The 106,207-nt window shown below is 44.4% G+C and overlaps 1 protein-coding gene across 1 annotated transcript; it reads left to right on the forward strand.

Moving 5' to 3' along the window:
* The first annotated feature begins 20,356 nt into the window (after positions 1-20,356).
* Positions 20,357-68,389, forward strand: LOC132590227 (acyl-CoA (8-3)-desaturase-like). The gene is made up of 12 exons (XM_060263195.1): positions 20,357-20,720; positions 30,898-31,008; positions 33,642-33,839; positions 45,646-45,747; positions 51,665-51,793; positions 52,330-52,387; positions 54,034-54,110; positions 57,024-57,121; positions 59,677-59,773; positions 61,545-61,624; positions 63,415-63,540; positions 68,009-68,389. The coding sequence occupies exons 1-12, from the start codon at positions 20,499-20,501 to the stop codon at positions 68,058-68,060; spliced, it is 1,350 nt and encodes a 449-aa protein (XP_060119178.1). The 5' UTR covers positions 20,357-20,498; the 3' UTR covers positions 68,061-68,389.
* Positions 68,390-106,207: the final 37,818 nt, after the last annotated feature.

Raw genomic sequence — 106,207 nt, forward strand, 5'->3', positions numbered from 1 at the left:
CAGCAGCAGACACCTCCCCACCGAGAGACCCCCTGTGCTGCCCTGACGCCCCCTGCCGTGTGCACAGAACACCTCCCCTGGAGGCTGCAGAACTCAAGAATGCAAGTGCATCAGCTGCAGAACTCTGAGTCCACTTCATCAGCCTCCCCTTAGTGCCTTGTGCACAACAGCCCTGTGGGGTTGGGTAGGCTGTCAGCCCGGGCAGGCTAAGGGACGGCATTCCCCTCCCCTGTCCAGTTATAGGGGGGCAGTGTGGCAGCTCATATACTGTCCCCCCCAACCAAGTCTGCCCACCCTCCCAGGCATTCCCTTGGAGAGGCCACTGACCCGGGGGGGGGGTGTTCAGTAGATGCCAAGCAGGAGAGATAACAGAGGGCACAGTTCAGACTTTATTTTTCTGGAACAGAGTGCAACAGTCTCCCTGGTGCACGCTGGGCAGTCTCGCCGTGGGTGGGGCTCCAGTCAGAGTGGTGGGCAGAAACAGCTGAGGGAATGGGGGGGGGGGGTGGAATGACACATGAAGAAGCCTCTGTGTTGGAGTCCCACCTGCAAAATGGAGACAAGAGATCAAGAGCACCTGCAGGGGTGGCGGCTGGAACAGCAGACTGCGTTTCAACCGGGTGCTCTCTTAAAGGGACATTTTCTGACCCACCTCCCTGCATCGGGGCAGCTGCCACACACACACCCTGCCCTTCCAGGGGTTGGGAATGCGGCAGAGGAAACAGGAGTGAGGGTATGGAGCAGGCGGCAGCATAGGAGAGTGGGGTCAGCAAATGCCCCCTACTGGAGCCCACTGCCTGGTTCAAGTGCCAGAGACGCTCGCACACCAAGTGGTGGAGAGTGAGGGAGGGGGAGGCCAGAGGGGGACAGTGGAACTTACCCAGCCATGGGTAACCGTCCTCGCATGCAGAGCCTCCGGGAACCCGGAACCTGTGGAGACCTGGAAACAAGAGCAGTTAGCCCCAGGGGAGAGACCTCTGTCTCCTCCTCACAAGTCAAAGATACTGTCAAAGCAACCAAACGATGCAAAACCCATCACCAATGTGCCTGCCTGTCCCTCACTCTAAGTCTGTATGGCTGGGAGCTCGCCATCAGAACTTCCTATTTCTGCGGGGGGGGGGGGCCACGATTGGGCACCGAGGGGGGGGGGGGCTTGCCAGGCCAAAGTGTGAGGGGATTGGTGAGGCAATAATACCGCTCCCTAAGGGGTCTGCAAGCTTCTGCAGCAGCGGAGGTAACCTTTGTTTTTGGTTTCAACGAGTGCCTATGGGACATGCTGCTATTTTTGCTGGCGTGAAGTTGTGCCTCTTGGGGGGCAGCGTGTCATGGGCCAAACTGCTCAGGAAGCGGCCTAAGCCTGGCCATGCCCCCAACTCCACCTCCTCCGTCTGAACACCATGCTCTGCCTCACTTCTGCCTGCACTCGGGCACAGCCCTCAGGCGCCACTGCCCTCGGGTGTTGTGGTGCTCAGGCGGCCCCCCACCCATGTAACTCCCCTCCACTGGCGGCACTGGTTGTACGTTGGCACACACCCTTCCTGCACCTGCGTAGCAGCTCATTCTGCTCCCAAAAGACTTTCTGCCCCACCCCCTCTGGATTGTGCCGTTAGTATCTTAAACAAGTTTACTTGAAAAACTTTCTATACAAAAGTGTCCTATGCAGTTCAGAGAGCCAAAAGGCACCACATAGTCTTGAAGTCCAAAAACTTATAAAAAATCTCTAAGGTGTGGTCAAGCCACGGCTGAATGGTGGAAATGTATTCAGAGGATGCCTGTGACACGGCGTACCGCAGCACTCCTCCTCCCTCCTCTCCACCTTCTGAAGCACGAAGATAAATGTGTAGAAGCTCTCAACGTGTTCGTCGACATGGCTTGCTGTGCATTTCGAACTACTACCCAAAGGCAGTTCCAGCTTTTTCAAGAGCAAATCAATGAAAACATCCTTCTCTGTACTGCATTTAGGAAAACATTTCTACAGTGGCTCACACTCAAGGACACACAACTGCTTTTGTGTTCTTTTGAATGGGAGGAGGTTTATGAGATCAGCAGCCTTTGAGTATCAATCACCATAATGTGGTTAAGCCCGTGGTGTCTGAAAGCCTTTAGGGTGTTGCTCAAGATGAAAATAAAGATGTTGGCTTTCAGATGGTTGAACTCCTTGACTGGCCTTCTCAATAGAGCAAGAAAGAATCAATCAACAACAAACAGCACCTTGTTACTGCAACATTATTTGCATTAGATCTTCATTATCTCTGCTGCTATCAAGTCTAACCCTAACCTACTTTATTGCTTATTAGTTATGAGTGTATTTATCACTGGCCAGTGACTCAACATGTATTCACAGTTGGGCAATTAGCTTCTGTATGATTGTATCTTCCAATTCTCAGCACGAGGGATGGGCATGAACCCCATCTGAGACGGAGACGTGTTTCTCTGACCCTTTGCAGAGAGTGGTTTCACTTGGTCTGTTTCTGACAACAACAACAACAAAAATTTTATTTGTATCCCGCCCTCACCGCCGGAGCAGGCTCAGGGCGGCTAACAACACAATTTAGGTTTAGTTATACAGAAATAGATAAAAATACATTTAAACATTGTAAACATTTTAATTAAAATTCTGCGTAAGCTTTAAACGTTGATTAAATTAAAATTAGTAAAGTGCTAATGCTATGTTTGCTGTTTATGTTTATGATGGCGGTTTCCTTAGCAATTTCCATTTTCATCAGCGAAAGCCAGTCGGAAGAGGAGGGTCTTGCAGGCCCTGCGGAACTGTTCAAGGTCCCGCAGGGCCCGCATTTCCTCTGGAAGTTGGTTCCTTAGGCTCGGGGCTATAGAGGAGAAGGCCCGGTTACGGGTACTTTGCAGCTTCACCTCTCTCGGTCCGGGGATAGTCAACAGGTTTTTCCCGGCTGACCTCAGTGCTCTCTGGGGTTCATGTGGGGAGAGACGGTCCCTAAGGTAGACAGGTCCTCGACCATATAGGGCTTTAAAGGTAATGACCAGCACTTTGTAACGAACCCGGTATATGACTGGCAGCCAGTGCAGTTCGCGCAGCCCAGGCTGTATGTGCTCCCATTTAGGAAGCCCTATCAACAGTCTAGCTGCTGCATTCTGCACCAGCTGCAGCTTCCGGGTTCGGTACAGGGGCAGCCCCATGTAGAGGGCATTACAGTAATCCAGTCTCGAGGTGACAAGAGGCATCCATGTTGATTCCAGAGCTGGGGACCCCACTGCTCTTGTAGGGTGCTCCCAGGCAGTGCTTCCTGGCCACAAATAAACACTAAAACAAATCAGGTGGGCAGCCATGTTGGTCTGAAGCAGAACAAAGTTTGAAACCATTGGGAACTTTAAGGCCAACAAATGTTCTATTCAAGGTATAAGCTTTCATGTGTAAGCATATTACGTGTGCTTGCACACAAAAGCTTATACCTTGAACAAAATGCTGTTGGTCTTAAGGTTTCACTGGCCTCAAATCTAAAAACATCAGCAGGGTATTCCCTCTTGAACTGAAATAAACTGTGTTACAGCTTTGCCAGGAAGTCAAGAGGGTAGGAGCATTATTGACTTCTTCCAGGAGGGTTTTCCAGAGGTGTGGGAAAGCCACTGAAAAAGCTCAGGCCTGAACTACTGCAGAATATGCCTTCGACAAGAGGGGCAGGCTTACTGATAATAGACACTGCTGGGAAGAATGCAGCTGCTGCATGGGAACATGCAAGGGCAGGCTAGCCTTCAACTAGGGGGACCCAGGTCATTAGGAACTTAATGGTGAGCCTCAGCACCTTCAACTGAACCTGGAAGTTAATCAGCAGCCAGTGAAGGGACTTCTGAGTAGAACTGATATGGTTCCATCAGCAAGACAGGCTGCTACATTTTGCATAAATTACTGTTTCTAGACCATCTTCAAGGACTGCCCCATGTAGAGTCAATTATAGTTACCTTCCCTTCAGGCTACTGAAACATGGATCACATCAAGTGCTTGTGGGTATTGTTTTTTGATTGATTGCAAGGGGGTTCTGTTGTGGCCAGAGGTGCTGCTTGGGAGCACTCTACAAGAATAGTGGGGTCCCCAGCTCTGGAATCAGCATGAATGCTTCTTGTCAGAAACAGACCAAGTGAAGCCACTCTTTGCAAAGGGTCAGAGAAACAAATCTCAGTCTGTTCTGATTACAACATAGGTATCCTCCTGGACTGGCCCGTCTCCCCCCCCCCCCCCCCCCGGAATGCATAGATAGACAGAAGGGCTCACAGGTAAAGTATTGCTCATCTCTTAATCCCAGGCTAGTTGTTAATGGACCATAATCCTTGCTTCCTGCTACAACTCAACGTTTCTTGTTTACTTCTGTGCTAATGTCTGCCACGTTGCACAAATCCTTTGTCTTCTACACTGACTCCTCAGAATATCAAAACTAAATTGATACCAGACATTTAAGCCCATCATGGCCCATCAGGGCAAATATCAAGTGTCATCCACGCTTATTGTCTTGAGCTGGGAATCCATTCAGGTACCCAGGAAAGACACATTATTACCCATTAAGTGTGATCATAGCCCTGGAAGGGCCCCCCACCCCTCAAAATCCTATATAAACTTGAGTCCCAATCTCACTGCCAGGTGCATTCTGGAAGGCACCGTACGCAGTCTGTACCCTCTGTTACTCTCTGTAATTGGATCTATTGGGCATGTCATGCTGGTTGTGCATGCCATTCTCTCCATTTTTCCTGCTACACAGAGATCTGTACATCTGGAACAGGTAATATTGTTCTCTTCAACAATACCTAAAAATCCCTATTGATCGCCTCTATTTTTCCTAGCCCTTGATTGTGTGTATTGTATTGCTTGTGTGTGTGTGATTGTACCTTTTACATATTTCTCTAGTAAAACATTTTAAATTTATTTTAAACTTTGGTGTCTTCTTTCTGATACTGGACCTCTGTATCATTGGAGAAAAGATCTCTGCTCAAATTGGCTCTACCTTGGGCTCCTCCTTGCTAATTTTCCCATAAAAAGAGGAGATCCCTAACATTACCAGTAACACTGTTGCTATAATTGTTGTAGAAGCAGCCATAGCTCTATCACCCACATTTATAATATTCCCCCTACCTGTGACATACCCCAATGACCTATATGCCCAGATCAAATATAAAACCTCTCAGGAGAGTCAATAAGCGGGGGGATATGAGACATGGGTCGTTTTCGCACTCACCTCCAGCTGGCGCGACCCCCCCCCCTCTTCACCGCGCAGGATCTGCGTGGATTTCGCACTAAATGCCGCGGAGCAGCCTTTTGCGCCGGAAACTCCCGACGCAAAAGCCGCTCAAACGTAAATCGCCAAAAAGCAGTTTGGCGTTTGCGCGGCTTTTGCGACGGGAGTTTCCGGCGCAAAAGGCTGCTCCGCAGCATTTAGTGCGAAATCCGCGCAGATCCTGCGCGGTGAAGAGGGGGGTCGCGTCGGCTGGAGGTGAGTGCGAAAACGACCATTGAGTATAGATTTCATTTCTAAGAGATGTTAAGAGATTACACTCCATTAAATGTTGCTAATAGATTATGTGTCATTAAATGTTTATATGCCTGCTTATAAATCTGTAGAACTGAGGAAACAGCTATGTTGCTATACTTATCCTTGAAATACCCTACATATTCAGCAAACTTACTCTCATATGTCCCAAACTGTTCATAGATAGAGAATGCTTATGACTGCATGTGAGAAATATATGTGTACAGCAGAAGTATCACTTGGCCAAGCATGAATGATCTCTCCCCTTGGTCCTGGAGCAGGCCTGGCACACATGAAGTTTTTGAATCTCTCCAAGCAGTCATCCTCTCCCTCCTCACACCACAGCCTGTATGACGAGATAAGGAGAAACAACTGTGAAGCAGCCAGAGACAGATGGAGCTGATGGCCCTGGCAAAAGAGCTGCAAAGATGTCAACGGGGAGCATCTGATGCCAAGCAAGAGCTGGCTGCACCCGCATTTGGATAATAAGGGGGAAGAGCAGAAAAGCCAGAGGCACTGCAACATTAATTTTTAATTAATTTATTTAAAATATGTCTATCTATGCCGTCTTTCTGCCCAAATAGGGTTCCCAAGGCAGCAGGCATTAATTAAAACGTTAGAACAGAGGGTTGCAGCAATACTTGTAGAAGCAACAGCGATAGCTACCATTCTTTCCTCTTTTTTGAGTGGTGGTGAACCGTAGGCAAAATTACCTTGATAACAAATGTCATACCCAGTCTTTCTCCCCCATGGGGACCCAAAGCTACATTGTCCTCCCGTCCTCCATTTTTTAATAACCCAGTGAGGCATGTCTGGCTGAGAGTGTATCAGCCAGCAACTTTCTATGGTGGATAGGGAATATGAATATTAGAGACATCTGCCAGGTTGCTTAAAAGCTCTCTTATTACATGTTGCATGTCATGAAGATTACCTGGATCAATGTTGTCATTTTTGGCACTGCAACTTCCATAATAATTCTGGGTTGGGGTTATTTTATGGTCAGGGACCTGTCTATCTGCGGGACCGCCTTTACCCATATATTCCCCAGAGAGCACTGCGATCAGGGACAAAAAATCTGTTGTCAGCCCCTGGGCCAAAAGAAGCCAGGTTGTGTGTAACGAGATCGAGGGCTTTTTCGGTGGCAGCACCAGAACTTTGGAACACTCTTCTAGAAACCATAACGGCCCTACGGGATTTGTCTGCGTTCCGCAGGGCCTGTAAGACCGAATTGTTTAAACAGGCTTTTGCTGTTTGATTGAGAAAGGGCTGCCACCAGACATCTTATAGAATGCTGGCGATCATAGTCGAGAATTCAACGCCGCTCATACTGTACTGAAGCAGCGCCATAGAATGGTTTTAAAACCGAAATAAGTAAATTATATGTTTTATATGTTTTATTGGATTGATTGTATTATACAATGCTGTGAGCTGCCCTGAGTCCGCTTGCGGAGAGGGCGGGATATAAATTGAAAATAATAATAAATAAATAAATAAATAAATTTTCTGATGAGTTATATCTGCCACAAACAGAAACCCTTAGCTTCCATTGCAAATAGCACAGTGAAGGAGTGTCTCAGGATAACCTGAACCATGATGTTCTCGTGCCTTTCGTTTTTGGCAACGGAACACCCACCACAACCATCCTGAAGCTCATAGCCAATTTTGAGTTTCCTAGCTTTATTCCCTGATGAGCTATGCCAGCCATAAATAGACAGATGGACGGATAGGCTAATTCTTTTATTATTATAGTTTGGTAGTAACAGCAAGCCAAGTTATTTGTTTTGTTATTTTATTTGGTCGGGATCAGGGTCATATGTGGGGCCCCATGTGGACTCTGTCTGGGAGCCTATGGTGGCTTTTGGCAGCCCTGACCACACCTGAGAGGGTTCTTAGGTTGCCACCTGTCTATCCTGAGAGGGCAAGGGCACCTAAAAAAAAAGGCCTCTGAAGATTTATTTGTTTAATTGAATTTTCGACTGCCATTCCCGAAAGCTGGGCTTAGGGCAGTTCACAAGAAGTTATAGTTTACAAGCAGAGTAAAACCAAGATAAATAAACAGTAAAAAACATTACAGTTCCCTAAAAGCAACATGGCATGAAATCCTGGTGGTGCCGCTATCTTGCAGCGGGGGAGTGAAAGCAGAAGTGGAAGTGAGAATGCCAAGATGAAACTGTAGCTGACCTCAGCCAAATGCCTTGCAGAACATCTCTGCTTTACAGGCCCTGTGGCTTGGATGGAATTTGGCAGAGTTCCACCAGGTTGAGGCCAGGGCAGAAAAGGCCCTGGCCCTGGTGCTGGCTGAGGACAGTTGGATATCTCTTGGGCCAGGAACCATCACCAGATGTTGATTACCAGTGTGCAAGGCTCTTTTGGGGTTATACAAGGAGAGGTGATCCTGAAAGTACATGGGTTCCTGGGCATTAAGGGTCTTTTAAGGTTAATATCAACACCTTGAACCTGATCTGCTATTTCACCAGGAGCCAATGCAGCTCTCACAGCACAGGGGAGATGTGAGCTATATGTGGGGTCCCCATAAGGACCCAGGCCACTGCATTCAGCTCCAGCTGGAGTTTCTGGGTTAGCCTCAAGGGCAGGCCCATGTACAGTGAGTTACAATAATCTAGCCTGGAGGTGACCATTACATGGATTACAGTGGCTAGGTTGGGGGGGGACAGGTAGGGGGCCAGCTGCCTGACTTGGCAAAGTCGGTAAAATGCCAGCCTGGCAACATTGGAAACATGGGCCTCCATTGTCAGTGAGGAGACCAGGATCACCCTCAGGCTTCAGGTGGCAAGTGCTGGTTTCAGTGGCACACTGTCCAGAGCTAGGAGTTTGCACACTATCCAGAGCATCCCCCTAACTCAGCACAGAACCTCCATCTTAGAAGGGTTCGGTCTCAACTGGCTGTGCTTTAGCCACCCCACCATGGCCTCTAATCCCTCAGACAAATTAGCTAGGATGTATCTGGCCACCTGCCCAACAACAGATAAAGCTGGGTGTCAACAGCATATTGATATCACCCAGCCAGAAGCTCAATGACAGGTGGGCAAGGGGGCGCATGTGAATAACATCAGGAAGAGGATGGCTTCCTGAGGTACACCACATAATGGGGGGGCCTAGGGAACACCTTCTCTCCTAGCACCATCCTCTGTCCCCAGCCTTGGAGAAATGAGGACAGCCACTTTAGGAAGGAGGAAGAGATTGGATTTATACCCCACCCTTCACTACCTTAAGAAGTTTCAGAGTGGCTTACAATCACCTTTTCCTTCCCCTCCCCATAACAGACACCCTGTGAGGGGCTGAGAGAGCAGTTTCAGGAACTGCTCTTGAGAAAGTAGCTCTTTCAAGAACTGTGACTGATTCAAGGTCACTCAGCAGGTGCATGTGGAGGAGTGGGGAATCAAATCCAGTTCTCCAGATAGGAGTCCGTGCCCATGATAGTGAAATCGCTGACCGTGAGCCAGACATCCTGGAGTGTGAAGTAATTTGGGCCTTAGAAAGCATTACTAACAACAAAGCGAGTGGAGATTATGGTATCCCAGTTGAGCTATCCAAAGTCCTAAAAGATGATGCTGTTAAAGTGATGCACACATTATGTCAGCAAATTTGGAAAACGCAACAGTGGCTACAGGATTGGAAAAGGTCAGTTTATATTCCAATCCCAAAGAAGGGTAATGCCAAGGAATGTTCAAACTATCACACCATTGCATTCATTTCACATGCCAGCAAAGTCATGTTAAAGATCCTACAAGCTAGACTTCAGCAGTATGTTGATTGGGAACTACCAGAAGTTCAAGCTGGGTTTTGGAGAGGTAGAGGAACTAGAGATCAAATTGCCAACATTTGCTGGATTATGGAGAAAGCAGAGGAGTATCAGAAAAACGTCTATTTCTGTTTCATTGACTACGCTAAACCTTTGATTGTGTGGATCACAACACACTGTGGCAAGTCCTTAAAGAGATGGGAGTACCAGACCACCTCACATGTCTCCTGAGAAACCTGTATAAGGTCAAGAAGCAACTGTCAGGATGGGATATGGAACAACTGATTGGTTTAGAATAGGAAAAGGAGTTCGACAAGGATGTATATTGTCACCCTGCTTGTTTAATTTATACGTAGAGTACATCATGCGGAATGCTGGCCTGGATGAAGCACAAGCCAGAATTAAGATTGCTGGGAAAAACATCAACAACCTCAGATATGCAGATGACACCACTCTGATGGCAGAAAGTGAGGAGGGCCTAAAGAACCTCTTGTTGAGGGTGAAAAAGAGCAGAAAAGTAGGCTTGAAACTCAACATCAAAAAAACTAAAATCATGGCATCCAGCCCCATCACACCTTGGCAAATAGAAGAGGGAGACATGGAAGTAGTGACAGACTTCACATTTCTGGGATCCAAGATTTCTGCAGGTGGTGACTGTATCCATGAAATTAAAAGATGTTTGCTTCTTGGGAGGACAGCTATGGCGAACTTAGGCAGTATAATAAAAAAAATAGAGACATCACCCTGCCAACAAAAGTCTGTATAGTCAAAGCGATGGTATTCCCAGTAGTAATGTATGGCTGTGAGAGCTGGACCATAAGGTAGGCTGAGCACAGAAGAATTGATGCTTTCGAGCTGTGGTGCTGGAGAAGAATCTTGAAAGTGCCTTGGACTGCAAGAAGATCAAATCAGTCAGTCCTAAGGGAAATCAACCCTGACTGTTCCCTGGACGGTCAGATGCTGAAGCTGAAGCTCAAATACTTTGGCCACCAAATGAGATGGAAGCACTCACTGGAGAAGATCCTGAGGCTGGGAAATACAGAAGGCAAAAGAAGAAGGGGACAGCAAAAGATGAGATGGCTGGACAGCGTTACTGATATAACTAACATGAATTTGAGCAGACTTTGGAGGATGGTGGAAGACAGGAGGGCCTGATGTGACTTGGTCCATGGGATCTCAAGGAATCAGACTCGACTGTGCGACTGAACAACAAAAACCAATACCTTAAAATGAACCTGGAAGCAAACTGGAACTGTTTTTGCACACAGTTTACCACGCGGTCACATTCCTGTTCTCTCCGCAGCATCTGTCGAATTTCCCATTATCTGCGCCGTAGTTACAGGAAGTGCCGCGGCTTTTGCATAGCAAACATAAACTGGGTATTAGTGGTTTACGTTTGCTACGCAAAATCCATGGCACTTCCTGTAACTTCGGCGCAGATAATGGGAAATCCGACGGACACTGCGGAGAGAACAGGAACATGACCCCGTAGTAAGCTGTGTGCAAAAAAGGTCTGGGAGTCAGTATAGATGTAGCAAGATTGGGGTATATGGCCCCTCTAACCCAAACATTCTGGCTGCAGCATCCTGTATCAACTGTAGCTTCTAGACAATATTAAGGGCAGCCCCATTGTAGTAGTCTAATCTAGACCACTTTGCAGTAGTCTAATCTTGATGTCATCAGGGCAAGTATCACAGTGGCAAGATCTTTCCTGCCTTCCCCGGCCACTGCTGCCATATCTTTTACCAACAGGAGGTTCAGGTCCAGCAGCACCTCCAAACTATGAACTTCTTTAGAGGAGCAACTCCATCCAGAACAGGAAACATTTTAATTCTTTAGTCCAACTCCACCCCCACCCCTCTTCACACACACAAGTAGCACCTTTATGTGATCAAGATTAAGTTTCAGCTTGAAATCTGAAATCCATCCCAAAACTGCCTCCAGGCAGCTTATTCATGGTTTCCATGTCATCAGCTCTACACAGGATGAAGTGAATATGGACCACAGCAGAGTTCTACCTGCCATTCTCAATGGAGTTCACTTGCTTGGGTAGCCCTTATATGCAGCTAGGCTTAGCCAACCTCAAGTGAGTGTTGAATGTGAATGAGATCAGTTTAGAATGCATATAAATGCTGAAAGTGAATGAGATTAGGATGCATAAATGTTTTCAATAACGCTTTATTTCACTGATAGGGTCCTTGCTTGGGACTCTCTGTCTGTTCACATGAATCCTGTAAGCCCAGAGCCCTGCTATAGAGTCTGATCAGTCCTGAGGTACAAGGTCAATGGGTCACTGGAACAGTTTTGTACCTGACATAGGCTGTGGTCCTCTTTGATGGTCGCACCATGCCCAGGAAGAGCACGGTAGCACCACTTTTCTCTTCAGCTGGCTCTTCGGTCTTCCACCACTGAGGGGGCAGCAGGAGGAGAAGTGGTGATGGAAGGAGGCATAACCCTTTCCCAGGGCTGTTTTGACTCCCAGTTTATCCCTTCTTGAGCCCTTTAGGGGTCCTTTCTGGTGCCCAGCTGTGCATGAAAAGATGATTAGTACCCTAAACATTAATGTGGACAAGGGCCTGCCACTTGGTGTTCTAGCCTTCCAGAATAGAGGATGTAAGCGTGCAGCTGAACAGGAGTCAAAATCTGGTGCCAAGACTGCACCCCAAATCACATCACAGTAGACAGCCAGCCAGAAATACCAGTCCTATAATTTCCTACACTTAACTGTATAACTACAACCACCCAGAGCTTGTATTGCAACACAAGGTGACATAGGATGAAAAACTGTAAGATGAAATCGAAGTGTGACACATAACTGATTCACTAGTGGGAAAGAGGAACTTGCTTTCCAGAAGATTCCTCTACAATAAAACTGTCTTCCATCGATGTGCCTTCAGATAGTAACTAATCAAAATTTAAAATGAAAAAGCATCCCAGATGCTAATACTTAGAAACTGCCAGCTGGTGATTATTATGGTGCTTGGATGTTGGGCTCAGCTTGTGAAGATCAGAGGAAGAGTGTGCATACATAGTTGTTGAAGTATTTGAAGTAAAACTCACATATCAAATTGCTAGTATTACAGTTATGGGTAAAAGGACTAGGTGGTCGCTCTAAAAACGATGACCCATGCTCACCCATTGAACACAATGCAAAGGTAAAACTGATCAACATAACTACACTTAACAGATTTAATAGCAAACTTGATAAAATAAAGTCAGCTTTTAAAAAAACAAAATGAAACAAAATTATCCTTAAGGAGACTAAATCTCAGAGTGGGAAATGTTCACTTCAACGATGATTGAAGGAAAGGAAAATAGGTGTTTAAGCACAAATACTAAAAGCTGCTGAGCCCAGATGGGGAGCTGGAGTGCTTACTGCTAAACAAGAAAACGGATATATTGGGTCGTTTCAGGGGCATAGCCATGTTGGTCTGCAGTAGATTCGAGTCCAGTGGTGTTAGCCCTAGACCCCTCCTCCTGCTGAAGGGTGAACTTGGCACATGGAAGGAGAAATTCCAAGCATCTTTCATCTTAAATACATCCCAAAATCACATGTTCTGGCTACAGCCTGGTCTACAAAATGGTTCTGATGTCACACAAAATGGATATCAGCAAATGCAGGCCAGAGACATGTCTGGGCAGAGATTTTGTAAGGTGTAAAGTCATGTGCTTGTCCCCTAATGACCCTATCCCCACCTTAAGACCACACACAATGACAAAGGTATTGTTTCACCATAAATAAAGCATTTCTCCACCTGGCCTGACCTTCCCTGACTTGTTTACCATAATTGTGAAACCACTTGAGACTTCCAGCCATCCCCAGTAGATTCCCCTTCCAACAGCAGAGGGTCATCAAGCAACTATTAGCTTCATTCATGCACAATATCACGAGTTCCTCCCGATTGTTGTCAGTTCCTGGGAACCCTATTCAGCATTTCCCAATGCGCTGTTTTACTTCTAGCTAATCCCATCACAACATTGTTCTGAGGGGCAAGCACATCCATTTGCCTTCAGGTGGTGTATTGCGCTATAACATGCTCTGCCTCATGCAGTTTGTGTGTGTTTTCCTGGATCCAGACTGCACACCCAAGATGCTGGACATCTTGCTCTTCTCAATGGAGCTTGCCTCTTCTTGATTGTTAACTATAATTCTTCCCCCACCGGAATTCATGCTCCTTCCTATATTTTTGTTAGCCTGTATGTTTGCTTTCAAGTGTGCATTTACTCCTGTAGGTGTGCATTATTTTATTTCCTATTTTAATAAAACGGCCCTTTCTTGGTTAAGCAACCACCTGGTTTATTTCTAGAGTTCTCAAAAGGATAAGATCCCTGTAAACTCTGGTGGAAGGACCTAGCTAGATTACTCCCCTCTCACAAGCTGTCTCTCCTTGCTAATTCCCCCAACAAAAACAGGAGGCAGCCACTTTTGGTCAACACATAGCATTTGGGATAACCAGTGGCACCTTAGGGGCCAACAAGATTTTGGGGGTATAAGCTTTCAAACTGTCTTCTTTAGATATCTTTTGGCCCATTTTTTTGGCAACAGCCCATTAATACGACATGTGGACCTTTAACGAACCTTTAGGAGTTGGTGTGAGAACTCTGGGTATACTGTATAAGGCCGCGTCCTTTGGGTAGACTTTGTGTGAATGTTATTAGTGCATAAATTGTGAATTGTGATAAATACAGTACATATACACAAATAAAGTGTAAAAGTGATGTTTTTTTTCTGGTGAAGTGCTTGGTTTCTCATTAGATGCACTGGAACCTGTTGCAACATATCATTATTGAGAGAACTTGTGGTTGACTCAAGATCACATCAGCAGGTATATGTGGAGGAGTGGGGAATCAAACCTGGTTCTCCCAGATAAGAGTCTGCACACTTAACCACTACACCAAACTGGCTCTCTCTAGAAAGAGGATCTGAGTGAGTGCCCCCCCCCCACGCAAGTGAAGGCATTCACTCCCCCCAACTTTCCACCACATTCCAACTACCCCGCCCCCAACACCTCTTCCTCTCAACTATACCTGCACCCCTGGTACTCCGCTATTCCCTCCACCCTTGGCCTGCACTCATCTCTCCACTCTTGCTGTCTTCACACCCACCCCAACTCTTGATATTCACTCACACTCCCCCCCTTGCTGTTTTCCCACTCAACTGAAACAGATGACGGCTTCCCCATCACATGTTGTGTGTGTCCTTGTGTCTGTGGTGACTCAAAGCCCTGGAACAGACCCAGAATGGAGAGAAGGAAGAATAATTATGGGGGTGTGGGGGGCATGACAACAGTCACATAGATGCTGAAGCTGAGCATTCCTTTTGTTTGCATTGCATTGTTGACACCTTTTCCTGTCATATTCAGCCTTGTGGCATTTAGTATCAATGTGAGCTTGTGGTGTGATCTGTGTTTTTTGGTCTGCCATGGTTGTGTTACAGTATACCATAGAGTATGCCTACCAAGGCAACCATTTGCTATAGAGGAACTGATCTGACTTCAGGTTTCCATCTTCTCTCCCCTCCTTGCAACCTCTGCCTAGGAAAAGTACAGTCTTTCTCCACAGTGGAAACTAAAGTGGGAGGGAAGTGACCTCAGCAGGGTATAATGACACAGATCCCACCCTACAAAGCAGCCATTTTCTCCAGGGGAGCTGATTTCTGCCATCTGGAGAGAAGTTGTAATTCTAAGTGATCTTGATCCCTCACCTGGAGATTGGCAACAATGGTTCTCCAGACAGAAATGGCTGGCTTGGAGGAGTCTATGGCATTGAACCTGTCTGAGGTCCCACCCCTCTTCAAACCCCACCATCTCCAGGCTCCATCCCTTAAATCTCCAGGAATTTCCCAACCTGGAGTTGGCAACCCTATCTCCTTCCCAGCCAACCATCAACCTACCTTTATCTGTCCTCTGACTTCAGTTTTCCACCTCCTCCCCTCTCCCTGCAGCCTCTACCTAGGGAAGTACAGTTTTTCTTCAGTGGGGAGCAAGGCAACTTACATCATTATCCTCTCTCCCTTGTGATCTGCACAACAACCCTGTGAGGTAGGTTAGGCTGAAAATCTGTGACTGGTTCAAAATCCCTCCATCAGCTTCCGCAACAAGAACCTGGAGTGCACACCACAGCCAATGGGAGAGCCAGAAAGTGCCAATATGCTTGGGCTTTTATATAAATATAGGATTCTGCATGTTAAAGAGCATACCAAATAGTCAACAGAATTTCCTGAGCATTGCTTTCCGTTTCTCCCTTCATATACCTGGGTAACCTGGCCCCAGCCTGGTGGAACTCTCTGCCTACTTCCATATGGGCCCTGTGGGATCTAATGCCACAGGGCTTGTAAGGAAGAGATGTTCCACCAGGCTTTTGGTTGAAGACAGTGACAGTTTCCATCTGCCTGGCATCCTTCTTTATCATTTCCCCATTTTTTACCTCTTCCCCCACCCTGCCCATGAATGTAGCCAGCAGTCGGAATTGGGGTTATTTATTATTCAACTTTAGATTGCTGTAATATTCTGTAACTTGCTTTTAATTGGTTTAATTTTGCTGTGGTTTTATATAAGTTGTACATGTGTGTGTGTATACACACATTCATATAAATATGTATGTACAGGGATATGTAAATAAATATGTATATACATATAAATAACAAGGATTGGGGATTTATAAATACAATAAATAACAACAACAACTTGAATGAGTGGCGGAAGAGGACTGGCAAGAGGGTACAGGAGATATGTATAGAAGTCCCATGAGAAGACAAGACTCTCTAGAAAAGGCAACAGTACTAGGAAAAAATGAAGGCTACAGGAAAAGAGGAAGAACCCAACATGCAATGGATTAACTCAATAAAGGAAACCAAGGCCCTCTGTTTGCAAGATGCAAGCAAGGTTGGTAAAAATTTGGACATTTTGGAGATCATTAATTCTTATACCTGGACGTAGTAAGGTTGTAGTAAGACTGAAGTAAATTGACAGCACATACAACGTACATATAGGATTCTCACATCCCATACTAGTTTGGCAAGCTGCCTGTGAACATGTTCTGTGTGTGGGTGTATGAAAGACTGAGAGAGATATAATCAGGGCTATTTTGATCTTCATAGGGATCCTTCTGTATGAAGGCATGGGGGAAATTATATTTCAAGTATGTGGCTCTCACATAGGAGCAAAATAAACACTGGTTTTGTAACTGCTACATCTGGGGTGTAGTATTGGTATGCTCCTGATGTTAACAAGATTCTGAAAATGTTTTTGTAGAAGTCAGGTGGTGGAAATGAACTTCATTTATAATGCACTTAGTAATAACAATAGATAAGCCACTGTGGGTGCTTTTGAAAACAAATGATTTCTGCTTACCATTTTCTCTCTCTTCCTACACTCGATTTTGCAAGAGCTGTGGAAATGGAAATACCAGCTTTCTTTCTTTTTTTGCCGGATACATTCTTTCCTTGGAGTAATAAGTAGTTTTGTTTCACAACCAAGTATTAAGACACTATATTACTACCTAGCAGCCACACCTGGCATGTATGCTATTGGGACTAACCAGTGTGAAAAGGGAAGTGCCGTCCTCTAAGTGACAGCCCTTTAAATAATTAAAGAGAGCATTCATGTCCCCCCTCAATTCCCTCTTCTCCAGACTGGACATTCCCAAGTCCTCATCCTTTCCTCAAAGGGCTTAGTCTTCAGGCCCCTGATCATCTTTGTCACTCTCCTCTGCACCTGCTCCATTCTGATCAAAGTGTACAACAGTTTTATCCTCAAAACAACTTTGTGATATAAGTCTGGCTGACAGAATGGAAGGCTGGCCCAAAACCACACAATGAGTTTCTTGGTACAGTAGGAACTTTAACCTGGTTTCCCAGATGGTACTCCAGCATTTTCACTACCCCACCACAATAGCCATTAATGACAGAATGCAAATATTTGAAATTGTAATTTAAAGCCTTCACCACGCCATTCAGCTGTGAATTCTATAAAGTAATAATTGTAGTGTGAAGAAATACTTTTTCTTGCCTAGCCTGAATCTGCTGTCAGACTGTCATCTGGTGAACACAGGTTCTGGTGTTATGACAAAAGAAGAAGAAGAAAAGGAGAAGTTTTAGATGGAAGCATATTAATGCTATAAAAAAGTCTGAAACACTATCAGTAAGAATTGGCGAAATGAAAAGCCTCACAATGATAGCGCACAGAAAACAGAAAGAGACTTAAAAGGGTGCATTTATACAGCACTATGTAGGGTTGCCAAGTCCAATTCAAGAAATATCTGGGAACTTTGGGGGTGGAGCCAGGAGACATTGGGGTGGAGCAAAGATCAAGCATAATTGAACTCCAAAGGGAGTTCTGGCCATCACATTTAAAGGGACGGCACACCTTTTCAATTCCTTCCTTCCGTAGGAAATCATGAAAGATAGGGGCACCTTCTTTTGGGGCTCATAGAATTGGACCCCCTGGTCTAATCTTTTTGAAACTTGGGGGGTATTTTGGGGAGAGGCACTAGATGCTATACTGAAAATTTGGTGCCTCTACCCCAAAAAACAGCCCCCCCAGAGACCCAGAGACCCGTGGATCAATTCTCCATGATTTTCTATGGGAATAAATCTCCATAGGGAATAACAGAGTTCCCAGCAGACATTTAACTCCCCTCCCCCCGCTTTCTGATGACCCTGAAGCGGGGGGGAGGGCCTCCAAACCGGGGGATCCCCTGCCCCCACCTGGGGATTGGCAACCCTAGCACTATGTGTTTTGTAGTTTAAGAGTACTTGAGCTTGTGTTCGTTCCTATCCAAAGAACTGAGCAAATGAAGTTATATCCTCAAGTTTAGGTGTAGACAATGGATTGTGTACTGGACTCTAGATGGTAACTGAAATCATGTAGGTAAGTGAAGTGATCTGTGGTTTTATAAGGGCCTTTTATTCCCACCAATCCCCCCTGGTTTCTGGTATTTCATAATTGCCTTGAAATGTCCACACTGTGATTGTGTGAACTGGCTGAAGGTGAGGTGAAAGTTGCTGAAGTTCTGGTGGAATTTCTCAAGGGATGTCTCTCTCCCATGACTCCAAAAGATATAATTGATGTATATTTATTTAAATGTATCTATCTGCTTCACTCATACCCTGCCTTTCTCACAAATGAGGACCAAAGCAGGTCTCAGGCAGACCTAAAACGGGTCTCAGGCACAGGCAAGAATATAGTCAGGAAAGCGTCAGTGAGTTCCTCACTCCATCTGGAACAATGTTTTGCTGCACCTTCATATTTTTTTCAAAAAAGGGAAGGGGTTATTTCAAGTAAAAGAACATCTGCCATTAGTTGACTACTGTAAGCATGACACAGAGGTTAAAAGGAAGAAGGGGTAACTTAAAGCAGGGAGGGATAACTTTTTCATCCAAGGCCTGAATCCTCTAAAGCCAAGCTGCTTAGGGAGTGGGTGTTTTCAGTTATGATGTCACCCCTGCAAACTAGCTGATGAACGTATGTTCCTACCTGAAATTATTGCAGCGCCATCCATTGAGGAAGGCTGGCTATGGTCTTGAGTAGACACTAAGAGACATGACTTGAAGAAAAGTGAACAGTGACTCATGAAAGCTGATATTTTACCACAGATTTTGTTAGTCTTTAAGGTGCTACTGGAATCTTACTTTTCCCATTGTTTTAAGTTATTCATTTGCATACTCTGAGGCTACAAACCAACTGGAAATTGTGGATGAGGACAACATGACAAAGTTCAGCAGACCTGTCGTATCGCAACTTCATCAGGGATAAGTTTTCTGATGGCTTTGGGTGCATTTTTGTGTGGGATGTTGTTGTACTGTGTCTACTTTGCCTTTTGACTATAACTTCAAATTGCTTCCCAAACTGTGGATAGCGTTAAATTCTGTACAACTGGCATTCAAGATGCCACTTGCCCAGTCTAAGTGCAATGACAGAAGCACCCTCCAAAACGCCCATCTGGGGTTGCAAACTCTGGAGAGATCCTTGTAGACTGTCCCTCTCTGAAACTAATAGCTACTATGCATATCAGAGCACTGCATTCTATGAGTTGGATTGCAGAAATAAGCTAAGGCAACTATTCTCTGAACTTATCTGGGAGTAAGCCACATTGACCAAGCAGCATGTTAACTGGTCCCTGGATATGGTTGGAAGACACGTCATACTGAATCCTTGCAGGACTTCCTCCCTCCCCCTGCACACACACTTGTACACAGCTCAGATTAGTTTTTTTTTTACCTCTTTGGCATCTAATGACCCAGCTACTTTTCAGGCTGGTGTTCCAATTGTGATATATTTACAGATCGTTGATTGTTTTTAGCAATATGCTCCTCAGTTTCCCCCCTTGCCTTACAGTCAACTAATATTTGTTTTGACAGAGCATGTGTTGCTTTTTATTTTTCTCATTTGAGCAAGACACCCACTTCTAAAAGGAATCCATTGTGGGGATCTGTAACCTTAAAACTGTGGACTGATTGGGACTCAGATTTCTGCTGTTCCAGTGCTGCAGCTTGTGACTTATCACCCCAGGGTCTGTTTGAGAAGAATATAGTCTGAACAGCCTGGTTCCAAGAAAGTCAATTGACTGTCTCAAGCAGTCAGTTTCAAGGTGTTCACTGAGAGGGAACTACATATACTGCAAGAAAACACAGCCTCCTCTGAGGGTAGCTAATGCTTGCTTATACAGTCTCTAAAGTAAACCCTTTTGAGTGTGCCTCCAATTTTAAGTCAGAAAAGTGTGCCTCAGCTGCAAAATTTTTGGGAAAACGTTGTTGTAAAGACATGGTCAAATGGTAACATATTTTTGAATTGGAATTTTATGGAAATGATCATGCCTTTTCTCTCACTCCACCCATGGCATCTGTCAGGATCTTTTATTATGTTGCTCACATTCCTGTTTAGGTGCCACCTGAAATGATACTCCTTCAGTGTCATCAAAGGGTCCTGTGGAACCTTCAGTGTAAATCATGGTATGAACTCCTTAAACCCCACATCTATTTTGCAATAGCAATTATGTATTCATGGAGTAGTATAACTGATATTATCTAGGGAAGTCATGATCCGAGATGAAGCAATAGCATGAATTAGCGTAGGACTGAGCAGAACTGGAATCAGTTGGGGCTGGAAGATTTGTAGTCGATAGAAAGCATCTTCTGCTCTTCCATTGAGTCATGGCATGAAGTTGGTAGAGTTTACAACAGCTGAATAGCATCCAGTTGAGCAGCAGAAAACGGAGGAGAAGCTCACTACTGGGTATACAGAATGCCTCCACAGTCAGAACCTACACAGGTTAAACCAGAAACTGGTGCCAGTGTTCCACAGCTGTTTACCTGGGAAGAGATTGCAATTCACTCAGGTCAGGGGTCTTCCAAGCAGGACCAATGGCTGGTCATCAACAGGAAGGTTTATGATATCAGCAACTTCTACCGGAAGCATCCGGGAGGAAGTCGTGTCATCAGCCATTTTGCAGGACAGGATGCTACGGTGAGATTTTTTTTTGTCTTTTGCTGCAAGGTAGCCAAGATTTAACATCATGGGAACTATAGAAAATGAAGAAAACCTTGTTATGGAAAGCTTGTTATGCAGAAGGTTTCTCAGAGAGACACACACAGAATGAGAGTAAGAGTGAGAGAGATGCTAGTTGGGATACCAATGGAGAGGGAATTACAAAGAAAAGACTGAAGATGAAGGAATCATCTCTGCTAGGCCTGGTCTTTCATGTGGAAGCAGCAGGTGGAAGGGCTTTCCATGATGACTTGGACCATGTGTACCTGATTTTCAAGAACAATAGATGACAAAGTATTGATCATAGGTCTGTTTGTATAGGGAGGCAAAAATGAACAATCAACAATCATACACATCTGGCATAGAGATAGCATGATGTGTGAAATGGCTTAGGTCTTTTACAGCAGCTTTTATAATCAAATCAGGTCCCATTCCCTTCCTGCAACTGTTTATAGGATCATATTCTCATTCATGAGACTTCAGAAGTCATGTTAAATTTATTTAAACCAAGCAAACCGTTGTTTCCTCCAGTGTTTGCTGAGACCACAGACACAGCAGGAAGTTCTCTTTAATGCCATGTTCACACACTTCCTTCATTTAAGAACATGCATCTGCTGAGCATGAACACTGTGACATTTTATTTTTACAGTTCTTGGTGTGCATTCTTGACATTAAGGATTCATTCAAATATGAAACTGTCATTCTTTAATGGGATTATAGAATATTCCCTGTTTAATGTCTTTTAATATACACATTTCTGTGAATGGTTTCTTATCTTCTGTTTTGATGTTGGTTTTATAGATTAATTTGCATTGCACATACATGTTATATGGCTTTCCATATGCAATTTATATTGTATGTCACAAATACACATATTATAGCATACTGTACATTTTTGATTTATTGACACACTAATAATGTGAGAATTGTGTACCTTTCATGAGCTAGAAATCAATGTGGTATTTGAAAATAAAGAACCAGAGGCTTGCTTTGGATAAGGGAGGCACAAACTGAAATGAGGAGATGGGAGGCTGAAACAGTAGTTATGAGAAATTTAAAAATCATTGCTAACAGTTTTAGTAACATTAGGGTTTGTAGAATCTTTCGGGCTCAAGTGCCGTGTTCTACTGGAGAAAGTTTTCCTTCCAGACATTTCGTTCTCAGCTGCGGAGAACATCCTCAGTGGTGTTGCAGCTGGAGCAGGCGCTCTGACCTTCTTGGCTGCTGTGCACTCACTCAATGCACAGCAGCCAAGAAGGTCAGAGCGCCTGCTCCAGCTGCAACGCCACTGAGGATGTTCTCCACAGCTGAGAACGAAACGTCTGGAAGGAAAACTTTCTCCAGTAGAACACGGCACTTGAGCCCGAAAGATTCTACAAACCCTAATGATGTTACCAGCCATGAAAACCTGAAATCTTTGATAAGTTTTAGTAACACTTTGTAAAAGAACTGAAATCCCTGGCAACATGTCTGGTCCTTTACAAGCCAATTAACCTGACAAAAGCGAGCTCCTTTGCATAACACAGGGGTGGCCAATGGGAGCTCTCCAGATGTTTTTTGCCTACAACTCCCATCAACCCCAGCCATTGGCCATGGCATAACAGTTTGTTATGTTTTCATTCATGCAGGGTGGGGCAGGCTACAGAGCTAGCCTCATTATGAAGCATCTGAAACGGGGCTTCAGACTGGGGAGTAGCAGGTTTAGTGCTGGGCCTTAACTTGGAGATTGCGTGTGTGTGGGAGCTGTGTGTGGGAGGGTTCTGGCCTCAGTTACCACACAGGCTTATGTAGTTTGAACAGCTGCAGATAACCTACCTAACAGAATCCTGGCAGAAATATACTATCAGAGTCCGTGCCACTATGCAATCTCTTCTTGCAGCAGTAAATCCTAGACTTCTGACACCTCATCATTACTAATCTCTCAAAATAGACCCTGTCACATCTGTGCTGGAGGGAGACTCAAGGCAGCAGCTGAGGCAGAAAGTGGTTCTGTGAAGGTACAGGGTTGCTGAATGCCCAGCAGTGCCCCATGGAGTCAGCAAAGATGTTGCTGCTGGCCATTCACTATCTACATATGCAGACAGAGATGGTCTATACTTCAGCTGCTATCTTGCAGGACCCCTCCTCCATTGTAACCATGCCTGAGTTTTTGCTTCCTAGCCTGCTTTAAATTAGTCACATCACCAGGCTTAGAGGCATAACGACTCTTTCATTACTAGCTTGGTGGCCATAGTTCAACCATTGCTGAATTAACACTTGGGTAATTTTATTATTTGTTATGTTTTGTGTATATGTAATCTTTCATTGAAATCTGCCTCCGTTCCTGAGGACTGGAAGGTAGCAAATGTCACCCGCATCTTTAAAAAGGGTTCCAGAGAAGATCCGGGAAATTACAGGCCAGTCAGTCTGACTTCAATACCGGGAAAGTTGGTAGAAACCATTATCAAGGACAGAATGAGTAGGCACATTGATGAACACGGGTTATTGAGGAAGACTCAGCATGGGTTCTGTAAGGGAAGATCTTGCCTCACTAACCTGTTGCATTTCTTTGAGAGGGTGAACAAACATGTGGACAAAGGAGACCCAATAGATGTTGTTTACCTTGACTTCCAGAAAGCTTTTGATAAAGTTACTCATCAAAGGCTCCTTAGAAAGCTCGAGAGTCATGGAGTAAAAGGACAGGTCCTCTTGTGGATCAAAAACTGGCTAATTAATAGGAAGCAGAGAGTGAGTAAAAATGGGCAGTCTTCGCAGTGGAGGACGGTAAGCAATGGGGTGCCGCAAGGCTCAGTACTGGGTCCCATGCTCTTTAACTTTTTCATAAATGATTTGGAGTTGGGAGTGAGCAGTGAAGTGGCCAAGTTTGCAGATGACACTAAATTGTTCAGGGTGGTGAGAACCAGAGAGGATTGTGAGGAACTCCAAAGGGATCTGTTGAGGCTGGGTGAGTGGGCGTCAACGTGGCAGATGAGGTTCAATGTGGCCAAGTGCAAAGTAATGCACATTGGGGCCAAGAATCCCAGCTACAAATACAAGTTGATGGGGTGTGAACTAGCAGAGACTGACCAAGAGAGAGATCTTGGGGTTGTGGTAGATAACTCACTGAAAATGTCAAGACAGTGTGCGATTGCAATAAAAAAGGCCAACGCCATGCTGGGAATTATTAGGAAGCGAACTGAAAACAAATCAGCCAGTATCATAACGCCCCTGTATAAATCGATGGTGGAATACTGTGTGCAATTCTGGTCACCGCACCTTAAAAAGGATATTATAGCATTAGAAAAAGTCCAGAAAAAAGCAACTAGAATGATTAAAGGGTTGGAACACTTTCCCTATGAAGAAAGGTTAAAACGCTTGGGGCTCTTTAGCTTGGAGAAACGTTGACTGCGGGGTGACATGATAGAGGTTTCCAAGATAATGCATGGGATGGAGAAAGTAGAGAAAGAAGTACTTTTCTCCCTTTCTCACAATACAAGAACTCGTGGGCATTCAATGAAATTGCTGAGCAGTTAGGTTAAAACAGATAAAAGGAGGTACTTCTTCACCCAAAGGGTGATTAACATGTGGAATTCACTGCCACAGGAGTTGGTGGTGGCTACAAGCATAGCCAGCTTCAAGAGGGGGTTAGATAAAAATATGAAGCAGAGGTCCATCAGTGGCTATTAGCCACAGTGTGTATATATATGCGTGTGTGTGTGTATATTTGGCCACTGTGTGACACAGAGTGTTGGACTGGATGGGCCATTGGCCTGATCCAACATGGCTTCTCTTATGTTCTTATAAGTTCAATTGGTGTGTACCTTCTAATCACCTAATTGCCTTCCAGTTTGGTACTTGTAATGCGTAATGCTATGGTCATCATGCTATGTGAGAAAGGATAAAAGTTTGGGAAGAGACACTGCTTGCTATTCTGCTTCAGGCAGCAACATTTCTTGGCCTAGCTCTGGGAACCATATAAGGCAGGGGTGTCAAACTCATTTGTTATGAGGGCTGGTTCTGACATAAATGAGACAGGGCCATATGTCATAATTTTTTATTTTATTCGATTTTTAGCCCACCCTTCCCACAGAACAGGCTTAGGGCAGGTTACATGGAATTGCCTTCCAGTTTGGTACTTGTAATGCGTAATGCTATGGTCATCGTGCTATGTGAGAAAGGATAAAAGTTTGGGAAGAGACACTGCTTGCTATTCTGCTTCAGGCAGCAACATTTCTTGGCCTAGCTCTGGGAACCATATAAGGCAGGGGTGTCAAACTCATTTGTTATGAGGGCTGGTTCTGACATAAATGAGACAGGGCCATATGTCATAATTTTTTATTTTATTCGATTTTTAGCCCACCCTTCCCACAGAACAGGCTTAGGGCAGGTTACATCATAAAAGACAACAGTTAAAAACCAGTTAAAATATATAAAATCTAAAATTACAGAGCAGAGACTAAAATCTGCCTCACGAACATGGTCTATTGTTCAGGTCCAGCAGGTCCTACAGCACTGAGATGGAATGAAAGGGGGGGGAGGCCAATAACAAGTGACATCCACTGCCTTAGCTGAAAGCTTGGCAAAAGAGCTTTGATTTACAGTCCCTGTGGAACTGCAGTAGATCCGCAGGGCCCGAATCTCCAGGGGGAGCTCATTCCACCAGGCAGGGGCCAGGGCCGAAAAGCTCCTGGGCCTCGTTGAGGCCAAATGGATGTTTCTGGGGCCAGTTATCACCAAAAGGTGTTGGGTCACTGATCATTGAGGCCTACAGGGTTCATACAGGGGGAGGCGGTCCCGAAGGTATGCTGGCCCCTGGCCATATAGGGCTTTAAAGGTAAATATCAGCGCCTTGAACTGGATCCAGTTCTCAGTTGGTAGCCAGTCAATGTTCCCTCTAAGCTGCAGAGTCTTGTGAGCAAAAATTCTACTTTGTGAGCTACTGGTATTAAAGTTGTGAGCTATTGGCATTAAAATTGTGAGCTACTGCATAAATTGTGCTCTGGGGCCATTTTTCCTGAGCTAAGACAAAAATGTGTGAGCTGGAGGCTAAAAATCCCTGAGCTAGCTCACACTAACTCAGTTTAGAGGGAACACTGTAGCCAGTGCAGTTCAGACAGCACAGGATGGATCTGTGCCCATATAGGTGATGATGTCAACATCCACGCAGCAGTGTTCTGCACCAACTGAAGTTTCTGGAGAAGGGTCAAGGATAGCCCCATGTTGAGTTACAATAATCTAGCCTGGAAGTGACCATTGCATGTGTCACTGTGGCCAGTTTGTGGAAAGCAAGATACAAGACCAACTGTCTGACCCACCTCAGATGGAAAAAGGCTGATCTGGCAGTGGTGGTAACCTGGGCCTCCATAGTCAGAGAGGCATCCAGGAATACTCCCAAGCTCTTCTGAAGGAATCACGACACAGGGCTGAGGTTCTACGCACTGGTCTGTTTGTCTGACAGTGGTCGTTTATTTTTATACGCTTTTTTTTACACAATCATTTACTAAAAGCATGCAGAATAAGGAGACAGATGTTTACCTTAGCTCTACCACAAATGTGTATTCCAAGAAGGAGGTGAAAGGTAACATTCTAAGAGCATCAGCACTCTTGCATAAGGGCAAAGTACACAAAATCTTAAGACTGGCTTCTAAGTCTATAGATGAATTCAGGCCAAGGCTGGTGTGCCAAACTTCTGACCTTTCCTTCACTCTTCACCCCTGACATGGGTATCAATGGAGCCCTATCAAAGGATGGGAGCCTGATCTCTGATTCCAGCCCCCTGGAACCCAGGCACAGGACCTCCATCTTTGATGGATTCAATTTCAGCCAGCTCTGTTGCAACCAACCAGCCACAGCTTGCAATGCCCTATCAAGTCCTGCCAGGGCTGAATCCGGGTGGACATCCATCAGCAGATAGAACTGGGTGTCATCTGCATATTGATGACACCCCAGCCCATATATCCAGATAATCTGGGCAAGGAGGTGTATGTAGATGTTAAATAACATAGGGGAAAGAATTGCTCCCTGTGGCACACCACATTGTAATTGGTGCTGCTGGGATAGTTCACCTCCGAGTGCCACCCTCTGTCCCTGACTTTGGAGAAAGGAGACCAGCCATTGTAAGGTCAGCCCCTGTATCCCTGCGTTGGCAAGGTGGTAGGCCAACACTTCATGGTTGATCGTATTGAACGCTGCTGACAGATCAAGAAGAATCAGCAGCGCCAAACTGCCTCGCTCCAGATGCCTCCAGAGATGATCCACCAAGGCAACCAGCACCATCTCCATCCCATGAGCAGGGTGGAAGCCGAACTGGAAGGGATCCAGGATGTCAGCGTCCTCCAAGAAAGCCTGAAGCTGCGTTGCCACCACCCTCTCCACTACCTTGCCCAGGAACGGCAAGTTCAAGACTGGGTGGTAGTTTGCTAGGACTGTAGGGTCCAAAGATGGTGTCTTCAGGAGAGGATGGACCACTGCTTCCTTCAAGGCCCCCAGGAATGCCCCTGTTGAGAGGGACAAGTTGATGATCTTCTTCAGGGGAGTTTGTATGCCGTCACTGCAGGCTTTAACCAGCAATGATGGACAAGGATCAAGGGGGCAAGTGGTGGGTTTCACAACAGCTAGGGTCTTATCAAAATGTAATGCTAGGCAGCAGAGATATAAATTTTATAAAGGACACAGACCAACACAATTAAAGATTTTTTAAAAAACAACAACCTTAAAACATACTTAAAACAGCACTTGTTGGTTTTAAAGGTGTTTTCTCCCATGGGATCCAGTGAACTGGGCAAAGGAAGTTCTGGCTCTTTCCTTCCTTCCCCAGGGGGCCAGGATGAGGATGAGCCTCAGCCAATAGAAGGAAGAGAGGCTTGGCTCAGTAGCCCTGTTGTATGACTGAGAGAGCCTGGAAAAGCAAACTCTCCCTCCCCCCTTCCTTTCCAAGACAGGAGCCTCAGCCAGTGGAGAAAATAGAGTTTTTGCTCTGTAGCTTCTGTGTGATTGAGCAAGCCTTGCAAAGCAAGCTGTTATGAAGATGGAAGCAAGCGAGATAGAAGGAAACAGATGACAGCCAGTTGCTCGGGGGCCTGATTTGGCCCCCGGGTTGCATGTTTGACATCCCTGACCTAAGGTATCAGATTTTGTTGTACTATTAGAGGGTGGCAAATTGTCCATAATTTCATTTCTCTTTTCCCTACCAGTGTATGTTTGGGGCGCCATTTTTTCTTCTTCAGACATCAAAATGTCTTGAGCCATCTCTGGACCTTGTAGATCCTGAGTTGTTGCGATAAAATACAATATCCAGCATAGAGGTGGCGACCTCCAGGTAAGACCTGGAGATCTCCCAGAATTACAGCTGATCTGCACAGATCAGTTTCCCTGAAGCAAATGGCTGCTTTGAAGAGTGGAGCGTGTCACATTTAGGGATGGGCATGGACCAGAAAAATTGAGGTCTGTATAGGTTTGCGGGTTGTGGGTTTTATCAACCCTGAAGTTTCATTGACCTTTTCGTTTAAAGGATTGGTTTGTGTGGTTTGTGACTTTGTGACGTGGTAGAATGGCCCTCCAAGTGTTAGAGATGCCAAATTTGCAGTGAGTTTCCAGATGACTCTCCTCTACCTGCCCTCCAAGTTTGCTGAGCATTGGTAACCCCAGGAAAGTGCCCTTTGGGGAAATTACAGCCACAGTTTCAGGAGTGTGTTGAATGGACCCCCTGCAAGCTAGAGGCATCAAACTAACAGAGGATGCCCCTCTGCCTGCCTTCCAAGTCATGTGCAGATGGGCTTTGGGGAAGGAGGAAGCTAGAAGCATCAGACTCATAGCAGACCTCCCTGCAAGCTAGAAGCATCAGACTCACAGCAGACATACCCAGGATGCCCCTCTACCTGCTTTCCAAGAGCAGAATGGGAGGTCTCTTGTTGGCTTTTCCAGTGCTGCAGAAGGGCTATGATGGAACATCACCCCAGTTGTGTTGACAATTAATGCCTCAGTGCAGGGTTATCTGGCCCACAGACTGCTCCTATGGACCAGACTGCCTAAAAAAGTTCACAGTCCATGGATGGTTTGTTGAAAATGTGAATGCACAGACTGGGCAAACTGGCCCTTGGTCCATGATGAAATTATTTCTGTGGTCCTATCTCTGCCATTCCCTAATGGCATTATACCCTGCTGAAGTCCCTCCCTTCCCCATCCTCTGCAGGTTCCACCCCTAAATTTCCATGAATTCCAATCTAGAGTTGGCAGCCTTAGTCCAATGACTCCCACTTCTTCTTACCATCACAGAACACTGAGGAACTAGCATTATTAAATGTGTGCATACGGACACATATCTACCTATTTTTTTAAATTTATTTATAGTCTGCCTTTTTCACTGGGGCTCAAGGTGGATTACAGAATACAGAGAAAGAGGGAGGGGGAGGGGGGAAGAGAGAGGGGAGATCATACAGCATAGGACTTCAGATAAATAATACAATAAGATGCGTCCAAAACTGAACAAAATGAACAAGGGTGTGACTGAACAGTATAAGACATATAACAAAGAATGTTATTGAACAATGCAATAGAACTAGGAATACAAAATTAAATGACAATACGGACAACCAACTGCCCAGGCTAGCATAGTGTGAGCAATGCAGAATATGCGATTACAAAGCTATATTAACTTATATATAAAGTTGAAAGACCCTATGGTCATAATAACTTTGAATGGATGCTGGGAATTGAGCTTTCTGATGGTACTTTTAAATCTTTTAACCTGTATGTTATATTTCAATTTCTGTAACCCTCCCTTAGCCCACTTGTGGGGAGGGTGGGATATAAATCAAATAATAAAAAATAAAGTTCAGAGATCATTTTCATCACAGCTTTGACCCATTTGCCATGATTCTAGAGGAAACAAAGAGTTGTCACACATACGAGAATGGGGAGGAGCTGGAAGTAGGTTGGTAAAAAGGTTTAGTGTTTGTTTTGGGGTTTTTTTGTTTCTTTGTCTTTATATTCTGCCTTCCCTGCAGGTGGGCTCAGGGTGGGTCACAACATAGTCTGAACAATTAAAAACCAGTTACATAAGAAAAAAAAATAAATTAAACAATTTAAAAACAGTTAACTAGATAAAAGATGGCAATTTCAGCCAGAAACCCATAGCTGATCAATGAAATGGTATAAATACAATTGCACACTATCCATGTTCTAGATTAGAAGCATAAAAATGAGCAGCGCTGGCAGGGAGGCCAGATGTTCAGAATGTCCAGAGCCTCAGCTGAAAGCCTGCCAGAACAGCTCCACTTTGCAGGCCCTGCAGAATTGCAACAAACTCTGCATGGCGCTGATCTCCTATGGAAATTCCTGGCCCTAGTTGAGGTTAAGTGGATCTCTTTTGGGCCAGGGATAACCGAAAGATGTTGCTCAGCAGAGTGTAGAGCTCTCTAGGGGGGTATATGGAGAGATATGGTACCTTAGATATACTGATCCCAGGACATTAAGGGCTTTATATGTTAAAACCATCACCTTGATGCGGATTCAGTATTCAACTGGTACTGGTAGGCAGTGCAACTGGCAGAGCACCAGCTGGATTCCTGCCCATATAGGCATTGCAATCAGCAGGTGTGCCACCATGTTTTGCACAAGCTGGAGTTTCTGTGTCAGATTCAAGGGCAAGCCCACATAGAGTGAATTGCAGTAATCTAACCTGGAAGTGACCAGGTTATTTCTCTCACTCTTACATTTTATGCTACTACACTTTTCTTGCTGGAACTTCTGGTAAATGCAGTTACAGACATCGTTCTTATGGCACTTTTTTTTACTATCAAGCCTCAGCCAATTTCTGATGACCCCGTAGGATTTTCAAGCCAAGAGACTAACAGAGGTGGTTTGCCATTGACATAGGACCCCTGAACTTCCAGGGCTGACCCTACTTATCTTCTGAGGTCTGACAAGATCAGACTAGCCTGGTTCAGGCACAACCTTCCTTACCTGATCATATTTGCCAGTGTCTTTGTGGCTGACATTGTAAAATAGCTTTCCTGATTGTTCCTGTGGAAAATATTTCTGGAATGCTTTCTTTCTTTCTTTCTTTCTTTCTTTCTTTCTTTCTTTCTTTCTTTCTTTCTTTCTTTCTTTCTTTCTTTCTTTCTTTCTTTCTTTCTTTCTTTCATGTTTCATGTTTCATTTCTATTGTGCTTCATAGGATGCCTTCTCAGCTTTTCACAAGAATGAAGCTTTGGTGAAGAAATACTTGAGCTCACTGCTAATTGGAGAGCTGGCACCAGATCAACCCTGTTGTGAGCCCAGCAAAAATGTGAGTGTCTCAAAGGTTATATTTATGCTTTGATCTCAGTTGGATACACTGAGTAGTTATCTCAGTCTCAAAGATACATCTGTATATTCTGGTCCTTTGACCAGAATGGCGCTGAATGGTACCTGTCAGATCATTACTCTGGACGGTCACTCAAACCCAACCATTGGCAGCAATTATGAGTATAGGCTTGCCCATTGTGTCCTCCTGTGCTGGCATCAGTTAGATTCTAGGTTGTTGGCCCACTCCTGACTAATGGCAGACAGAGAAGGTGACAGGTGAGCCTGTGCCTCTCGTCTCAGGCCAGGGGCTTGTGCAAGGGCTTCTTGGCTTGGATGCAGATGGCAGTGGTATGAAAGAGGCAATAGACATGCCCATGTCAATTGGTTAGACTTGGAAAATATTTACAACAGATCCAAGCCTCCTCACATTCTGCTGCTGGTTGGGTCCAGAGTTCTTTATCTTTAACTTGACTGGCATTGCTATGGGAGGAAGTAACAGGTGAGTTTGCTCCCATAATCACATCCAGGGAGCTTCTTGGCTGGGACCTGGCTTTTATGGCTGCTTGTGTGTGTGGGGGGGGGGAAGGGATCTGCAGGATGGAATTTTAGCAGTGCTTGTTCTGGTGAGTTGCCATGGAGGTTGTACCAGGAAATGTTGTCCTATAGATATGTGTGTCCCAGGCCATGAAGAACTTTAAGTATGCAATCATACCCGCACTTACCTGGGAGTACCTATTATTGATCACAGTGGGATTTCTTCTGACTAGACGAAGGATAACATGCTTCCCCTTGCCTGTTGGTCCAGGGGTATAGGCTGAGTTGTCATCAGTATGCTGATGACATCCTGCTCTATCTATTGATGGATGGATGGCCGAGCTGCACCCCAGAGATATTAGCTAAAGTGTTACAGGCTGTGGTGGGATGGCTTAAACAGAGCCAACTGAAATTTAATTCAATGAAGATGGAGGTCCTGTATTTGAGCCATGAAGGGGGATCTGGGATTGGGAATCTAGCTCCCGACCCTCAACAGGATACCTTTGGAGCCAGTGCTGAGGGTAAAGAGTCCAGGGGTAATTCTGGATGCTTTGCTTTCTATCGAGGCCCAGGTTGGCACTGTTGCGAGGTCAGCCTTTTATCATCTTTGGTTGGTCAAGCAGCTAGTTCCCTGTCTCACTTTCCAGGATGTAGCTACAATGATCCATGCAATGGTCACTTCCAGACTAGACTATTGTACCTTTATGCAGGACTGCCCTTGAACTTGACCCAGAAACTGCAGCTGGTGCAGAATGTGGTGGCACAAGTGTTGACCAACATTCTGCTTGTCCCTGGTCTGAAGGATATCCAGCTAGCCTCAGCTAGTCCAGGGCCTTTACAGCTGTGGCTCCAGCCAGGTGGAACAAGCTCTCAATTGAGATCAGACCCCTGAGGGATCTATTATAATTCCGAAGGGCCTGCAAGATGGAGCTGTTCTGCTGGGCTTTTAGCTGAGGCAGTGGGCATCCAACTTCTTCCATTCTACCAGTAGCCTTGACCTTGTAGTCAATGGCCAACACCTATCAGTTTAGAAGGGTCCATCAGCGTGTCGCTGCTAAAGCAATGCCTCATGTTGGTTTTTCATTACCATCCTGATTTTTACTTTCTGATTTTACATGATTAAATGTGATATTGTGTTATCATCGTGATTTATGTGACCTTGTAACCTACCTTGAGTCTGCTTGCAGGAAGGACAGGAATGAATGAATGAATGAATGAATGAATGAATGAATGAATGAATGAATGAATGAATGAATTGCAGTATAAAGACAGTAACCAACATTTTGAATTGAACTCAGCAACTAATAGGCAACCGATAAAGTGTCCGGAGCCCACGTGTAACATGAGTATTATTCTTTGCCTCCTATTATAGACGTGCCTATGCACTGTGGACCAACTGGAGTTTACAAATTGTCTTCAAGGGTAGTCCTATGCAGACAGCAGTACAATAGTCTCATCTTAATGTTACTGAGTCATGGATCAGCATGGCTAGGCCAGCTGAGTCAATGTGGGGACCCCACTGGGGAGCCATCTTCTACACAAGCTAAAAATGGAAGATGTCACTTAATTGTTTTTCTGCTAACAGAGCAGGTTCCAACATGACTCCCAAATTCTGAAATGTTTTCAAACAAAACCAACTGAACGCCCCCCCCCCCCATGAAAAATTAGGATGATACCTTCAAAAATTTCAGTTTTATAGATGAATATTACCTCTTGTAAAGATTCATGTTCATCTGTAGCTGCTTAACTATGGCTATAATGAACAGCCCCAGGATGAAAGCTGCTTCTGGTAGTTCAACTGATGAAATGTAGAGCTGGGTGTCACTAGCATATTTCTGACGCCCCACCCAGAATCTACAAATGATCTCTCCCAAGGGCTTTATGTAAACAATACTAGGGATAATACTAAACCTTGGATAATACTAAACTGATACTGAATACTAAATAATACAGTAACACTTCCCATGCAGCTAACGTATGCTCTCCCACAACAACCTTCTGTGTAGAGTTGTAGATAAATGAATCTAAATCATTTTAACACAGAATGTCTTTGCTATTGCACATACTGAGAAAAGAGCTTTAATGTTGATTCTCTCACAGGAGTCACTGTTAAAGGATTTTCGTGATCTCTACGTTACTGTAAGGAAGATGGGACTCATGAATGCCAATTATCTCTTCTTTGCCCTCACATTCCTACACATCATTTTGTTGGACCTTGCTGCCTGGATCATTATCTACCACTTTGGAACTTCCTGGACACCTTTTATATTTAGTGTGATGGCATTTACAACTGCTCAGGTAAATGTATCGATGTGAATGATATAGTTGGGCCAGATTGCTCTTCAAAGCCCTAAGAATTGATGTAGTTGTATTATTCCAGAGATTCTCTTTTGTGCTTTCTCTATGGAATTCACTAGTACTTCTAAGTAACATTACAAGCACCACATTATGAGTGAGGAGGCTGAGGAATTGCTCTCTACTTATTCTAAGTCAGACCATTGGTTTCTCAAGGTAAGTAGAGTTTATGCTGACTGGCAACTGCTTCCAAAGTTCTCAGATAGAAGTCTTTTCCATCACCTAATAACCTTTTAATTGAAGATACAGACATTCTGCATACAAAACAGATGCTCTGTCCTGAGCCACCACTGTCCTGACTTCCATTTCAACTATTACTGTTGATGGCAAGACTTCTTACCACAGCTGAGGGCTCCTGACATTTATGGCCTGGAAACCACTGCATTGTGGCTTTTCTGACATTCCTATTGCACATACTGAGAAAAGAGCTTTAATGTTGATTCTCTCACAGGAGTCACTGTTAAAGGATTTTAACAGTGCAGTGGGCATGCAGTGGAGCTGATGGATTCAAGGCAGAGAAAAGGAAGTACTTCTGATGGATGGAGCTGATGGATTCGAGGCAGAGAAAAGGAAGTACTTCTTTGCCCAGCATGTAATTAAATTGTGAAGTTCACTCTCAGCAGACATAGAGGCCATTCCTCCTAGTATATAGAGCTCTAAAGGGGAACTAGGCAGTCCAAGCTCTGCTCATCATGACCTGAGTTCGATCCTGGCAGAAACTGGTTTCAGGTACCCAGCTCAAGGTTGACTCAGGGTTCCATCTGAGGTCAGTAAAATGTGTACCCAGCTTGCTGGGGGTAAAGTGTAAATGACTGGGGAAGGCAATGGCAAACCACCCTGCAAAAAGTCTGCCATGAAAACATCGTGAAAATGACATCACCCCAAAGTCAGAAATGACTGGTGCTTGCACAGGGAACTACCTTTACCTTTTTTGTATCTCATTTTACACATACCCCTCGCTCTCTCTGTGCAGACTTTTCTCCACCCCCATCCACCATTTCCCTCTCCTTGTCTAGCTCTTGTTCTTTTCAGACTTTTCTTCCCCTTCCCCCATTTCTTATACCATTTGTCTGCCTGCCTGCCTCCCTTGCTTTTTCTCTGCTTTGCCCCACTCATCCTGTCATGTTCCTATTCCAGTTGTTGCTGCTGGGATAAGGATTATCATGAACTGGAAAAATGCAGTTTGTGTCAGTTCACGAACAAAATTAAGGTTCATTTGCAAAACCAAACCAGTTTGTGGTTGTGGTCCTGCAAGCCCCATTGAAAGGGATTCTGAACGGGGCCTTCAGAAAGCTCAAAAAACAGCTGAGCACCACTCAGCTGTTTTGGGTTTTCTTGTGCAGTCACTCTAAAGGCATTTCATGGGGAGCAGAAAGCAGTGGTTTAAATGACTCCTGCCTGTTTATCATGAAGAGCAGAAAGCAGGGATTTAATCCCCGGCTTTCTGCTTTTCACAAACTGCCACAAATTGCATCAAAATGTGTGAAAGTTCATCTGGTTCTTCGGCTCATGAATATTGTTTCACAATCCAGGAACCACCCCAAATTTGTGATGAACTTTAGTTTATCAGCCAGTTTGTTCCCATTCCTACCTAAGATACCTCCCTTGCAAAACTCTAGATGGTAAGGCATTAAGATATGGCAACATAAAGGCATGACCTATAGTGAGGAACAGTCAGATATGAGCAGTAGTTGGGAAGCTCTCCCGGTGAAAGAATACCAGCATGGTAGATGCATCAACCAAATGGCTGCTACAAAATGATTGCCACAGCTTAGCTTAAGGAGTAAAGAGCAGATCCTTGTGCTGCTGCCAAAGCAACGTTTTAAAAAATGTTAAAAATGTTGCAGCTATTCAAATCTTTGTGTTTTAACAATTTATTGATAACATATGGTTACAAAACTTAATTATAAATTTTCTATACTAACCCATATGATATTTCAACCCCCCTCCCTCCAATGTTTAACTTTCCCGAAGTTATAGATTTAAGTTCATTACTAAAGGTACTGCTAACCAATCAAAGTTCAGTATTCTTTTTTTTTCTCATTAATACTAAAAAATTGTCCAATGTCTTTTTGCATTCTACTCTTTCTCCATATATCCTTTAAATTTCTTCCACTCCTTTTTGAATATATCTAAATCATAGTCTCTTAAAGTTCTAGTTAGTTTGTCCATCTCACTCCACGATAAAACTTTCACAATCCAATCCCATTTTTCTGGTATTTTTCCTTGCTTCCACAGCTGCGCATACAATGTCCTAGCAGCTGAGAGCAAGTACCAAATTATAGTCCTGTCTTCCTTTGGAAATTTTTCTAATTGTAATCCAAGCAGGAAAGTCTCCGCTATTTTTTTAAAGTCATAACTCAAAATTTTAAAGATTTCTTGTTGTATCATCTTCCAGAATTCTTTCGCTTTTTCACAAGTCCACCACATGTGAAAGAAAGAACCGTCATGTTTTTTACATTTCCAACATCTATCCGACATTTCTTTACTCATCCTAGCCAGCATTTTCGGAGTCATATACCACCTGTACATCATCTTAAAACAGTTCTCTTTGATACTCTGACAAGCTGAGATCTTCATCGAGTTCTTCCAAAGGTGCTCCCAAGTATCCATTTGTATTTCTCTATTCACATTGATTGCCCATTTAACCATTCACAGCTATTCAAATCTTCAATAGTCAATCAGAAGCCTTGCTGGGCAAAAGCTGTATCTGGCCCCATCCACTTCCTAAAAAAACTTAGCAGGTACCAGAAAATGTGTCAGCAGTTGCAATGGCACCCACAGGCACCAAGTCAGGGACCCTTGCTCTAGTGCCTTGACTGCTATAAATTTCCTGCAGCTGGTTCTGTGATCTAGTGAGTATTTCATGGCATCTCATTCAGCATTTTCTGTTTTGAAGAAATTTTAACCACCATCCATCTTTTTAGAAAAACCTTTCTTGAAAACTCGGTCTGTAGAAACATGCCACTTGTCTGTCATGGACTTTGTATGTGTATTTATTGATCTACATTTTGTGCCCACATTCAGAATCAGATATTAGAGAGTCTGTTAGAGAAGTCACAATGGCCAATGGCTATTCACAATAAAATTTTGTCTGAGAACTGGACAGATTCAGTAGGCAAGTTCACAGTGTTTGACTGCTGTGACTGACTGGTCTTGGAGATCTCCATGCCTCACTATTATCAGTGTTGAGCAGCAGCCAAATGGTGACGGGGAGGCATGGGAGGTGGTACTTAGCGGTGTGGTGGTAGCTGTTTTGTGCAAGAGAGTAGGTACAGAGGGCCCTGTGGAGCAGCAGTGTTATTAGTGAGACTCTAAGGAGAGGTGCAGGAGGACCTGCCAAGCAGCAGAGGAGGAGACAGGCCTAACAAATAGAGATGGACCTCTCATGTGCAAAAGAACAACCTGTTGAGCAGATGGCTCCCTGGTTATAACCAGGGGGCAAGGCGTGAGCTGTACTGGTGAGTGTTCAAGCATCCTTAATTATTCTGGGTGACATTACTGCTGTTTTATTGTAGCATTTTAACAGTATATAAGCAGCCTGGGGTGGGGGGAAAGAGTTTTAATCAAAAGGCAGAATCTAAGTAGGTCAAATAAAGAAATAAATTTAGCATAGCTCCAGAACATTGCATAATTCTCTTCCTACAGGCTCCATGTGTCCATATTAAAGAACATTATATTGCCTGATATAGTTCTAGGCTTCCCAACCCTCCTGCCCTGGCGGGGGACCCCAGAATTTACAGCCTCTTCCCCCGCTCTCCCAAAAAAACGGAAGCGGGAGGAGGGGGAAACGGCGCCAGGGAGCATGGCGAGCCACCCCATCTCGGAGGAGCAGCTAAGGTGAACCGGAGAAGAGGCGGCAGCAGCACAGCGGCATCGCCCGCTCCGCTCTGCCTCTGAGGTTAAATCAGAGAAGGGGAGGGTGGAGGCAGGCCAGGAGCGTGGTGAGCCGCGAATCTGGGTCCCTCTAGGACCTGGACTCGCGGCTCACCACGCTCCTGGCCTGCCTCCACCCTCCCCTTCTCTGATTTCACCTCAGAGGCGGAGCAGGCGACGCCGCTGCGCTGCCGCCTCTTCTCCGCTTCACCGTAGCTGCTCCTCCAAGATGGGCTCAGCCTGAGCCCATCTCAGAGGAGCAGTTACGGTGAAGCAGAGAAGAGGTGGCAGCCGCACAGCGGCATTGCCCGCTCTTCTCTGCCTCTGAGGTGAAATCAGAGAAGGGGAGGGTGGAGGGAAGGAAGACATTTAAAAAGGTGTGCCGTCCCTTGAAATGCGATGGCCAAAGCTCCCGTTGGGGTTCAGTGATGCTTGTCACACCCTTGCTCCTAGCTCCACCCCAGTGTCTCCTGGCTCCACCCCCAAAGTCCCCAGAGATTTCTTGAATTGGACTTGGCAACCCTATATAGTTCACACTGTCCCCTAAATATGGCTCCACAATGCTCAGCATTCAGGTCAACGGAAAGTTACCCCTAAATTCCAAAACTGTTAACATTTGATTTCACGGAGAGAGCCTTACAAAAATTATGATAATAATGAAAAGGAAGCTGAAGGGGAAATGCAAGAGAGTCCGATCACTGGAAGATGTTTGGAAGCTATTTAAAACCACACTAATTGATGCCCAAATAGTTTGCATCCCACAAGTTACAAAAGGTACTGCTAAGTCTAAAAGAAGGCCTAACAATACAAGTCAAGGAAGTTATAAAAGGTAAAGAGGATTCTTTTAAAAAGTAGAACAGGGGTGGCCAAACTGCAGTTCTTTCACACATATTGTGTGGCTCTTGAAGTCCCCACCACTGTGTCTGCCAGTTTGGAGAAGGCATTTAAATCACTTCTCTAAGCCAAGCCAGCCAGTAGCTTGTAGAATGCACATAAACTTAAAGTTGCTTTCTTTCCACCTCTCTCTCCTCCCATCTATTTCCTTCCTGCCTGCCTGCCCGCCTGCCTTCCTATCAATCTCCAAGTTTGACATTTATTTCCTTCACTATGTTTCCCCCAGGATTATATTCAAACAAATAGTAACCATATAAACAAAGCTTGTTATTTATGTTTGGTCCATGAATCTGCTAAACATATTCATTATGCTGAATGATAATTTACTGCTACAAAAAAAAAAAAGCCCTGCAAAAGCTTATACCTTGAATAAAACTCCATCGGTCTTAAAGTTGCCACTTTTACTCAAAGGTGACTCAAACTTCATTCTGCTGCTTCAGACCAACATGGCTACACACCTGAACCTGCCAGGACTTGTTTAACTTGCACCCACCAGAAGGCTGACCCAAAGTTGTATACTATTTTTGAAACAGGTCCACTAGATAGGCTTGCCAATCCCCAGGTCCCAGCGGGGGTTCTCTCGCTTTCCCAGGCTCCTTCCTGCCCCCAGTCAGCTGGCCAGCAGGGGGAAGCCCCGCCCCAATAGCCATCCTGTGCCTTTCCCCCTCCGGAGGCTTCAGTCTCCGATTGGAAAGGCTTCCTCTTGGGATGGTGTGTCTACGTCTTTAAGGCTGAAGGGGAGCCAGGGTCGGAGGAGCCAGAACAACATGGCTGCGAAAGCAGCCCAGACCCTCCGTTTGTTGCACAATCCTTGCATAGGTCATTTGCATAGTGTGAAGGTAAACTTGAGCCTTTGGTTGCCCTGTGTTGCTGTGAAAAACTTGAAAGTTCAGCAGCTCGTGAGTAGAGGTGCCAATCCCCAGGTGACTGCAGGGGAGCCCCAGTTTGGAGGCCCTCTGGAGCTTCAGGGTCATCAGAAATGGTGTGTGCGGGTGGGGCAGGAGGGAGGGAAATGTCTGTTGGACCACAGGGTATAATGGAGAATTAATCCCGGGGTATCTGGGGCTCTGAAGAAGCGATTTTTTGATCCAGCAAGGCTCTCCAAATGTTCTTATGAAGGCCAAATTTTCAGCATCGCATCTGATAAGTCTCCTCAAAATGCTCTCCAAGCTTCAAAAAGATTGGACCAGGGGATCCAATTCTATGAGCCACAAAAGAAGGTGCCCCTATCCTTCATTAGGGAAGGCATTAAGAAGGTATGTGGTCCCCTTAAATGTGATGGGCAGAGCTTCCTTTGGAGTTCAATTGTGCTTGTCACGACTTTGCTTATGGCTCCACCCCCAACACCTCCTGGCTCCACCCCAAAGTCTCCTGGCTCCACCCCCAAAGTCCCCAGATATTTCTTGAATTGGACTTGGCAACCCTACCACTAGATGAACTATTGGTCTGATCTAGCAAGGCTCTCCAAATGTTCTTATGAAGGCCAAAGCAATAATAAACATGATAGCAGATTCAGATTAATTAGAATTTTAGACCTCCTTATTAAGATACCTGATTGGTGTAGCACATTATTATTATTATTATTAGTTGATTTATATTCCGCCCATTCCCCCATTGGGGGCTCAGAGCGGAGTACAGCAAATAGAAATAAAATCACAATAAGATCATAATAAAACCAATTACAGCATTCATCGAAGTGCAGCAAGATGATTCAGCAAGATGGCATGACAGCAAGGTGATATAGCACAAAGTAGTACCGCAATACAGCATCACAATACAGTAGTGCAGTAGAGCAGCAGAGCAGTAGGGGGGAGGCCAATTGATTGATAAACAGATGCCCGCTGCCTCATCCAAAGACCTGGCAGAACAGCTCCGTTTTGCAGGCCCTACAAAAGGCCAGCAAGCCAGGTAGAGCCCAGATCTCCATAGGGAGCTGATTCCACCAGGTCGGGACCAGGATCGAGAAAGTCCTGGCCCTGGTAGAGGCAAGACGGGCATCTCTTAGGCCGAGGACTATCAGAAGATCTTGGGAGGCCGAATGAAGTGACCTCCGGGGCGTATATGGGAGGAGATGGTCCTCTGAATATGTTGGTCCCAGGCCACACAAGGCCTTAAAAGTCAAAACTAGCACCTTGAAACAGATCCGGTACTCTATAGGCAGCCAGTGCAGGTCACAGAGCGCCAGCCGTATGCTCACCTGTACAGGTGATGCAATCAGTAGGCGAGCTGTCGCATTCTGCACCCGCTGCTGTTTCTGGATCAGTTCCAGGGGTAGGCCAGTGTAGAGCGAGTTACAGTAGTCCAGCCTGGAAGTCACCATTGCATGGATCACTGTAGCCAGGTCTTGGGGGGATAGGTATGGTGCTAGCTGCCTGATCTGCCGTAGATTGAAAAAGGCAGACCTAGGAGTCGCTGTGATCTGGGCCTCCATGGAGAGGGAGGTGTCCAGAATCACCCCCAGACTCTTCACCTGTTGGGTCGGTACCAGAACAGCATCGCCCAGGGCTGGGAGCTGGATACACAACCCCAGGGCTGGGAGCTGGATGCACATTGTACAGTAGCCAATTAGCCACAGCACTTCCAAGGCCATTTCTGATGGTAACTTCAATAGAAATCATAGTCAAGTTTTAAATGGTAGGACAGACTGTGATCCATAGTCATCTCTTTTTATTAATTTATTTTTGGAATGCACAGTCGACAGTGATGATTATTACCACTTAAAGTTTTGCATTCTGAGAATTATGTTTACAAGCAGGAGACTCACAGGGTCCTGCGGGGATATCTCACTTTCCCTCTCCTGCACTATTTTCCATTTTCCTTCCCTGAAAGCACCCATAGCTGCCCTATGGACTACAGAAACTTTACAGGACTTTTAACATTGAAGAGACAGTCCATACTACTTTGGAAAATTTGGACTATTATTACATTTGCACAGGTGCCTTTGAGCACTTACAAAATATTTATTGAATGTACTTGTGTGTCTGTGTGCACCATCATTTATTAAAAATAGTTTGGAGCCTGTGTACATCATTTTTGTGGAACATTACATGTTTAGTGCCTGTACACAATTTGTGACTTGGCTATTTGTGCTGCTGGCTATTATTGATGGTAGCAATGACTTTGAATATAAGTCAGATATAAGTTAGATACAAAAAAAGGCAAAATTAACAGACTCTTGATTAAAATTCAGTTATTTCATGTTGCAAAGTTCCTGTATAGAGAAGAGGCCTATAATTTTCAGAATAAATAATGAAAAGTGCATGCTATTATTCCAGTGCACTTATGTAACAAATTTAATTTGACATTAGCAATAGGTCTACTTAGTTTTGTACTGAAATTTCAATTTTAATTTAGAAAAATGCAATTTTGAAGGTGTGCAGTTTTTAAAATCCAAGATAGTCAAGAGTCTGGGCACAATTCTGAGTGCCTACTTAACTATGGAGGCACAGGTCATAAACATGTCAATTTTTCCATCTACACCAAGCACAAAAAGTAGCCCCTTTCCTGTTGTGTCCCAGCATAGCCACAGTAATCCACGCAATGGTCACCTCCAGGCTAGACTGCTATAACTTGGTCTATGCTGCCCTGCCCTTGAGATTGTCCCAGAAACTCCCTTGAGATTGTCCCAGGAACGCCAAGGACAGCATGTATATAAACTGTGCTGTGCCAGCTACATTGACCCTCATTGAAGTACCAAGTCAAGTTCAAGGTCTTGGTGTTGACCTTTAAGGCCTTGAGTGGTCTGGGACCTGCATACCTTTCAGCAGGATCTTTTTTGGTAGAAAAAGCCCAGCAGGAACTCATTTGCATATTAGGCCACACCCCCTGTGATCAAGCCAGCCAGAACTGTGTTGCTGTGCATTCCTGCTTAAAAAAAAAAAAAAGCCCTGCCTTTGGAACCGCCTCCTTTAGTATGTCCCCAGGAGGGTGTTATGCTCCTCTGAAAACAACCTCTCGGTGATCCCTGGTCCCAAAGATATCTGGCTGTCCTCAACCAGAACCAGGGCTTCTTCAGCTCTGGCTCTGACCTGATGGAACTCTCTGCCAAATACCACCAGGGCACTGTGGGACTTAATACAATTCCAGAGGGCCTTCAAGGCAGAGATGTTTTTCCAGGCTTTTGGTTGAGGATAGTAACAGTTTCCATCATGGCTGGCTGGCACCCTTTTCTCTCTTTTTCTTCTGTCTTCTTGCTTTGAGCTCCTACTCATCCTGCCCATGAGATGGCAGCATGGTCCAGAGTTTAAATTTAAATTAAGAATGCCATCTGAGGTTATTTATAATGTAAGAAAAATTGTTTTAATAATTTTAATGTTATAATATTGATGTTTTTAATTCGTTATATATTTCCCATAGCCTTGTGTATTCAGGGATAGGTGATTTACAACTCTAAAATATAAATAAATAAGAAATTTTACTGAAAAAAACCCCTGATATTCATTGCAAGTATTTTTAAATAGTTTAATAGTGCTTTCTATACACTAATCAGATGGCTTCCCATTTCAAATATCATAATGTGGAGGTATACTGCCATAGAGACCACCCTTCAAATAGCCATTTTCTTCACAGGAACAGAGACCCCACCAGGAAGTTGGCAATCCTACTGAGGATTAGGAATAGTGTGATGTATAGTCCTCTCACCACCAGTTTGGGGGCCAGGGATATTCCATTCTTCTTTAGTTTGCTTCCCTGTGGTTTTCTGTACAACTGAAAATCTTCCATTAGATGGTTATGTGGGAGGGGAGGAATGAGCATGAGAATCTAAGGATCTTCCAGGCTTATAAGCAGAAAGCCATGGTTTGTCATTACTTCTAAACAGTCTTTAGGCCTGCATCTTGATGTCTGAAAGCAAGATGGTGTCACTAAAAATAAGAACATAAGAGAAGCCATGTTGGATCAGGCCAATGGCCCATCCAGTCCAACACTCTATGTCACACAGTGGCCAAAAAATTATATATATATACATACACACACACACTGTGGCTAATAGACACATATTTTTATCCAATCCCCTCTTGAAGCTGGCTATGCTTGTAGCCGCCGCCACCTCCTGTGGCAGTGAATTCCACATGTTAATCACCCTTTGGGTGAAGAAGTACTTCCTTTTATCCGTTTTAACCTGTCTGCTCAGCAATTTCATCGAATGCCCACGAGTTCTTGTATTGTGAGAAAGGGAGAAAAGGACTTCTTTCTCTACTTTCTCCATCCCATGCATTATCTTGTAAACCTCTATCATGTCACCCCGCAGGCGACGTTTCTCCTAGCTAAAGAGCCCCAAGTGTTTCAACCTTTCTTCATAGGGAAAGTGTTCCAACCCTTTAATCATTCTAGTTGCCCTTTTCTGGACTTTCTCCAATGCTATAATATCCTTTTGAGGTGCGGCGACCAGAACTGCACACAGTACTCCAAATGAGACCGCACCATCGATTTATACAGGGGCATTATGATACTGGCTGATTTGTTATCAATTCCCTTCCTAATAATTCCCAGCATGGCGTTGGCCTTTTTTATTGCAATCACACACGGTCTTGACATTTTCAGTGAGTTATCTACCATGATCCCAAGATCTCTCTCTTGGTCAGTCTCTGCCAGTGAAATAAAGATTGCACTGAAGGATTGTGAAGTTTAGAACTGATGAAAGAGGGTAGCTACCATCAGCCATAAAAGAGACAGTTTTCATATAGAGGGAAATGAAATCATGGATACAATAGCTTCAACACAGCAGGATCTCCATTGTTCTGCTTCTTATTCTTTTCTTCTCTCTGGCTGTTATGCTTTGATGTATGAATAACCACTTATCATATTGCACAACATCAGTCCTGGTGTTGTTGGTGGGAGTGTAGTGATGGAGTACATAGGCTAAAAAGTGTTGCTATTAACATTTACATGTAAATGAATAGACATTGTGAAGAAATGCATTGTTCCTTGGAGGTTTGAAAGGAGTTTTTAAACTTTCACTCTGAGTTTTAAAAGTCCCCCACCAGCAGAGAACAGGCAGGAAGGGGAAGTCAGTTCAATTTCTTTCCAGATGGACCCCAGCCCACCTTTATACAAATGAGATCTACCTAGAGACAATAGGAGGGTCCAGTCTCTCTCCCCCCCACCTTTAAGCAGGGAACAGAGATTTGGAGGAATTAACTACTAGAGAGGCTGCAGGAAGGAAAATTCTGGAGGCTTCAGAAAAAGTTTCCTTGACGTGGCCTGACTGGATCAGTGGGAGGGGAAAGGGAGAAAATAAAACTCAAGGGACGCAGGTTCATCAGAGCAGATAGATCTCTTTACTGGGGTCTGGAGGGAGCAGCTGTTTTAACCATGTGCTGTCCTGAAGAGCCGGAGGAAACTTGAAGGTAATAGTAACTCTGTACAGATCTATAACATCCTAAGCTAAAGAGCCTATCCTATCATTTTAACATCTGTTAGGGCATGTATGGAGAGAGGGATAAAAAATTGTGTTTTACCCATTTCTTTTGAATCCCTTGCTCAATCAGATGCTGTGCTAAAAGTAGACTTGTGAAAATTTTCTTTTTAATAAATACTTTATAACTTTTAATGCTGGTAGTGTTTCTCTATACCACATAGGCCTCCACCATCTTGGACATACTATTTTAAAAGGAGTGCTGGGGGAAGGCAGGCAGCTGGCAAGTGGCCATTCCTCCAAGGGTGCAGAAGGCAGTGAACTGTCCCCATGATGACCAGGTGCTGGGCAGTGGGAGACACAGAGGAAAGGCCTCAGGATATGGAAGGGAAACTGGGAGCCCGGACTCTCCCAGCAGACAATTCCTTACAAAGGTTAGTTGGTAGCAGCGAGTTAGCAGGAGGAGAGAGAAAAGCCTCTCCAGGTATTAGGAAAACCTTGGAGGGCAAGGTGGAATAGGCAGAGCAGGCCATTTCTGCAACAAGCATACATAGAGCAGTAGAACATTTATTTTGGTACTGGGAGTCAGCTTTGCTTTAATGAGCAATCTTTTTTACTTTTCAGGTCCAGTACGGGTGGCTCCAACATGATCTGGGTCATATCTCAGTCTTCCAGAGTGCCAAATGGAACCGATGGTTTCACATGGTTGTGATGGGTCTTCTTCAGGCAAGTACCAAGTTTATTTAAATATTTTAATTTTGATTTTTTTCTCACAATGGGACTCAAAGTGATCCTACAGTACAATACACGTTTTAACAAATATACAACCAAGTCAAACCTAAATCCAGCAATAAGACCCAGGGACATTCTGGGGTAATGCTAGTTCTAGCAGCACAATTTACACAAAGTCTCAAGATTCAATCCAAAGGCATGGGCCTATAAAGAATCCTTTAGCTCATGTGGAAGACTCATGCCTTTGGTCAAGCCTAGGCTTTCAGTTACCCTCAAAAAGGGAAGTCACATAGAATTGTTACTCAGGTTTCTGTGAACCAAGTGGCAATCGGATGTAGGTGAGACTTCTGTGTGTGCTTGTGTGCACTGGGCATCTAAAAGATTCTAAAGCATTCTGAGATAGTCATTTGAAAATTTACTTTAAAGCTCATATAATCAATTATGCTAAAAAAAAATCTTTGCGTGCAATCTTTTTATACTCATAGGGTTAATCTCTACTTGTATTTATATCTTATCATCTTGCTGCAAAAAGAGAGTTGTGTCTTTTTTTTCAGTAAAAACCTGATGAAAGTTTCTGTCTGTTGCAATGTTAAACACAGAAATTACTTATAAATATTGTTAAACATAGAAGTTACTTATAAATATTGTACTACTTCAGATAACTTGGCCCTTTACCAGAGCTTATCTGTATAGATTCATTGGAAAGCTCTGAAAACTACTTGCTGGGTGCCAATAAGTTTCACAGAACAAATGGTTCAGACTTTTAATGGGATATAGGATAGTCATTTTATTGCAGAGAGGCAGATGCTCAGATATTCCCAGTCTCCTCCCTGCTGCACCTTTAACCAAGCCCAGGCTTTAAGTTACCTGAAGAAAAGTGATTTGCAGATGCCCAGCCTATTTTATTCAGCTAGCACAGATGTTCCTAATTCCTTCTTCCACCCATGCCTCTAGCCAGGTCCAGGCTTTAATTAACCTTTGAAAAAAGGGAGGAGTAGATGCCCAGCCAAGATAATTTGCAGCCATTGCAGATGTTCCCATGTTAGCTTGTGAACATGGTACCAACAAAATGACATGCTCTTTACATACTACAGCAGCAAATAAGGCAAGGTTATTGTGCATTCAGAACGTCTTCACCACTAGCCTACAAGATGAATGAGGAGGAGACTTACTGTTAATACCTTCTCTCCCACAAGTAACGTGTTTACAGATGGTATTGGTTGTTGCAATGAAAACATTTTAATTTCTCTGCTCATACAATCAGTAATGTGTTGGTTAAATCTTTCCTCTTATCACAGTGTCGGTCCTGATGAAAGTTTGCACTTAAAACACTTTGCATAATACTCAGCAGTACAATTTTGAGCAACAGCTATTGAGTAGCATCTGCTTTGCTATGCACGGTGGTTCTTTCCCAGTGGTAAAAGAAACATATTTGTCTTCTAAGTTATATAGAAACCAGGGGAACTTGTGTGGCACTAAGCCTCTTGCACTGTATGGAAGTGGATACTAGGACATTTTAATATGATTTACCTGTAGTAATATTTCTGTTTTGTTGAGAAAAGAATGTGTGCTGTTGTGTGTGATGAATGTGCATTGCCTACAGATGATAAGTAAACGTATTTTCTAATGCAGAATAATATCATTGTGTGTTAAGGAAAATCATCATATGTTAAGTGGTTCCCAGAAGAATCAACTTCAGTGCTTACATTGTTGCAAAGCTTTGACCTGTATTTTGGAAACCAAAACATGATCCTGGAAGCAGTATTTTTCAAGTCGTCGTCATCATCATCATCATTATACCTTTTATTGGCATACTCAGGCATAATACAAAATGAGGACAGACAAAATATACAGTCCAAGATTAAGAACAATAAGCTAATAGAATTTATAGCAAAACATGCCCTACATAGATTTTAATGGACTTCTCCAGAAATTTATTAACAGCCCTTGTGATTTCTATTTCATTATTTTTCAGTAGGTGTGATAATCCCATTCATTAGGTTTTAGGGAAGGAGAGAAAGCTTTCCAAACAGTTCCCTCTGGGGATTAAAATACAGCTGGCAGTCCAGCAATATATGATGGATGGAATCTGGACTGTTCACCCCGCAAGGACAGACTCTCTCACTATACGGAATTTGGAGGAATCTGCCATAAAAAAACATTTGAAGGAAAAGCATTCATCCTTGCCAACACAAATGGTCTCCATTGCTGGGGGCTTTCTAGATCACATAAATAGTTCTCCATTTTCCCAATGGATTGGGCAAGACCAAGCACTGCAGGAGAGCATATATAATATTGAACAGGACATAATTTAGTAAGTTCTAAATCAAGGAGCCTTTGTTTAATTAGTCTAAAATTATAGGATTCATCAGATAGGAAGAGGTCTTCCATTGCAATTCCCATGTGCTTGAGTTTATCTATAATCCCTTGGTTGTTTTATTTATTTATTTATCTGAGATTTATATCCCGCCCTTCCCACTAGGTGGCTCAGGGCGGCTTACAACATGTAAATCTAACATAAAATACAAAATTAAGCATTAAAATTTAACATTACATAATTTATAGTTAAAAATCTAAACATTTGTTATATACATAAAAACATTAAAATCATTCAGCGGTCTTAAGTTACACTCAATTCCAATTCGATGTTCAGTGTTCAGTACTCAGTGCCGGTCATTGTTATTTAGTGCATACCAGTTTCTGCACAAATTACAGTATAAAGTACACATTTGGGCACTCCAAGAAGTTGGTGCAAAAACATTGCCTGAATATTTTCTATTTTTTGATTCAAGGCATTAATGCCACAGGGGATTTGAGATAAGGTTTTAGCCTGAAAAACTTTGATTGCAGCAGGGAAGTATTGATTACCTTTATGGTAGTAGAAATGTTTGATTTGAGAGGAGGAGAAATCGGCTGTATTAATTTTTCTGTTACAATGAATTACCTATTTGAGATTATAATTGAATGTTAAGCCTAGATATTTGTAGCACTTGGTTTGTTCAATTTCTTAGTTACCTTTATACAATTTTTATTTATTTATTTATTTATTTATTTAATGATTTGTATCCCGCCCTTCCCACAAAGATGGCTCAGGGCGGCTCACAACAGATAAGAAAACAAAATTTGAATTAACATTTACATATATAAGCAGTTAAAATAGTCAAAACATTTAAAACCTTAAAACCTTAAAACATCAAATCTTATAACAGTATAAATAGCAAGAGTCTAGTAAGCTACATTTGTTTCCCATCTCAGTTAGGTGTAAGCTAGCCGGAAGAGGGTTGTCTTACAGGCCCTGCAGAACTGAATAAGGTGCCAACTTTTGTGGGTGCCAACTTTAAAAGAAAACTACAACCTTGGATTTAGACTAGTTTATAGAAAGTAAAGTTATCTGGCAATAATTATCCAAAGCTTTCAAGTATCTCTGTAATCCCACTGTTGTGCGGGAAATAATAGTTTTATTGTTGGCATACAATAGTAATGAAATTGGGAGATCATTTAGCTTGGGGGGATGCTCGTTTATAGATTTAAAAGATTTGTGGTAAGTCATTTTAAAAAAGATTTAAAAGATATGGGGCCAGCACACAGCCCTGCTTAACTCCTTTAAAAGCAGATATTTTCCTAGTTAAATGGCTTTTTGCTGAGTATTTAACCCGACAAATTGTATCTGTGTGTAATTTTTTTAACAGGATTAACAGGCGGGGATCAATCTTTTGGTCCACTAGTTTGCTCTATAACTTATTTCTATCCACCGAATCGAAGGCACACTTCAGATCAATATAGGCTGCATAAAGTTTCTTCTTGCCTATGTTCATGTACTTCTCAGCTAAAAAAGTCAGCATAGCACAATGATCGATGGTAGACTAGATATTTGTAGAAGCCTATCTGTTCTAGACCTATAATATTATTTTGATGTAGCCAGTTAATCAATTGATGTTCTAAGTGCTTGGCATATAATTTTCCAAGAACAGACAATAGGCTAACGAGATGAAAGTTCTCAGAAAGATTTGGATTACCCTTTTTGTAAATAGGAACTAGAATGGAATTGAGCCAGGGTTCAGGGATTGTTCCATAGAAGTCAATTAAAGTGAATAGTTTGGCCAGAGGCAAAGACCACCAGGTCGCAAATTTTTAAAAATTTTTGGCAGGAAGGGCTTCGGGACCTGGAGCCTTAGCAGGTTTTAAACCCTCTATTAGTTCAATAATTTCATCAGGTTTGACTGGAGACCAAGCAAGAAGATCAGAAAGTACAAGATCTTCCGAACTAGTAATGGGAGGGATATCTTGGGCTTGAAAGATCTTAGAGTAGTAATCAACCCATACTTGGGGAGATATATTAGGGTCAGAAAGTGATCTGTGATTTGTACGATCTGAGATTAGTCTCCAAAAAGATTTACTGTTGTTCGATTTTATAGCATGGAAAAGTTGTTCCCAAATTTGTTGAAAGTACTCAATTAAACTATCAAACTTCAAACAATAAACACTATTAAAACATTTTAAAACGTTTTAAAAACATTTTACGGTGCTGTTAAATAATTACCTAGGTGGGATTGTCCTTTACTAACAGTTAAACCATAGTAGTTCCAATATCTCAGTAGTGTAGGTGGCAGTCTTCTCCCGGTTTAAGTGCCAAAGGCCTGTCGGAATAACTTGGTTTTGCAGGCCCTGCGGAATTGAGAGAGGTCCCACAGGGCCCTTATGGTGTCCGGGAGTGCATTCCATATTCCATATTTCCATATTTCAGGTGCTGCCACTGAGAAGGCCCTAGGCTGCGTAGAGCACAGCCTGGCCTCCCTCGGTCCGCGGATGGACAGTTGATGTTGCGTCCCTGAACGCAGTGCTCTCTGGCGAACATGTGGAGAAAGGCGGTCCCGAAGATAGATAGGCCCCCGATCATATAGGACTTTAAAGGTCAATACCAACAACTTGAAACGGACTCGGAACACAATCGGTAGTCAGTGCAGTTCTTTCAGCACTGGCTGAATGTGCTCCCATCAAGGGAGCCTCATTGACAGCTGCGCTGCTGCGTTCTGCACTAGCTGCAGTTTCCGAGTCACGGTCAAGGATAGCCCCATGTAGAGAGCATTACAGTGATCTATTCTCAAGGTGACCATGGCATGGATTACCATTGCTAGGTCATTGTGTTCCAGGAAAGGGGCCAACTACCGAGACCACCGGAGATGGAAAAAGGCAGATTTGGCAGTGGCTGCAACTGAATGATCTCATTGTACTCTGTAGACAAGCTCTGCAGCCCAGAAGAACTTGTGCCTGAGTGAATTGATACAGCAACCCAAAATGGCACCTGATGCCTGTTAAAACTTCTGGCACTATTTTTTGTACCCTTTGTAACTTTAGTGTTTGTGATGCATCCCAGATGCATGCTCAGATTGCAAGACCACTTGGAGGGTAGATTGCCTCGATTTAGGGGTTAAAAGGGAAAACTGTATTTTTTGGCACACCTAGAGGTTCTTTCAACTATGCAGAACAACCCTCCTTCTCTATGGTTGGCTCCATCACATGGATTTTTCTATCTCCATGGAGAGCAGGATTTAAGAACATAAGAGCTCTGCTGGACAGGCTAGTGGTCCATTTAGTCCAGCATACTGTTCATACAGTGGTCAACCAGTTGTCCTGGATATATTAGATATATAGATGGGTTTTGTTCTATCAGCTGAGTGAAGAGCAACCCTCCAGTGCCAGAAGAAGAACCTGTTTCACCATAGGAAGGCTTCTTTGGATGATGGAAGGGTCCACAGCTGAGTACATTGTTAGAATACAACTTGATGGCTGTATTTTGCATGCTGTACTTTGCAAGATGTTGGCTGTACTTTCAAGAAATAAAAAAATGAAGATTCTGATTGGTTTTGGTACCATTCTGGTTGGAAGGTTTTCATTGCTGATTTTTCCACAGGGTGGACCACCTAGCTGGTGGAACCATATGCACAATCAGCACCATGCTAAACCCAATTGCTACCGCAAGGACCCTGATCTCAATATGCACCCTCTCCTATTCAGCCTGGGAAAGCCACTCTCATGGGAGGTGAGCATATACATGATGTCATTGTACAATTACAATTATAGCTGATTGTTTCAAGGCATAGAATGACAGAGAGAAACAAAAGTTCATAACAGATAAGATTTGAAAGGAAGATTTTTCTTCTTGCATGCGACTGCTACTGTCTAATTCACCACCTCATTCTCTGCAGCAAGGAAAAGAATGAGAAAGCAGAAAGGGGTGTGTGTCTTCTTTCGCTTTCATGACCTGTCACTGGGGGAGGAGGTAGTTGGACCCCTCATCCAAATATGCCTGGGTTAAGGGATGTCCATACTACAGGATTATATGTCTGGAGGGATTTTAAAAAACAGGCACAGCACAAGATAAATTCAGACAGTATTGTTCATGGACAGTAGTATAATCTGAAATGTGGGGCATGTGAATGAATGTTTGTTGAAGGAATGAATGAGAGGGGAAGCAAGCATTCATTGGTATGAATGCATTTATGACAAAGTGAGAAATATATTTGGTCCTGCCTCTTCTGCTAAGCTTGCTTATTGTGGTGCTGTCTCCATTTATAGCTTGGGAAAATGAAGAAGAAATCTTTGCCTTATAACCACCAGCACAAGTACTTCAGCGGTGAGTGTCGTTACTACCCTACACAAACAATGCAACTGCCATAGTCCCATTTCACATTCCCACTTAGGGCATGCATTTTCTCCTTGAACCTTATTGCTGGGGCCAGCAGAGGTCCCAAGGATGGCTTGGAGCAAATATCTCATCCTACTCTGGTACCCACTTTCCCCCTACTTTCTTCTCTTGCACCCCCAGTTCTGTCTCTTATTCTTTCTACCCATCTCCCTTGCTGGACACTTCCTTGTCCTTTATTCTCCCCTCACCACCTTCTTCCTCTGTCTCTCTCACCAAAATTGCCTCTTTCTCTATTTCTCCATCACCCTGCCATTGCTCCAAGCTTCTCACCACCATCACTGACCAGTGAGACTGTGTCAAGTATATCCAATGTGACTCTTCCATTACCTAGCTAGTGGTAGTGGCTTCGAGCAGAAACAATGCGGCTTCCATTTGTAAACCTTCTACCATTTCTATTGCTCTCTCTATATGCCACAGCTTTGGAATTTTGAGTTGTAGTTTCTCTGCTTGTGTAGAAATCACGGTGGAAGAAAAAAACAATTTCCAGTTCTCAGGTTATATAACTTATAAACGATACCTCCTATTACCTTTAAAATCTAAGTCCTTTAAACATTGTAAATTCTAGGTCCCCAAAAGCATTACAAAAGCCTACGTTCTCTTAAAGGATATCTAAAGTAGATCTCTAAAAGAGAAATGGCTAGCACCCCAGCTAGAATTCAGCTCTCTGACATGGCAGCACTGAATGAAATCCGTTCCTTATATACTATCAGAATGTGTGAACCTGTTACCATCAAAGACATCAAAGATGTTCTGAGTATAAACAATTAGCTTATAGGGTCGTTGTTTTGACATATCACTAAACAACTAGAGAACAGAAGCACTTAAGTGTTCGACAATATCCAGTTCATCATCTCTCCATTTTTTAATCACTCAGTTTTCTTCATTTTGAGGAATTGTCTGCAAACTTGGGGCAAACCACTGGTCTGTATTCCCCTTGTCCATCTGTGCATGGATGCATTTTGCAGATTTTATGTTTGATCCACAGTGGGACTTTGTTCAAAATTAAATATAAAGATGATACAATACATTCGATACATCTGACGATGTGATTTCCACTATTTTTTTTTTGCACTGCTGATTCCCTTGCATCTGTTCACACAAAATATATCAGGGGTCGCAGACTATACCAAGAGAGCATGTTGTATAATGCATGAGTCCCCTGCCTTCTCATATCACATCATTATTCCTTTCCTACCAAATGTGGACTGTGGGAAGCTTCTTTGAAAAATGTTGTACTTGGACAATGAGGTTCAAAATTAAGACTATTTATTGAATATCAGATTGTCTTCCAAAGATTTGTCATAACGATGTTAGAGTTATCATTGCCTACTCTATACATATTCATTCTCTGTGTTCCCCTCTGGTCAAACAAAGTTTGCAACTTCTTGAAGCACTACAAAAACCTTCAACTGTGCTTGAACGGAGACCTTTGCCACAGAAAACAGTACACATGCAGGCAAAAAATAGATTTATCATGCTATCCTGAAAACTCTGAAAAATGCTTATTGATGGCAGGGGTGAGATTTTTGATTTCTCCCTCTTTATAATGGCAACATTCTTGTTTCCTCCTCTAGTGGTTGCTCCAGGTGCAATTGTCCCTTTCTTTCAACTGATTACCTTCTACTTCGTATACACAAGGAAAAAATGGTTGGTATGTATTCCTAGTTAGTGTTGCTGTGCTCCTTGTAAACAATGTGCATGGAAATCACATTAACCATATTTGCTCACTTCCTTTCTCTTAGGCTGGGTATCCTATATTTTTGAATTGCTGATTTATTTGCAATTGAAAATTAGCATTATATTCAGATAGAGGTTTACAAGATAATGCATGGGATGGAGAAAGTAGAGAAAGAAATACTTTTCTCCCTTTCTCACAATACAAGAACTCGTGGGCATTCGATGAAATTGCTGAGCAGAAAGGTTAAAACGGATAAAAGGAAGTACTTCTTCACCCAAAGGGTGATTAACATGTGGAATTCACTGCCACAGGAGGTGGTGGCGGCCACAAGTATAGCCACCTTCAAGAGGGGTTTAGATAAAAATATGGAGCAGTGGTCCATCAGTGGCTATTAGCCACAGTGTGTGTGTATATATATATTTATATTTGGCCACTGTGTGACACAGAATGTTGGACTGGATGGGCCATTGGCCTGATCTAACATGGCTTCTCTTATGTTCTTACTTGCATCTTTTATAGCTGGTGGTCTTCATCATGACTGTGGAACTTAGCCAGCTGCCACAATTAGTACATTCTGAGAACATACCAGATTGCAGTTTTCTTAACTTTCTGGTTCAATTAGGGAGCCCAAGTAACTATAGCTCTTGTCAGCCTAGGAAGAAGTTGCGCAGGGGAAGACTGAAAAGAGTAATTTACAGGGAAAACAGATTCCAGTCAGGCCTATCCTGGCAGGTTGCTTTTGGATAAGTAAACTTGGTGGGTTTGTGGGTGGTGGTGGTAAGTATGGCAATAGATACTTCTGTATAGGGTGGTATGTCAGTGTATGTATTTATAATATAGTGTGTTCAACACATCGATGAAGCCGGTGGTAATGAGGCATCAGCTTTTTATTGATTCCAGCATAGTAAGGTTAAGCATAAAACTGCCGGGTGGTCAACGGGGCCTGAACTATATACAACTCTGGGTCCCACGTAAGCACGGCATTGGTTCATTCAAACCGGCCGGATCCCTGTGATTGGTCCCGGGCTGCAGGTATTTGGATCCTGCTGCCCATTCTTCTTTGTTCCCCAAGCTTGGTCTGTGTGGCTCCAATGAGCCCGGCTGGAATACCCACAACAGTCTATAGGTGATCTGGTTTCCATACATAACAGTATTTAACCATTTTCTAATCATTCTGTCAAACACTTGCAAACGCCCGTCAAGTTTTTCCAAGTGTTCAACAGAAATTTTCACAACCATTATTAGTCTGAACTAACAGTAACTAACCAGGAAAGCAATCTTGGGTCATGGGAAGCAGACTAAAGAAAATGTTAACTCAGTTTTGGTAGCAATGAAAAGCAAATTCTATGCTAGGTATTAGCAGGAGGGGGTCTGAAAATGAAACAGCTGGTATCCTAATGCATTTATATAGACCAAGGGTAGCCAAATTGTGGCTCTTTCACACATATTGTATGGCTCTCAACCCCCATCCCCCACCCCATCGGCCAGCTTGGAAAAGCATTTCTCCAGAACTTTTCTTTTGAGCAGGAACGCATAGGAATGCAGTTCTGGGTGGCTTGGCATCAGAGGTTGTGGCCTAATATGGAAATGAGCTGGACTTTTTCTACAATAAAAACCCTGCATTTGTTTCTTTAAATCACTTCTCCAAGCCAAGCCAACCAGTGGAGTAGAAGTGTCTATCATAAACTGAAAGTAAATTTAAGATCTAAGCCATTGTCTCTGATTAATTATCTTGAAGAAGATATTGGATTTATATCCTGCCCTATACTTTGAATCTCAGAGTCTCAGAGTGGTCACAATCTCCTTTACCTCCCCCCCACCCCACACACACAACAGACACCCTGTGAAGTAGATGGGACTGAGAGAGCTCTTACAGCAGCTGCCCTTTCAAGGACAACTCCTATGAGAACTATGGCTGACCCAAGGCCATTCCATCAGCTGCAAGTGGAGGAGTGGAAATCTCCCAGATAAGGGTCCGCACACTTAACCACTACACCAAACTGGCTCTCTTAACTGAGACAAGGAATATGGTGATGGCCAGATGGAAATCCCTTGAAGGCCAAGTTTGGCCTCTGGGCCACCATTTTCTTGTTCCTCTTTTTTTGATGAAGTGAAAGAAACATTATCCTGAGCTAAGTATCCAGTGATGAAAATGGAGGTATTCTACTGGACTTTGACCTCATCAATCTTTGGAGGTGCACTGGAGACAACTCTCCATTTTTAAGTATCTATAAGGCCTGTTGCTGATATAAGTGAGGGTACAATTGAAAAGATTTCTGTGAAGTCACACCTGTGGGATGTATTAGGTATGAACTGGATCAGCCAGCCCCTTGAGCAGAACAGTTGGTTCCAGACATGTCCTAAATTAAAAGACTCAGGTGAACGGCCAATTCTAACTGAATGTTTTCCACTGTATTCTTGCATGGAAATCATTCTGTAATAACATCATGCCAGAACAGGTTATCTGCAATTTTTAGTGACATAAACAAACAAACAGAGAATTTGATATGGGTTGGCCAGGGATTGCATTAAAGCTAAATCTACCCTAGAGTTACAAATTATGACATGTTCAAACCTGAAGGTTTTATCAGCACTCTTGTATTTGCCAAGAAATTCAGGCTGATGTACATGGAATTGATTCTCACAACAGTCCTGAGAGCAACCTTAAACTATGGCAAGGCAACTGGACTGAGGTCACACAGTGAGCTTCATGGTGGGCAGGGATTTAAATCCAATTTTATGCTATACACATACAATACTATAATTATTTTATCTGGCAGCTCTCATATAGATTTACAAACTGCCTTCTGGCACAAAAAGGATATGTTGTAGTGGTCTACGATAATTCCCTTTTTAATTTTTTTTTAAAAAATTACTATCTGGCAGGAGCTTCTTTTCATGTTGATCTTCTATGTCCGCGTCTCTCTCATGTATATTCCTTTGATGGGATTTAAGACCTTCATGGCACACTACTGGATGGCCAGGTAATAAAACTCCTTCCTGGTTGTTGTTTTTTCTAGAGTATAATATGCTGTGGAATATTAAAGAAGAGCACGTTTCTTGTGTTATGATTTTTTGTGTGTGTTAGTTGCGTGCAAGGTCAGAAAGACTCAAGCGCATGTGCAGATCAGGTTCTCCTGGAAGGTAGAAGAACTCATGGCCATTTTTCATTCATGTGCTAACTTGACTATGTTCATAGCAAACAAGTTATCTTAATCAGAGGGATTAAGCAAAGTCTGCAGCTATAAACTCTGCCACTAAAGAGATTAGAGATTATAAGAACATTATTATTGTTTTCTTTTTTTTCTTTTTTCTTTTTGCTGGATCAGACCAACGTTCATCTAATCCAGCATTTCCGTTGATTCCAATGGGAAACAAATTTCTGGTTGTATCTTTTTTTCTCCATCCAGTTGATGACATCAACAAACATCATTTCCCCTCTACCCTAGAGACCTTCCCTGCCAAATTTCAAGCAGATCAGAGGAAGGATCCTAGTTTTACAGGCAATTAAAATCACTGCATCCAGAGCAGACAGAGGTGCATGTTTGGTACCCTGGAAGGCAAACTGCATTGTAGAACAGACACAGGGAGGTACTGGGTACTCAAAGAAAGGAAAGCAAAGTTGCATAGAAGGCACAGAGGAGCCATTTGGATCTTTAGAACGGCAGAGAGCATTGTAGACATAGTGGGTACTGTGGATTGCATTTGCATTCATAGGCAGCTAGGCAGAGTTAAAGAGGGGTCTAGAAGTAGATTCTTTGGACACCACCTCAGATAGGGTTGCCAATCCCCAGCTGGGGGCAGGGGATCCACCAGTTTGGAGGCCCTCCCCCCCCCTTCAGGGTCACCAGAAAGCGGGGGGGGGGGAGGGAAATGTCTGTTTGGCAATCCGTTATACTCTATGGAGACTGATTTCCATAGGATATAATGGAGAATTGATCTGTGGGTATTTAGAGTAAATTACTTGAATAAGAACATGTATATCACAAATTAGATACACAGAGACAGACTCAGTGTGTGTGTGCATTGACTTCAATCTGTAACATACACAGACAAAACTATTAGTTGTGTATACTGCAGTTACATTGCAAGACACCCAAATAACCCTAAGACCTACCATCATAAAAGGGGGAGACTTAGTGGCAAATTATACAGATTACCTTTTGGCATAAGTGTAGTTCAGACAGGAAAGGAAAAAGGAACTGATCAGAAGTGGAGTTAGCACATTCTTGTTTACACAGAATTCATTTTTCAGTCAGAGCTGCCAAGCTCCCAGGAGGGGGCGTTCTCCCACTTTGGGGGTTCCCAACCCACCGGCCTGTAGTGGGCCAGCGGGGGGATCCCCTTCCAACGTCACCAGTGCAATGACAGCACTTGTAAGTGATGTCATTGTGCCAGTGATGTCACACGCCAGCCACTCTAGGAGCTTCCGGGAAAACTCTACGGTTTTCCTGGATGCTCTAGCAATTTGGGAGGAAAACTCTATGGTACTCACAAAAAAAGTCCTCTGGAGACAGCAGGAGACTTAGCAACCCTATTTTCAATAGTTATTATATTACCCCCTCTAAAACTCACATAAAACAACCCGGGACTGGGTTGTGCTATCTGGACATACTCCCTCCCTCATGTTAGATTGTTGCTGTGAAGATCTTCTGAGTGAAATCCTGCACAGCACTGATCACCTATAGATGGGGTCAGAGGAGGGGGAAAGGGATGCTGGTTCCCCCTTTCCAATTTAGTAACAGATTAGTGCTGTGAGGGGATGGACTTTGCCAGTGCTGGATTAAACCCTGTGGAGGCCCCTAGGCAGTCAAAATCTTGGGGGCACCCTTGCAAATTATCTCAGAGTCAGAGCGCTTGCCCCCACTGCCCCTGGCCCCCGCTGCAGCCTGCAGGCACCTTCTCAACAGCCCCTTTGACAAAGCTGCGGGGGAGAAGCAGAGAAAGGCAAACTTGGTGACACCAGCAGCAGCCACTCCAGGCAAGTCAGGCAAAGAGCGGCTCAGTTGCTGGCTGTGTGTGCAGGCTCCAAGGGCTGCAAGCAGGGGGGAAACTTTGGGGGGGGGGGGAGCCCATAGGCCACTGTCTATTTGGCCTAATTGTTAATCCGGCCCTGGACTTTGTCCATTATAGTACTAATAAAATAGGCAGAAAGAAGAAAGGAACACCTGGATATAAACAAAAATTATGTTACTGAGCAAATAGTTAATTATTACATGGGCCAGCAAGAACATTGTGATTTAAATGTTTTATGGCCATGTTATAACACTGTGTCTGGGACTTATCAATGCATGTTGGGGTTCATAGGATTGGATGCTCCTGTGTGCAAAAAAGGGGGAGGAAACACTCTGTGTAAAACAACAATGAAACTAGAAGCTCCAGCCTTGTCATCTTTGCATATTACATATTTTTGTACAGAGAAGCATTCAGTTGCATGGGCCCCTCCCCCTCCCCCCCACAATCAGCCCTGCAATCTGAGATAGCACAGCCCAGGTAAAAATTTGCCACTTCACTGATAGCAAGACCTTTGTCTCCACAGGTTCCTGCAAGCTTGTTGGTTCATCTGGGTTACACAAATGAACCACATCCCAATGCACATCGACTATGACAAGAATATGGACTGGGTCTCGGCTCAGGTACTGTCTGTGAAACCTCATGTTGGGACTGGAAACCCCTCTCCAAACACATATGTTTACGATTTGAGGATGGATTCACAAGTAATTTTTTGTACTAGAGTACAGATACCTGGAATATATGTGGATACCAATTTGTTTATATTTAGATCATCATTCTGCTTCAATAACCCACTTGTGATTTGATTAATCCCCGTTAGGTCACAATTGTAAAATAACTGATTGGAACCATCTTCAGAATAACATAGAAAAAATTAACTTCAGGTTAAATCCAGCAACCTATTTGTAAACTCTCCTGCTTTTGCCCCACTCAGCAGTCATGGAACCCACATAGATTAATAGCTACGCATGTTGCTCTCCACTCCCTCTTCCTTCAGTGCAACCGTGTCTCATGAACAGCAGTTTCATCCCTTCTCACTGCAGCCCACCAATTCACAAGATTATTATTCCAGGGGGATTCTGCAACCCTGGATATCGAGTCTTCAAAGGCGGCCCCATGTACTGCAGCGATCTAACATCTAGATGTTAGCAGGGCAAGCACCACAGTAGTAAGATCTTCCTGCTGAAGAACATCTGCAGCTGGTTCACCAGCTGAAGCTGATGAAAGGCAACTCTAGTCAATGTTTTCCCCTGTGTATCCAACAGGAATCCCAGGGCCTGAAGCACCCCAAACTACAAACCTGCTCTTTTAGAGGAAATGCATGCCATCCAGAACGGGAGATATCACTGTTCCCATGTCAGACCTTCCCCCCCCCATGAGTACCATCTCTGTTTGGCCAGGATTAAGTTTCAGGTTGTTAGTCCTCATCTACCCCAAAGCTGCCTCCACTGTTCACAGTTTCCACAGCCTCCCTGGGAGCTGCTGGGAATGCAAGATAGAGCTGAGCGTCATCTGCATATTGGTGGTAACTCAGCCCAGATCTCTGGAGGATCTCCTCCAGTGGCTTCACATGAGCAGGGTTGTCAGGCTCATGCCTGTAAATCATATAGAGTTGCCAGCTTCCAAGTGGGAGTGGGGGATCCCCTGATTTTGCGAGCTCCTGCCCCCTGCCGCCCAGTTGGCTGGCAGGGAGAAGCCCCACCTCCAACAGCCGCAACCTGGTGCAAGATCTCCAACATGATGATGTTGCACAGAAGTGACCTCATCATGCCAAGGACATTGCATAGATACCCTCTGGCATTTTGGGCAAAACTTTATGGTAACCAGAGTTTGTCCCAAGATACCAGAGCATCACTGCATTGAAGTACCTGGCATGATGATGTCACATGGAAGTGACATCATCATGTCTGGGACATTGTGCACGGCAATGTTGCCCTGCTGCACCCACTCCTGGAAAGCTCCTCACACCTCCACCCCTGCTGACCAGAGCTTTGGACCTGGGCACCCTAGGATCATGGAAGCTTTGAGGGGGCACAGCCTGGAAAGGAAAGTGTTGGAGACAGCTTCTGGGTGATTAGCTGGAAGTGACATCACAGCCTCCCCCCCATGATGGCCCCCCGATCAGAAGTAATTCCTACAGCATCACAAGTGCTGTGACTTCACTCAGAAGTGACATCACAACATATGCAATGCTTTTACCCAGTATCTTTCCTGCTGCTTAATTGATCAAGTGCAGGTGACTGAGGGCTGGAGTAAGAATTTAGCCGCTGCAGACAGGCAAATGGTAAGCCTAGATGGCAAGAAATACAAGGAGGAAGAGCAGCTCCTGAGTAGAAATAAATGAGACTATGAAATAAGACAACTTACATCTTTCTTTCTGACTTTCTTCCTTAGCTGGCAGCAACGTGTAATGTGGAACAGTCTTGGTTCAATGACTGGTATACTGGCCACTTGAATTTCCAGATTGAACACCAGTGAGTATGGTACATGAATGAAAGTGGGTGCACGCTGAGAATATTCCGGGCAGAGATCTTCATCAAAATGGAGGAATTGGTTTTTAAGGGCCTAACTAAAAGTTAAGGATGATGTTGTGGCATGTGTGTCTCCCTGCAACTGGTAAAATCGGAGTGCATCAGTACAACAACAGTATTGTATATGATGTGTCTCCGGATCAGTGATAACAAGCTCTTTATTAAGAGTAGTATAGTCAATGGCTTCATTACAAGAGTGGGTGTGGGGGCAACAGGGCCAAACGTATATACATCTCTGGGTTCCTGCGCAAGCACATTATTGGGTCATTCAAACCGGTGGGGGCTTGTGATTGGTCCAGGACTGCAGAGATTTGGATCCTACAGCCCATTGTTCCCAAGTCTCCAAGCTCAGTCCGTATGGCTCCAATGAGCCAGGGAGGAACACCCAAAGTCTTCCCTTGAGTCCACATACATAACATCCGTCTCCCCTTAGTTTGCAAGCACCTAGTGGACATAGTCTTTTAGGTACGCAGGCTTGCGGTGCTCTTGCGTCAACCACCTGAGCGCTAGAGTGGGCAGTGAAGTAGTCACTGCTTCAGGTGTGGCAAGCGGAGGACCCGGAGCTGCTGGGATCTCGGCCGGCTAGACCGGGTCCCTCCCAGGTCTTGGGTGCCGGCGGGGTTGTGGCTGCCAGTCTCTCTGCTTCCACTGGCTCATGGGATGTTGTGTCTGGCACTGTTGTCAGATCTGCTGTGCTCTCACTTTTGCCTTTAGGCACCTCATGTGACCGTAACTGGTCAATGCGCTGCTGCATGGTGAAGCCTCCCTCTGAGGTGACCTCATATATGATGGCCTCTAATACCCTGGATACGTTTGCTGGTATCCATGACCCTCACCCCCAAGTTTTTGGCAAACACCAAGTCCCCTGTATCAAACCCCCGGGGAACCTGGACTGCCTCTGGTACCTCTTGTAGGTCTGGGGTGTAGTCCAGGTGCATGCGGTCAAGCAGGGTTGTTGGTCGTTGGCCCATGAGAAGCTCAGCCAGGCTATGGCCGGTGATGGTACTGGGGGTGGAATGTTGTTCCAGGAGGCACTCAGCGAGACGGGCTTCCCAATCCCCATGGATGAAGCGACGGAGCGTTTCCTTCATAGCCCGCACCATCCTTTCCATTTGACCATTAGTAGCTGGGTGAAATGGGGTTGACCTTATATATTGTATTAAGTTTCGGCCACTCCTCTGGCATGTGCACAGCCTGTGCCTATCTCGGGCATATGCTGTCTGTTCACCATGGTTCACCTCAAGCTGCACCGGCTTTTTTAAAGCCAAGACTCCACAGTGGCAAGCTGCCTGTCTGCTCGCAGCCCAAGACTAGTTGGGCAATTTGATATTAAGCAACTCCCCACTGTAGATTTCAGACAGACAGTGATTCAATTGTCAGTGATGTTGTTGCACGATCCTTTGCTAATACAATATTTGAGATATGCTCTGACTTAGAGGCTTGATATGCAAATTAGTTCTTGCTGTGCTTTTTTACAAGAAAACCCCACTTGTGAAACAGTGGTGATGTCAGGGGGTGTGGTTTAATATGCAAATGAGTTCCTGCTGGGCTTCTTCTACCAAAAAAGCCCTACACACACACACACACACACACACACTAGAAGCGGTGGAAGTGTTATATAGTCCTATTTTTACCTTTACTGTTTTAGTATTTTGCAATCTGTATTGTTCTAATTTTATTTCCATAAGAACTAATAAATAAAATAACTGCCTCCTCTTCTTTTGTTCCCACAGTCTTTTTCCCATGATGCCTCGACACAACTACTGGAAGGTGGCCCCCCTGGTGAAATCCCTCTGTGCCAAGCATGGTGTTGATTACCAATGCAAGTCACTGCTTACTGCCTTTGGAGACATTTTACAGTAAGTAGGCATCGGCTGTTAAGACCTCAACTATACATGAATGGAACTCCCAATCCCAACCTTTTTTAAAAAAAAAAAGAACTGTGCACTCAGGGCACAGTAATAACTAGCTAATTTTGTGCCTGAGGCAACAATATAAAATTGTTCCACTCAGGTACATAAGTAACAAGAGTAATAACAACTCATTATTTTTAGTCATGATATACATATTCTGCACCCTCAGCTTTGTGTACCTGAGACAAGGGCTTCACTTGCCTTGCCCTTGTTAAAACTTTGACTCAGGGACATAATATGGATGGTGAATGTGATGAAAGGGGAGGGAGGCTTAAACCCAGGGCTGAACCTAGACTGTTTGGCACCCTAGGCAAGGCTGACTACTTGCCCTCCCCCACACTGATAACCAGTTTTCAAAAAACATGACAGACGGCAACCCCACAGGTTGGGCTGACCTGCTCTCTTTCCTGGGCCAAGCTTCCCCAGCTGAACTTCTATTGGTGCCACAGCCGGTAAAGGAGCCCATGCTGTGCTGCTAGTGGTGGGGAGCAGCCATGTAACTCCCCCTTTATTAAATAGCCACCACCAGGGGCCTCGCTGAGGGCTTGAATCATCACTACACAACAGCTCTGTGATAAGAAGCTCAAAGGCGACCTGGGGAGGCCTCACCTCTCACTGCCTGATGTACTCCCCCCGCCATGAGCATGCTCAGCAGTGGCACCTGTAGCCACAGTCTGCCCTCACTTCTTTTTCATGTGCACCATAGATACAGGTGAAACCACCCACCCGTCCTTACCCTACTCATCGAGCATGCACATTATCAGTGGCTGAAGCCTTGCCAGTGGACTTCCTGAGCCCTCAGTTTGGCTTTGAGCATGCTCCTTAGCAGCATGCTCCTTTGCCCTTCTTTTTACTGTGCCCTGTTGAAAAGATCAGGAAGGGAGAATGAAAGTCCCTGTCTGTGACACAGTGTGATACAGTAGAAATCATCTGTAGTCAGTCATGGCTTGCAGGAAGGACTAGACACATTTGCAGTCAGAGGAGAGGAAGATGAGAGGCAGGCCTTGAATTCAGCAGGAATTCACAGGAGCACAGCTCCTGAACCTTTCTGAGGGTTCCCCCTCCTCTTCCCCACTTATCTATTTTGTCCATTGAATAGTAGGTGCAGCTGCATAACAATCCCTGGATGAGCTGCACTGCCTATTTTTCTACAAAATGACCCCTGATGAGAGGTGTTTGGTGGAAGGTGGCAGTGAGGCTGTCTCACCTGGCTGCTGCTTCTTCTTTAAGAAACGCTCCTTCTGCTGACTGAAAGGATGGCTGAGAGAAGAGGAAGCATTCAGACCCACCTCATGACCTCCTAGGGTTGCCAAGTCCCAATTATTCCCCAGTAGGGGAATTTGGGGGACATTCTGAGAGGGGGAGGGGCTGTCCTCAACATGATGACATCATGTAGAATGATGTCATCATGCTGGGAAATGCAGCACTGCACACCCACGCCCTCCCTGGCTTTCCCCAAACATTCAAAGAAACCTTCCCTTTAAATGGTTGGGGAGGAAACAGGTGCTGGGTTCCGCAGCTCTTCCAACCCCCAATCGAGACTTGGAAGGCAGGAGCAAGCAGCTTCTGCGGTCTCCAAGAGAGCTGGTTCTGGGTGCATTTGCCTTGCAAACCACAAATTCGCAGCTGAGGGGTAGTCATAGTCTATGCCCGTGGGGCTACCGAGAACTACTGGGGGCATGGCTCCCCCTGCCTGGTATTCTCTCTCCCTTCTCCCCATGAGGCCACACCATCCTGCTGCAGGCTGCCTTTCAAGGCCTGCTGGGTGGCCAGGCCAACCAGGCCTTGCTGGGTGAGTGGGTGAGCGCTGCCAGCTCTGAAGAAGCACTAGCCGTGGGGAGGCAAACTGCACCCCTGGACTGCAGGCATCCTAGCCAGTGGCCTAATTTGCCTAGTCAGTAGTCCGGCCCTGCTTAAGCCTCCTACTTGCCCAATTTTCCTGACCTGAAAGATGGTCTCTGCTCATATGGCTTGTAGAAAATAAGAAATGCTGGGGGCTCCGTTCATGGAATCTCCAGAGTGTGTCTGTTTCAGCTCTTATGAATTAAACAGCTTTTGTTGTATAAACCCATTTTAACCTCCACTTGGGTCTGACTGCTGAAAGAAGGGAAAATGAAGCAGTAGCTGAAAATAGGCAGACCAATGGGAGAAAATAGGGGATGAGGTTGTGGCTGCAGTGATGTCATTTCTGGTAATTGGAGCTGCAACACGCCGCATATTCCCCAAATCTCAATGTTTGGAGGAATTTCTAGAGTATCACTGGCACGATGGAGGAATTTCCAGAGCATCACTCCCAGTGACACTCCCCTCCCTATGCTCTGCCACCCAAAAGCTCCCAAGGGTTGCCAGCTAGTGCTGAAAATCAGACCCAGAATATTAATAGATTATTAAGGTGGCAGTTTTCCAATTAACCCTTTTTGTTTGGTAAGTAAAAGACACAGGGCGTTTTCCCACAGAGCTTACCTCGGAGCGACGTCCCTCTTCACCGCGCAGTGTCTGCGCGTATTTCCCACCAACCGCTCCGCATAACCAGGAAGAGCCACGGCTTTTGCGTCGCTAACGTAAACTGGTTTTTAGAGGTTTACATCTGCGACGCAAAAGGTCCGGCACTTCCTGGTTATGCGGAGCAGTTGGTGGGAAATCCGCGCAGACGCTGCGCGGTGAAGAGGGACGTCGCTCCGAGGTAAGCTCTGTGGGAAAACGCCAACATTCTCAAAGGCTAACAATCTTGCAGAGTCTTTCCTTCTACTCTGTCTTTATTGAGGTTTGCCTTTTCTCTATCTCCTTCTTCTGTTTAAACATAAACATTTTCTATATGTTCTGAAAGCCCTTTTCAAACATGCAAAGTGGGGGAAAGAATCTGTGATGGTGATGAGGGACAGGGCTGGATTAACAATTAGGCCAATGGGCCCCTATGCCTTTAGGGGCCCCGGGTCAGTCCCCCCCCCCCCCCCCCGGTTTCCCCCCTGGTCGCAGCCCTCCCAGCCTGCATGCAAAGCCAGCAGCTGAGCTGCTCTTGCCTGGTGCGGCTGCTGTTGGTAGCGTCGCCAAGTTTGCCTCTCTCTGCCTCTCCCCAGCAGCTTTGTCAAAGGGGCTTTTGAGAAGGTGCCTGCAGGCTGCAGTGGGGACCGCAGGTGGCAGGGCAGGCACTCCAACTCTGAGATAATTTGTGAGGGGGCCCCTGAGATTTTGACTGTCTAGGGGGCCTCCACCTGGCACTGATGAGATACCAGGACTGTGGTGGTAACTCTACCTCTGACATATATATTCATATTCACTGGAAGGTGGTGTTACATATCCCCCCTCCCCAATTTCCCTGAACAGTGAGAGATTCCACTTTAGTGCTTATATTATTTGTATTTTGGTTCCCTTTGGAGGACAGAGCATGGAAGACTTAAAGTGTTTTTGTAGTATTTGCTTTAGTTTAAAACAGACAGGTAGAGCACATCTGCAGGGCCAGAGACTCCTACAAGGCAACAGATTTTCCACCCCCCATATCACATCCCAGAGTAAGAGATGGTGTGCACCCCAAGGTGCTTCGGTCAAGAGACCCAGTTTGGTGTAATGGTTAAGAGTGCAGAGTCAAATCTGGGAGAACTGGGTTTGATTCCCCACTTCTCCACATGCAGCTGATTGTGTAACCTTGGGTCAGCCACAAGATCTCTCAGAGGTGTTCTCTCAAGGGAACAGAAAGGAGATTGTAAACCACAGGATATAAATCTGATCTCCTCCACCACCATTTTTTCCTTCTTCACACATGATGCATTCACAGTACACTAAAACATCTGGAGCTTTGCTGTTCTTACACAATAAAAATCTGGATGTAAAATGCATTATTTAGTGTAGTGTGAATGCACCAATGGTAGTGTCTTTCTGCTTCTCCCCTAGTCTGTTCCAGAATTTAAGCTGCTATTCACATACAGACACATATCTGCTCCATTCCTTTAGCTGAGAGTCACCTCCTCCAATCCCTTATAAGGTTTTGGACCATTTCCTGATACTTAAAACCCATTAAAATGTGGTATCCAGAATTTCCAAGAATCATTTCCTTTCTTTTGTCATGTGCTCTAGAGCTCCTGAGGCATGCCATTTTAGGCCAAGCCCATAGGATAGAACCATTTATTGTACATTTACAACAGTAAGTAAAGAGCCTATGTGTAACCAAGTGCATGTGTGTTGGATTTTCTCTGTACTTTAACTGTGAAGTTAAAGCAGGGTTCCCAGTTGCATGGAAAGAATCACACACACATACATGTTACATTGACCTACCCTATAGCACGTTCCAATGAATGCATGTAGGTCAGAGTGTGCTGCTGTGATCCTGCCTCCTGCATATTATAGTTTTGCCACAGAATGTCAGAAAACAGCTATACTTTATGAACTGTAATTAATGAGATGCCTTTTCCTTTTACAGCTGTCTAAAGGAGTCAGGAGACACCTGGCTTGAAGCCTATTTACATGCATAAGAAAAAGGCAGATCTTCAAGAAAGGACAATCTTTTTTCATGCTGCTGCTACCACAGAGCTCCAGCATTTGGTGGGAAAGGCAGGCCTAGCTTTGATCATCACATCATGAATGAAGTGCTTTCTCTTCAGTAGCTGAGACTTGATCTAATGCACTGGACCCTATTGCCTAACTATGAGGTACTAAGAATGAATCAGGCAGAAAATGGACTTTCTTCTGGGATAAGAAGCTACTTTGTTTTGGTTTAGGGTAATTTTTATGAGTTCCTTTCCAACTGGAATGATTTGGGGGCTTCAGTTGCCTGGAAATTATTAAAAGCCAGTGTGGTGTAGTAGTTTGGGGAGCCCAAGGCCCAAATCCCCACTTGCCATGAAACTCACTGAAAGACTTTGGGAGAAGTATCTTTTGCAATCTAACCTACATAACAGGACTGTTGTGAGAATTAAATGGAGAAATGGGAGACTGTATATGACCTCCTGACCTCCTTGAAGGAAGGGTGAGATACAAATGTAATATATAAATAAAATTTTGGAATGGAAATGTTGTGCATCTAGTTCTAATATGGAGGCTTGCAGACTTCATCCAGGGGTGGGGGGACCACTGTCACTCCAGCCATACTACCCCAACACCTTCCTTTCTTTGCCTTTCCTTTCCTTGCCTCTCATCTAATTAAAGCTCCTTCATTAAAAGTCTTGAGCAGTCAAAAACCCTTCAGTTAAGTAGCATCATTTGGACACAACACTAAACCAATGGAAAAATCTTGCAACAGTAAGGGTAAGGTTAGGGAATCTGTTAGGTAAATGGAGCAAAATTAGCTTGTGATGAGACAAAGATGGAAAATTATCCAGGTACTATGTTAAAAATCTATTTCTAAGGCTAATATAAAGACAACACTCCAATAAAATATGTATTAAAGTACCAATTTTCTCCTGAGAACATTCACAAAGGTAGTCTGAGTAAAGACTCTTTCTTAATCTTTATTCAGAACTGGAGTGAGCTGTTGTACATTCAACTGAGATAATAAGAATGCTGTAAAATAATTTGGGATAGTTAGATAAAAAGCATAGGCAGGGCCGACCCTAGACTATCTGGTGCCCTAGGCAAGGCTAACTTCTGCCCCCCCCCGGGCACTGATAACCAATTGATAACACACAAACATAAAATGTAAACATAATTATAACTTTGTAAGAATCACAGATGGAGCATCAGGCAAGAATAAAAGCAGCCTTGAGCTGCTGGCACAACCTCTTCCATTTCCTGAAAGTTTTCTTGAAAATGAAATATTTTGGCAAGCAATACTCTCCAGCTCCCATTCTAGACACCAATTGTAAAGAGAGAGAGCACATTAAAAACCATCTAGGATGGTTGCCTTATATTGAATCAGACCATTGGTCCATCAAAGTCAGTACTGTCTACTCAGACTGCCAGTGGCTCTTCAGAGTCCCAGGCAGAGGTCTTTCACATCACCTACTGCTTGTTCCTTTCAATTGGAGATGCTAGGGATTGAACCTGGGACTTTCTGCATGCCAAGCAGATGCTTTACCAATGAGCCATGGCCTGTGCTGGTCAGAGCCTTCAGCACTACATAACTTGGGGGCATCAACACAAAGAACATGTTTGCAAGAAGGGGCTTTGTCAATGTTCTAAGGCCCCTTAGACCTTGATCCTGCTGCAATAACATCTGAAGGTTACCCTGTCAAAACAGATTTTGTAATTTAAAGTACTCACATTCAGCTTAAAGAAGAGACAAAAATAACTCTTTCCACTACTCAGATAACAACTTGTCTTTCTAAATGGTAGGGTTTCTCACACAGCAGGTACAATACATGTATCTGAATGCTTGTAATCTCCCCTCAGACACTGGTGAAGGCAACAGGGAACACAGCTGCATTTGGCTGAGCATCAAGTAGTACACTCTAATAGTGGCTAGTGCTGTCTAGACACGTGGGACCCCTTTGCTTTGACCAATCACTGCTTGATCGTTCAGAGAAGCACAAACAGAAACTATGGAGCAAGTCCTACTATGTGTCTTCATGGGAAAAGGACAGAAACCTATCTATATGTCTGATAAGGTTTATTAGTTAGAAATCAAATAGCCAGTTGCGGGACCAGCAGGCCAATGAAGGTTTTACAGCATTCAGCTCTCTGGCTAGATTATTTTACAAGGCTTGAGAGTTTTAATTGCATTTCCTATTTCCTCTTGACAGTGTGTTGAGCTCTTGGATGGGAGCAGCTTGATTTGAACCAATTGTCATTGGTGGCACCCCTTCCCCACTGCCATATTCTAGGCACCCTATTTTCTGAGTTTTATTTCTCCAGGCTTTTTCTCTGTGTGTGTGTGAGAGAGAGATTAGGAGCGTTTTCGCACTGACCTTAATCGGGAGCGACGTCCCTCTGCGCGGATTTGGCACTAATTGCTTCGCAGAACCCGGAAGAGCCGCAAAGTCCCGCGGCTTTTGCGTCGTAAATGTAAACTGGTTTTTGGCCACTTACATTTGCGACGCAAAAGCCGCGGGACTTTGTGGCTCTTCCGGGTTCTGTGGAGCAATTAGTGCGAAATCCGCGCAGATGCTGCGCGGTGAAGAGGGACGTCACTCCCGATTAAGGTCAGTGCGAAAACGCTCTAGGTCTTTGGTGAAATAACTGGGTTTATTTTCCCTAAGCTAAATTATATACTCTTTATTAAGTCATTTTTATATATGCTGCCAAAGTATCCACTGATTTTTTTAACACTGTAGCAGTGCCATTTTACTTCATTGCCATTTTATTTCATTGACTTCATTGACAATGCCATTTTACTTCATTGACTTTCATTGACCTTGCTTCTATGCACACATTTGTTTTTTAATCTTTGTACAACACCTGGAGATAGAGTTGCCAACTCCAGGTTGGCAAATTTCTGGAGATTTAGAGGTAGAGGCTGGGGTTTGGAAATAGGAGGTACTGTACTGAGGTATAATGCCATAAAACCCACCTTCCAAACCAGCCATCTTCTTTAAGGGAACTGATCTCTGTAGCCTGGAGATCGGTTGTCATTCCAGGAAATCTTCATCCCCAGTTGGAGACGGCATAGCAACCCTACCTGGAGTGCCGGATGGCTGTGAGGTGGGATGCAACTTATTAAATCAATAAAATGCCTCTCTGCCCAAATTGGTTTAATTGACTGAGAGGCATGTTCACAGCTGCAAACAGCAATGCCCCAGACCAACTTCAGGATTTTGAAAAGCCCCTCCCTCAGCTGTTTTGCAAAGTTTTCTGTCATTTTGGCTGGGTCCTTATTAGAGATACTTTGGTTTTTGAATTTTATTTTGGAACCAATGCAGCTACCTGCAATTGGTTTCCAAAATGTGCCAGAAGCTGTACTGAGCAGAACACTAATTCAAGCTGTCATTCAGCTCGGGTCCTCCCTTTCACACTCACCCAGCATTTCTCCAGGGTCAGCTTTTAGATGCAGGCAGTAGATTCCCAATTACACTCAGAAACATACAGGCAGTAGACTCCCAATTACACTCAGAAATACAATATGGTGCCAAAAGCATCAGGAGTGAGGATTGGTTGTGAAAGATACCTTGCTATGTCTCTGCTGTGATGATTGGTTAAGAGGCTCACAAGCTCTTGGCTGCCCCTTTTATGGCTGTTTTTATATTTTTCCTTTAAACAAAGATTGGGATTCATGCTCTCCATTTGCTAGGATGAACTCCACTCCTGCCGCAAGCTCTTGGAAAGGGTTTCCCTCAGCTTGGGCGCTGCTGGAGCCAGTGAGTTGGGAAAATGTGGCATGCTTGAGCGGTAGCATCCCTGACTGTCCTCTGCCAGCAGAGTTTCCTGTCCCCTCTCCACTTCTGCTCCCCCCAGCTTCATACATGTTGTTGCTTCTCCCAAATCATCTTGTGGAGGAAATGTTCTGCCCTGAAAACTCTCTGCAAAGCAAAAGTCTAGAGAATGGTTTTCAATGTGAAACAAGAACCAAATCTGCATAGTGATGCAACCTGAAGCACACTTTCCCAAGAGGAAGCCCCATGGAATAAACCTCAGCACAAGTTGAGACTTGGGTCTCCTCACAAGTAAAATCCTGTTTTTATTCCAAGTGTTTCTTGCAATTCATGCAAGCCTAGGACTTGTTGCCTTGTGTCTCCTACCCGGACAATAGGTTGGCAGTCACTCTTTGCTCCCATCCCCCACCAGACTTAAGTTGCCTCCCCTTTCTCAAGGGACTTCCAGAGGCCACTTGCTGCATTCTTTTCAGAATGATTCCCGCTTGCTTGCTCTGCCTGCTTCAGCGTGGCTGCCCCCTGCCGGCACCCTCTCTGGCAGCAGAGGGGAAAGCAGGCAGATCCAGCTTGGTGGCATCAGGATCCCAGGGAGCCACTGCAGCACACTGCAGCCATGTGGGTGGCAGCAATTTGGTGCTCCTGGTAGGCCAGCGCCCTAGGCAAATGCCTAATTTGCCTGGTGGCAGGGCTGGCCTTGAGCATAGGGAGGAACTGATTTGTGTGGAGAAATACAAAAAAATAAGGATGAGCAAACCCTGCAGGCATGAGACCATGTGTATAATTCCATGTGCAATCCCTTTCTTGGACATTCTTCTTAATATAGGATTTAAGAACTGAGAATTCCAGGCCCTGAATAATATCAGAGTTTAGTCCAATAAGAGACAGTTTTGTTCCAAGAATCTTGAACCAAGAGGATTGGTGAGAATATGCATTTACTAAAGATAGATATCCAGAGTTACTGTAGAGCAGGGGTGGCCAAACTACGGCTCAGGAGCCACATGTGGCTCTTTCACACATATTGTGTGGTTCTTGAACCCCCGCTGCCCCATCAACCAGCTTGGAGAAGGCATTTGTCTCTTTAAATCCCTTCTCCAAGCCAAGTCAGCCAACCTGGGGAACTTGGAAAACACATTTCTTTCCACCTTCCCCTCCTCTCCCCACCTATCTCTCTCTCTCTCATTTCCAATTGAGAGAGCAAGAGAATGTTTGCCAAAATATTTCACTTTCAAGAAAAAAATCAGGAAACAACTAGCTTTAGTTATCTTATAGTTTAGTTTATTACAATCAAAGATCAGTTTTAAAATGAAATAAGAAAGATGCTGTTCCAGCAGCTCAAGGCTGCTTTTATTCTTGCCTGATGCTCTCTCTCTGTATGTGTACTCCATAATAATAATCATTCTTTTATCACCATGGTGAAATTGAGGATGGCATTTGCTAATATTTCTGGAACAAACAATTGGTCCATCATATGTCAGTCAGTATCTCTGGCCTCCCATTGGCTGACTTCCCTGCCCTGCCTACTCAGGCCCAGGAATGTTGAACAAACTGCTAGAAGCAATCTTCCTATTCTAAACCAATCAGTTTTCCATATCCCATTCTGACCGTTGCTTCTTGACCCTTGTACAAGTTTCTCAGGAGACATGTGAGGTGGTCTGGTACTCCCATCTCTTTAAGGACTTGCCACAGTTTGTTGTGATTCACACAATCAAAGGTTTAGCATAGTCAATTAAACAGAAATAGACGTTTTTCTGATACTCCCGTGCTTTCTCCATAATCCAGCGAATGTTGGCAATTTGATCTCTAGTTCCTCTACCTCTCCGAAACCCAGCTTGAACTTCTGGTAGTTCCCGATCGATATACTACTGAAGCCTAGCTTGTAGGATCTTTAACATGACCTTGCTGGCATGTGAAATGAGTGCAATGGTGCGATAGTTTGAACATTCCCTGGCATTACTCTTCTTTGGGATTGGCATATAAACTAACTTTTTCCAATCCTGTGACCACTGTTGCATTCTCCAGCTTTGTTGACAAAGTGTTCATCATTTTAACAACATCTTTTAGAACTTTGAATAGCTCAACTGGAATACCGTCATCTCCGCTCGCTTTGTTGTTAGTAATGCTTTCTAAGGCCCATTTGACTTCACACTCCAGGATGTCTGGCTCAAGGTCAGCGATTTCACTGTTATGGTTTTCAAGGACATTGAGATCCTTCTTGTACAATTCTTCTGTGTATTCTTGCCACCTCTTCCTGATTTCTTCTGCTTCTGTTAGGTCCCTACCGTTTTTGTCCTTTATCATGGCCATCTTTGCTTGAAACGTTCCCTTGATTTCTCCAATTTTCTTGAAGAGATCTCTTGTCCTTCCTATTCTATTATTTTCTTCCAATGCTTTGCATTGTTCTTTCAGGAAGGCCTCCTTATCTCTCCTTGCTGTTCTCTAAAAATCTGCATTCAGTTGGGTGAATTTTTCCTTTTCACCTTTGCCTTTCACTTTCCTTCTTTCCTCAGCTATTTGTAAAGCCTCATCAGACAGCTACTTTGCTTTCTTGCATTTCTTTTTCTTTGGGATGGTACTGATTGCTGCCTTCTGTACAATGTCACGAACCTCTGTCCATAGTTCTTCAGGCACTCTATCAACTCTAGTCCCTTAAACCTATTCTTCACCTCCACTGTATATTCATAAGGGATGTGATCAAAGTCATACCTGAATGGCCTAATGGCTTCCCCAGTTTTCTACAGTTTAAGCCTGAATTTTGCAACGAGTAGCTCATGATCTGAGCTGCAGTCAGCTCCAGGTCTTGTTTTTGCTGACTGTAAGGAGCTTCTCGATCTTTGACTGCAGAGTATATAATCAATCTGATTTCTGTGTTGCCCATCAGGTGATGTTCATGTGTAGAGTTGCCTTTTAGGTTGTTGGAAATGGGTGTTCGCTATGACCAGTTTGTTCTCTTGACAAAACACTACTAGCCTTTGCCTGGCTTCATTTTGTTCTTCAAGGCCAAACTTGTCAGTTGTTCTAGTTACCTTTTGACTTCCTACTCTGGCATTCCAGTCCTCTATGATGAGTAGGACATCTTTTTTTGGTGTTAATTCTAGAAGGTGTTGTAGATCTTCATAGAACTGGTCCACTTCAGCCTCTTCTGCGGCAGTGGTTGGGGCAAAGACTTGGATTACTGTGATATTGAATGGTTTGCCTTGGATACGGACTGAGATCATTCTATCATTTTTGAGACTGTATCCCATTATTGCCTTCCACACTCTCTTGTTAACTATAAAGGCCACACTATTTCTTCTACGGGACTCTTGCCCACAATAATAGATGTAGTGATCCTCTGAGTTAAATTCTCCCATTCCTGTCCATTTTAGTTCACTGATTCCCAAGATGTCGACGTTCAGTCTTGCCATCTCTTGTTTGACTACATTCAGCTTACCTTGATTCATAGATCTTACATTCCACGTTCCAATGCAGTATTGTTCTTTGCAGCATCGGACTGTTCTTTCACCATCAGACACATCCACAACTGAGCGTCCTTTCAGCTTTGGCCCAGCCGCTTCACTCTTTCTGTGGTTACTTGGACTTGCCCTCCGCTCTTCCCCAGTAGCATATTGGGCACCTTCAGACCTGAGGGGCTCATCCTCCAGCGTCATATCGTTTAGCCTTTTGTTACTGTCCATGGGGTTTTCTTGGCAAGGATACTGGAGTGGTTTGCCATTTCCTTCTCCAGTGGATCACATTTTGTCTGGGTTCTCAGCTGTGGCCTGTCCATCTTGGATGGCCCTGCATGACATAGCCCACAGTCTCATTAAACAGTGCAAGCCCTCTCACCATGTCAAGGCAGCAATCCATGAGCTGCCTTATACTGAGTCAAACTATTTGTCTATTAAAGTCAGTATTACCTACTCATAATGATAGCAGCTCTCCAAGTTTGCAGTTGGGAGCTTTAACAGCTACTTGATCCTTTTATTTGGTTTAAATAATTTTATTAATAACATATGGTAACAATGTCTGTTTATATCATTACTATCACTAACCCATATGATATTTTCCAATCCCCCCTCCCTCCGTTACTAGAGTCCTGCCGAAGTTATATACTTGAGTTCACTTATAAAGGTACCTTTAACCAATCAAAGTTCAATTTCTCCCTTTTCTCATACTCATTATTAAAAAATTGTTCAGTGTCCTTTTACCTTCCACTCTTTCTCTATATATCCTCTAAATTTCTTCCACTCCCTTTTAAACACTTCCAAATCATAGTCTCTTAAAATTCTTGTTAGTTTGTCCATCTCACTCCACGATAAAACTTTCATGATCCAATCCCATTTCTCTGGTATTTTTTCTTGCTTCCACAACTGCGCATACAGTGTCCTAGCAGCTGAGAGCAAGTACCAAATTAGAGTTCTATCTTCTTTTGGAAATTTTTCCATTTGTAATCCCAACAGAAAAGTCTCTGCAACTTTCTTAAAGTCATATCCCAAAATTTTAGATATTTCTTGTTGTATCATCTACCAAAACTTTTTCGCTTTTTCACAAGTCCACAACATATGATTAAAAGAACCTTCATGTTTCTTACATTTCCAACATCTATCTGACATCTTTTTACTCATTTTTGCCAATTTTTTTGGCGTCATATACCACCTGTACATCATCTTGAAACAGTTCTCTTTAATACTTTGACATGTTGATATTTTCATCGAGTTCTTCCAAAGATACTCCCATGTATCCATTTGTATTTCCTTGTTTACATTAATTGCCCATTTAATCATTTGAGATTTTACTACTTCTTCTTCTGTAGACCATTTCAACAATAATTTATATACTTTTGATATTAATTTTTCATTATCTCCAAGCAGAACCCTTTCCAATGCCGTTTGCTCACGTCTAATTCCAACAGATTTAATATCATTTTCCATCAAGTTTTTTATTTGTTGCATTTGAAACCAGTCATACTTGTTATTTAACTCTTCTGCTGATTTTAATTCAGGTTTATCACCTTGAATCTTTAACAGCTGGTTATATGACATCCCTCTCTCTTCATCAGATTCAGCTGTTATTTTTATTACTTCTGCTGGCACTATCCAAAGCGGCTTTCTTTCATCACCATATTTCTTATATTTTATCAATGTATTTAGTAAATTATTTCTAATATAGTGGTGAGGAAAAAGACCATCCATCTTATTTTTCCCATAATACATATAAGCATGCCAGCCGAATTTGTTCCCATGAGCTTCTAACAATAAAAGTTTTTTATTTAACAGCATTATCCAATCCTTTATCCATGTCAAACAAACCGCATCATGGTACAGTCTTAAGTCTGGAAGTTGAAAGCCTCCCTTCTCCTTTGCATCTGTTAAAATTTTCATCTTAAGCCTTGGTTTCTTCCCAGCCCATACAAAATCAGAGATCTTCCTTTGCCATTTATTGAATTGTTTGCTATCTTTCACAATCGGAATAGTTTGGAACAAATACATTATTCTTGGCAAAATATTCATCTTGATTGCAGCAATCCTACCCAGCAAAGACAAATTAAGACTGTTCCATTTCATCATATCTTTGTCCATCTTGCACCATAACTTTTCATAATTATTTTTATACAAATCGATATTCTTCATAGTTATTTCTAGACCTAGATATTTAACTTTAGGAGTAACTTCACATCCTGTCAAAATCTGCAATTCTTTCTATCTATTTGGTTGCATATTTTTACATAGACATTTCAACTTCTCTTTATTTATATATAGTCCTGCCATTTCTTCGTATTCTTTTATCTTAGCTATCAACAAAGGTACCACTTGAATTGGATTCTCAGTTATGAACACAATGTCATCTGCAAATGCTTTATACTTATAAGAAAAACCTCTAATTTTCAATCCTTCTATTTCTTTGAAATGGGTATTAAAATCAATTGCTTTTAAAATTCCTGTTACTATCTAAGTTTCCTATCCAGTTCTTATTTTACTTGTTGATGAAAAAAGATTAATAATGACTGGGCTATGCAGAAGAAATTATACAGGGTCTTATAGAATCATAGAGTTGGAAGGGACCTCCAGGGTCATCTAGTCCAACCCCCTGCATAATGCAAGAAACTCACAAATACCTCGCCCTAAATTCACATGATCTTCATTGCTGTCAGATGGCCATTTAGCCTCTGTTTAAAAACCTCCAAGGCAGGAGAGCCCACCACCTCCCAAGGAAGCCTGTTCCACTGAGGAATCGCTCTAACAGTCAGGAAGTTCTTCCTAATGTTCAGCTGGAAACTCTTTTGATTTTATTTTAACCCATTGGTTCTGGTCATACCTTCTGGGGCCACAGAAAACAATTCCACACCATCCTCTATACGACAGCCCTTCAAGTACTTGAAGATGGTGATCATATCACTTCTCAGCCACCTCCTCTCCAGGCTAAACATCCCCAGCTCCTTCAACCTTTCTTCATAAGACTTGGTCTCCAGACCCCTCATCATCTTCATCGCCCTCCTCTGGACCTGTTTCAGTTTGTCTATATCCTTCTTAAAATGTGGTGCCCAAAACTGAACACAATACTTCTTCAGTGCAGTCTTTAAGTTTTCTATCCTGTTATGAAATCCTACAGAAAACTCTTATAGATGGCGCACCAAGCCAACTGCAATGACATTATTATGGCTCTGTAGGTTATTAGGGCATAAACTCTTTTCCTTTGTATTGGGTATGAGCCTGGAAATAACCTGCAGAGATTAAATTGCATCTTCCAGGGCTGGTGAGGACTGCAAATGTCTTTTGCAGGAGCCATTCTTAAATTGCAAAGCAAATACCTTTAGGTTTATCAACCCCAAAATAAGTCAAACATCAAGAAGAAGAGAAAAAAAGAAAACAAATCCTCACAGAGAATGCAGGGCAAATGACCATCTCCATCTGCTGACAAACCAGAAGTCCAGATGTCTTTTGGAGACTGGTGAGTTATTGAAACAACTATAAGCAGTCTCTGAGATTATGCTTACATCAGCTGTATCAATTTTGAATTTCACTTGTAGACCATTAATCTGCAGTGAAACCTCCCATGACTTGGTGGGATTATCAAATCATCTGACAGGGTTCCCAAAATGGTTTGAGCCTGTGAACCACTTTGGAACTCTGACACAATGTAATGGGTGCAGTCACAAAATGGCTGTCGCAAAAAAATAGGTCCACCGGGAGGCGGAGTCAATCATAAAATGGCTGCTGCAGCTTACCTTCAGTCATGTAGTGAAAATTCTTGTTCTGTGGTGGCAGCTGCTGCCAAAGCAAAGTTTTAAAATATTTGCACAGCCAATAAAATTTCAAGTGGCCAACCAGAAACTTACTCTCCCACTTTCCAAAAACATTTGGTGGGCACCAGGAAAGGTGTTGGCAGGAGCTAAGGCATCCATGGATATCACATTGGGGATCACAATCTAACTAGTCCCAGAAAGGATTGGTCTTTGGCATTATCCTGTTTACCACTTCTTGTTCCCTTTGAGTGTTACAGACCACTACCAAGTGTTCTATCTTCTTACACTGGTGGCACTCAGCAGTCTTTGCTAGGCATTCTGCTCTCTGTTTATGCCCTTTTCCACAGTGCATACATCTACTGCCTTGCTTTTGAGCACGGAAAGACTGATTTTGTGGTTGATAGTGATGTCTCTGCAGTCTGCACTGGTTGTGTCCATCTCGTCATCCCTTGGGAATGTTTGGAGAATGGTAGCTTCTTTGCTACCTCTTGAAGCCCTAGGGTTGCGAGGTCTGACTCAAAAAATATCTGGGGACTTTGGGGCTGGAGCCAGGAGCAAGAGAGTGACAAGCATGATTGAACTCCAAAGGGAGTTCTGGCCATCACATTTAAAGGGACCACACATCTTTTAAATGTCTTCCCTTTGGAAATAATGAAGGATAGGGGCACCTTCTTTTGGGGCTCATAGAAATGGACCCCCTGGTTCAATCTTTTTGAAACTTGGGGGGGGGGGGTGAGGAGGGGCACCAGATGCTATGGTGCAAATTTGGTGCCTCTATCTCAAAAAATAGCCCCCCAAACTCCAGATACCCATGGATCAATTCTCAATTATACCCTATGGAAATCTGTCTCTATAGGATATAATGGAGTGCCCAGCAGACATCCCCCCCACTTTCTGATAACCCTGAAGCAGGAGGAGGGCCTCAATCAATCAATTTATTCAGCCAATGACCAGTACAAGTCAAAAGCAAAAACTATTCAATAAAACATTTAAGAATAAAATTGATCTAAATATAGCAGGAATATCTCTCTAAGATTTAACATTTAAAATCCATAAGAACATAAGGGAAGCCATGTTGGATCAGGCCAATGGCCCATCCAGTTCAACACTGTGTCACACAGTGGCCAAAAAACCCAAGTGCCATCAAGAGGTCCACCAGTGGGGCTGGAAGCCCTTCCACTGTGCCCCCCCAGCACAAGAATACAGAGCATCACTGCCCCAGACAGAGAGTTCCAACAATAAGCTGTGGCTAATAGCCACTGATGGACCTCTGCTCCATATGCTTATCCATTCCCCTCTTGCAGCTGTCTATGCTTGTAGCCGCCACCTCCTGTGGCAGTGAATTCCACATGTTAATCACCCTTTGGGTGAAGAAGTACTTCCTTTTATCAGTTCTAACCCGACTGCTCAGAAATTTCATTGAATGCCCATGAGGTCTTGTATTGTGAGAAGGAACTTAAAGAACATAAGAACTTAAAATCTGGATCTATTATATAGCTCTAAAATTTAGAATCTATACCTAAAATTTCATGCCATATTCTACAAGCTGCTGAGAAAAATTTAGCACAGCTAATAGTGACCTGTGGATTCACACCCATCAAAAGCTTCCTTAAAATATCTGTAGTAGAACAACCTAAGTAATTATTAAACAGAGGGAAATTACATTAGATCGAACTTCCTGATAGAAACGACAACAAAACAGTACATGTTCTATAGATTCCATCTCATCAGTGCCACATGGTCTGGTTCTCTCCTTCATGGGAGTTTTTTAAAATCTCCCATCTACAACTGCAGATGGGAGGGCTCAGACTAGGTACCTCCAAAATGGAGAGGTAGGCTGCTGGGACAACCACATATTTTAGCTTCTCTGGAGTTAGGAAATTTGGGGTATTATTGCTATCCTTCTGGTGCTCTATATCAAGCAATCTTTGTTTGATCATTGATCTTGCTTGATCATAACCCCTTTGTAAAATAAATTCTTAAGAGAAGCCCATATTCTGTAGTTTAGAGTAGATGGCCCTCTCCCAAGAGGATTGAAAATTACCCTTTGGGTTGTGTACTAATTTTAACCAAAAGTTAATAGAGGCTAGACTTACCCTAGCTTTCACTTTAACCAACCCTGACTCAAGACGTAGACTGGCATTAGACACAAATCTTGGAATCTGGAATAAAGCTCTCAAGAATCTTGACTGGACTTTTTCTAGAGGAGCAAAATGGGAAGAGGAAGGTCCAAGTATTGTCCCATACATTAATTGGGACAATGTTTTTGCCAAAAATAACCATAAAGCTGCTAGTATATGCATGCCTCCTTTGTATGAGCAAATTTAAGAATACCCTGAGCAGTTTTCTGGCCAATTGATGCAGGATAATCATGATGGGCAGTTCTACTCCCAAAGGAATGAATCATCATACTTGTTCTAATATATGGCCATTGATATACCAAGACCTTTTCCCCCTACTTTTGCCAAATGATAGAATTTTAGTTTTATTATAGTTAATCTCTAGTAGGGTCTCTTCACAGTAGGAGATGAATGCCTTGAGTGCTTTTTTCAGATCCACTGCAGTTCTGGATAAAAGAACCGTATCATTGGCAAATATCAAAGCTGTTATTTTCCTGTTTGCTAAAATAGGGGGAAGGGGTGAGTGTCAACAGAACTTATGCTGCTAATCAGATTATTAATGTATAAATTAAACAACACTGGTGCTAGAACACATCCTTGTTTTACTCCTCTAGCTTTGGTTACCACATTAGAAAGTTGTCCAGCTCTATAACATCTAACTCTAAGGGATGTGTTGGAGTAAAGGGTGCATATAAGATATAATAGCCTCTATTATATATTCATAGCTTTCAGTTTTCCCCACAAAAAGCCCATGGATATAAGGTCAAAAGCTGACCTTAAATCAAGAAAGGCAGTTTACATTGAGGCTGACTTACTGGATGCAAATCTCTGTATTAGATGTTGCATCAATATATATATTTATTTATTTATTTTAATATATTTCTATTCTGCCCATTTCCTGTAGGGCTCAGGGTGGAGTACATCATATGATAAAACAATAAAACACAATAAAAATATTTTATAAACAGACAGCTCAACAGCACTCAGAGAAGTTTACCATATCACATATTGCCCAGCCTGGCTGTCTCACATCATGACATCTCATAGAGATGGCAGATGATATTCCATTTTATAGCACAGGTGACTGTGCCGATAGGGGAGGCCAACCAGATCAAGAACAGATGCTCACAGCCTCAACTAAAAGCATGGAGGAACAGCTCTGTTTTACAGGCCCTATGGAAGGCTAATACGCCAGGTAGTGCCTGGAGCTCTATAGGGAACTGATTCCACGAGGTCGGGGCCAGAACTGAAAAAGCCCTGGCCATAGTTGAAGCAAGGCGGGCGTCTCTTGGGCCAGGGACAGCCAACAGATGTTGGGAGGCCGAACATAATGACCTCCTGGACATATATGGAAGGAGATGGTCCTGCATGTATGTTGGTCCCAGGCCACGTAAGGCTTTAAATGTTAGCACTAGAACCTTGAAGCGGATCCGGTACTCAACGGGCAGCCAGTGCAGACTGCGGAGCACCGGCCGAATGCCCACCCGTAAAGGTGGTGCAGTCAGCAGGCGAGCCACCGCATTCTGCACCCACTGCAGTTTCCAGATCAATCTCAAGGGTAAACCAGCATAGAGTGAGTTACGGTAATCTAGTCTGGAAGTGACCATTGCATGGATCACTGTAGCCAGATCCTGGGGGGATATAAATGGTGCTAGCTGCCTGATCTGCCGAAGATAACAAAAGGCAGACCTGACAACCATCGTGATCTGGGCCTCCATGGAAAGTGAGGCATCCAAGGTCACTCCCAAGCTCTTCACCTGTTCGGCTGCTACCAATGTGGCACAGTCCAAAGTTGGGGGCTGGATACCCATACCCACCCCACCCTGACCCAGGTACAAGACCTTTGTCATAGCTGGATTCAGCTTCAGCCGGCTCTGTTGTAACCGCCCAGCCACAACTCCCAATGCCTCAGACAACTGGTCAGGGGTGGCAACTGGCCAGCCACTCATCAACAGATAGAGTTGGGTGTCATCGGCGTACTGGCGGCAACCCAGCCCAAAACCTCAGGCAATCTGGGCAAGGGGGTGCATATAGATGTTAAAAAATATTGGTGAGAGAATGGCTCCCTGTGGCACTCCACATATAAGTGGATGCCGCAAGGAAATCTACTTGCTAAGCACCACCCTTTGTCCCCATCGAAAGGAGGAAAACCATTGTAAGGTCACCCCCCGAAATCCAGTGATGGCAAGGCGGTGGGTCATAAGGTTGTAATCGACCATGTCAAATGCTGCTGACAGATCAAGAAGTATCGGCAGCGCTGACTCACCTTGATCCAGGTGCTGTTTTAGGTCATCTGTGAGAGTGGTCAGGAGGGTCTCCGTCCCATGGCCCAGGCGAAAGCTGGACTGGAATGGGTTCAAGGCGGATATCTCATCCTGGAAAACCTGTAACTGCTCCACCACTGCTTTCTCAACTGCCTTACCCAGAAACGGTAAATTCAAAACTGGGCGGTAGTTGGCCAAAACCCCAGGGTATAATGATGGTTTTTTCAAAAGCGGACGAACCACTGCTTCCTTCAATTTCTCTGGGAAGGTCCCATTTGAAAGTTGACAATATCACCCACAGAGTCCCTGATACCATCTTGGCAGGCTTTCACCAGCCAGGATGAACAGGGATCCAGGGGGCAAGTGGTAGGCGTCACTGCAGCCAGGATCCTCTCCACATCCTCTGGCAAGAGCCCGCTGAAGCAGTCCAATATAGGACCAGAAGACGGCCAAGGGGCTTCCAGCTCGCATACTGTATCAATCGTGGCAGGTAGGTCCTGGCGGAGAGTCAGGATTTTATCTGTGAAATATGTCACGAAGGCCTCAGAACCAATATCCAATTCTCTACCATTTTTATTGCTCAATGGCAAAACTGTTAATGACCAAATTACTCTAAATAGTTGGGCTGGGCGTGACTTTGCAGACTCTATGGAAGCCGCATAGAACTCTTTCTTAGCAGACTTCATAGGCCCTTCATAGACTTCATAAATGTTCTATAAGATGTTCTTGACTCGTCATGAGCATGTCACCACTCTTGCTCTGGCTGTCTAAGTTGCCATTTCATCCTCAGCAGCTCCTTGGTATACCAAGGGGCAGCTTTGGTGCAACAACGAAGAGGGCGCTGGGGAGGGATGTCATCAGTGGCAGTGGAGAACAGGGAGTACCAGTCCTCCACTAACTCATTCAATGACCCGCCAGGGGGCATTGGTTCCTGCAGAGCCTCCTGAAACCGCTCTGGGTCCATTTGGCTCCATGGGTGAGCATAAATCTGCTCACCGCCTAAACAGAAGGGAAGTTTCAGGTCTAACCGGGTTTTCAGGGCATAATGATCTGACCATGGAACTGGCTCCTCCATCACCAGATCTGGTACTATATCTGCCCCCAAAATCAAATCCAGTGTGTGACCAGCCTGATGCGTGGGAGCCGATACAAATTGGCTGAGTCATAGTGTCTCCATGGATGACACCAGGTCCTGTGCCTGCTGAGATGCTGTGTCATCAACATGGATGTTGAAATCCCCCAGAACTAATAGCCTGAGGGAGTCCGTCCCAATGTAGTTCCTCCCTCCCTAAAACCCGTCTGTTCCAAAACAAGGATATCTTCTTGATCAATCCAGCATTTTAGTTTGTCCAGTAAATGGCTAGCATATAGTTTGCCTCCAAATTAGCAGATCCCTGCCCCCTACTGGGGTTTGACAACTTTATTTTAAAAGCCCTTTAAAGTCCCACTGGTTGCGGACTTGGGTTTTTGCCAATTCTGAATTTCTTATCATTTGCATTGCCCCTTCCAGTATAAACTTACTTTCCACCTACTATTTCCACCTACAATATAATTTTGTCTAAAATGTCCACCTCAAGTCTGTCTCTAATAGTGTAATTATTATGGCCTCCAATCAAGCAGACATTCTGCTTTCTCTTACAAATGTTTCTACAGGTTCCTTTAGTTTCTTGTTTCGTTGGTGAAAAAAGCCCTTAGATGGATGAGGTTCTTCTTAGGCACAATGTATTCAAATTCTCCTGGACTAAGAGGTTTTTATTTGTGTCCCCTTCATCAGCATACACAAAGGAATTAATTATCTGTTCTGCTTGTAGGTCCACTGCACAAATTCGGGAGCATACTTGAGTGTCCTCTGCTTCCTCATTCAGTATTGTAGCAATCCAGTATCTGGAGAAATGCTGTTTCATATCAGGCCACCCTGAAGAAAAGTCAAAGGCCTCAAACATGGTACTTCCATGTCTGTGAGCCGCCCTGAGCCTGCTTCGGCGGGGAGGGCGGGATACAAATAAAAATTATTATTATTATTAATTATATCATTGCTGCTGACTATAGGTGTTTCAGTCATACAAGGCTGAAGAAGATGAGCTCTTACATTCTGTGCCAGGTCTGGGTTGGGAAATACCTGGAGATTCTGTGAGTGGAGGAGGGTGGAGTTTGTGGAGGTGAGGGACTTTTGTGGGTTATAATGCTACATAATCAAACTTCCATAGAAGCCATTTTCGGCAGGCGAACTGATCTCTGTCACATGGAGATCAGTTATAATCTCGGGAGTTTTCCAGCCCCATCTGGAGGCTGGCAATCCTTCCCTCCAAGCCTCATGTTGCTGCATGATATCTGGAATGAGTCAATAGAAGAAAACTATACTTGCCTATTCCTCTTAAGTTTTCTTTCTTCCTCACATATACACATCCAAAACATACAGCGCAGCAGCAAAATGGTCAGCTGGATCTAGTCTATGCATTATGGGAGCTTTGCCATTTTAGCAAAAGCAGACTGTTCAGCAGCAGTGGCTTCAGGGTCAGCAGCTCCAAATGATAGGCAGTTTACCGTCAGCTCTCCAAGCACCCACTGTACCTAGCACCAGTGCTATTGTTCCTACCATCCTGCTTCTCTGGAAATGACTTAGCTTATAAAGCAAGCCATGTGGCACTCCTAATTTAAGGCAGTGCCAGAAGTAGTAAGATTGCAAGATTCAAAGAATCAGTAAAAGATCTGCAAGACGCACACCCCTGATGTAGCCAATCCTCCAAGAGCTTACAAAGATCTTTTTTGTAAGCTCTTGGAGGATTGGCTACATCAGGGATGTGTGGCCTAATATGGAGCCCTTGCTAGAATTCCACCCCTGCTCTTAAGAAATGCTAATTGGTCTAGCTAGAGACTATAGAAGAGTCCAGTCTACCCCTTCCCCAGCAGGGAACAGAGATTTTGAAGAATTAAGACTAGAAGAACTCCAGGAAGAAATTCCTGGAGATGCCAGAGATTGGAGCTTTGGCTTCGTGCACTCTGGGGAATTGTGGGAGAGACTGAGAGAGGCTGGACCCGTCCAGGGAGCCAATGGGCATTTAGAGCGTGAATATTCAACCGTCTGGATTGGCCAAGACTCAGGGGGAGGTTGTTCCGGGTGTAACCATATAAGCGGGGACTTGGCCCCAACATGTTGTCTTGTTGTTGTGTGTTGGTCCAATAAAGCATCATTATGGTTGAACGTCTCTGAACCCAGTATTTTACACTGGTGACGAGGATGGGATGTCCCTGTTGAGTTAGTCTATTGCTCAGCCGCACCACAGTTCCGCTCATCAGCTCCAGTAAACTGTGCTCATCAGCAATGCATTGTGGCTGGGATCATGGCTGTGTCTCCAGGGCATCAACTGCCAGAGTTCAACCCCATGTGGCTGGACCTGTGAGAACCATGGATAGACCAGCTCAAATACTACACAATCCTGCACAAGATGGAGGAGGAGGCCGACCAGAAGGCACTACTGCTGAGTTCTTGTGGGGTACAGACTCTCCAGCTAATGAAGAGACTCATAGCGCCTATGACCCTTGAAGCCTCCACCTATGAGACTTTGATCAAGGTGATGACCAACCACTTATCACCGCAGCCAACCCGTTTTGCCCGCTGGCATTAGTTCTACATGAGGCAACAGAAGCCAGCCGAATCTGCCACACATTACCTTGAAGAACTGAGAGGTCTTGCCCTGTGCTGTGATTTCCAGAGAGACCTTGATGAGGTTCTGTTAGACTGATTCGTGGTGGGCATCAGAGATGCGAAGCTGCACTGCAACCTCCTTGCTTCTGATGATATCACGCTCACAAGGACGCTCCACCATTTGAGCAGTCACACAGCAACCACCCAGCAATGGCCACCCACCAGGCTATGACATCCTCTGCTTCGGATGTTTCAGACGGGGAAGAAGCACATCAGCTCCATCAGCCACCACAATGCAGAAACTAGCCAGCGGCCCCTCCACGGTCCCTGGAGAAACAAGCCCTGGTGAGGTGTGCTAGCTGCGGGTATCCACACGAGTGCCAAGACTGCCCATTCCAGAATGCCAATTGCAGGAACTGCAGAAAGCTGGGCCACATTGTGTGGGCCTGCAGGACCAAGGCTAACTGGAGGCACCTGACGGCACACCATGAGTCGCCTGACACATACACAACCACCTCAACTAGCCTTCAGTTACTGAACCTGCTCCCAGACACCCCCGATAAGATCAAAGTGACTGTCCTAATTAACGGAGCCCCATGCTCAATGGAAATAGACTTGGGTCCTCCATCTCCATAATCTCAGAGGACACTCTCAGTAAGCTATGCCCCAAAGGCAGCCCGTTACTGCGGCCAGCTGGATTCATATTGCAGGACTTTTAGAAAACCCTTGAACACATCCAGGGGTGGGGCCGGTTTCGGGTACAGTTTAAACAATTCAACAGAATGCTGGACCTACTGGTAGTGGGGGGCAAACTCACTGCTCTACTGGGCTTAGCCTGGTTCAGACCATTAGGGATCAAAATTGTCGGGGTGAACCAGGCACATCCTCCTAATTTCGAGCACGTATGCAGGGACTTCCCCGAAGTGTTCGACAGGGCTCTCGGGTGCTACAAGGGGCTGTCGATTTCGCTGCAGCTCAACCCCATGGTCCTATCCATCAGACTGAAGGCTCAGCGGGTCCTCTTCATACTGAAGCCCAAGACTGAGGCCAAGTTAGACTGCCTCATCACACAAGAGGTCTTAGAACCAGTTCCCCACACTGCCTGGGAGACCCTGATTGTCACGCCAGTGAAGCCAAACAGGGACCTCCACATCTGTGGACTATAAGTGTACCATTAATAAGGCTCTCCAGGATCATGCATATCTGGTTCTGGTGATGAAGCCATGTCCTGGTGTTCCTGGCTGGTTCTAAGATTTTCGGGAAGCTGGACTTAGCACAGGAGTACCAGCAGCTGCCGGTCAATGACCAAACAGCGGAAGCACAGACCATTATCACTCACCAGGGCACTTTCAAGGTGCTGCGGTTACAATTTGGAGTCAGCGTGGCTCTGGGAATATTCCAAAATCTCACGGACTCTCTCCTTAGAGGGATCCCTGGAGTACAGCCATTCTTTGATGACATTTTGATCGCGGCCCCCAGCATCAAAGAGTTCAGCAGTCACCTCTGAGAGGTGCTCCAATGTTTCCAAGATGTAGACCTCAAGGTAAAATGTGAAAAGTGCTTACTCATGGTCCTGAGGGTGGAGTTCCTGGGATTCGCAGTCAATGCCGTGGGAATACATATGACCACAGAAAAAAAACAGGGCAATAGTCCAGACACCTGCCCCCACTTGCAAGGCAGAGCTGCAGGCTTTCTTGAGGCTCCTGAACTTTTATCACTTGTTCTTGCTCCACAAGGCCGCCCTTGCGGAACCACTACACAGGTTACTAGACAAAAAGGCACCATGGGTCTGGGCAAAATGGCAGACTTCTGTGTTCCAGATGCTGGAAGATGCTGCCAGTGAGAAAAGAGGGAAAGGAAAGAGAGCCCCGAAGCACCCAGCTGTGGAGGAGAGCCAAGGGTGACGGAACCTGGCCTCCTCCCATTTCTGAGATCTCCGACTGCCAGGGAAGGGACTTCCAGGGACTGGCAAGGTGATGGCGATCGGCAAGGCAACACCTGGGCCTCAAGGGGGCCACCAGAGGAAGCACGACAAAGTGGTGGAGAATGCGGGCACAGTGGCCCCATGCCTGAAGTGGCCACATGCCTGAAGTGGCCATGCCCATGGCTTCCTGCCCCTCCTGGTTGGTGCGGTCCCCACATGGCACAGTCCAGTTCCAGCTCCAGCAGCTCAATGTCTGCAGACGACAGCGATGACACCGTCGTGGAGGTAGACCTGCCTGCCCCTACGGATGAGCAACTGGCAAGCCCTGCTGAGGGCCCTCTCACGATGGACTTAAACCAGTTTGGACAGTGGATGGTGGAGCATTAGGCCCAGTTGCTCCGGGATGTAACATGTAACGGCTAGAGGATACACAGTAGAGAGCAGTACAAAAATGAAGTAAACTGTGTAGCACATATACATTCAGGAAAACTTCATGCTTTATCAGCGTTCATTTAAAGGTACAGCAATGTTAATAGGTTATACCAGCGTTTCCCAAACTTTTCTTTCCCATGGCCCGGTTATTTTTACACTTCTCCTTCATGGTCCACTAAAATTTTGGGGTGGAGCCAGGAGACTTTGGGGGTCGAGCCAAGAGACAGGAATTATGTCATTTCCTGTGGTGTCAAGGGCCAAGTGATGTCACTTCCGGGCACACTGAACCAAAACTCCATCTTTTCCTGTGATGTCACTTCCAGGGCACTCCCCCAAACCTGCCTCTTCTTCTGAAGTAAATTCATTTTCAGAAAAATCTCTCTGAAATGCATGCTGAATCAAAATGGAGGTGGAAAGTAGGCGGTCCTCTCTTTCCACCCCCACACCTGCATGCACCTATCTGTTTGTGTGTTCTTCTCCAGCTTGCAAGCAACATCTAATGCCCATGTTCAATTGTCTGCACCACCTACACATCCCCTCCTCAACAGCACTGGCCCCTGTATGCAGTTGTGAGTGCTGTTGCCATTACTATCAGGAATGCCAGCACTGTGTACCACCCACACTGACTGGACCCTGGCAGTTGCTCTACCTCAAAATATGCTGACACATTTAGTAGGCCCTTCCTTCAGCCACTACTACTGGAACCCTGCCTCAAGCTACAATCAAGCTTGCTCGGTTTCAAGAAAATCTTTCTACAGCTATTTTTCATACTTTTCTTTGGTTGAAACACTGGGAAATTGTTGTGAAGGGTAGCAGAGGATTGTACAGTATGAACAGAAAAGTTTCATCCAGTAAAAATGTCTTGACCCATGGGAGAACAGGCTTCCCTAGGGACCTGACTGCAGTGCAAAGACCGGACCCAGTCCAGCCCTTGAATCAGTAGGATGACTTGCCCCAGGCTGGCTGTATAGGTGCAAAGCACATTGGTGGTGTCCTGGAAGGGCATGAGGACATGCACCACTTGAGAGAGGGTCAGCCGGTTGTTGAACATTATCAACTACTGGTCTTTAGGCAGTACTGTGGAGAGCCCCAGTAACAGATCAGGGGAAGGAGGCTCTGAGACCTCTGGCGATGTCCTGCTAGGGGTGGGCTCCATTGAGCTGGCAGTGTGTTTTGAGACCAGGGATGGGGTCCTGCGGTACATGTGGGGTGGAGGATGACTTCCCCCTACAATGATCACCCTTTGCACCCACATTCATTCTCATGGCAGAGAGGGGTTGGTTCACAATCAGCAGGGGTGGGACAGTATAAAATATGAATCTTTAGTAGAGGAACCCGGTAGCTAAGCCCCTCTCTGCTCAGCATGAAATGAGAGACAGGGTTGCTCAGATCCCTAAAACCACCTATGACCCCAAATCCAAGCAGGGGAGAAGAGTTCTCAATTGAAATGTGAGTCCTCAGCCAAGGAACCCACTAGCTAAGGCTTTCTGCTTGGTGTGAGCAGAGAGATGGGGTGGCTCAGTTCCCTGAGTCCACCCAAGACCCCCAAACCCCCACAGAAGATAGATAGATAGATAGATAGATGAATTTATTGTCATTGTTCTCAACAAAAAGAGAGCAACGAAATGAGGTGCTCTTCCACAAACATACCAACACATCAAACACACATATTCATAAACCATTTAAATACATCTGAAACCATTAAACCATTTAAACCATTAAAACCATTTAAATACATCTAAAACGGATAAACATTCATAAAACCATTAAAACCATTTAAACCCTTAAATAAACATTCATAAAACCATTAAACATTCATAAAACCATTAAAGAGGAATCACAGAAGAGAGGAATCACAATAAAAATGTGTGGCCTCAGTGAAGGAACCCAGTAGCTCAGCATGAGCTGAGATGGGTGACTCAGAGCCCTGAGTCCATCTAACACCAAAACCCCAGCAGGTGAAAGAAGTTCCCTGTGCTCTGCTACTCTTTTTTAAGCATGTTCCTGCCTCTCTGTGTAACTGCAAACAGCTGAGAGAATAAAGGCTGTGGAGCTGAGGTGAGCATATATATAGCATTCTGATCCCACAGAGCAGAATGGAAACTCTGTTATTGGTAGCCAGCAGTGCCAAGCTTTGGACAGCTCCTATGGGTATTTCCAAGGCTGGAGAATTCTGCCCCACTGTTGCTTTGGAGTTTTGTAAACAATGTAATTAAGCAGAGACAGAGCAAACCATCATAAACAGCACCAAAGAATGTGAAATCTTTATCCCTAAGTCATCATCACTAGAGATGCCTCCTGACAATCCCTTTCATTGCCTGCCATGCCTCAGGAACCCAAGGCCCAAGGCAGTAAGGGGGAGGGACTACACACTGGTGTCTTGCCAGCATGTTTTTGTCACTTCCCGCTAAAACTGATAGTCACATAGGGGGGACACTAGTATTTCACAAAAATTCTATAGTAATGCCAGGTCCCGCCCCAAATAATTCCTGCAGCCTGGCAACCCTAGCACAACTCCTCTCCTATGGAACACAAGGCAGCATACAGAGAATTCTTATAGAGTTTCCCATCCAAGCATTCACCAGATCTGAACCTGCTTAGCTTCATCAAGGCCACTGCTGTATCATCTGCTTTCCAAACTGTTATGTATGTGCCTTAAAATATGTGATTCCTGCCGGCTCATTGGAGCCAGGAGAGCAGAGCTTGGGGATGGGAGAACAATGGGGAGTGGGATCCAAATACCTGCTGCCCTACACCAATCACAGACCCCTGCCTGTTTGAGTGAACCAATGGCAAGCTTGCGCGAGAGCTTCGAGTTGCATATAGAGTTGGGCCGCAGGCCCTTTGTCAGTCTTGCTGGGAGCAGCCATTACCATGCTGTCTCTAATAAAGAGCTGTTATCACGGTTACCTCATCTCCTTGATGCTTTAAGCCAGGGGTGGTCAACGGTAGCTCTCCAGATGTTTTTTGCCTACAACTCCCATCAGCCCCAGCCATTGGCCATGCTGGCTGGGGCTGAAGGGAGTTGTAGGCAAAAAAACATCTGGAGAGCTACCGTTGGCCAACCCTGCTTTAAACCCACCATATAATGCAAGCATACCTGGAAGCAAGGACACCTGCAATGCAATCCTAAACAGAGTTACATCCTTCTAACCCCATTAACTTCAACAGGCTTAGAAAGGCATAACTCTGTTTAGGATTGTACTGCTGGGAACAGAATTCTAAACCACACGCATTCTCTTGGGAACTAGGGTGGGTAACTTGCTCACTTTGGGCGTTTTCGCACTGACCTTAATCGGCAGCGACGTCCCTCTTCAGCGCGCAGGATCTGCGCAGATTTCGCACCAATTGCTGCGGAGCACCTGGAAGAGCCGCAAAGTCCCGCGGCTTTTGCGGCGCAAATGTAAACCGCCAAAACCCAGTTTACATTTGCATGGCAAAAGCCACGGGACTTTGCGGCTCTTCCGGGTGCTTCACAGCAATTGGTGCGAAATCCACGCAGATCCTACACGGTGAAGAGGGAAGCCGCTGCCGATTAAGGTCAGTGCGAAAACGCCCTTTGTCAGCTCACTCATTGTTTCTTCATTGTGGAATATTGATGTTGTAATGGTGTATTTGTACACCAGTTGTCATGGGATGAATGTAGTCATAATTGTTGAATCTCTGCCTAATGCCAGTACTGCTGTGAAACAATTTATGCTCTATTCCGCATTTCTTAGAATCAAAATCTTACCTCTCAGGAAAAGGACACCAACTTTACTACAATAACTCTTAGTGTCATCTTTTATCATGGATTTTTTTAAAAATGACTGGTTTTGTACATGCTCTGTTCAGAGGGCCTCAATAGGTTTGTTGTGGAAATGGTGGCAGAAAAATATAAAGGATAACCATAGCATAGGTTTCTTATATAGGAAGTAAAATCAATAAGTCACAGTGATAGTCACACTGATAGCCTTGGAAGACGGCAGCAGGAAGCGTTTTTGTGTGCGAGGAGGGAGGCGCGGGGCAGCAGGGAGGCGGTGGCAGGGGAAGCATTTTAGGGTACAGGAAGGAGGCACAGGGCATCAGGGAGGCAATTTTTGGCTGTGGAGAGGGAGGCACGGGGCAGCAGGGAGACAGCAAGAAGCATTTTAGGGTGCAGGGAGGGAGGCGCGGGGTAGCTGCGGCTGCCGAAGGTGGCACGGGGCAGCGGGGAGGCAGCGGTGGCCGTGGGGAGAGGGGCCACATGGTACCTTTAGGCCAAGTGGTGCCTGAGGCAGCCGCATACTTGGCCTACTTCCACGCACCGGCCCTGTATATGATATGAAGGCATGAAGCTAGGGCTGGTTCCAGAACCCTGGGCAGACAGTGTCCAGGGTCTCTCATCTGCCTACCACCAGAGCCCCCCTTGTACCCTCCTTTCCACCCCCACACCTGCATGCCCCCCATCTGCCTGTGCATCCTTTTTTCTGTTTCCATAATCCATGCTCAATTGCCTATACCCCCTTGCCATTGCCACCAAGGGTGCCATCATTGTGCACCACCTACATCCCTGTTCTCAGTGCCTCTGGGCAGTTGGGAGCAGGATAAAGACAAATGGCAGGGGAGGTGTGTGGGTGGGTATCAATGGCAATGGGCCCTGGCAGCTGCCCCACCTCAGGATATGCTGACATTGGCCCTGTATGTAAGAACATGATGGGGGTGAACACATTTATCTCCTTCATAAGTCTCATCTTCTTGGCAGTGGTATGACTCACAGAACAAGGAATTCCTATGGGAAGAAAAAATATGGAAGTCTTCATTACATGGAATACTACAGTCTTAAGGAAGTTTAAAAATTAACCATTGTGGAATAATCTGGGCATCAAGTTTTTGGAGGTGCAAGACAAATGCATCTGAATCTGGGGCTGGGCTCAGTCTCTTTCTTGGCACATTCAGAAGGACTAACCTGTTAATATTATGTGGCCATTTCTCATCTCCATTAGTTGCTAATCAAAGTAGGAGAAATGTTCTGTTCCATTGGTGTTTCACCAGGCCTGTAGATGCCAAGGTGAATCTTTGCTTCAATCACTTAGACTCACCCATCCGAGCTCTGTCATTTGAAGCACTTTTTACCCCTCCAGCTCTGAAAACAGAAGAGAGCTAGGCTTGAAAGAAAAGCAATTGCAGCCACACCACAGTGCGGAAAGCAGTTTTCACACTTGCACACTCCTTTTTTAATGTGAAAAAAGACTTCCCCTTGCTTTATAAATGGAGAGGGCATATATAACAGAAGAGGGTAAATCTGTGTTCCTGCTGAAGATGTTTGGCCCATCTAGACTGGGAGAGTGAGGAGTTAGCTGGATGGGAAATTAGAAGACACGAGTTGCTGAAATACAAGTGAGTGGTATTCTCCTTGGTAATGTCCTGTGTCTCTTGCATTGTTGAACTTTGCTCACCACCCGCATAGTCTACACTGTTCCTCAGAACAGGTCACACTGAAGATGCTAATAACATGTTATTATTCTTTTATCTAGTAGTAGCAGTTGCATAGCTTTTATTCCATTGTTACTTTAGAAGGCTTTTGATTTATGATGGCTTTTCAAGGGCAAGCCTCCAGTGTTTTAAATTGTTTTGCCCACTTTTAAAATCTAATACATTTTAGTCATCTGGAATTTTTTAAAACTGCAAAGCAACATCATTTTATAGACAGATAGTATCAGGGCGTGTATATGTTAGGGTGTGTATCTTAAAGTGCATTTGTGTGTACGTGTGTGAGAAGAATATAAAGATTAAATCCTTTACTGCACTGTATAAGATTATTTAAAGAGCATCATTTTATTGGTTGTTGCTGGGAAGTGTTTTTTCCCCTAAAACTACAGTGTTTTACTGCTCACACCCTGTGCTATTATTATGAAAGCTGATTCTTGCTACTTCCAACATCTTGACCAACATTATATTTCCTCATAGCACAAGTAATTTCATGAAAAAGTAGCTCCAGTAATTGCTGCCTTTTCGCTTCCTGTTTATAAGATGCCTTGACAGATTACATACTTAGCATATCAAAGAGCATCACATTGCTTGCACTGGAATATGTTCAGTTTCACTGATGGGAAAGTGAAGTCAGCAGCTAACACATGAATGAATAAGCTTTCTTTTGCAAAGGCAATTCTTTAGCCCACATAGGCCATGGCTAGCAACTTTTGTTCTGTAGTAGTTTTCCAGGTTCAAATGCAATGATCTCCAACTAAAAAGGGTCCAGGCAAGTAGGCATGAAAAACCTCAGCTTGAGACCCTGGAGAGCCGCTGCCAGTCTGAGCAGACAATACTGACTTTGATGGACTGAGGGTCTGATTCAGTATAAGGCAGCTTCATACGTTCATTTCCATTGCTTGCAACTCTTTAACTGAAGATTTTGGAGACTGCACATGGGAAGATAGCATATGCTCTGTTTGTGCTCAGCCTGAGCTATTTTAAATAGAATGACAAGAAATGACCCTATCTATCTACACACCATTGCCCTGCTCATTTTGGCAGTCTTGCATTTTTTTTAAGTGAAGGAAAGGAAAGGTCCCCTGTGCAAGGACCAGTTGTTTCCAACTCTGGGGTGACATCGGTTTCACGACATTTTCATGGCAGACTTTTTACGGGGTGGTTTGCCATTGCCTTCCCCAGTCTTTTACACTTTCCCCCCAGCAAGCTGGGTACTCATTTTACCAACCTCGGAAGGATAGAAGGCTGAGTCAACCTTGGGCCGGCTACCTGAATCCAGCTTCCGCCGGAATCGAACTCAGGTTGTGAGCAGAGAGTTCAGACCACAGTACTGCAATGCTGCTGCTTTACCACTCGGTGCTTGTGAAGTGAAGCTTTACACAAATAAGGGCTCCTGCTTATATGTCCTTTGCTTGATGTCTGCTTTGGCCTTCAAAGTCTTAAGACGTAGATTTTGTGTGTGTGTGTGTGTGTGTGAGAGAGAGAGAGAGAGCATCTTTCTCTTTTTTCCCTCTGTACCCTTCTCATTCTTCCTCTTTGTTGCCTCAAGCAGTGCTCTGGAGAGGGAGCATTAAAACCTTCTGAATTCACCCATATTCACCTTCTTCCCCCTGATGCGCCATCGTACCTATTAGATGATTGTCCATGACATCCATTTTTCATATACATGTATGATGTTAACCGTTTCCTGATAAAGACTTGGTCAGTCTTGTCTGATTTTCTGACTAGCTTTTCACAGGGACATCCACTTCCCCCCCCCCCTTTCCTACAGCTGTTCTGCTGCTGTAATAAATGTAACTAAATATCTTTGCGGTAGCTCATTGTCAAAATAAAAACAACAGTTTATTTTAAAATGTGTTGGTAATGTACAGTCCTTCAGGCTGCCTTATACCCTTTTAGGGCTGACACTATTTTAGGGGGTTTGATGTCTTTAGTTCATAAACTCTCCTCAGAAATTCAGGTACCATAGCTTTTGAACAGCAAACAGAATAGATCTTTATTCACATGAACACAGGTGGGGTTGGGATATTTATACAGGGCAGTCTTTTGTTTTAGTTCAAGTTGCTTCGCTTTAATTTATTATAGGCAGATGTTATACTGGTTTAGCTTGTGCAGATACTTTGTTGGTGGCTCTGAGAACACACAAAGTTATTCCACTTCTCCTGCTAATATCTCCTGTTATTCCTAAGACTCTCTGAGTCTGGACTTCCAGGTAATCTCTATACACCATGAGAATTACCTCAGTTTCACTTGACATATGAGACTGTCGTCTCTACCCAGGCCCTTTGGCGAGCCTTTCCAGACTCCTAGTCTTTTCTTAACTGGGTAAAAGCTTTCCCTGAGAAGTGTGTGTGACTCTTTTAACACCAAGGAGCTTTCTTTTTGAGGCTCCTTTTAATTAACTACCCTCTCTCTCTAGAGGTAATCAGCAAAATTCTCTCTATCAACAGTTTCACCTCAAACTGGCTGCTTCTTCACCGATCTGCTCTCTAGGTCTGAATGCTCTCAACTAGCTCTCGCACTGCTTCTTTTTTTTTTCTTTTCAGTTCCTCAGAATTCTAAGCAGACTGATGGCACAGCTTTTAATCATGTGACCTAGCTGCCCTCTTGATTCCTTGCTGCTTAGCTAAAAGCCTTGCAGCCTATCACAACATGTCACTGAGTACAAGAGCAGTCCACTTTCCAAAGCTGCACCAATTGTTTTGCAGTTAGTACCAACTGACAGAGAGGACAGTTCTCTGGGGCAGAGCTTTTGGTTTATTTTTTCTATGAAGTTAAGATAAATACGCCAAGGTTAGAAGGAACTGAGAAAAACACTATTATTAAAACCTGGTTACATACCCATCCGCTGGGGTTGCCAAGTCCCCTGTGGCCTCCGGTGGGGGACTTTTTTCATGTGCACATAGCGCACGGGAAGGATGAAGTCACTCGCAAGTGATGCCATTGCTCTGGCAACATCACACGCCAGCCATTCTAGGAGCTTCCGGGAAAAATCTATGGTTTTCCCAGACATTCTAGCAATTTGGGAGGGAAACTCTAGTTTTCCTCCCAAATTGCTAGAGTGTCTAGGAAAACCATAGAGTTTTCCTGGAAGCTCCTAGAATGGCCGGCACATGACATTGCCGGCACAATGACATCACTTGCGAGTGATGTCATCGCACCAGCGATGTCACGAGGGGTTCCCCCCAGTGGCCCAGTATGGGCCAGCGGGTTGGTGACCTCTAGAGCGGGAGAACCCCCTCCCCATCCGGGAGCTTGTAACCCCTACCATCTGCCTACCTAGTTTGAATCAGATATACAGTATTTAATGTGAAATTTAGTTTTGTTTCTGTTTAAGAAGATGGGTAAAACTGACACATGAAGCCACCAAGAGGTTTGGGCTGCTGTGTTACCAATATGCAGATAATGCCCAGCACTACCTTTCTTTCCCACTTAATTCTGAGGATGCTGTAGATGCTCTGAAACAGTGCTTGCGATCAGTAATGGGCTGGATGAGGATGAACAAACTGAAACAAAACAGAGGTTATCTGGCTTACCAGAAAGGCAGACCAGGGACTTGAGCTCTCCCATGCCTTGGATAGGGTTACACTCCCCTTGAAAAGTCAGGTCTGCAACACATGGGAGTCTGCAACTTGGGGGTCTGCAACTTGATGCAGCAATCACCTTAGAAAACCAAGTGGCTGTGATGGCTCAGTTCTTTTGCCCAGCTGTGCCTGTTCCTGTTTGAATCAATCAAGACATAGGGATCCATGCCTTACATCTAGACTGGATTACTGCAATCTGATGTACTTGGGGCTAGCCTTAAAGAGTGTTTGGAACCTGCAGTTAGTGCAGAATACTGCAGCTAGACTGCTGGTAGGGGCCAGCTACTGGAAGCATATGACCCTAATATCACAGCAATTACACTGGTTACTGATCTGCTCCAGAGCCTAATTCAAGGTGTTGAATTTGACCTTGAAAGGCCTACATGGTTTGGGACTAAGGTATCTAAAGGACATCTTCTCCCATATGTACCTGACTGGGAATTAACATCACAGAGAGAGGCCCTCCTGACTGACCCAGCAAAGAAATTCATTTGGTGGGAACATGGAAGAGGGCCTAAAATAAAATATTTTTTACTATTGTATTCTTACACTTGCATGCGCACACTATAATCTGCAGTTTAATAATAACTGAAAGTTCTGAAGAAATCTGAGGTGCACATGCTACTCTATAAGATCAGGGGTTACCTTATTCACTGCAGTATTTGGGATTCATGTACAGATCCTTATTACATGCAAAACATTCCTTAACATAGCACTTACATGCATGGACCTCCTTGTGCATACATGCTACAGCCAGAGCTGTGGGATGGAGCCTGATATCTACATATTCACTGATTTCCTACTGAGCAACAGTAATAGTAGGGAGGTTTCAATTGTTGAGTATGCTACTTTAAACCCCCTGCCTCCACAATCTTATGTCTTCTAAAGAGACAGAACGTGACCTTACCTCAGCTTATTATTTTGCCTCGATTAGAACTAAAGGTTGGTACTTTGCAGTGCTAAGAATGGAGCATAACTGAATACTGAGCAACAGTCCCATGTGCAAACTGCTATGTTGCAACAGCTATGAGAGGGTGCTAATCTCACATCATATTTGGAAACAGAGATACCAGGTACTTGCATCATCAGTTTTGCTGCAACCTGTACCTGATGTTGTTTAAATGATAACTTGGTTCCCTACCTTGTTTTGCAATTATTTATGTAATAACAATGGCTTATTGCACCACTACATTGACACCACAGGGCTGCCGCCAAGTTCACAGCTGAAAGTTCTCCATGGGAAATCCATTTAGAATTACCACTGGAACATGATTGTGATAGGGGCCCTAGCACAGGGAGAGAATGAGCTCCTGTCTCCCCCCGTGCCTTTCTTCTAACCAGAAATGGAGCTGGAGGGGGTTATTTGCCCTGCTGGGGGAGGGGCTGCTCATGTACTGAGTGCTTGCAAGTGCTGTTCTCTGATTATGCAAATGACACCCCTGGTGCTGTTTCAAGATGGGAAAATGGCACATGAGGGCACAAGGCCAGTCATCTATTCTCATAGTCATAGTCTTTCTTCCTTCATAACTCAAATAATTACTTCATATACATTTTTGACCCCAAAAGCTTAACTCAATCCTTTAGCAGCATCTCAAAACAACTAGACACTCTAGCCATAGGTTTCAAGATAGAATTCATAGTCAAAATGTAAAGACTTCTTGGCATCAGACAGGAATGAAAATAAAATAAAATAAAAGGTGAGAACTGTCAAAGGCTAAAAACAACAGTCAATGGTTGCCAGATTGGTATGTATCCATCACACTACTGTAGTGCGTCTGCATCATTATATATAACTAGGAATAAGGCCTGTTGTGGGGGAAAATACAATGGGCTCTAGAAAGAGGATCGGGGTGAGTGCCCCCCATCCTTGCTGTCTTCCCACCCTAGTGAAGGCATTCACTCCCCGCCACCCAACTCAAGGGGAGCTGATCTCTGCATTTGGAGAGCAGTTGTAATTCTGAGTGATCTCCAGCCCTTACCTGGAGATTAGCAACAGGAGAGGGATGTTTTAGAGAGTTGAGTCTATGGCATTGTACCTGTCTGAGGTCCCACCCCTCCTCAAAGCCCCCCCTTTCCAGGTTCCAGCCCTTAAATCTCCAGGAATTTCTTAACCTGGAGTTGGCAACCCTATCTCCTTCCCTTTATCTGCCCCCTGACTTCAGCTTTCCATTGCCTCCCCCTCCCTGCAGCCTCTACATAGGAAAAGGACAGTATTTCTCCATAGTTGGGGGGGGGGCAAAGAAGCTTCCATCCTTCTCCTCTCCCTCCTTAGATCTGCACCACAACCCTGCATGGTAGGTTAAGCTGGAAGTCTGTGATTGGTCCAAAAGCACCCAGTCAGCTTCTACAACAAGCACCTGTGTCTGGCAGACCCCGCTCTGAAGCCCTTCTCAAATGCCACCAAAGAATCCCCAGGAATTTTCCACCAATCTTGAACTGGCAGCTGTAGTCAGGGCTGATCCCAGTAAGTTTTCCCTCAGAGGCCTTTAGTGATACCTTTCAGATCAACACTCTTTCTGATAATGTTATTGGTCTTAAGCATAGGATATCAGTCTCTTTCTGTCTCTCGCTTTCCCTCTCTATCTGTATCTAGCCTGCTGCTACAGGATGCCATTCCCCCCCCCCCCCGCCGCAATCTCTGTATCCAGAGCCAGCGCGTAGGAGTTGGTGAGGTAGGTGGCCACCAAGGGCACCACCTCACCAGGGGTTGAAAGGCAGACACTCCCTCCCCACTCGTACCAACCCTTCTTGCCCCATCCCTTGCCCAGCCCACTCCCCCGCTTCAGAGGGAGCTGGGTGGGCAGCAGCTGCCTGCATCCTTCTTCATTCACCCCAATTCGAGGCAAAGGAAAAAAAGATTGGCTGCTGCCTGCAGCCCAGCCAGCTCCCTCTGAGCCCTCATTGTTGCCTGGAAGCCTCTGGAGCAGATAGCAGAAGCGGCAGAGAAGGGGCTGAGCAGGGCTCCCCCTCCCTCCCAACGCAGCTGCCAGTGGAGTCTCACCCACCTGCTCCAGTCCCAGCAGGATGGCCCACAGAGGCTTCTTCTCCCAGCAAACAATCCCGCCCACCTTCTCCGCGCCCTGCTTTGCTTCCCCTCCCCCTGGCCAAATAGTGAAGCAGATAGGGGCCAGGAATCACAGCGCTGCGCTTTCGCCCTGGATCTTTGCGCCTCAGGGCCTGCTGAAGCAGTAGAATAAAGCAAGAGTCAAGTTGCACCTTTAAGACTAAGGTTGTTTTCGCACTCACCTTAATCAGCAGCGACGACCCTATTCACCGTGCAGGATCTGCGCGGATTTCGCACTAATTGCCGCGGAGCACCCAGAAGAGCCGGAAAGTCCCGGCGCTTTTGCGGTGCAAACGGAAACTGGTTTTTGGCGTTTTATTTAGAGCCGCAGTTAGCATTCAGGAGCGGGGGGGGGGGGGGGGGGGGAGAGTCGGTAAGTATTCAAAGGAGCAAAACCCAGTTTCCCAAAGGATTTTTTGGGGGGATCTTCACCGGTTGGATTCTCCAGGCTCTTAAAGGCACAGGGCAGGAAGAACTGGCTTGTCTTATTCCTCTCTCTTCCCCCCCCCCCCCCCCCCCCACTTTTCAGCCCTGCACCAACTGCTTTCAGATCTGGCACTGCCAGAGGTTTCTAGCGAAGGTGCTCAGGTCTCCTCTTGCAGGGTTGGTTTTTGTAATTGGTTTGCACTGTGTCAAAATAACACAGCTGAGAAATTCAGTATCATCCCAAGGCTGAGATCACTGAAAAGCAGTCCATCAATTTTCTGTGATAGTGGTGATATCAGGGTAGACCCTGGGTCTTAGGTATAGTAGGGTCCTGACTACCAAGGCCAGGCCTGCAGGGATGGTCACCTCTCCTTTGGACTAGGGATACTCTCTGTCCCCTATCTTTAGCAGGAGTTCAGAGAATTCCCCAGCGGACCCACTGCCTCTCAGGTGGACCCTCATGTTCATCCAGTTTGGTGTAGTGGTTAAGTGTGCAGACTCTTATCTGGGAGAACTGGGTTTGATTCCCCACTCCTCCACTTGCAGCTGCTGGAATGGCCTTGGGTCAGCCATAGCTCTGGCAGAGGTTGTCCTTGAATGGGCAGCTGCTGTTAGAGTCCTCTCAGCCCCACCCACTTCACAGGGTGTCTGTTCTGGGGAGGAAGATAAAGGAGACTGTGAGCAACTCTGAGATTCGGAGTGGAGGGCGGGATATAAATCCAATATCATCATCATCATCTTAGTGAGAGTTTCTTAATGAATGGCCACAGGTGCGATGCCTTGACACATGTGTTAACCTTGTGCCACTCTGTGCACCTCAGGGTGATCTTAGTGCTTGGTGCACTGAAGGAGTACTATGTGCATTTTTCTCTGCTGCATCCCTAAATTGCTTCCTTCTTTTAGCATCAGTGTGTCTGGCATGATGTTTTCCAGGAGCCTTCTTGGGGGCAGTAAGCAGTGAGAGGGAGTTGGACTGAGGGAGGGGTGATGTCAGGAACCCCCAAGTTTCAAAAAGATTGGACCAGGGGGTCCAATCCTGTAGGCGCACAAAGAGGGGGCCCCTATCCCAATTGAAATCAATGGCTGTGAAAAAGGCCGCCCTGAGCCACTCGTGGGAAGGGCGGGATATAAATTCTAAATAAATAAATAAATAAATAAAATGTGGTAGACCATTCTTCAGGTTTACAAGGGAGGCATGCATTGAAATGGCTCCTAGAAAGGTCCTGCACCATCTCCCCATGAACATTTATAAACTCAATTGCCATACTAACTTTTATGAAAAATGCCTATTTAGGAGTCTTGAATCACTGATTTTATTACACAGAAGACAGAGGTTCCCTGAAGACCAACTGTCTTCAACTGTCTGCAGTCTATTTTAACAGATATTTACCTCAGAACACAGAGCTTCACAAATGACCAATCAGAGAGATGGGTGTGACAGCAGGCAGCAGCCTGCCAGGCACACAGCAAAGCTTTACCCCTTTGCAGAAACATATTTTACCCAATTTCACCCCCTTAGGGGTTGAATTTCTAAAAATCCCTTCTTAGTGGGTGCTGATGTCTTAGAAGGAATGCTTTCCCTGAATTCTGGGTTTCTAGGTCTAGGGATTTGGACTGGGCGTTGATTAGTCAGTCAGGACTAGGGGTGTGCAGGGGGGGGGGATTTGTTAAAATTCGGTTTTTGGTTGATTAAACAAAAAAAATCGTTATTCCCTTGGAAAGCTGAATCTCATATTAGGTAAAGGGAAAAAATCTGGAAAAATTCAGTATTCCCAATTTTTTGTGGCTCCATTATACTCTATGGACCATTTTAGTCAATGGAAAAATCCCATAGAGTACATTCCATGGGCTGGGGGGAGGGGGTTTGAGGGAGAGGCACCAAGTTTGCTGGGTACCTGCTGGAGTCTCTCTCCAAAAGAACCCCCAAGTTTCAAAAAGATTGGACCAGGGGGTCCAATCCTGTAGGCGCACAAAGAGGGTGCCCCTATCCCAATTGAAATCAATGGCTGTGAAAACTCCTTTGGTTTCAGCTGTGGGGAAAAAACGACTAAGGTCAAATAAATCCAAGTGGACAGCCATGTTGGTCTGAAGCAGTAGAACAAAGCAAGCGTCAAGTTCACCTTTAAGACCAACCGATTTTTATTCAGAACGTAAGCTTTTGTGTGCTAAGCACACTTCATCATACCTGATCCCCTCGTCTGATGAAGTATGCTTAGAGAGCACACAAAAGCTTATGTTCTGAATAAAAATTGGTTGGTCTTAAGGGTAAGACTTGACTCCTGCTTTGTTCTAAGGACAAATAAGAGAATCTCTTACCTGAAAAAGTGTTTTTTCAGTCAGCAGCAGAACCAGTGCATGTGCCCAGCAGAGGCAATCCTACTATGGCATTGTCAAAAAACAACAACAAAAAACCCAACAGGGCAAAGATCAAATTGGGTAGGAGGGATTTCCTGGGGAACCATTGCTGCCAATCCCCAGGTCACTATAATGGATAACACAACAAAAAATGCAAGCTAGTGACCAATTTACTAAGAAAGAAATCAGTCCAAATGTCCAAAACATGTACATTCAAGTTCCAAAGTAGTGTGGTGACTGACAAGCCAATCGATTAAGTATTTGTTTCTTTCCAGTCTTCATCAGACCTGGGACCACTAACAAAAGAAAATATTATACAAAAATATCAGAAGGACATTCAGATACCACCAGCCCTCTTCCAGTGAAAAAATATATCATACTTACATATTGATTCCATTATATAGATTTTTTACACAATTTTCAAAAAAGAGGGACGTAGAGTGTCTCCAGCAGCAATATCACCTCGGCTGCAGCTCAGTATGTGACTTCTTGTGCACCCTAATGGTGCAACTAACATGTTTAAAAAGGCAAACATCTCATTTACAGCTGCCATTACACAAACAGCAGATACAACATACAAAGTATTCCATATAAAGAATGTCAAATTCCATAATTTATTCAAAATTTTGTTATCCCACAGGCAAATTATGCACAGCACTCATAATATTATAAAGAAGACCATTCCTAAAAAACATGTCAAGCAATTGGTCTTATTCAATGATTCTCATGACCAATGATTTGACATGTTTTTTCATTTGACATACACTATTCTAAAAGAGTGAGGGAAGAAAGGAAGAAGCACAGGCAATAGAGCAGAACCATATGCAAACATATTTTGGTTTATCTGATTTTTGTGTTGGTTTATCGGCTTTTTAAACCCACTTACTTGCTAAGGCTCTTGACGTGACTGCAATAGAGATCAACACAATACAGCAATAAATCACTGACACATAAATCAACAGTAATAGAACCTACAATAAAAGTCCAAGTCAGAAGTTTTAACACTGTTTCTCCAGTTGCTAATTCACTTCTGAAATGACAGATGCCCTCTGGAAAAGAGCTTTTTTTACCAGCTTTTTTGTTTCAGCTAGGAATAAGGACTAGAGGGTTTGGAAACAGAGAGGTAGCTCCACTTGGATGTTCAGTGAAGGAACTTCAGATGAGAGATCCCAAGAAAAAATTCACAAAATCAGCAGGAATGGAGGAATGAAAGAAAAGTATACTGAGGTCTGAAGCAAAAAGAAGAGTTTAGAGCTGTGTAGTAGTGACATGAGTAGTGGAGGGCTTGCTTCCTCCTGTGTTGTGCTCCTGGTTGAGCTGTTTCAAGATTGTATGGTTTCTATTCTGCTGAAAATCACTCCTGACAGAAGGATTTCCATCAGCAGATCATATATTTCTTGTCCCCTGCCCACACCATGCTGTAGCTCAAAATGCCCCCAAGTGTTTCTCCTGGAAGTTGCAGGATCCCCTCAGCAACAGCATTCAATCAGCAGAAACATTCAATGGGATCCAGCCGAATCGTTCCATGGTGCTAGTGCACTCAGTCAGGGTGTAATTTGATCACAGCCTGCAATCTTGAACATGCAAAACTGTTCATGTTTATTCAAACATTTGCAATTATTCTAAATAGCAAAAATGGCTTGTTGTGCCTCTGTGTTTGTATACTGTTTCTTGGGAGCTCTCCTTTGCCCTTTTCCTCTTGTCACTCATCCTATTTCATCTACCATATGTCAGATCTAGATTGGAAATAATGTTTGCATGTGGTTCATTTGTAGAGAAAACTTGGTATTCCTTAGTATTTTATCACTGACTATACAGGTAAAGATGTTAATGCAATCCTTAAGTTATAATTAATGAAGTTAACATAACTGAAACACAACCTGGCGGG

This window comes from Heteronotia binoei, chromosome 21 (genome assembly GCF_032191835.1).
Source record: "Heteronotia binoei isolate CCM8104 ecotype False Entrance Well chromosome 21, APGP_CSIRO_Hbin_v1, whole genome shotgun sequence".
NCBI lineage: Eukaryota > Metazoa > Chordata > Lepidosauria > Squamata > Gekkonidae > Heteronotia > Heteronotia binoei.

Excerpts from the sequence above, each read along its gene's own strand:
- LOC132590227 (XM_060263195.1), top strand. The coding sequence starts at position 20,499 with ATGCCTCCACAGTCAGAACCTACACAGGTTAAACCAGAAACTGGTGCC. Across the intron at positions 45,748-51,664 it reads TTGTGATGGGTCTTCTTCAG|GGTGGACCACCTAGCTGGTG; the intron begins GCAAGTACCAAG and ends ATTTTTCCACAG. Across the intron at positions 52,388-54,033 it reads CCAGCACAAGTACTTCAGCG|TGGTTGCTCCAGGTGCAATT; the intron begins GTGAGTGTCGTT and ends TTCCTCCTCTAG.